The sequence below is a fragment of the Oncorhynchus gorbuscha genome, linkage group LG03, assembly GCF_021184085.1.
Source record: "Oncorhynchus gorbuscha isolate QuinsamMale2020 ecotype Even-year linkage group LG03, OgorEven_v1.0, whole genome shotgun sequence".
Lineage (NCBI taxonomy): Eukaryota > Metazoa > Chordata > Actinopteri > Salmoniformes > Salmonidae > Oncorhynchus > Oncorhynchus gorbuscha.
Genome location: NC_060175.1, coordinates 100,889,177 through 101,033,355, shown reverse-complemented (window position 1 = coordinate 101,033,355; position 144,179 = coordinate 100,889,177). Strand labels below are relative to the sequence as shown.

The 144,179-nt window shown below is 46.3% G+C and overlaps 3 protein-coding genes across 4 annotated transcripts in view; 1 reads left to right on the top strand and 2 right to left on the bottom strand.

Moving 5' to 3' along the window:
* The window catches only part of LOC124032375 (AMP deaminase 2-like), a 95,213-nt gene extending 83,625 nt beyond the window's left edge, over nt 1-11,588 (bottom strand). Inside the window, exon 1 of the mRNA XM_046344736.1 lies at nt 11,371-11,588. The gene's annotated coding sequence lies outside the window, so the exon portion shown is untranslated. The remainder of the gene's footprint in view (nt 1-11,370) is intronic.
* Nucleotides 11,589-23,883: 12,295 nt separating this feature from the next.
* LOC124023444 (guanine nucleotide-binding protein G(t) subunit alpha-2-like) lies at nt 23,884-49,221 on the top strand. Its single transcript, XM_046337922.1, has 9 exons — nt 23,884-24,246; nt 42,886-42,928; nt 43,115-43,256; nt 43,388-43,548; nt 43,790-43,918; nt 45,014-45,143; nt 45,652-45,805; nt 47,784-47,989; nt 48,637-49,221. The coding sequence occupies exons 1-8, from the start codon at nt 24,135-24,137 to the stop codon at nt 47,969-47,971; spliced, it is 1,059 nt and encodes a 352-aa protein (XP_046193878.1). The 5' UTR covers nt 23,884-24,134; the 3' UTR covers nt 47,972-47,989; nt 48,637-49,221.
* A 1,804-nt stretch (nt 49,222-51,025) lies between these two features.
* LOC124032374 (guanine nucleotide-binding protein G(i) subunit alpha-3-like) lies at nt 51,026-129,832 on the bottom strand. Of its 2 annotated transcripts, XM_046344735.1 has the most exons (9): nt 129,221-129,830; nt 107,055-107,097; nt 92,001-92,142; nt 81,976-82,133; nt 65,191-65,319; nt 62,691-62,820; nt 62,132-62,285; nt 57,380-57,571; nt 52,491-53,441 (listed from the first exon to the last, which is right to left on the bottom strand). In XM_046344735.1, exons 1-8 carry the CDS (start codon nt 129,336-129,338, stop codon nt 57,381-57,383), a joined length of 1,065 nt encoding a protein of 354 aa, XP_046200691.1. In that variant the 5' UTR covers nt 129,339-129,830; the 3' UTR covers nt 52,491-53,441; nt 57,380. The 2 variants fall into 2 exon arrangements, with proteins under 2 accessions (XP_046200690.1, XP_046200691.1); XM_046344734.1 differs by lacking the exons at nt 52,491-53,441; nt 57,380-57,571 and adding an exon at nt 51,026-51,236 and having other exon boundaries at nt 129,221-129,832.
* Nucleotides 129,833-144,179: the final 14,347 nt, after the last annotated feature.

Below are 144,179 nucleotides of genomic sequence, written 5' to 3'. Positions count from 1 at the left end.
GTATAGATAATAAACCCTCCTCCTCACAGCTGCCCATGTCCATTAATGTTGATGATGTGGTTGTTACTGACAAGAAGCACATGGCTGAGCTCTTTAATCACCACTTCATTAAGTCAGGATTCCTATTTGACTCAGCTATGCCTCCATGCCTGTCCAACACCTCATCTCCCACACCTTCTAATGCGACTAGCCCTAATGCTCCTCCCTCTTTTCCCCTTGCCCCGCTACAAAGTTTCTCCCTGCAGGCGGTCACTGAGTCTGAGGTGCTAAAGGAGCTCCTTAAACTTGACCCCCAAAAAACATCTGGGTCAGATGGTTTAGACCCTTCTTTAAGGTTGCTGCCCCTATAATCGCCAAGCCTATTACTGACCTTTTTAACCTGGCTCTCCTCTCTGGGGAGGTTCCCATTGCTTGGAAGGCAGCCACGGCTAGTCCTTTATTTAAAGCTTGAGCTTGATTCTAAGCAATATTTTGCTGCTTTTTTATTGACTTGGCCAAAGCCCTTGATACGGTAGACCATTCCATTGTGGGCCAGCTAAGAAGTATTGGTGTCTCTGAGGGGTTTTTGGCCTGGGTTGCTAACTACCTCTCTCAAAGAGTGCAGTGTATAAAGTCAGAACTGTCTCAGTCACTGCCTGTCACAAACGGTGTACCCCAAGGTTCGGTCCTAGGCCCCACGCTCTTCTCAATTTACATCAACAACATAGCTCAGGCAGTAGGAAGCTCTCTCATCCATTTATATGCAGATGATACAGTCCTTTACTCAACTGGCCCTTCCCGGGATATTGTGTTAAACGTTCTACAACAAAGCTTTCTTAGTGTCCAACAAGCTTTCTCTGCCCTTAACCTTGTTCTGAACACCTCCAAAACAAAGGTCATGTGGTTTGGTAAGATGAATGCCCCTCTCCCCACAGCTGTGATTACTACCCTGAGAATTTAGAGCTTGTAGTCAACTCATACAAGTACTTGAGAGTATGGCTAGATGGTACACGGTCCTTCTCTCATCACACATCAAAGCTGCAGGCTAAAGTTAAATCTAGACTTGGTTTCCTCTATTATAATCACGCCTCTTACACACCAGCTGCCAAACTAACCCTGATTTCTCCCGGATACCATAGACCCACTCAAATTCGCATACTGCCCCAACAGATCCACAGATGACACGATTGCAATCACACTCCACACTGCCCTTTCCCACCTGGACAAAAGGAACACCTATGTGAGAATGCTGTTCTCTTGACTACAGCTCAGCGTTCAACACTATAGTGCCCATGAAGCTCATCATTGAGCTAAGGACCCTGGGACTAAACACCTCCCTCTGCAACTGGATCTTGGACTTCCTGACGGGCCGCCCCAGGTAATAAGGGAAGTCAACAACGCATCTTCCACGCTGATCCTCAAAAACGGGGCCTATCAGGGGTGTGTACTTAGTCCCCTCCTATACTCCCTGTTCACCCACGACAGCGTGGCCAAACACGACTCCAACACCATAAATAAATTTGCACACGACACAACAGTGGCAGGTCTGATCACCAACAACGATGAGATAGCCTATGGGCAGGAAGTCAGAGAACTGGTAGTGTGGTGTCAGGACAACAACCTCTCCCTCAATGTGAGCAAGACAAAGGAGCTGATCGTGGACTATAGGGAAAGGCGGGCCGAACACATCCCCATTAACATCAATGGGGCTGGAGCAGAGCGAGTCGAGAGTTTCAAGTTCCTTGGTGTCCACATCACCAACGATCTATCATGGTCCAAACACACCAAGACAGTCGTGAAGAGGGAATGACAAAACCTTTCCTCCTCAGGAGACTGAAAAGACTCAAAAGGTTCTGTTCTGCATCCGACCGTAAGGCGGGTAATGCGTACGGCTCCGTACATCCCTGGGGCTTCCTGACATCCAGGACCTATATATCAGGCGATGTCAGAGGAAGGCCCTAAAAGTTGTCAGAGACTCCAGTCACCTAAGTCAACAACCTTTATCTCTGCTACTGCACGGCAAGCGGTACCGGAGTGCCAATTCTAGGACCAAAATACTCCTTATCAGCTTCTACCCCCAAGCAATAAGACTGCTGAACAATTAATCAAATGGTCACTGGACTATTTACATCGACCCCCTTCCTCCATTTGTCTTGTACACTGCTGCTACTCGCTGTTTATTATCTATGCATAATCACTTTACCCCTACCTACATGTACAAATGACCTCTAACTTGTACCCCTGCACACTGACCTGGTACCGGTACCCTCTGTAATACAGCCTCGTTACTGTTATGTTGTTATGTTAATTTTTATATATTTTTTTATTTTAGTTTATTTTTTAAATATTTTCTGAACTCTTCTTGAACTGCACTGTTGGTTAAGGGATTGTAAGTAAGCATTGTAAGGGCTACTACACCTGTTGTATTTGGCGCATGTGACAAATAAAGTTTGATTTGATTCAGATGACCATCCTACCCAGAGCTAGATTATGAAGACGTAATTTATTGATCGGCTGTTAAGGTTGCACTCGAGCGGCTAGATGCTCACCGCCTGGTACGGCAACTGCTCCGCCCACAACCGTAAGGCTCTCCAGAGGGTAGTGAGGTCTGCTCAACGCATCACCGGGGGCAAACTACCTGCCCTCCAGGACACCTACACTACAAGATGTCACAGGAAGACCAAAAATATCATCAAGGACAACAACCACCCGAGCCACTGCCTGTTCACCCCGCTATCATCCAGAAGGCGAGGTCAGTACAGGTGCATCAAAGCTGGGACAGAGAGACAAAACAGCTTCTATCTCAAGGCCATCAGACTGTTAAACAGCCATCACTAACATTGAGTGGCTGCTGCCAACATACTGACTCATCTCTAGCCACTTTAATAATAGAAAATTGGATGTAATCAATGTATCACTGGCCACTTTGAACAATGCCACTTTGAATAATATTTACATGCCCTACACAACTCATCTCATATGTATTCTATACCATCAACTGCATCTTGCCTATGCCGTTCGGCCATCGCTCATCCATATATTTTTATGTAAATATTCTTATTCATTCCTTTACACTTGTGTGTATAAGGTAGTTGTTGTGAAATTGTTGGATTACTTGTTAGATATTACTGCACGGTTGGACCTAGAAGCACAAGCATTTCGATACACTCACATTAACATCTGCTAACCATGTGTATGTGACAAATAAAATGTCATTTGATTAGTTCTTTACCATTCGGACATCAGATTTGTCACCGATGCTCCGTAAACAACTTCTAGGTGACTGGGGGCTTTATTTTCACGTCCGGATGAAATGCATGCCCAAATTCAACTGCCTGCTACTCATCCCCAGAAGATAAGATTTGCATATTATTAGTATATTTGGATGGAAAACACTCTGCCGTTTCTAAAACTGTTTGAATCGTCTGTGAGAATAACATGACGTATTTACCAGATGAAACCCAGAGGACAAACCATTCAGATTTTTTTTTAGGTCACTCTCTTTTCAATGGGGTTTCATTGGGAATCCAGATTTCTAAGGGACCTTCTTGCAGTTCCTATCGCTTCCACTGGATGTCAACAGTCTTTAGAAATGGGTTGTTTTGGAGTTTTTTCCTTTGTGTAATGAAGAAGTGCAGCCATCTTGAACGAGGGTCACTTGAAGTGTACTGTTAGATAGAGGTGTGTGACCAGAAATCTACAGTTTGTTTTCCTCCTGTATTGAACACAGATCATCCCGTCTTCAATTTGATTGATTATTTATGTAAAAAAGTTGTTGTATTACAAAAGTAGTTTGAAATGTTTTGGCAAAGTTAACAGGTAACTTTTGAGATATTTAGGAAGTGACGTTGCGCAAGTTGGAACCAATGTTTTTCTGGATCAAACGCTCCAAATAAATGGACATTTTATATCGACGGAATTAATCGAACAAAAGAAGCATTTGTGATTTTTATGGGACATATTGGAGTGCCAACAAAGAAGCTCGTCAAAGGTAAGACATGAATTATATTTTTATTTCTGCGTTTTATTTCGCGCCTGCAGGGTTGAAATATGCTTTTCTCTCTTTGTTTACGGAGGTGCTATCCTCAGATAATAGCATAGTTTGCTTTCACTGAAAAGCCTTTTTGAAATCTGTCATGTTGGCTGGATTCACAACAAGCGTAGCTTTAATTTGCTATCTTGCATGTGTGATTTAATGAAAGTTTGATTTTTATAATAATTTATTTGAATTTAGCGCTCTGCATTTTCCCTGGCTTTTGGTCAGGTGGGACGCTAGCGTCCCACATATCCCAGAGGGACACATCACTGCACTCTATACTCTTCTGTAAACTGGTCATCTCTGTTTACCCGTTGCAAGACCCACTGGTTGATACTTATTTATAAAACCCTCTTAGGCCTCACTCCCCCCTATCTGAGATATCTACTGCAGCCCTCATCGTCCACATACAACACCCGTTCTGCCAGTCACATTCTGTTAAAGGTCCCCAAAGCACACACATCCCCGGGTCGCTCCTCTTTTCAGTTTGGTGCAGCTAGAGACTGGAACGAGCCTCAACAAACACTCAAACTGGACCGTTTTACCTCCATCTCTTCATTCAAAAACTCCATCATGGATACTCTTACTGACAGTTGTGGCTGCTTTGCATGATGTATTGTTGTCTCTACCTTCTTGCCCTTTGTGCTGTTGTCTGTGCCCAACAATGTTTGTACCCTGTTTTGTGCTGCTACCATGTTGTACTTCTGCCATGTTATGTTGCTACCATGCTGTGTTGTCATGTGTTGCTGCCTTGCTATGTTGTCGTCTTCTCTCTTTATGTAGTGTTGTCTCTTTTGTCGTATATTTTTATTTAATTTATTTATATTTTTAATAATCCCAGGCCCCGTCCCTGGCAGGAGGCCTTTTGCCTTTTGGTAGGCCGTCATTGTCAATAAGAATTTGTTCTTAACTGACTTGCCTCGTTAAATAAAGGTTAAATATATATATTTAAATAAAACAGGTGGAGCATAATAAAAAAGGAAGAGCTAAACGACTTCAAAGGACAGAGCCGACAACAGTCATCAGCGCACTTCAGGGGACCAGCGCTCGTGCGGCGACTGCGGAGGACAGCACAGACCTCTCCAGTGCCCAGCATCTATAAAAGAGTGTCACAACTGTGGCATGAATAACCAAATGCAGGAAGCGAAGACAACAAAATACAGAACACTGTACGGTGAGGGGGCTTTGGGTGACCTCTTTGTGGGAGCAATCACACTTGCAGGACCAGACGAGGACTGGACTGCTACCTACCACACTACTGGAACTGACATTGTGTTCAAATGTGACCCTGGATCACAGGTCAACATCATTCCAGAGACTGAATTGTTACGGTTACAGGTAAAACCAGTGGTGAACACAAAACAAAGGAGAAGACTGGAAGATTACAGTGGTGAAGCAATTGCCGCTTCAGGGACATGAACATTGGTGCTGGAGGTAGATGATACATCTCACAAGGTTCTGTTTGTCATAGTAAAGGGAGAAAAAACAGCCATCGTTGGGTTAAAGTCATGTAACTTACTGGGTCTAGTAAAAACGGGTTCAAATGGTGAAATGACTCATGTTGAGGATGCATATGCTGATGTTTTTCAGGGAAGAGGAAAACTCAAGGTGCAGAACAACATGGAATTAGAGCATCCACATAGACCAGTGATCCATGTACCTAGAAAGGTCCCATTATCACTAAGAGACAAGCTAAAAGCAGAGCTACTGAGGCTAGAGGCCAGTAGATGAGCCTACTGAATGGGTCCACTCACTAGTAATAGTTGAGAAGGAAGATGGATCCATACACAGTCTGAGCGAGCTAACAGAACTAAACAAGTATGTAAAAAGAGAACATTTTCAGCTGCCTACCAGTGGGGAATGTGAGGACAGAAGTACAGGAAGTGAATATTTAATAAATAACCGACAAGAAACAAAAACAAGGACAGCGTTTGGAAAGGGGAAACAAAACAACATTAATGCTGACACGGGTGGGGAAGAAACTGAGGAACTGACAGATATAGGGGAGGTAATCAATAATGTAATAGAGTCCAGGTGAGTCCCATGAAGCGCTGATGCGTGTATCGATGGTGACAGGTATGCAGGTCCTAATCCAGGCACTTGTCATCTCCCGTCTGGATTACTGCAACTCGCTGTTGGCTGGGCTCCCTGCCTGTGCCATTAAACCCCTTCAACTCATCCAGAACGCCGCAGCCCGTCTGGTGTTCAACCTTCCCAAGTTCTCTCACGTCACCCCGCTCCTCCGTTCTCTCCACTGGCTTCCAGTTGAAGCTCGCATCCGCTACAAGACCATGGTGCTTGCCTACGGAGCTGTGAGGGGAACGGCACCTCAGTACCTCCAGGCTCTGATCAGGCCCTACACCCAAACAAGGGCACTGCGTTCATCCACCTCTGGCCTGCTCGCCTCCCTACCACTGAGGAAGTACAGCTCCCGCTCAGCCCAGTCAAAACTGTTCGCTGCCCTGGCCCCCCAATGGTGGAACAAACTCCCTCACGACGCCAGGACAGCGGAGTCAATCACCACCTTCCGGAGACACCTGAAACCCCACCTCTTTAAGGAATACCTAGGATAGGTTAAGTAATCCCTCTCACCCCACCCCCCCTAAGTTTTAGATGCACTATTGTTAAGTGACTGTCCCACTGGATGTCATAAGGTGAATGCACCAAGTTGTAAGTCGCTCTGGATAAGAGCGTCTGCTAAATGACTTAAATGTAAATGTAAATGTATGCGTAATGATGGGCCACCTGGCGCCATCGAGCGGCAGAGAGGGGGGGCGGGAGCAGTACCTCGCCACCTGACATGGAAGGCTAAGGCGTGGAAACCCAACAAGCCGGCTGAAGTGTGGAAGCCTGACGAGCCGACTGAGGCATGGGAGCCTGATGAGCCGGCTGAGAAGTGGAAGCCTAATGAACCAGCTGAGGCATGGAAGTCTGACGAGCCGACTGAGGCATGGGAGCATGACGAGCCGACTGAGGCATGGGAGCATGACGAGCCGACTGAGGCATGGGAGCATGACGAGCCGACTGAGGCATGGGAGCATGACGAGCCGACTGAGGCATGGGAGCATGACGAGCCGACTGAGGCATGGGAGCATGACGAGCCGACTGAGGCATGGGAGCATGACGAGCCGACTGAGGCATGGGAGCATGACGAGCCGACTGAGGCATGGGAGCATGACGAGCCGACTGAGGCATGGGAGCATGACGAGCCGACTGAGGCATGGGAGCATGACGAGCCGACTGAGGCATGGGAGCATGACGAGCCGACTGAGGCATGGGAGCATGACGAGCCGACTGAGGCATGGGAGCATGACGAGCCGACTGAGGCATCCCCGGTTCCTTTGGCAGCGACACCCTGACCCGACGTCACTAACCCCAACAAAAAAACTCCCTGATACCTCCAATATCGGTGTCTGCATTCTGTGAGGACAGACGCTGGGAGATGAGAAGCAAGTAGAGGGAGTGAATGTTTAATAAATAACTGACATGAAACAAAACAAGGACTGCGTCTGGACAGGGGAAACAAAACAACATTAATGCAGGGAAGAAACTGAGGAAGTGACAGATATAGGGGAGGAAATCTATAAGGTAATAGAGTCCAGGTGAGTCCCATGAAGCACTGATACGCGTAATGATGGTGACAGGTGTGCGTAATGATGGGCCGCCTGGTGCCCTCGTGCGCCAGAGAGGGGGAGCGGGAGCAGCTGTGACAGGAAGATATTCGGGATATATTAGGAGCTCAATACTTCTCAAAGCTAGACGCCTCCTCAGGGGTTTGGCAGATCAGTCTAGACAAAGAGAGTACAAGGATTTTTACTTTCCTTTTTGTAGGTACTCATTTAAAAGGCTCCAGTTTGTTCTCAATTCATTACCAGAAGTCTTTCATAGGCCAGTCCGACAGATATTTGAGAGTGTGCCAGGCACCACAGTGTCCATTGATGTGGTATTATGGGGTCAGAAAACTTGAAAATAAAGGAAAGCCGCATACTCTAGGAACTCAGATGCAAAAATGTAATGTCCAACGTTTCGACAGGCAAGCTGTCTTCATCAGGGAGTAATCACAAACACTGCGGGATGACTTGTTTATATAGTGTCAAAAGACACACACAGGTGTCTGTAAAAATGGCCAAGTATGGCCTAGTATCATTGGTTAATGCTCAAATATTAAAATGGCATACAAAGAACAGCATACAAAAAACAAATGGATAGCATACGATCATAGATTCATTTTAGACTACACAAACGTACAAATAATTACAATGGCAAAGTCACAATAATCACAAGAATTGCTTCAGATCAAAGTCTACGTTGAGACCGAAGGGAGCAAAGGTCTTTAAATTAAAGATCCAGGCAGCCTCTCGTTTTAACAATAAATTATCAAGGTCACCCTCTCTCCTAGGGAGCGTGACATGTTCGATGCCAATATAACGCAGAGACGAAATCAAGTGGTTTGCTTCCAAAAAGTGGGCCGCAACTGGGTAAGTTGGGGTCAGAGCACAACACAATGTTGAAAGCAGCACTTGATCTAGCCAGAGCTAATGGGCGAAACCCAAACGCAGACAAACGGGAATTCAGAAATACAGAAATAACCTTCTAGGGTGAAAAACGAACATGTGAAGATGTTCAGATAGACCAGAGCTAAGTGACAGCCATCACGAACATGCCCCCGCCTACCGATCAAGAGGGTGTACGAAGGTTCTTAGTAAGTATGGTTAACTATGTGGGCAAATTTGTACCTAATCTGGCAACTCGCACATCCGGTGTCTTCTTAACCTGCAGTTACTCCCCCAGTACACAGACTCTCACTCTTCCTCCATCTCTGTGTGATTGTGTGGTTGGAGATAGGTGTGCAAGAGTCAGAGCAAATCCCTTCCAGCTGCAACTCGTTCCATAATCAAGACCTCTACAAATACTCAGTCTTGCCACTTCCACTCTGCCAGATCGTAATCTCTGCTCAGTCAGTTCATAATCTAGCTATTTATGATTAGTCAAGATCCTGTTACTCTGCTGTGCCTGTTTCCCTGCCTGACACCGTTTATCCTATAATTGCAATTACCGCTCTGTCTCCTGTTCCACATCTCACCACCCAACTACTCTGGATATTACTCACCACCACTATCTTTGATTCTACTCAGGAACTGTTTACCCTGTTCTACTAAGCCAACTCCAACCTCAGTCTCCACATCTGTTTTTTCTGCAACTCATCCGAGCTTCCCCAGATCTGCACTCCATATCTCTCATATCTCTCCAAATATGAATCCCTGTTTCCTCATCTGAGTCTGCTCTTGGGATCCGCCGGTGTCGCCCCGTTTAACAACGAGTCAGATGAGAAGTGTACTGTGTAAAAACTACAGAGTGGTGTTGGAACAGTAATCACCAGGAAGAGTTGGAGCAGCTCAAGGCATTAATCATGCACGCTCCAGTACAGAGGTTCAATGATGACAATCTCATCAGAGGCCTCTAAAGCAGCAGCAGTATGGCACTAGATGTCGCCCAATAGCAAATGCCTCCAGTGCTCTGGCAACTTCTGAGTGTAATTATGCTCAGATTGAGAAAGAGGCATTGGCACTGTCGTATGCATGTGAGGAAACTCCATGTGTTTATCTATGGTAAAAACCATGTGGGCCCGAAACAGATCATAAACCTTTGGTTACTATTGCAAAGAAGTGTCTAACATTCACACCACCAAGGCTAGGTTTTCAAAATGTCTGAAATATGACTTACAGACCAGGGGGTTAAGATTGTGTTAGTGGCAGACACATTTATCCAGAGTTTTTGAAAGCTCACAACCAAACCGGATATACGAGCAGGACAAGACCGTACATGTAAACCTTATCAGAAAGAGTTGCACAGTCTCGGATGAAATGTGGGCAGTTATGTCACGTGCTACTGCAGAAGATAAAATATTTGTTAAAGGTGATTGAATCCATAACATGTAGGTGGTCTGTACAAGCTATACTCTACCCTTATGGTCAATACAGGAATGAAATATCTGTACTGGATGGAATTATGTCTAAGGGTTCAAGAAGTGTGCTACAGAAAAACATGCTGACACCCTGTTACGGATACAGTTATCCTGTGTGTGTGTGTATCCTGTGTGTGTGTGTATCCTGTGTGTGTGTGTGTTTCTTTTCTCTCCTTCTCCCCTCACAGGTGAAAATCATCACTCCCCAATCAGTCAACAATCAATCATCAATCAGAAGACACACCTCCTCCTATTTCCTACCCAAACCAAGACAAGTCACCCATGGGCATACACTACCCGTAAGTGAACTTTGTTAAATACATTAGTTAGAACTGGGCGGACCACCCACTGTATTTTTGGTTAGTTAGTTAGCTGTTAAAGTAGGCTAGTCTAGCTTAGGGGTGTGTTTTTGTATATTTATTGTTTCTTTCCTTGGGTCCAGCTCAGCCCCTTTTCCTGCTCCCCCCATTACCGTGTGTTTATAAATAAACCTGGAGTTTGACGGTAGATTTCTGTTGTCGTGGTTATTTCGTTCATACTTTTACTTTGTCACAATAATCATTTGCATGAGTTATGTTACAGGTCTCATTACCATCCCCCCTAGACTGTCGGGCCAAAAGGGATTCGTAATACCCCCCCCCAGACATAGAGTAGACGGTCAGAGCCTGTGGAACATGCCAGAAATACGGGTAAAAACAGAGCAAAGAGACAATGTGAGTTGGGGAAAAAGAGATATTGAGACCATGGGGAATAGATCTCTTTTCTGTTGAGGGCAAGAACTATGTTCTACTGATGGGCTAGTACTCTCATTACCCAGAAAGCTTTGCTGAAGGACACTACTGTTAGTCAAGTGATTACTCACAAGAAGTCATTCTTTGCTCGTCCATTGGGTCGCAGAGGTAGTTCGTACGGACAACACCTCACAGTTTAGCTTTCGGTGATTTTTGTTACACTGCAAATGTTCAAGCGTGTCACGTTGACCCCTCTGTACCCGCAGTACAATGGGTTAGTCGAAAGAAGGCTGTCAAAACAGTTTAAGGAAGCTCTCGAATCAAAGACAGACTCAAATTTAGCTTTGTTAAAACTACAGGGCTACTCCACTGAAACATGGTCTGTTTCCTGCAGAGCTGTTGTTCAAATAGGAAACTCAACTAGGCTGCCAGTACTCCTGGAAACAGAAGGATGACAAGGTCACTTTTTAACAAACAGGGAGAAAAGAGTAAACAGAAAAGACACTATGACAAAAGGGATCCAAGGTGCTCAGTCCAAGCGATCGAGTGAAAATGCATGATGGGAAAACATGGAGCGTTGAGGCCCGTGTGGTGAAAACAGTGGCAACCAGGTCACATGATGTAATGATACCTAAGGGGGTTACGCTTGTTCCACTTACCTGAGTGTGAGCAAACAGACAGGTGAGAGAGTGACATTACAGGTGAGACAACGTCAAGCCTAGACACTCCTGTGTCAGACCCAACAGGGCAGCCTGTCGAAATGAGACGATTAGGTAGAGAAGCCCAGACACTCCTGTGTCAGACCCACCAGGGCAGCCTGTCGAAATGAGACGATTAGGTAGAGATGCCCAGACACTCCTGTGTCAGACCCACCAGGGCAGCCTGTCGAAATGAGACGATTAGGTAGAGAAGCCCAGACACTCCTGTTTCAGACATACCAGGGCAGCCTGTCGAAATGAGACGATTAGGTGGAGAAGCCCAGACACTCCTGTATCAGACCCACCAGGGCAGCCTGTCGAAATGAGACGATTAGGTGGAGAAGCCCAGACACTCCTGTGTCAGACCCACCAGGGCAGCCTGTCGAAATGAGACGATTAGGTAGAGAAGTAAAAGCACCTCAGAGGCTGATTGAGGAAGTACAAATGTGTTATTTAAATGCAGTGTTCACTATGCAAAGAATTGTAACCAGGATTTTTAGAGAATTGTTATTGTTAGTGTAATTGTTATTACATCCTGGCATATTGTATCGGAGCCCATGTGCCCACTTACAGTAGGGTTTGCGCAGCCTGCGCACAGCAGTGGGAGAGCCGGAGATCCCAACTCAATGCAGATACTTGACCGGCTCCGGTTAACTTGAATAAAGAAGGGCTAATGTTTTAAAGAACAGTTGTTCTTCAACTTCCGGACCCCCTACTGAACCACCTATCCGGACCCCCTACTGAACCACCTATCCGGACCCCCTACTGGACCACCCATCTGGACCCCCTACTGAACCACCCATCTGGACCCCTACTGGACCACCCATCCGGACCCCCTACTGAACCACCCATCCGGACCCCCTACTGAACCACCCATCTAGAACCCCTACTGGACCACCCCTACTAGACCACCCATCTAGACCCCCTACTGGACCACCCATCTAGAACCCCTACTGGACCACCCATCCGGACCCCCTACTGAACCACCCATCCGGACCCCCTACTGGACCACCCCTACTAGACCACCCATCTAGACCCCCTACTGGACCACCCATCTAGAACCCCTACTGGACCACCCATCCGAATCCCTACTAGACCACCCATCCAGACCCCCTACTTGAATTCCTATCTGGACCCCCTACTGAACCACCTATCTAGACCCCTACTGGACCATCCATCTGGACCCCCATCTAGACCCCCTACTGGACCACCCATCTAGACCCCTACTGAAACCACCCATCTAGACCCCTACTGGACCACCCATCTAGACCCCTACTGAAACCACCCATCTAGACCCCCTACTGGACCATCCATCTGGACCCCTACTGGACCCCCATCTAGACCCCCTACTGGACCATCCATCTGGACCCCCATCTAGACCCCCTACTGGACCACCCATCTGGACCCCTACTGGACCCCCATCTAGACCCCCTACTGGACCATCCATCTGGATCCCCCATCTAGACCCCTACTGGACCATCCATCTAGACCCCCTACTGGACCACCCTACTGAACCCCTACTAGACCCCCTACTGAACCACCCATCTAGACCCCTTACTGGACCACCCTACTGAACCCCTACTAGACCCCCTACTGGACCACCCATCTAGAACCACTACTGAAACCACCCATCTAGACCCCCTACTGGACCACCCATCTGGACCCCTACTGGACCACCCATCCGGACCCCTACTGAAACCACCCATCTAGACCCCCTACTGGACCACCCATCTGGACCCCCTACTAGACCACCCATCTAGACCCCCTACTGGACCACCCATCTAGACCCCCTACTGGACCACCCTACTGAACCCCTACTAGACTCCCTACTGAACCACCCATCTAGACCCCCTACTGAAACCACCCATCTAGACCCCCTACTGGACCACCCATCTGGACCCCCATCTGGACCCCCTACTAGACCACCCATCTAGACCCCCTACTGGACCACCCATCTAGACCCCCTACTGAAACCACCCATCTAGACCCCCTACTGGACCACCCATCTGGACCCCCTACTAGACCACCCATCTAGACCCCCTACTGGACCACCCTACTGAACCCCTACTAGACTCCCTACTGAACCACCCATCTAGACCCCCTACTGAAACCACCCATCTAGACCCCCTACTGGACCACCCATCTGGACCCCCATCTGGACCCCTACTAGACCACCCATCTAGACCCCCTACTGGACCACCCATCTAGACCCCCTACTGAAACCACCCATCTAGACCCCCTACTGGACCACCCATCTGGACCCCCTACTAGACCACCCATCTAGACCCCCTACTGGACCACCCATCTAGACCCCTACTGGACCACCCTACTGAACCCCTACTAGACCCCCTACTGAACCACCCATCTAGACCCCCTACTGAAACCACCCATCTAGACCCCCTACTAGACCACCCATCTAGACCCCTACTGGACCACCCATCTAGACCCCCTACTGGACCACCCATCTAGACCCCTACTGAAACCACCCATCTAGACCCCCTACTGGACCACCCATCTAGACCCCCTACTGGACCACCCATCTAGACCCCCTACTGAAACCACCCATCTGGACCCCCTACTGGACCACCCATCTAGACCCCCTACTGAACCACCCATCTGGACCCCCTACTGGACCACCCATCTGGACCCCCTACTGGACCACCCTATCCGGTTGGAGCGAGTGGTCGCATCTGCACGTCGCTCCAACGGGTAGTATAACTTTTTCATTATATTTCATTATATCACAACGGTTTGATTTGTCTTATCTTAGCAATTTCTTCTCAGCTAGCTACATAGCCGTCTTTGTATCAAAGATAATTGCGTAATTATCGTATTTCGCCGTCCTAACGTAGTCTTCACTAGCCAGCTAGCTAACGTCCACTGATTAGCTGCACTGGAGAAACTGTTACACTCAACTGAACGACTTCATTAGTTTAGTGTTAGCTAGCTACATAGCTGTCTTTGCTGTCTTCGTATCATCGTATCATCGTATCCAAGATAATTGTGTTGTTTAGGTTTAGAGTGTGTAGTCTTAGAGTGATTATCTTAATTTACCGAGGTTAGCTAGCCAGCTATCTGTCGTCCTTAACGTAGGTGACTCTGCTAGCTAGCCAACAGCTAGCCAACGCTAGCCAACGTCTTCTGTATAGAACTCAACTACCCGGTCGCATTCACAGGTTGTATCACATTTTCACTTCATTTTCATTACAGTACAACGGTTTGATTTGTTTGATCGTAGCTAGCTACTTAGCTAGCTACATAGCCGTCTTTGTATCAAAGATAATTGTGTAGTCTAGAGCGATTTTCTAGGTTCGCTAGCCATCTATTGTCGTTATTTTAACGCAACGTAACGTAAACAACACTGCTAGCTAGCCTGCTAGCCCCGATTAGCAACACTGCAGAAACTATTACACTCAACGGAACGACTTGATTAGTGTAGTGTCAACAACGCACCCACTGCCAGCTGGCCTACTTCAGCAGTACTGTATCATTTTAATCATTTTAGTCAATAAGATTCTTGCTACGTAGCTTAACTTTCTGAACATTCGAGACGTGTAGTCCACTTGTCATTCCAATCTCCTTTGCATTAGCGTAGCCTCTTCTGTAGCCTGTCAACTATGTGTCTGTTTATCCCTGTTCTCTCCTCTCTGCACAGACCATACAAACGCTCCTCACCGCGTGGCCGCGGCCACCCTACTCTGGTGGTCCCAGCGCGCACGACCCACGTGGAGTTCCAGGTCTCCGGTAGCCTCTGGAACTGCCAATCTGCGGTCAACAAGGCAGAGTTCATCTCAGCCTATGCCTCCCTCCAGTCCTCGACTTCTTGGCACTGACGGAAACATGGATCACCACAGACAACACTGCTACTCCTACTGCTCTCTCTTCGTCCGCCCACGTGTTCTCGCACACCCCGAGAGCGTCTGGTCAGCGGGGTGGTGGCACCGGGATCCTCATCTCTCCCAAGTGGTCATTCTCTCTTTCTCCCCTTACCCATCTGTCTATCGCCTCCTTTGAATTCCATGCTGTCACAGTTACTAGCCCTTTCAAGCTTAACATCCTTATCATTTATCGCCCTCCAGGTTCCTCGGAGAGTTCATCAATGAGCTTGATGCCTTGATAAGCTCCTTTCCTGAGGACGGCTCACCTCTCACAGTTCTGGGCGACTTTAACCTCCCCACGTCTACCTTTGACTCTTTCCTCTCTGCCTCCTTCTTTCCACTCCTCTCCTCTTTTGACCTCACCCTCTCACCTTCCCCCCTACTCACAAGGCAGGCAATACGCTCGACCTCATCTTTACTAGATGCTGTTCTTCCACTAACCTCATTGCAACTCCCCTCCAAGTCTCCGACCACTGCCTTGTATCCTTTTCCCTCTCGCTCTCATCCAACACCTCCCACACTGCCCCTACTCGGATGGTATCGCGCCGTCCCAACCTTCGCTCTCTCTCCCCCGCTACTCTCTCCTCTTCCATCCTATCATCTCTTCCCTCCGCTCAAACCTTCTCCCACCTATCTCCTGATTCTGCCTCCTCAACCCTCCTCTCCTCCCTCTCTGCATCCCTTGACTCTCTATGTCCCCTATCCTCCAGGCCGGCTCGGTCCTCCCCTCCCGCTCCGTGGCTCGATGACTCATTGCGAGCTCACAGAACAGGGCTCCGGGCAGCCGAGCGGAAATGGAGGAAAACTCACCTCCCTGCGGACCTGGCATCCTTTCACTCCCTCCTCTCTACATTTTCCTCCTCTGTCTCTGCTGCTAAAGCCACTTTCTACCACGCTAAATTCCAAGCATCTGCCTCTAACCCTAGGAAGCTCTTTGCCACCTTCTCCTCCCTCCTGAATCCTCCGCCCCCTCCCCCCTCCTCCCTCTCTGCAGATGACTTCGTCAACCATTTTGAAAAGAAGGTCGACGACATCCGATCCTCGTTTGCTAAGTCAAACGACACCGCTGGTTCTGCTCACACTGCCCTACCCTGTGCTCTGACCTCTTTCTCCCCTCTCTCTCCAGATGAAATCTCGCGTCTTGTGACGGCCGGCCGCCCAACAACCTGCCCGCTTGACCCTATCCCCTCCTCTCTTCTCCAGACCATTTCCGGAGACCTTCTCCCTTACCTCACCTCGCTCATCAACTCATCCCTGACCGTTGGCTACGTCCCTTCCGTCTTCAAGAGAGCGAGAGTTGCACCCCTTCCGAAAAAACCTACACTCGATCCCTCCGATGTCAACAATTACAGACCAGTATCCCTTCTTTCTTTTCTCTCCAAAACTCTTGAACGTGCCGTCCTTGGCCAGCTCTCCCGCTATCTCTCTCTGAATGACCTTCTTGATCCAAATCAGTCAGGTTTCAAGACTAGTCATTCAACTGAGACTGCTCTCCTCTGTATCACGGAGGCGCTCCGCACTGCTAAAGCTAACTCGCTCTCCTCTGCTCTCATCCTTCTAGATCTATCGGCTGCCTTCGATACTGTGAACCATCAGATCCTCCTCTCCACCCTCTCCGAGTTGGGCATCTCCGGCGCGGCCCACGCTTGGATTGCGTCCTACCTGACAGGTCGCTCCTACCAGGTGGCGTGGCGAGAATCTGTCTCCTCACCACGCGCTCTCACCACTGGTGTCCCCCAGGGCTCTGTTCTTGGCCCTCTCCTATTCTCGCTATACACCAAGTCACTTGGCTCTGTCATAACCTCACATGGTCTCTCTTATCATTGCTATGCAGACGACACACAATTAATCTTCTCCTTTCCCCCTTCTGATGACCAGGTGGCGAATCGCATCTCTGCATGTCTGGCAGACATATCAGTGTGGATGACGGATCACCACCTCAAGCTGAACCTCGGCAAGACGGAGCTGCTCTTCCTCCCGGGGAAGGACTGCCCGTTCCATGATCTCGCCATCACGGTTGACAACTCCATTGTGTCCTCCTCCCAGAGCGCCAAGAACCTTGGCGTGATCCTGGACAACACCCTGTCGTTCTCAACTAACATCAAGGCGGTGGCCCGTTCCTGTAGGTTCATGCTCTACAACATCCGCAGAGTACGACCCTGCCTCACACAGGAAGCGGCGCAGGTCCTAATCCAGGCACTTGTCATCTCCCGTCTGGATTACTGCAACTCGCTGTTGGCTGGGCTCCCTGCCTGTGCCATTAAACCCCTTCAACTCATCCAGAACGCCGCAGCCCGTCTGGTGTTCAACCTTCCCAAGTTCTCTCACGTCACCCCGCTCCTCCGTTCTCTCCACTGGCTTCCAGTTGAAGCTCGCATCCGCTACAAGACCATGGTGCTTGCCTACGGAGCTGTGAGGGGAACGGCACCTCAGTACCTCCAGGCTCTGATCAGGCCCTACACCCAAACAAGGGCACTGCGTTCATCCACCTCTGGCCTGCTCGCCTCCCTACCACTGAGGAAGTACAGCTCCCGCTCAGCCCAGTCAAAACTGTTCGCTGCCCTGGCCCCCCAATGGTGGAACAAACTCCCTCACGACGCCAGGACAGCGGAGTCAATCACCACCTTCCGGAGACACCTGAAACCCCACCTCTTTAAGGAATACCTAGGATAGGTTAAGTAATCCCTCTCACCCCACCCCCCCCCTAAGTTTTAGATGCACTATTGTTAAGTGACTGTCCCACTGGATGTCATAAGGTGAATGCACCAATTTGTAAGTCGCTCTGGATAAGAGCGTCTGCTAAATGACCTAAATGTAAATGTAAATGTGGACCACCCATCTGGACCCCCTACTGGACCACCCATCGAGACCTCCTACTGGACCACCCATCTAGACCCCCTACTGGACCACCCATCTGGACCCCTACTAGACCACCCATTTGGACCCCTAGTAGACCACCTCCCAGCCATCCTGACTTTCTTTGTGTACGTTAAGAGAATATTCAAAACAATTAGTGAGGTTGTGTGCGTAGTTGCTTTCGTATCTTAAGGATCACTGTGAGTAGTGGCTTACTACTGAGTATCTCTATATACGGCTCTTGTATAGGATACATTATGGTGTATGTGTTGTGTCTAGGGACTGGAGTAAACCACAAGTACAAATCCCTATCTCCATGCATGGCTAATTTTGGAAAGACTCCATTTTAGCTATCTAGCCAGTAGAGGACAACAACACAATGAGATGCAACAGTTCAAGTTTATTTTCGGTCAATAATGACGTTTGGCTTATCAAATCAAATCAAATTTATTTATATAGCCCTTCTAACATCAGCTGATACCTCAAAGTGCTGTACAGTAACCCAGCCTAAAACCCCAAACAGCAAGCAATGCAGGTGTAGAAGCACGGTGGCTAGGAAAAATTCCCTAGAAAGGCCAAAACCTAGGAAGAAACCTAGAGAGGAACCAGGCTTATGATGTTGTTGGTCTGAAGCCAAACCCAAACTGGCTTCCCTTGACATTGAACCATTCACAGCTGAGCACTCTCAGTTTAGCTCAACACTGATTGGCTGATTATTTTATATATTTTGTTTCTCCAAATGCTCGCAGGCGACAACAATGTCATACTCCTTCCAATCAGATGGATACGCTACACCTTACTGAGACAGAGGGGCGCTGTTTAATTCGCTTGGATGCTTTCTCCAGTGAGATGCTAAATGACTTAAATGTAAATGTAAATATATTCAGCCTCTTGCGAATTAAAGGACATTTATGAAACACAGAGACAACAGATAAAAAATAAAAATAAAATATTTTTACATTTTTTGCTCCATGAATAGACGACACTGCATGTCCTTCTTTAACCCATGTCAAGTCCTTCTTTAACCCATGTCAAGTCCTTCTTTAACCCATGTCAAGTCCTTCTTTAACCCATGTCAAGTCCTTCCTTAACCCATGTCAAGTCCTTCTTTAACCCATGTCAAGTCCTTCCTTAACCCATGTCAAGTCCTTCTTTAACCCATGTCAAGTCCTTCCTTAACCCATGTCAAGTCCTTCTTTAACCCATGTCAAGTCCTTCTTTAACCCATGTCAAGTCCTTCCTTAACCCATGTCAAGTCCTTCTTTAACCCATGTCAAGTCCTTCTTTAACCCATGTCAAGTCCTTCTTTAACCCATGTCAAGTCCTTCTTTAACCCATGTCAAGTCCTTCTTTAACCCATGTCAAGTCCTTCCTTAACCCATGTCAAGTCCTTCTTTAACCCATATCAAGTCCTTCTTTAACCCATGTCAAGTCCTTCTTTAACCCATGTCAAGTCCTTCCTTAACCCATGTCAAGTCCTTCTTTAACCCATGTCAAGTCCTTCTTTAACCCATATCAAGTCCTTCTTTATCCCATGTCATTCTTTAACCCATATCAAGTCCTTCTTTAACCCATGTCAAGTCCTTCTTTAACCCATGTCAAGTCTTACCTTAACCCAGACAAGTCCTTCCTTAACCCATACAGGAGCAATTAAGGTTAAGTGGCTTGCTCGCTCAAGGGCACATTGACAGAACCAGCAACCATTTGGTTCTTAACCCTTTTATGCGCTAGGCTACCTGCGTCATGACTTACCTGGACCATCTATTGAGATGTGCCTTTTGTGAATTAAATCAGGTATTAAATTAGGTGAAAAGGAGACTGGAGTGCCAGTTAAGAGAGCGAGAGAGTGAGAGAGAAAGACAGAGAAAGACAGAGAGAGCGAGAGACAGAGAGAGCGAGAGACAGAGAGAGAGACAGAGAGAGAGAGAGAGAGAGAGAGAGAGAGAGAGAGAGAGAGAGAGAGAGAGAGAGAGAGAGAGAGAGAGAGAGAGAGACAGAGAGACAGAGAGAGAGAGAGACAAATAACATTTGAATTGATTTGACATTTCTAACACACTCCCGTTATTAGCAAAAATAATTATCATGTGCGTTTGATTACACTGCCCTATGGCCAGACTGTTTCTGACCTCTACCTCACAAGCCCTTGCTATGGCTAAAGGCAGTGTTCCAAAAACAACCTATTGTTATTTAACAAATTACTAAATTGGTTGGAGGCGGTTTGCAGTGATTGAGCAGACGACGCGGGGTCAAAGACCAGTTGGTTACACATGGCACTGACTCTGCAAATAGTTGCGTGAACTAACACGATCCAAAAAGGTCCAGGAGGCAATAGGATTGGCCCTGCTGGCAGTCTATTTACGTGTATTTGGGTGCAGTGGAGGCCTCTCATTCCTTTATCTTAGTCAGGGCCACATGCTCCGTATTAAACAGTTAACCTCTTGACATGCAAACGTTTGGAGCTTTTCACAAGCTTCAGGTAGTGCTAGTAGAATAACAGTGGGATAGGTGTAGAAAACTCTCTTATGGATGGGTCCTTATACTGTATACATGGTGTGTAGGATTATGTTAGTGTTCTTCAATGACAATAAACATGATCTAAGTATGGAGTATGTGTAAAATATGTGATCTGGTTGCTTGCGTGATGAGGAACTCAGCGGGGAAGGGTGTAACTCAGCGGGGAAGGGTGTAACTCAGCCGGGGAAGGGTGTAACTCAGCCGGGGAAGGGTGTAACTCAGCCGGGGAAGGGTGTAACTCAGCCGGGAAGGGTGTAACTCACAAGGGAGGGTGTAACTCACAAGGGAGGGTGTAACTCAGCCGGGAAGGGTGTGTAACTCAGCCGGGAAGGGTGTGTAACTCAGCCGGGAAGGGTGTAACTCAGCCGGGAAGGGTGTAACTCAGCCGGGAAGGGTGTAACTCAGCCGGGAAGGGTGTAACTCAGAGGGGAAGGGTGTAACTCAGAGGGGAAGGGTGTAACTCAGAGGGGAAGGGTGTAACTCAGCAGGGAAGGGTGTAACTCAGCGGAGAAGGGTGTAACTCAGCGGAGAAGGGTGTAACTCAGCGGGGAACGGTGTAACTTAGCGGAGAAGGGTGTAACTAATTGGGGAAACTTGCGGTGTTGTGGTGCGCAGATGGCCCGGGTTCAAAGACCATTTGATCATACGTGACAATCAACAGTACCCTAAAAAGGTGCAACACGCTTGGGATTGGCCCTGGAAGTCTGGGACTGGGTCACCCGCTTGGTATTAAACTCTTGACATGCAAAGCTTTGGGGTTGTTACATGGCTCAGCAGGGTGACCCAGTTGCCCAAAACAAGCCACACTCCACCCACACATATGGCCATCTGCCCAGCCTGTCCCTCCCTGGGTGGAACATGGGCTCTGTGTGGGTAATCTCCTCAAAAGATCAGAACCTTGGTCTCGCGCGCACAAAACCAAGGACTTAACACACCCGATACAAATAATCGACTAATCACTGTCTCTATCTGGACCATGACGATTAGATGAATCAGGTGTGTTGCTGCAGGGCTGTATCAAAACCCTGCACACCCACTAGCTTTCCAGGACAAGAATTTGAGAGGTTGTTAACCATGGTCTAAGGTCATGATGAGGTACGTTAACCCTGATCTAAGGTCGTGATGAGGTACGTTAACCCTGTTCTAATGGTCTAAGGTCATGCTGAGGTATGTTAACCCTGGTCTAAGGTTCTGATGAGGTAGGTTAACCATGGTCTAAGGTTCTGATGAGGTAGGGTAACCATGGTCTAAGGTCATGATGAGGTAAGTTAACCATGGTCTAAGGTTCTGATGAGGTAGGTTAACCCTGTTCTAATGGTCTAAGGTTATGATGAGGTAGGTTAACCCTGTTCTAATGGTCTAAGGTCGTGATGAGGTAAAATAAAGCAGGGCTGGATCAAAAGCCTCCCCATACCCTTACCCTTCTCACACTATTGTGCTGACCCAAACAGTACTGTGCTAGAGCTGAGATTTTCCTTTCACATTGTCCTTCCCAGCATGGTTTCAGCAATGATGATGAGTTAGATTAACACTGGTCTAAGGTTATGATGAGGTAGATTAACCCTTGTCTACAGTTGTGATGGAGTTGTGACGGTTCCAGCAACCATGATGGATGCTTTGAGATCATAGTCGTGTTATTTTCTAATTATATATTTGTCTGAAACACAGTCAAACACAAAAATAGTACTGAGGCCCTCTGACCCCCATAACTCCAACTCCAACAGACTGCCAGGTCTGTTAGCACCACAACAGTTAAAAACCTCTTAAGGATTGGACCCCATGCGTTTTTAAAATATATATTTTTAATCATCTTTGAAATGCAAGAGAAAGGCCAATATATGACTTAGGAATCTAATAGATTTTGGCCATTAGATGGCAGCAGCATATGCGCAAAGTTTTAGACTGATTCAATGAACCATTGCATTTCTGATCAAAATGTTGTATCAAGACTGCCCAAATGTGTTTAATTGGTTTATTAATACTTTTGAAGTTCATAACTGTGAACTATCCTCAAACAATGGCATGGTATTATTTCACAATAATAGCTACACTAAATTGGACAGTGCAGTTAGATTAACAAGAATTTAAGCTTTCTGCCCATATCAGATATGTCTATGTCCCGGGATTTTTTGTTGTTGTTACTTACAACCTCATGCTAATCACATTAGCATACGTTAGCTTAACCGTCCCGTGGGGGGGACACCGATCCCGTAGAGGCTAACCACTAGGCTACCTGCTGCCCCGTGCACAAAGCGAGATCCATACAGAAATAGTTTGTCGAGATCGTCGTGGAATAACTTGACTGGCCTGCACAGGGCCCTGACCTCAACCCCCATCAAACACTTTTGGGATGAATTGGAACTCATACTGAAAGCCAGGTCTAATCGCCCAACATCAGTGTCCGACTTCACTAATGCTCTTGTGGCTGAATGGAAGCAAGTCCCCGCAGCAATGTTCCAACATCTTGTAGAAAGCCTTCCCAGAAGAGTGGAGGCTGTTATAGCAGCAGAGGGGGGACCAACTCCATATTAAAGCCCATAAACATACTTTTGTTTTTTTGGTCAATCTTATTTCTAACCTATTTCAGTCATGATTCTTTAGGTTTGTGTATATAAACTACAGTACTGGAAGCATCAGCGTAATAGGGGTTTGCACTTTTTAAAATCATATTAAAGGGGAAATCTGCAGTTCTAACAATAACCAAATCAGTTAACGCCCACTTTTGCACGGTAAACAGCTGAGGGATGGGGCTGGAGATTTGTAACCACTCTTAAAATCATGGACACATTATGGATGCATGGGACTGACCATCCAGGAGATGAGCCATGTTTTGAAGCTACTGTATTTGTTTACAATTACATTGATAACAATCAATGGAGTTAAACAACAAGCTCATGAGGCATTAAGTTATACTCTTCAAGATTCAATGGCTATATATAATGCATTTTAAAGTCCTCAAATGGAGGCACAAGTCCACCTTTAATGAATCTTAAACATAAGTCCTGAAGAGCCATTCTCTGGTGTCCAAGTTACAGAAAACGTAAACAACTACTTTCCTGGCTCCAATGTATCAACAGTCAGAGCATCTCTCCATCCCAAATCCCCAACCGACCCTAGTGAAAACAAACTGGGCCTGCGTTGGTCTTTTCACTCCTAATTAGCTGTGTTAATAGGATTTGGCTTCTGGTGTTTCCATGTTGTAAGACATGCGATTTAAACCACAGAGATATTTAGCCTCTGAAGCTGCAGAGGAGCGACACTTTGACTTAGTATCTCTTGAACAGTAGTCTACCTACTACCTAACAACTCATTGTCTTTCTATCTGGACATCTATTGATAATCTAACGGTTCTTCAATCACCTCAACGACCTGTCAATCAATCGTCCCGTAGGAGATTTTCTTGTTTTGTTGTAGCACGTTTAGTGACTACAAACCTGTTTCTGTGTAGCGAGGCACCCAGGACAACGAACCACCAAGATGTCGATGGACGAGCCTGAGGATCTGGAGATGGAGGGAGAGGAGGGGATAGACGCCAAGGAGCTGAAGAAGGAGCTGGCTGAGTCCAAGGCAGTTAAAGTGCTGATGCTGGGTAAGTGAATCAAGCCATTGGTGTGAATGTATCGGAGATGCTTCAGGAAATATGCTCTTGTGATGAGGTAGCCCTGTCTGGAACTCGTAAGGTCGTTTTGGCCGAATGGCTGAAACGTTGGAATCCCCCATGAGTTTTGGTTTCCTCTTCATAAAGGAACTGAAAGGCAATATTTCAGCTAAATTAATTATTATAATCATAAACAGGATATTTGTTGTGACATATGATGGGATTTCAGAGATTTGGTTGAGGTCAATGGTGGAAAAAGTACCCAATTATCATACTTAATTAAAAGTAAAGATACCTTAACAGAAAATGACTAAAGTAAAAGTGAAAGTCTCCCAGTAAAATACTACTTGAATAAAAGTCTAAAATAATTTGGTTTTAGCTAGGGGGCACATTCTAACACTAACACATAATTCGCAAAGGATGCATGTTGTGTTTAGTGAGTCCACCAGATCAGAGGCAGTAGGGATGACAGGGATGTTCTCTGTTTAGTGAGTCCACCAGATCAGAGGCAGTAGGGATGACAGGGATGTTCTCTGTTTAGTGAGTCCACCAGATCAGAGGCAGTAGGGATGACAGGGATGTTCTCTGTTTAGTGAGTCCACCAGATCAGAGGCAGTAGGGGTGACCAGGGATGTTCTCTGTTTAGTGAGTCCTCCAGATCAGAGGCAGTAGATATGACCAGGGATGTTCTCTGTTTAGTGAGTCCACCAGATCAGAGGCAGTAGGGGTGACCAGGGATGTTCTCTGTTTAGTGAGTCCACCAGATCAGAGGCAGTAGGGGTAAGTGTGTAAATTGGACCATTTTCCTGTCCTGCTAATCATTAAACATGTAATGAGTACTTTTGTGTGTCAGGGAAAATGTATAGAGTAAAAAGTACATTATATTCTTTAGGAATGTAGTGAAGTAAAAGTTTTCAGAAATATAAATAGTAGTGTAAAGTACAGATAACCAAAAAACAACTTATGTAGTACTTTAAAGTATTTTTACTTAATAAATAGTAATTTAAAGTACTTTTACTTAAGTACTTTACACCACTGGTTGAGGTTTGTATTAAAATGCCATCCAGAAGCAAGGAGGGACCACATCGGAATGGGGGGCATCATTTAATACGACATGATTGGTTCCTCTGAAAACCTGACCTCAAGATAGGACAAAAAATATTTCAAATGAAATTGAGATAACATCTGTAATTTTCACATTGAATCTTTCTGGTGTTGAATATATTCCATCAAATGATATCATACTCTTTCTCTGGTCCCATTTTAATCAAACACAGACAATAAGGCCTAGATTCGATCAGATAAAGCGCCAACCGACGATAGCCCACACCCGCATAGCTGACGTTCTGACGGTGTTAGAGGTGGAACTGCGTCGGAGTTGTCAAATCAGTGAGCAGCTCCAACGCAGTTCCAACTTTGACACTGCCAGAACATCAGCTATTTCGGTTGTCGGCTATCGCTTAATGCTTGATCTGATTGATCACTCGCTCCCACTCGCATTAGAAGTTCAGGACGAGAAAGTGTACGCTATATAGAAATAAGGACACTCAAATTGAAAATCATTCAACTAAATAATGAGGACTTCTATCAGGCTAAATAATGAGGACTTCTATGAGGACTTCTATCAGGCTAAATAATGAGGACTTCTATCAGGCTAAATAATGAGGACTTCTATCAGCCTAAATAATGAGGACTTCTATCAGCCTAAATAATGAATCTAAAGAGTAGATGACTTGTAAACAAGTCTGCATGGAATTTCTATTATTGCGACTTAATGGTCGTGCCGGAGACAACAGTTGTTGACAACTAGCGTTGTAGCTGAGCCTAACCCTAATCCTTTTCCTAACCTTTACCTCATTCTCCTAATTTGCTGCATTAATTCACCTAACCTGCTGCATTAGTTATCCTAACCTGCCACATGAATTATCCTAATTAATTATCCTAACCTGCTACATGAATTATCCTAACCTGCTACATGAATTATCCTAACCTGCTACATGAATTATCCTAACCTGCCACATTAATTATCCTAACCTGCCACATTAATTATCCTAACCTGCTACATTAACTATCCTAACCTGCTACATTAAGTATCCTAACATGCCACATTAATTGCTATGTAAACAAATCCTCAATATTACCACAACGGAGCTGCATGTGGAATTGACAGCTCAGTTCCACCTCCAACACCATCAAAACAACCGCTATGCGGATGTCGGCAGAAACTGATCTGATTGAAACAGGCCCCGAGTACTGATTCTATCTGTGAATTGAATATGCACGTTGTCTGAACATTGACAGTTAAGAACCAACACACAAAGATCAAGGCATAATATTATTTCTCTCAGAATGTTTCAGCTATATGTAACTGAACCTAGAAAAGAAGGAAGAGAATTTTGTGGTTTGTTAAAGTACAGATTCAGACCATGAGGTACATTGAGTTCCATCGCACCCTGCGCTCCATCGCTCCCCGAGTTCCATCGCTCCCCGAGTTCCATCGCTCCCGAGTTCCATCGCTCCCCGAGTTCCATCGCTCCCCGAGTTCCATCGCTCCCCGAGTTCCATAGCTCCCCGAGTTCCATCGCACCCAGAGTTCCATCGATCCCCGAGTTCCATCGTTCTATCGCTCCCCGGTTTTCCATCGCTCCCAGAGTTCCATCGCTCCCGAGTTCCATCGCTCCCGAGTTCCATCGCTCCCCGAGTTCCAAGTTCCATCGTCCCGAGTTCCATCGCTCCCGAGTTCCATCGCTCCCGAGTTCCATCGCTCCTCGCTCCCGAGTTCCATCGCGAGTTGCTCCATCGCTCCCAGAGTTCCATGCTCCCGAGTTCCATCGCTCCCGAGTTCCACGCTCCATCGCTCCCCGAGTTCCATCGCTCCCCAAGTTCCATCGCTCCCCAAGTTCCATCGTTCCATCGCTCCCAGAGTTCCATCACTCCATCGCTCCCAGAGTTCCATCACTCCATCGCTCCATTGCTCCCGAGTTCCATCGCTCCCGAGTTCCACATCCCGAGTTTCGCTCTCCGAGCTCCATCGCTCCCGGGCTCCATCGCTCCCCGGGCTCCACATTAGTTCCAAGTTCCCTGCTCCCAGATTCCCAGAGTTCCATCGCTCCCAGAGTTCCATCCTCCCAGAGTTCCATGAATTATCCCAGAGTTCCAACCTCCCAGAGTTCCATCGCTCCCAGAGTTCCATCCCAGAGTTCCATCCCAGACCTGCTCCCAGAGTTCCATCGCTCCCAGAGTTCCATCGCTCCCAGAGTTCCATCGTTCTATCGCTCCCCGGTTTTCCATCGCTCCCAGAGTTCCATCGCTCCCGAGTTCCATCGCTCCCGAGTTATCCTAACCTGCGCTACATTAAAGTTAACCTGCTACAGTTCCATCAAGTTCCATCGCACCCAGAGTTCCATCGCTAGTTCCATCCTTCTATCGCTCCCCCGGACATCGCTCCCAGAGTTCCATCGCTCCCGAGCTCCCGAGTTCCATCGCTCCCGAGTTCCCCGAGTTCCATCGCTCCCGAGTTCCATGCTCCCCGAGTTCCATTCCATCGAGTTCCATCGCTCCCCGAGTTCCAAGTTCCATCGTTCCATGAGTTCCATCGCTCCATCGCTCCCCGAGTTCCATCCATCGCTCTAGTTCCATCGCTCCATCGCTAGTTCCATCGCTCCCGAGTTCCATCGCTCCCAAGTTCCATCGCTCCATCGCTCCCCGAGTTCCATCGCTCCATCGCTCCCGAGTTCCATCGCTCCCGAGTTCCATCGCTCCCGAGTTCCATCGCTCCCGAGTTCCATCGCTCCCCGAGTTCCATCGTTCCCCGAGTTCCATCGTTCCCTAGTTCCACGCTCCATCGCTCCCGAGTTCCATCGTTCCATCGCTCCCCGAGTTCCATCGCTCCATCGCTAGTTCCACGCTCCCGAGTTCCATCGCTCCCCAAGTTCCATCGCTCCATCGCTCCCGAGTTCCAACTCCATCGCTCCATTGCTCCCCGAGTTCCATCGCTCCCCGAGTTCCATCGCTCGCCGGGCTCCATCGCTCCCCGGGCTCCATCGCTCCCCGGGCTCCATCGCTCCCCGGGCTCCATCGCTCCCCGGGCTCCATCGCTCCCCGGGCTCCATCGCTCCCCGGGCTCCATCGCTCCCCGAGTTCCATCGCTTCCCGAGTTCCATCGCTCCATCGCTCCCCGAGTTCCATCGCTCCATCGCTCCCCGAGTTCCATCGCTCCCCGAGTTCCATAGCTCCCCGAGTTCCATAGCTCCCCGAGTTCCATCGCTCCCAGAGTTCCATCGCTCCCAGAGTTCCATCCCAGAGTTCCATCGTTCTATCGCTCCCGGGTTCCATCGCTCCATCGCTCCCGAGTTCCATCGCTCCCGAGTTCCATCGCTCCATTGCTCCCGAGTTCCATCGCTCCAAGTTCCATCACTCCCCGAGTTATCCATCGCTCCATCGCTCCCGAGTTCCATCGCTCCCGAGTTCCATCGCTCCATCGCTCCCGAGTTCCATCGCTCCATCGCTCCCCGAGTTCCATCGCTCCCGAGTTCCATCGCTCCATTGCTCCCGAGTTCCATCGCTCCATTGCTCCCCGAGTTCCATCACTCCCGGTTCCATCGCTCCATCGCTCCCGAGTTCCATCGCTCCCGAGTTCCATCGCTCCATCGCTCCCGAGTTCCATCGCTCCATCGCTCCCAGAGTTCCATCGCTCCATCGCTCCCGTGTTCCACGCTCCCCGAGTTCCATCGCTCCCAGAGTTCCATCGCTCCCGAGTTCCATCGCTCCCCGAGTTCCATCGCTCCCGAGTTCCATCGCTCCATCGCTCCCGAGTTCCATCGCTCCCCGAGTTCCATCGCTCCCGAGTTCCATCGCTCCCGAGTTCCATCGCTCCCGAGTTCCATCGCTCCCGGGCTCCATCGCTCCCGAGCTCCATCGCTCCATTGCTCCCCGAGTTCCATGCTCCAAAGTTCCATCGCTCCATTGCTCCCGAGTTCCATCGCTCCATTGCTCCCGAGTTCCATCGCTCCCGAGTTCCATCGCTCCCGAGTTCCATCGCTCCCCGAGTTCCATCGCTCCCGAGTTCCATCGCTCCCGAGTTCCATCGCACCCAGAGTTCCATCGCTCCCAGAGTTCCATCGCACCCAGAGTTCCATCGCTCCCGAGTTCCATCGCACCCCGAGTTCCATCGCTCCCCGAGCTAACCTGCTCCCGAGCTCCATCGCTCCCGGGCTCCATCGCTCCCGAGTTCCATCGCTCCCGAGTTCCATCGCACCCAGAGTTCCATCGCTCCCAAAGTTCCATCGCTCCCGAGTTCCATCGCTCCCGAGTTCCATCGCTCCCCATCACTCCCGAGTTCCATCGCTCCCGAGTTCCATCGCTCCCGAGCTCCATGCTCCCGAGCTCCATCGCTCCCGAGCTCCATCGCTCCCGAGCTCCATCGCTCCCCATCGCTAGTTCCATCGCACCCCATCGCTCCCCGAGTTCCATCGCTCCCCGAGCTCCAACCTCCCGAGATCCATCGCTCCCCGAGTTCCATAGCTCCCCATCGCTCCCAGAGTTCCATCGCTCCCCGAGTTCCACGCTCCCCATGGCTCCCGAGTTCCATCGCACCCAGAGTTCCATCGCCCCGAGTTCCATCGCACCCAGAGTTCCATCGCACCCAGAGCTCCATCGCTCCCCGAGCTCCATCGCTCCCCGAGCTCCATCGCTCCCCGAGCTCCATCGCTCCCCGAGTTCCATCGCTCCCCGAGTTCCATCGCTCCCCGAGTTCCATCGCTCCCCGAGTTCCATCGCTCCCCGAGTTCCATCGCTCCCCGAGGTCCATCGCTCCCCGAGTTCCATCGCTCCATCGCTCCCCAAGTTCCATCGCTCCATCGCTCCATCGCTCCCCGAGTTCCATCGCTCCCCGAGTTCCATCGCTCCCCGAGTTCCATCGCTCCCCGAGTTCCATCGCTCCATCGCTCCCCGAGTTCCATCGCTCCCCGAGTTCCATCGCTCCATCGCTCCCCGGGTTCCATCGCTCCATCGCTCCCCGAGTTCCATCGCTCCATCGCTCCCCGAGTTCCATCGCTCCCCGAGTTCCATCGCTCCATCGCTCCCCGAGTTCCATCGCTCCATCGCTCCCCGAGTTCCATCGCTCCCCGAGTTCCATCGCTCCATCGCTCCCAGAGTTCCATCGCTCCATCGCTCCCAGAGTTCCATCGCTCCCCGAGTTCCATCGCTCCCCGAGTTCCATCGCTCCCCGAGTTCCATCGCTCCCCGAGTTCCATCGCTCCCCGGGCTCCATCGCTCCCGAGCTCCATCGCTCCATTGCTCCCGAGTTCCATCGCTCCATTGCTCCCGAGTTCCATCGCTCCATTGCTCCCCGAGTTCCATCGCTCCATTGCTCCCGAGTTCCATCGCTCCCGAGTTCCATCGCTCCCCCGAGTTCCATCGCTCCCGAGTTCCATCGCTCCCGAGTTCCATCGCTCCCGAGTTCCATCGCTCCCGAGTTCCATCGTTCCCGAGTTCCATCGCTCCATCGCTCCCAGAGTTCCATCGCTCCCCGAGTTCCATCGCTCCCCGAGTTCCATCGCTCCATCGCTCCCCGAGTTCCATCGCTCCCCAAGTTCCATCGCTCCCCAAGTTCCATCGCTCCATCGCTCCCAGAGTTCCATCACTCCATCGCTCCCAGAGTTCCATCACTCCATCGCTCCATTGCTCCCCGAGTTCCATCGCTCCCCGAGTTCCATCGCTCCCCGAGTTCCATCGCTCTCCGAGCTCCATCGCTCCCCGGGCTCCATCGCTCCCCGGGCTCCATCGCTCCCCGAGTTCCATCGCTCCCCGAGTTCCATCGCTCCCAGAGTTCCATCGCTCCCAGAGTTCCATCGCTCCCAGAGTTCCATCGCTCCCAGAGTTCCATCGCTCCCAGAGTTCCATCGCTCCCAGAGTTCCATCGCTCCCAGAGTTCCATCGCTCCCAGAGTTCCATCGCTCCCAGAGTTCCATCGCTCCCAGAGTTCCATCGCTCCCAGAGTTCCATCGCTCCCAGAGTTCCATCGTTCTATCGCTCCCGGTTTTCCATCGCTCCCAGAGTTCCATCGCTCCCGAGTTCCATCGCTCCCGAGTTCCATCGCACCCTGCGCTCCATCGCTCCCGAGTTCCATCGCTCCCCGAGTTCCATCGCTCCCGAGTTCCATCGCTCCATCGCTCCCGAGTTCCATCGCACCCGAGTTCCATCGCACCCCGAGTTCCATCGCACCCAGAGTTCCATCGCTCCCCGAGTTCCATCGTTCTATCGCTCCCGGTTTTCCATCGCTCCCAGAGTTCCATCGCTCCCCGAGTTCCATCGCTCCCGAGTTCCATCGCTCCCCGAGTTCCCGAGTTCCATCGCTCCCGAGTTCCATCGCTCCCGAGTTCCATCGCTCCCGAGTTCCATCGCTCCCCGAGTTCCATCGCTCCCGAGTTCCATCGCTCCCGAGTTCCATCGTTCCATCGCTCCCGAGTTCCATCGCTCCATCGCTCCCGAGTTCCATCGTTCCATCGCTCCCGAGTTCCATCGCTCCATCGCTCCCGAGTTCCATCGCTCCCGAGTTCCATCGCTCCCCAAGTTCCATCGCTCCATCGCTCCCGAGTTCCAGCTCCATCGCTCCCGAGTTCCATCGCTCCCGAGTTCCATCGCTCCCGAGTTCCATCGCTCCCGAGTTCCATCGCTCCCGAGTTCCATCGTTCCCGAGTTCCATCGTTCCATCGCTCCCGAGTTCCATCGCTCCATCGCTCCCGAGTTCCATCGTTCCATCGCTCCCGAGTTCCATCGCTCCATCGCTCCCGAGTTCCATCGCTCCCGAGTTCCATCGCTCCCCAAGTTCCATCGCTCCATCGCTCCCCGAGTTCCATCACTCCATCGCTCCATTGCTCCCGAGTTCCATCGCTCCCGAGTTCCATCGCTCGCCGGGCTCCCGCTCCCGGGCTCCATCGCTCCCCGGGCTCCATCGCTCCCGGGCTCCACGCTCCCGGGCTCGCTCCCGGGCTCCACGTCCCGGGCTCCATCGCTCCCGGGCTCTCCCGAGTTCCATCGCTTCCCGAGTTCCATCGCTCCATCGCTCCCGAGTTCCATCGTTCCATCGCTCCCCGAGTTCCATCGCTCCCGAGTTCCATAGCTCCCGAGTTCCATAGCTCCCGAGTTCCATCGCTCCCAGAGTTCCATCGCTCCCAGAGTTCCATCGCTCCCAGAGTTCCATCGTTCTATCGCTCCCCGGGTTCCATCGCTCCATCGCTCCCGAGTTCCATCGCTCCCGAGTTCCATCGCTCCATTGCTCCCGAGTTCCATCGCTCCATTGCTCCCCGAGTTCCATCACTCCCCGAGTTCCATCGCTCCATCGCTCCCGAGTTCCATCGCTCCCGAGTTCCATCGCTCCATCGCTCCCGAGTTCCATCGCTCCATCGCTCCCCGAGTTCCATCGCTCCCGAGTTCCATCGCTCCATTGCTCCCGAGTTCCATCGCTCCATTGCTCCCGAGTTCCATCACTCCCGAGTTCCATCGCTCCATCGCTCCCGAGTTCCATCGCTCCCGAGTTCCATCGCTCCATCGCTCCCCGAGTTCCATCGCTCCATCGCTCCCAGAGTTCCATCGCTCCATCGCTCCCCGTGTTCCATCGCTCCCCGAGTTCCATCGCTCCCAGAGTTCCATCGCTCCCCGAGTTCCATCGCTCCCCGAGTTCCATCGCTCCCCGAGTTCCATCGCTCCATCGCTCCCCGAGTTCCATCGCTCCCCGAGTTCCATCGCTCCCCGAGTTCCATCGCTCCCCGAGTTCCATCGCTCCCGGGCTCCATCGCTCCCGAGCTCCATCGCTCCATTGCTCCCCGAGTTCCATCGCTCCATTGCTCCCGAGTTCCATCGCTCCATTGCTCCCGAGTTCCATCGCTCCATTGCTCCCCGAGTTCCATCGCTCCCGAGTTCCATCGCTCCCGAGTTCCATCGCTCCCGAGTTCCATCGCTCCCGAGTTCCATCGCTCCCGAGTTCCATCGCACCCAGAGTTCCATCGCTCCCAGAGTTCCATCGCACCCAGAGTTCCATCGCTCCCCGAGTTCCATCGCACCCCGAGTTCCATCGCTCCCGAGCTCCATCGCTCCCGAGCTCCATCGCTCCCGGGCTCCATCGCTCCCGAGTTCCATCGCTCCCGAGTTCCATCGCACCCAGAGTTCCATCGCTCCCGAGTTCCATCGCTCCCGAGTTCCATCGCTCCCGAGTTCCATCGCTCCCCATCACTCCCCGAGTTCCATCGCTCCCCGAGTTCCATCGCTCCCCGAGCTCCATCGCTCCCGAGCTCCATCGCTCCCGAGCTCCATCGCTCCCGAGCTCCATCGCTCCCCATCGCTCCCGAGTTCCATCGCACCCCATCGCTCCCGAGTTCCATCGCTCCCGAGCTCCATCGCTCCCGAGATCCATCGCTCCCGAGTTCCATAGCTCCCCATCGCTCCCAGAGTTCCATCGCTCCCGAGTTCCATCGCTCCCCATCGCTCCCGAGTTCCATCGCACCCAGAGTTCCATCGCTCCCGAGTTCCATCGCACCCAGAGTTCCATCGCACCCAGAGCTCCATCGCTCCCGAGCTCCATCGCTCCCGAGCTCCATCGCTCCCGAGCTCCATCGCTCCCGAGTTCCATCGCTCCCGAGTTCCATCGCTCCCCGAGTTCCATCGCTCCCGAGTTCCATCGCTCCCGGGTTCCATCGCTCCCGAGGTCCATCGCTCCCGAGTTCCATCGCTCCATCGCTCCCAAGTTCCATCGCTCCATCGCTCCATCGCTCCCGAGTTCCATCGCTCCCGAGTTCCATCGCTCCCGAGTTCCATCGCTCCCGAGTTCCATCGCTCCATCGCTCCCCGAGTTCCATCGCTCCCGAGTTCCATCGCTCCATCGCTCCCGGGTTCCATCGCTCCATCGCTCCCGAGTTCCATCGCTCCATCGCTCCCGAGTTCCATCGCTCCCGAGTTCCATCGCTCCATCGCTCCCGAGTTCCATCGCTCCATCGCTCCCGAGTTCCATCGCTCCCGAGTTCCATCGCTCCATCGCTCCCAGAGTTCCATCGCTCCATCGCTCCCAGAGTTCCATCGCTCCCGAGTTCCATCGCTCCCGAGTTCCATCGCTCCCGAGTTCCATCGCTCCCGAGTTCCATCGCTCCCGGGCTCCATCGCTCCCGAGCTCCATCGCTCCATTGCTCCCGAGTTCCATCGCTCCATTGCTCCCGAGTTCCATCGCTCCATTGCTCCCGAGTTCCATCGCTCCATTGCTCCCGAGTTCCATCGCTCCCGAGTTCCATCGCTCCCCGAGTTCCATCGCTCCCGAGTTCCATCGCTCCCGAGTTCCATCGCTCCCGAGTTCCATCGCTCCCGAGTTCCATCGCACCCAGAGTTCCATCGCTCCCAGAGTTCCATCGCACCCAGAGTTCCATCGCTCCCGAGTTCCATCGCACCCCGAGTTCCATCGCTCCCGAGCTCCATCGCTCCCCGAGCTCCATCGCTCCCGGGCTCCATCGCTCCCGAGTTCCATCGCTCCCGAGTTCCATCGCACCCAGAGTTCCATCGCTCCCGAGTTCCATCGCTCCCGAGTTCCATCGCTCCCGAGTTCCATCGCTCCCCATCACTCCCGAGTTCCATCGCTCCCGAGTTCCATCGCTCCCGAGCTCCATCGCTCCCGAGCTCCATCGCTCCCGAGCTCCATCGCTCCCGAGCTCCATCGCTCCCCATCGCTCCCGAGTTCCATCGCACCCCATCGCTCCCGAGTTCCATCGCTCCCGAGCTCCATCGCTCCCGAGATCCATCGCTCCCGAGTTCCATAGCTCCCCATCGCTCCCAGAGTTCCATCGCTCCCGAATTCCATCGCTCCCCATCGCTCCCGAGTTCCATCGCACCCAGAGTTCCCGCTCCCCGAGTTCCATCGCACCCAGAGTTCCATCGCACCCAGAGCTCCATCGCTCCCGAGCTCCATCGCTCCCGAGCTCCATCGCTCCCGAGCTCCATCGCTCCCGAGTTCCATCGCTCCCGAGTTCCATCGCTCCCGAGTTCCATCGCTCCCCGAGTTCCATCGCTCCCGAGTTCCATCGCTCCCGAGGTCCATCGCTCCCGAGTTCCATCGCTCCATCGCTCCCCAAGTTCCATCGCTCCATCGCTCCATCGCTCCCGAGTTCCATCGCTCCCGAGTTCCATCGCTCCCGAGTTCCATCGCTCCCGAGTTCCATCGCTCCCGAGTTCCATCGCTCCATCGCTCCCGAGTTCCATCGCTCCCGAGTTCCATCGCTCCATCGCTCCCGGGTTCCATCGCTCCATCGCTCCCGAGTTCCATCGCTCCATCGCTCCCGAGTTCCATCGCTCCCCCGAGTTCCATCGCTCCATCGCTCCCGAGTTCCATCGCTCCATCGCTCCCCGAGTTCCATCGCTCCCGGTTCCATCGCTCCATCGCTCCCAGAGTTCCATCGCTCCATCGCTCCCAGAGTTCCATCGCTCCCCGAGTTCCATCGCTCCCCGAGTTCCATCGCTCCATCGCTCCCCGAGTTCCATTGCTCCCCGAGTTCCATCGCTCCCCGATTTCCATCGCTCCCGGGCTCCATCGCTCCCTGCGCTCCATCGCTCCCGAGTTCCATCACTCCCGGGGTCCAAGTTCCATCGCTCCCGAGTTCCATCGCTCCCGAGTTCCATCGCTCCCCGAGCACCATCGCTCCCGAGCTCCATCGCTCCATTGCTCCCCGAGTTCCATCGCTCCATTGCTCCCCGAGTTCCATTGCTCCCGAGTTCCATCGCTCCCGAGCACCATCGCTCCCGAGCACCATTGCTCCCGAGTTCCATCGCTCCATTGCTCCCGAGTTCCATCGCTCCATTGCTCCCCGAGTTCCATTGCTCCCCGAGCACCATCGCTCCCGAGTTCCATCGCTCCATTGCTCCCGAGTTCCATTGCTCCCCGAGTTCCATCGCTCCCCGGGCTCCATCGCTCCCAGAGTTCCATCGCTCCCAGAGTTCCATCGCTCCCAGAGTTCCATCGCTCCCAGAGTTCCATCGCTCCCAGAGTTCCATCGCTCCCAGAGTTCCATCGCTCCCGAGCACCATCGCTCCCGAGCACCATCGCTCCATTGCTGTTCCATCGCTCCATTGCTCCCGAGTTCCATCGCTCCATTGCTCCCGAGTTCCATCGCTCCATTGCTCCCGAGTTCCATCGCTCCATTGCTCCCCGAGTTCCATCGCTCCATTGCTCCCCGAGTTCCATTGCTCCCCGAGTTCCATTGCTCCCCGAGTTCCATTGCTCCCCGAGTTCCATTGCTCCCCGAGTTCCATTGCTCCCCGAGTTCCATCGCTCCCCGAGCACCATCGCTCCCCGAGCACCATTGCTCCCCGAGTTCCATCGCTCCATTGCTCCCCGAGTTCCATCGCTCCATTGCTCCCCGAGTTCCATCGCTCCCCGGGCTCCATCGCTCCCTGCGCTCCATCGCTCCCTGCGCTCCATCGCTCCCAGAGTTCCATCGCTCCCAGAGTTCCATCGCTCCCAGAGTTCCATCGCTCCCAGAGTTCCATCGCTCCCCGAGCTCCATCGCTCCCCGAGCACCATCGCTCCCCGAGCTCCATCGCTCCATTGCTCCCCGAGTTCCATCGCTCCATTGCTCCCCGAGTTCCATCGCTCCATTGCTCCCCGAGTTCCATCGCTCCATTGCTCCCCGAGTTCCATCGCTCCATTGCTCCCCGAGTTCCATTGCTCCCCGAGTTCCATCGCTCCCAGAGTTCCATCGCTCCCAGAGTTCCATCGCTCCCAGAGTTCCATCGCTCCCAGAGTTCCATCGCTCCCAGAGTTCCATCGCTCCCCGAGCACCATCGCTCCCCGAGCTCCATCGCTCCATTGCTCCCCGAGTTCCATCGCTCCATTGCTCCCCGAGTTCCATCGCTCCATTGCTCCCGAGTTCCATCGCTCCCGAGTTCCATCGCTCCCGGGCTCCATCGCTCCCTGCGCTCCATCGCTCCCAGAGTTCCATCGCTCCCAGAGTTCCATCGCTCCCAGAGTTCCATCGCTCCCGAGCTCCATCGCTCCCCGAGCACCATCGCTCCCCGAGCTCCATCGCTCCATTGCTCCCCGAGTTCCATCGCTCCATTGCTCCCCGAGTTCCATCGCTCCATTGCTCCCCGAGTTCCATCGCTCCATTGCTCCCCGAGTTCCATCGCTCCATTGCTCCCCGAGTTCCATCGCTCCATTGCTCCCCGAGTTCCATTGCTCCCCGAGTTCCATTGCTCCCCGAGTTCCATTGCTCCCCGAGTTCCATTGCTCCCCGAGTTCCATTGCTCCCCGAGTTCCATCGCTCCCCGAGCACCATCGCTCCCCGAGCACCATTGCTCCCCGAGTTCCATCGCTCCATTGCTCCCCGAGTTCCATCGCTCCATTGCTCCCCGAGTTCCATTGCTCCCCGAGTTCCATCGCTCCCCGGGCTCCATCGCTCCCTGCGCTCCATCGCTCCCAGAGTTCCATCGCTCCCAGAGTTCCATCGCTCCCAGAGTTCCATCGCTCCCCGAGCTCCATCGCTCCCCGAGCACCATCGCTCCCCGAGCTCCATCGCTCCATTGCTCCCCGAGTTCCATCGCTCCATTGCTCCCCGAGTTCCATCGCTCCATTGCTCCCCGAGTTCCATCGCTCCATTGCTCCCCGAGTTCCATCGCTCCATTGCTCCCCGAGTTCCATCGCTCCATTGCTCCCCGAGTTCCATCGCTCCATTGCTCCCCGAGTTCCATTGCTCCCCGAGTTCCATCGCTCCCAGAGTTCCATCGCTCCCAGAGTTCCATCGCTCCCAGACTTCCATCGCTCCCAGAGTTCCATCGCTCCCAGAGTTCCATCGCTCCCAGAGTTCCATCGCTCCCAGAGTTCCATCGCTCCCCGAGCACCATCGCTCCCCGAGCTCCATCGCTCCATTGCTCCGCGAGTTCCATCGCTCCATTGCTCCCCGGGTTCCATCGCTCCATTGCTCCCCGAGTTCCATCGCTCCATTGCTCCCCGAGTTCCATTGCTCCCGAGTTCCATCGCTCCCGAGTTCCATCGCTCCCGAGTTCCATCGCTCCCGAGTTCCATCGCTCCCGAGTTCCATCGCTCCCGAGTTCCATCGCTCCCGAGTTCCATCGCTCCATCGCTCCCCATCGCTCCCGAGTTCCATCGCTCCAAGAGTTCCATCGCTCCATCGCTCCCGAGTTCCATCGCTCCCGAGTTCCATCGCTCCCCGAGTTCCATCGCTCCATCGCTCCCCGAGTTCCATCGCTCCCCGAGTTCCATCGCTCCATCGCTCCCCATCGCTCCCCGAGTTCCATCGCACCCAGAGTTCCCCATCGCTCCCCGAGTTCCATCGCACCCAGAGCTCCATCGCTCCCCGAGCTCCATCGCTCCCCGAGCTCCATCGCTCCCCGAGCTCCATCGCTCCCCGAGTTCCATCGCTCCCCGAGTTCCATCGCTCCCCGAGTTCCATCGCTCCATCGCTCCCCGAGTTCCATCGCTCCCCGAGTTCCATCGCTCCCCGAGTTCCATCGCTCCCCGAGTTCCATCGCTCCCCGAGTTCCATCGCTCCCCGAGTTCCATCGCTCCCCGAGTTCCATCGCTCCATCGCTCCCCGAGCTCCATCGCTCCCCGAGTTCCATCGCTCCATCGCTCCCCAAGTTCCATCGCTCCATCGCTCCCCGAGTTCCATCGCCCCCCGAGTTCCATCGCTCCATCGCTCCCCGAGTTCCATCGCTCCCCGAGTTCCATCGCTCCATCGCTCCCCGAGTTCCATCGCTCCATCCCTCCCCGAGTTCCATCGCTCCCCGAGTTCCATCGCTCCATCAGTCCCCGAGTTCCATCGGTCCCCGAGCTCCATCGCTCCCTGAGGTTCATTGCTCCCTCCCAGTGAGTCCAGTCCAGTAGAAAGGCAGGACACAGTGAGGTGTTTAAATAATCACTACTAAAAGGTCCAAGTGAATTATGGAACCCTGCCGATGAGGTGCCAAGCCGATTACACTGACGAGTTTATGTAACAGTATGACTTTACGTCCGTCCCCTCGCCCATACCCGGGCGCGAACCAGGGACCTTCTGCACACATCAACAACAGTCACCCACGAAGCATCGTTACCCATCGCTCCACAAAAGCCGCGGCCCTTGCAGAGCAAGGGGAACTACTACTTCAAGGTCTCAGAGCAAGTGACGTAACCGATTGAAACGCTATTTAGCGCGCACCGCTAACTAAGCTAGCCGTTTCACATCCGTTACATTTAGATCATACTCCAGGTCCAGTCAAGAAATGTGTACCCATTCTCTCCTCTGACAGCATTCACCCTTTCACACTACCGTGACGACCCAATTCAAACTGTACTGTGCTGGCTGTTTACATAGTCCCATTTACAACACAACACTCTTCCAGAACCTATGATGTGTCGGTTCAGATTTGGTTCTGGGCTCAGCAGGATTTAGTTGGGTTGATGCTTAGTAGTGTGAAAAGGGTAATCCACTTCACCTCTCTGTATGTGGTCACTTAAAGTCTCAGTCAATGCTAATGATCAAATCCAATAAACAGGTCTAGGTATATATCCAGATACTGGAATAGACAGATCTATTTCCCTACGCCTAACCAGGCCAAATAGCTAACGCTGAGGTCTCCACAAACTGTTCAGCATCCGGTACTCTTTTCACACTACTGAGTAAAGCTGAGCTGTACTTCTGATTTGACCTGTTGGAAAGGTGTGTGTGTGTGTGAGACACAGTGTTTTCACTCCTACCAGTGGTACCGTATAAATAGTGTTGTGTTCTTTAGCAGACAGTGTTAGTGTGACCGACTGGTTCGAATCCTGTGTTATCCCTTTGATGGTGAGCAAACACAAGTTTTAAGGTCTCGGGTGGCTGGAGCAGACAAGCGTAGTTCAATGAACGACTTCTGTTACTTTAGCTCTTGTCTTGATACAAAGTGGTAAGATGACCTGTTTCCAGGTTACATAATGCTTGTTGTGTTAAGACACAGGACCAGGTTACATAATGCTTGTTGTGTTAAGACACAGGACCAGGTTACATAATGCGTGTAGTGTTAAGACACAGGACCAGGTTACATAATGCGTGTTGTGTTAAGACACAGGACCAGGTTACATAATGCGTGTTGTGTTAAGACACAGGACCAGGTTACATAATGCGTGTTGTGTTAAGACACAGGACCAGGTTACATAATGCTTGTTGTGTTAAGACACAGGACCAGGTTACATAATGCTTGTTGTGTTAAGACACAGGACCAGGTTACATAATGCGTGTTGTGTTAAGACACAGGACCAGGTTACATAATGCTTGTTGTGTTAAGACACAGGACCAGGTTACATAATGCGTGTTGTGTTAAGACACAGGACCAGGTTACATAATGCGTGTTGTGTTAAGACACAGGACCAGGTTACATAATGTGTGTAGTGTTAAGACACAGGACCAGGTTACATAATGCGTGTAGTGTTAAGACACAGGACCAGGTTACATAATGCGTGTTGTGTTAAGACACAGGACCAGGTTACATAATGCGTGTAGTGTTAAGACACAGGACCAGGTTACATAATGTGTGTTGTGTTAAGACACAGGACCAGGTTACATAATGCTTGTTGTGTTAAGACACAGGACCAGGTTACATAATGCTTGTTGTGTTAAGACACAGGACCAGGTTACATAATGCTTGTTGTGTTAAGACACAGGACCAGGTTACATAATGCTTGTTGTGTTAAGACACAGGACCAGGTTACATAATGCTTGTTGTGTTAATACACAGGACCAGGTTACATAATGCTTGTTGTGTTAAGACACAGGACCAGGTTACATAATGCGTGTTGTGTTAAGACACAGGACCAGGTTACATAATGCGTGTAGTGTTAAGACACAGGACCAGGTTACATAATGCGTGTTGTGTTAAGACACAGGACCAGGTTACATAATGCTTGTTGTGTTAAGACACAGGACCAGGTTACATAATGCTTGTTGTGTTAAGACACAGGACCAGGTTACATAATGCTTGTTGTGTTAAGACACAGGACCAGGTTACATAATGCTTGTTGTGTTAAGACACAGGACCAGGTTACATAATGCTTGTTGTGTTAAGACACAGGACCAGGTTACATAATGCGTGTTGTGTTAAGACACAGGACCAGGTTACATAATGCTTGTTGTGTTAAGACACAGGACCAGGTTACATAATGCGTGTTGTGTTAAGACACAGGACCAGGTTACATAATGCGTGTAGTGTTAAGACACAGGACCAGGTTACATAATGCGTGTTGTGTTAAGACACAGGACCAGGTTACATAATGCTTGTTGTGTTAAGACACAGGACCAGGTTACATAATGCGTGTTGTGTTAAGACACAGGAGACATGAAGCCCATCCATAACACTCAGCAAGGGGGTACGTGAAGAGGAGGATCGGCCAACCTTAATGTGGAAGGGCACTGAGCCAATGGGTGTCATTATGTAACCTGGTCCTGTGTCTTAAACACAGCATGCATTATGTAACCTGGTCCTGTCTGTGGCTATGAGTGTGTGGCTATGAGTGGCGCAGGGCTCAACCAATTAGAGTAGATTAAATGGAGAACACTTCTCCACAAGAGGCATCTATTGGATGATGTCTGTCTATGGTCTTTATAACTGCTGTGTTGTTGAATAATCTAATCAACTTCACTGCAATTACCCATTTAACTACTAAACTAAGCTGAGATTGTTTTAGTTGAATAGCGAACTCCTATCTATGTAAATGAACATGCCACTATATAGGGAATAGGGTGCTATTTGAGCCGTACTGCACTATATAGGGAATAGGGTGCTATTTGAGCCGTACTGGACTATATAGGGAATAGGGTGCTATTTGAGCCGTACAGCACTATATAGGGAATAGGGTGCTATTTGAGCCGTACAGCACTGGTCCAGGTTACAGGTTGGGGTCGGTGACATAGTATTTGGATTTGAAAGGTTTTCAAATACATGTTTTGAATAAAGATTTTAAGTGACTTCAAGTCCTTTGTCCTGAAGAGTCTGAGACTCAGTGAGGCCCACTGAGCCACAGTGAGGCCCATTGAGCCACAGTGAGTCCCATTGAGCCACAGTGAGGCCCATTGAGCCACAGTGAGTCCCACTGAGCCACAGTGAGTCCCACTGAGCCACAGTGAGCCCATTGAGCCACAGTGAGTCCCATTGAGCCACAGTGAGTCCCATTGAGCCACAGTGAGGCCCACTGAGCCACAGTGAGTCCCATTGAGCCACAGTGAGTCCCATTGAGCCACAGAGAGGTCAGTGATCTCCTCACAGACTGTCCTCTTGCTCTATTGTCACTCTTCCTCATAATCTAACTGGGTCACATTAGTAAGGGGTGTTTGTTATGTTTCAGTAGTGGACTGTAATTGGGAATAGGATGCCGTTTGGGAAGTAGCATATGTTTCTCTGGCCTGAGGGACTTCTACTGAACTGTAATTATGTTACATATTATATGACTGATAAAGGTCAACAGATATGTAATGACAAGGCTTTTGTTTTGTCATTTTACCACAAGCAGGACATACTTTTCTTCTAATACATTATCTGTCTGTGTCACTGATGAAAGCCATGTAACGAAGCGTTAAATGGATGACATTTAACTGTCAATAAATGTTGTATTTTTTTGTTTTCTTTCAGGTGCTGAGGAGTCGGGGAAAAGCACCATCGTAAAACAAATGAAGTGAGTTCATTTAAAACTGAAGCCTCTCACTGAATGTGGGGCAGCTGAGAGAAATGAGCCGCAGTGTCAAATCTATACCACTAGGGGCAGCTGAGATAAAGTGAGCCGCAGTGTTACAAATATACCACTAGGTGGCAGTTTGGATAAGTGAGCAACACCAACCACTTCTTCTTCTCTCCTGCACAGAATCCTCCACCTGGGTGGTTTTAATAAGGAGGAGAAGGTGATGTACAGAGAGGTGATCTTTGGTAACATCCTGCAGTCAGCTCTGTCCATCGTCAGAGGCATGGGCATCCTGGGGATCAAGTACGGATCACCAGCCGCAGAGGTGGGTACTGCAGGCTGGGTGTGTGTGTAGAACTATACTATAATATACCATACTACAATATATTATATTACACTGTATGAACCTGTTATACTAAACTATACTGACATATGTGTTGTTTTCTATGTGGCCAGGATGAGGGCACGAAGCTGGAGAACCTGTCCAACTCTACTGAAGAGGGCACCATGCCTCCTGAGATGGCTGAGTGCATCAAGAAGTTGTGGCTGGACCCTGGCATCCAGGAGTGCTTTGAGAGAGCAGCTGAAGGCTACCAGCTCCTCGACTCCGCTCACTAGTGGGTTAATCTGTCTGCCGTTATTACTCAGGACCCGTATTCACTAGCGTTTCAGAGTGCTGATCTAAGATCAGGTTCCCCCCTTGTCCATGTCATCTTACTCAGTATGATCTAAAAGGCTAAACTGATCCTAGATCAGCACTTCTACTTGGAGACGCTTGATGAACACAAACAGCTCTGACTTACAGCCTATCTTTGTGATCTGATTCTTGGATTGATTGATTGTGCCATTCGCCGACAGCTTCCTCAGTGACCTTGACCGCATCACCGTGGCTGACTTGACCCCCAATGACCAAGACATCCTACGGTGCAGGATCACGACCGGCGGGGTTAACGAGGAGAGGTTCATCTGCAGAGACATCCAATTCAGGTGATGCTACAGTAGCTAACTACCGGACTGCCTTGTCACAGTACAGTATAGTACACCTGCAAAGAGGTCAACTTCAGGTGATGCTACAGTAGCTAACTACCGGACTGCCTTGTCACAGTACAGTATAGTACACCTGCAAAGAGGTCAACTTCAGGTGATGCTACAGTAGCTAACTACCGGACTGCCTTGTCAAGAGTATAGTACACCTGCAGGTCAAATTCAGGTGATGCTACAGTAGCTAACTACCGGACTGCCTTGTCACAGTACAGTATAGTACACCTGCAAAGAGGTCAAATTCAGGTGATGCTACAGTAGCTAACTACCGGACTGCCTTGTCACAGTACAGTATAGTACACCTGCAAAGAGGTCAACTTCAGGTGATGCTACAGTAGCTAACTACCGGACTGCCTTGTCACAGTACAGTATAGTACACCTGCAAAGAGGTCAACTTCAGGTGATGCTACAGTAGCTAACTACCGGACTGCCTTGTCACAGTACAGTATAGTACACCTGCAAAGAGGTCAACTTCAGGTAAGGTAGTGTAATTGGTGCGATCGAACCATAGACCTCTTGCACAACAACCGAACGTCTTAACCATTAAAGAGAATCCTTGTGATCTGAGAGCAGCATTTGGGTTTACAACTCTACGGTTGTGTTTACACAGACAGCCCAATTCTGACCTTTTTTTCCCCCTCACCATTTGGTCTTTTGACCAATCACATAAGCTCTTTTGCCATTGCCAATAACTCGGCAAAAGATCAGAATTGTGCTGCCTGTGTAAACGTAGCCAGTAAGCGCTATGTTTCAAAGAGAGTGTGATTTCAATTCACCTCTATTACACCAGCAACTTATAGAGCATGAAATATATTTGTTTTGTATTTGATCGCTGCTAGAATTGAACCACCAACCTTAGCAAGTGCCACACTCTCACCATATACACAAACTAAGTACACACTGGAGGAGCTGGGATGTTTTCACACACTCATGATGATTAAGTACTGTAGTTGCTGAATGCTCCTCTCCTGTAAAAATAAACAAGGGCTTTATAATTGATTGGGTTAATTGATGTGGTTGTTGTGTCTCTCTGACGGACAGGATGTTTGATATGAGCGGTAGAAGAGAAGAGAGGAAGAAGTGGATCCACTGTTTCCAGGGTGTCCATTGCGTCCTGTTCTGTAGTGCCCTCAGCGCGTATGACCTGGTACTGCTGGAGGATGAGGAAATGGTGAGTGATTATACACACACACACACACACACACACACACACACACACACACACACACACACACACACACACACACACACACACACACACACACACACACACACACACACACACACACACACTTCAAAGTGAAACTACAGGAGATGATTCAACCATACCACAGGAGATGCCGATATGAATCAACCACACCACAGGAGATGCCGATATGAATCAACCACACCACAGGAGATGCCGATATGAATCAACCACACCACAGGAGATGCCGATATGAATCAACCACACCACAGGAGATGCCGATATGAATCAACCACACCACAGGAGATGCCGATATGAATCAACCACACCACAGGAGATGCCGATATGAATCAACCACACCACAGGAGATGCCGATATGAATCAACCAAACCTCACATGGCTAGTGACTGCAGCCAGCTAAGGTTGTTGACGGTTTTGTAGCCCGACGATGATCATGATACGTCATTCCTATACCCTCCTCTCCTGTTTTCAGAACCGCATGCACGAGTCTCTCCACCTATTCAACAGTATCTGCAACCACAGGTTCTTCGAGGACACCATCCACGTGCTTTTCCTCAACAAGAAGGACGTCTTCCAAGAGAAGATCAAACATGTCCACCTCAATGTCTGCTTCCCCGACTACGATGGTGAGTCCTACTCTGAGTCCCTAATGGCAAAACGTTGTTTTCCCTGGAGCTTTTGGCCTTTCGTTTGGAGTTTATTTACCATGCGACGAATGAATTAAAATATCGTAAATCTCTCACTGATTAGTTTCAAGTTATTGTCACATGCACAAGAACAGCGAAATAGCCTTTCTTGCCTGATTTTTCCCAACAATGTATCAATATCAGTAGTACAAAAAAACATTAATAAAAAAAAGTCAAGTAGAACAAAAACACACGAGAAACAGAAATAAGAAGAACGTGAGAATGTACCAGTCAAAAGTTTGGACACGCCGACTCATTCAAGGGTTTTTCTTTATTTTTAATATTTCCTACATTGTATAATAATAGTGACGACATCAATGGCCACTCCAATACCTTGACTTTGTTGTTCTTACAACTTTGGAAGTATGCTTGGGGTCATTGTCCATTTGGAAGACCCATTTGCGACCAAGCTTTAACTTCCTGACTGATGTCTTGAGATGTTGCTTCAATATATCCACATAATTTTCCTCCCTCATGATGCCATCTATTTTGTGAAGTGCACCAGTCCCTCCTGCAGCAAAGCACCCCCATAACATGATGCTGCCACCCCCATGCTTCACGGTTGGGATGGTGTTCTTTGGCTTGCAAGCCTCCCTCTTTTTCCTCCAAACATAACGATGATCATTATGGCTAAACAGTTCTATTTTCGTTTCATCAGACCAAAGGAAATTTCCCCCAAAAGTACGATCTTTGTCCCCAGGTGTAGTTGCAAACCATAGTCTGGCTTTTTAATGGTGATTTTGGAGCAGTGGCTTCTTCCTTGCTGAGCAGCCTTTCAGGTTATGTCTGTATAGGACTCGTTTTACTGTGGATATAGATACTTTTGTACCGGTTTCTTCCAGCATCTTTACAAGGTCCTTTGCTGTTGTTCTGGGATTGATTTGCACTTTTCGTACCAAAGTACGTTCATCTCTTGGAGACTGAACGCATCTCCTTCCTGAGCGGTATGACGGCTGCGTGATCCCATGGTGTTTATACATGCATACTATTGTTCGTACAGATAAACGCGCTAGCCTCAGGCATTTGGAAATTGCTCCCAAGGATGAACAAGACTTGTGGAGGTCTACAATTTGTTTTCTGAGGTCTTTGCTGATTTCTTTTGATTTTCCCATGATGTCAAGCAAAGAGGCACTGAGTTTGAAGGTAGGCCTTAAAATACATCCACAGGTACACATCCAATTGACTCAAATGAGGTCAATTAACCTATCAGAAGCTTCTAAAGCCATCGTTTTCTGGAATTTTCCAAGCTGTTTAAAGGCACAGTCAACTTAGTGTATGTAAACTTCTGACCCACTGGAATTGTGATACAGTGAATTATAAGTGAAATAATCTGTCTGTAAACAATTGTTGGAAAAATTACTTGTCATGCACAAAGTAGCTGTCCTAACCAACTTGCCAAAACTATAGTTTCGTAACAAGAAATTTATGGAGTGGTTGAAAAACGAGTTTTAATGACTCCAACCTTAGTGTATGTAAACTTCTGACTTCAACTGTAGTTCTCCTTGAGTCCGAACCAATCATATTTCTTACTTAAACCTAACCCAACCCATATCCCTTTACCACGTGTAATTACATACTTAGTGTCTCACTTCTTGTCTAAACTTAACTAAATCACATTTGTTTCTGCCCTCGGAGGCAGAGTTGCCATTAGAACAAGGAAAACTCCATTCTGCAAGTGGGGTCTGAGCGTATCTTTCCCCTCGGTAACAAGACATTTTGTTACACACTTGATCTTGATCCTCGGTCAGTTCATTCTTTCACTGAAATTCACAGGATTAAGAAAAATCACTTTGAAAGAAAAAGTATCTGAATGAAGTATAAAACCCCTCGTATTCCCTCTGTAGGGCCAGACCCATACAAAGAGAACAGCAACCCCTCTGTCAGATTTTCAACCTCTAAACTCTTCTCTCCCTTATAGGGCCAAATACATACGAAGACGCCAGTAACCACGTAAAGATGCAGTTTGAGTCTCTGAACTTGAAGCAGGCGGAGAAACCCATCTATACCCACGTCACCTGCGCTGTAGACACACAGGACGTGAACCAGGCCTTCGACACCATCACAGACATCATCAAAATCAATCTAAAAGACGCCGGGCTGTTCTGAGCCAGCTCCTGATTGAAGGTATGACCGTCTATATTACTGCCTGATGCATGCACACACACACACACACACCTCAGTGCCCAGCAGGAAATCCCTGTCTGAGAACCGACATCAGTCCTGTCGCCTCACTGACACACTGTAATAAGGGCCAGCTGTGGCCAATCTATCGGCAATTCACTTATAACACACGATGACATACTGTATTTGCCTTGACATGCCATTAATATTGCAATGGTCTGAGGCGCTTTGTCCCTTCTAGTACATTTTGTTTCTATGGTTCAGACCGTTTGGGACGGATGAAGGTGAGAATGGATGAGTCATAAAGCTAACATTGACTCAATACTATCTCTGTCCCTCCCTCTCACATCGCCTCAACACTATCCCAACACTATTACAGTCTCCAAAAGGGCCATTAGACAGACCTAAGTAAACTATGACTTTTCTCTAAATAAATGTGGTCAAATATACATTAGAGCAGAGGTGGGCATTGAAGCTGTAGTCTTGGAGCGAGAGTGTAGGCTTTGTTCCAATTTGGGTGACCAAAACGAGCTGAATTTGCAGGCATGATCTATGACACAAGTAGCATTCACATAGGCACAACAGATTCTCAGAAAGATTACGTAGAAATGTGCATTCAATTGAAATTCCTATTTTCTTCCCTTCTCCAGAACTTACTTCCTTCCATCCATCAGCCAACCCCTTGGTTTTATTTGGCCACTGTGCTGAAGGAGGTGGACAGTCGGTGGACAACTGCTTATCGGCTGTCTCCATCACCACCTCCGAACCCTGGTTCCTCGGACGCCTCCTCTACATCGACATCAAAGCCTTAACATCAAGGCCATTGCATTGAAAGAGTATCAAAACATTTGTACAAAAATTCATTTAAAAAAAAGGAAAATAACATAAGGCTACAGCAGGCCATAAGCTCTTCTTTGAGTGAGGCATTGGACAGGACTTAAATTGTGGAATGTACCTTTAACTCCCTGAAGCTAGTGTTTTTGTCTTACCTTCAGTAGTCTCCTGTGGTCTCCATTTTATCGTAAAAAAAAAAGTTAAAGTAAACAGTTGAAATTTCAATATTTCAAAAGTCTATTTTAATCTATTTTAATAGAATAATAATCTTACACTTTGTAAATAATTAGACCATTCTTTATTTTAAGAAAGACATCTGAAGTACTGTGAGAAAGAAGGAATCTTGTGTTTTTTGTTTTTGTGATGTGTGGACATAAAATAAAGATGCATATACTTCCCTGTTCGGTTTCTGATCGTTGAAGGTTACACAATACTATTATGACATAGTAGGGAACATTAACCCTTTCCCACAGTGCCGGTACACATTTTGGATCCCGGTACTCATAATATTTTAGAGGAAATATTCTATGAGGTGCCAGTACTCAAGTAGTAGAAAATGACAGGTTCTGATATTATAACACCGGCACACTTCAAGCACTGCTTTGCCATTGGCTGGATTGCGAAATACAAAAAGACAAATATGGAGATGAGCGGAGAGCTTTAGTGCCATAATTTAATGGTTTAATAAGATCAACAACATCATCTGTACAAAGTCAAACTGAACCAGAAACATAATGTAGTTACCACATCTGATCAGTCTCCAGGGTCATATTCATTAGTGCACACCGTTTCAAAATGGAGCAAAAAAGTTCTTATTAAAGTCTTATTGGACTTCCAGGTATTCCCTCCCTGTTTCAGTGTATTTTCTTCTGTTTGGGGGCCTAATAGTGGATATGACCCTGGAATGTATAGTATTGTTTGGGGAAATGGTGACAGTCTATCCCAGATACAGTAGGTAGTGGCTATTTGGCAACCGTTTTCTGGACAGAATTAACGCTCAGTGGAGTTTTTTTTGGTTCCGAACCAATCATATTTCTTACTTAAACTTAACCCAACCCATAACATTTTATTACGTGGAATTACATACAGTGTCTCATTTCTTCCTAAACTTAACCAAATCACATTTGTTTCTGCCCTCAGAGGCAGAGTTGCCATTAGAACAAGGAAAAATTCTGCAAGGAAAACTCCATCTTTCGGTAACAAGACATTTTGTAGCTCAGTTGGTAGAGCATGGCGCTGTAACGCCAGGGTAGTGGGTTCGATTCCCGGGACCACCCATCGTAGAATGTAACAATGACATTTTGTTAAATGGCATATATTATATTATTATTATTACACACTTGATCTTGATCCTCGGTCAGTTCATTCTTTCACTGAAATTCACAGGATTAAGAAAAATCACTTTGAATTAAAAAATATATATCAGAATTAATTATAAAAGGCCATAAAATATCAAGCTGTGAATTCCAAAATTCTCTTTCATGCAGGTAATCAATAAGTATTGTCTTATAAGGTGTTGTGATACAATTATTAATCTCACTTGACAATAATCAATATTCAATGATCAATAAATGTACAATAATGTGCGGTAGTGAACAAGAGTCCCAAATATTTTGTTCAATTGTTCAATACAAAGCGGTCCATTTTCTACATTTTTATTTTATTTTTAAGAATCAGAAATAAGGATTGTAGCCTCGGTGAAACCTCATGTTAAAGTCTACACAAGACTATTGAATTCATGAAAATATGACTGATTAAAAGCTCAAAACTGTGAAGAGTCTAGGACCTGCACCTTCAACCAATACCAGGTCTAGGACCTGCACCTTCAACCAATACCAGGTCTAGGACCTGCACCTTCAACCAATACCAGGTCTAGGACCTGCACCTTCAACCAATACCAGGTCTAGGACCTGCACCTTCAACCAATACCAGGTCTAGGACCTGCACCTTCAACCAATACCAGGTCTAGGACCTGCACCTTCAACCAATACCAGGTCTAGGACCTGCACCTTCAACCAATACCAGGGCTTGTAAGTACGCATTTCCCGGTAAGGTCTACAGTTGTTGTATTCGGCGCATGTGACAAATATAGTTAGATTTTATTTTATTTGAATACCAGGTCTAGGATCTGCACCTTTAACCAATACCAAGTCTAGGATATTTTTTTTACAGGGATTCAGTAACGACAAAGATCAAATGTCACTGACTTGAAGATCCCTGTCACCTCAGTAGAGTCCACACTCCTTGAGGTTGATCTTGATGATGACGTCTGTGACGGCGTCAAACACGAACTGGACGTTCTTGGTGTCGGTGGCGCAGGTGAAGTGGGTGTAGATCTCTTTAGTGCCCTTCCTCCTGTTGAGATCCTCAAACTGACACTGGATATAGGCTGCTGCCTCCTCATATGTACTGGCACCTGTAATAATAATAATGCATTATGGGTAGTGTAGTACACTAGATATAGCTGCTGCCTCCTCCATTATGTACTGGCACCTGTAATAATAATAACAACAACAATAATAATAATGCATTATGGGTACTGTAGTACACTAGATATAGGCTGCAGCCTCCTCATATGTACTGGCACTTGGGTTGGTGAGGAGACAGATATCAGAACAAGAGCATTATGGGTAATGTAGTACACTGGATGGAGGCTACCACCCTCCATTATGTACTCATCAGGACGACTTATCAGAGTGGATAAGGACTAAGAGAGTCCAAACTGGCTTATCCAAACTGACACGCCTCAGAAAGGAGGGATACATACAGTGGGGCAAAAAAGTATTTAGTCAGCCACCAATTGTGCAAGTTCTCCCACTTAAAAAGATGAGACGTCTGTAATTTTCATCATTAGGTATACTTCAACTATGACAGACAAAATGAGAAGAAAAAAAATCCAGAAAATCACATTGTAGGATTTTTTTAAATGAATTTATTTGCAAATTATGGTGGAAAATAAGTATTAGAGGCATTAAACTCCAGGCAGTCAAGTATTAGAGGCATTAAACTCCAGCCAGTCAAGTATTAGAGGCATTAAACTCCAGGCAGTCAAGTATTAGAGGCATTAAACTCCAGTCAGTCAAGGATTAGAGGCATTAAACTCCAGTCAGTCAAGTATTAGAGGTGTTAAACTCCAGTCAGTCAAGTATTAGAGGCATTAAACTCCAGTCAGTCAAGTATTAGAGGCATTAAACTCCAGTCAGTCAAGTATTAGAGGCATTAAACTCCAGTCAGTCAAGTATTAGAGGCATTAAACTCCAGTCAGTCAAGTATTAGAGGCATTAAACTCCAGTCAGTCAAGTATTAGAGGCGTTAAACTCCAGTCAGTCAAGTATTAGAGGCGTGTCTTCCCCCTCGGTAACAAGACATTTTGTCTCACATCTTGATCATCGGTCAGTTCATTCTTTCACTGAAATTCACTGAAATTCACAGGATTTTAAGAATCACTTTGAATTAAAAAATCTATATATCTGAATTAATTATAAAAGGCCATAAAATATCAAGCTGTGAATTCCAAAATTCTCTTTCATGCAGGTAATCAATACTTATTGTCTTATAAAGTGTTGTGATACAGTTATTAATCTCACTTGACAATAATCAATACATGTACAATAATGTGCGGTAGTGAACAAGAGTCCTAAATATAAAAATATTGTTCAATACAAAGTGGTCCATTTTCTACATGTTTTATTTTATTTTTAAGAATCAGAAATAAGGATTGTAGCCTCGGTGAAACCTCATGTTAAAGTCTACACAAGACTATTGAATTCATAAAAATATGACTGATTAAAATCTCAAAACTGTGAAGAGTTAGAGTAGGTGCAGGTCAAATCTATCACATGAATTCCTGATCCATACGCCGACTTCAGACCATTAACCATACTCATAGATTGCATTTATTTCTATCTGATAATCCAAAGAAATACCAAAATGAAAAAGAAACTATTTCAACTACTTTATACAAATAACATGCTTTAAAATACATGTTTAAAAAAAAAATGGGAAATGAAATGAGGCATATGACTCAGATTGGTGAAAAAAATAAACATAACGAATCGTGAAATGTTACGATGAGAGATATTCAGCTTGATGATTGGGTCCTTTTTGTTTCATATATACCAGTAGTGTGTCAATCTATAGATGTGAGCACTGGAATGAAGAGAAGGGATGGTCAAAAATAGTGCACTACATAAGGAATTAGGTTGCCATTTGGGAACTAGCCAAGGATTATCTGTGGGATTTGTTGGTTAATCACCAACTAACTGTCATGAAAACATCACTTCGCTCCATATACATGATCTGGAACTTAAAAACAGAAGTGCTCTGTAGTCGGACTTGGCAGTTCCCATAGACGCCACAAGGAGTGTTTCACTAGTGAAGATTTCATCCACAGTTCAGTTCTGTCCTTGCTCCTCGGTGTGCATCAGAGTGTTGAACATGGAGGAAAATCCTCTCGGAGGAATAAAAACAACAGGAACCAAATCCCAAAATGCAGCATTCATCAGGTGCTGCATGCAGTGTGGTAACGAACAGTCTCCGGTTCTACTTTCTAGAATCTTCTACGATCATCTAATGCAAACATCCCAAGTCATCATCCCCTCCCATGAGGCTCACCAGACACCTACAAAGGATGAAGAGAGAGGAACAGGATAAAAACTCTGCCAAAGCCCCATTACAAAACTCTGCCAAAGCCCCATTACAAAACTCTGCCAAAGCCCCATTATAAAACTCTGCCAAAGCCCCATTATAAAACTCTGCCAAAGCCCCATTATAAAACTCTGCCAAAGCCCCATTATAAAACTCTGCCAAAGCCCCATTATAAAACTCTGCCAAAGCCTCTTACTGCATCCCAGCTGTGCAACTTCAACCAATACCAGGATTAGGACATTTCTTCTTCTGTATTTATTTAACGAGGCAGTGAAGAACAAATTCTTATTTATAATGACGGCCTAACAAAAGGCCTCCTGCGGGGACGGAGGCTGGGATTAACAATAAAAATACATTTAATAAAAGATATAGGACAAAACACACATCACGGCAAGAGACAACACTACATAGAGAGATATCTAAGACAACATCACAGTAAGTTAGCAACACAACATGACAACAACATGGTAGCAGCACAACATAGTCACAGCACAAAACAGGGTACAAACATTATTGGGCACAGACAACAGCACAAAGGGCAAGAAGGTAGAGACAACAACAACAATCACACAAAGCAGCCACAACTGTCAGTAAGAGTGTCCATGATTGAGTCTTTGAATTAAGAGCGATAAAACTGTCAAGTGTTGAGTGTTTGTTGCAGCTCGTTCCAGTCTTTAGCTGCACCAAACTGAAAAGACGAGCGACCCAGGGATGTGTTTGCTTTGGGGACTTTTAACAGAATGTGACTGGCAGAACGGGTGTTGTATGTGGAGGATGAGGGCTGCGGTAGATATCTCAGATAGGGGTGAGTGAAGCCTAAGAGGGTTTATAAATCAACCAATACCAGGTCTAGGACCTGCACCTTCAACCAATACCAGGTCTAAGACCTGCACCTGCACCTTCAACCAATACCAGGTCTAGGACCTGCACCTTCAACCAATACCAGGTCTAGGACCAACTGCTTTAACTTCAACTAATCTGTACCCTAGGACCTGACTCAACCAATACCAGGTATAGGACCTCCACCTTCGGGAACCAATACCAGGTCTATACCTGCACACTTCGGGAACCAATACCCTGTTTAGGACCTGCACCTGTTTCTGTTTGGGGTACCAGGTCTAGGACCTCCACACTTCGGGAACCAGCTACCAGGTATAGGATTTGATTTGCCTCCACACTGACTCGGGAACCTGTAGCCCCATTGTAATATAGCCAAAGCACCTGACCTCAACCAATATCCCCTGTATATGCAGCCTTCAACCAATACCAGGATTAGGACCTGTATTTATTTCCAACTGACCAGGTCTAGGACCCCTTCTTATTTATAATGACCTCCTCACTATAGCCTGTATATAGACCCCACACTGACTCGGGAAGAGAGGTACCCCTGTATAAGCCTCCACACTGACTCGGGAACCGGTACCCCCTGTATATAGCCTCCACACTGACTCGGGAACCTACCCCCTGTATATAGCCTCCACACTGACTCGGGAACCGGTACCCCCTGTATATAGCCTCCACACTGACTCGGGAACCGGTACCCCCTGTATATAGCCTCCACACTGACTCGGGAACCGGTACCCCCTGTATATAGCCTCCACACTGACTCGGGAACCGGTACCCCCTGTATATAGCCTCCACACTGACTGAGTGGAACCGGTACCCCTGTATATAGCCTCCACACTGAAAAGGGAACCGGTACCCCTGTATATAGCCTCCACACTGACTGGGAACCGGTATGAGGGCCCCTGTATATAGCCTCCACACTGAGGGGGAACCTAAGAGGGGCCTCCACAACTGACCAGGGGAACCGGTACCCCCTGTATATAGCCTCCACACTGACTCGGGAACCGGTACCCCCTGTATATAGCCTCCACACTGACTCGGGAACCGGTACCCCTGTATATAGCCTCCACACTGACTCGGGAACCGGTACCCCCTGTATATAGCCTCCACACTGACTCGGGAACCGGTACCGGTGTATATAGCCTCCCTCCACACTGCACCGGGAACCGGTACCCCTGTATATAGCCTCCACACTGACTCGGGAACCAGTACCCCCTGTATATAGCCTCCACACTCAACCGGTACCCCAGGTATATAGCCTCCACCTGACTCGGGAACCAATACCAGGTATATAGCCTCCACACTGACTAGCCTGACTGGGAACCGGTACCCCTGTATAGCCTCCACACTGACTCGGGAACCGGTACCCCCTGTATATAGCCTCCACACTGACTCGGGAACCGGTACCCCCTGTATTAGCCTCCACCTGACTCAACACCCCCAGTTTAGCCTCTGGGAACCGGTACCCCTGTATATAGCCAGGTTACTGCATCGGGAATTGGTTACCCCCTGTATATAGCCTCCACACTTGATTTGGTAAGGTCTAGTTACCCCCTGTATTAACTCCACACTGACAGGTATAGACCTTTTTACCCCTGTATATAGCCTCCACACTGACCAGGGAAGGATCTGCCCCTGTTAACCAATACCAGGTCACTGACCTGGGAAAAGGTACCAGGTCTGTATATAGCCTCCACACTGATTTGAACCAATACCAGGTCTAGGACCTGCCCTTATATACTCAATACACTGACTAGGACCCCCTTTTATAGGGATTCGGGTAACGACAAAGATCAAAAGGTCACTGACTTGAAGATCACCTGTCACCAGTAGTATATAGTCACACTGACTTGAAGGTTATACTTCAACTGACCTGTATATAGCCTCCACACTGACTCGGGAACCGTACCCCTGTATATAGCCTCCACACTGACGCAGGTGAAGTGGGTGTAGATCTCTCCACACTGGAACCGGTACCCCCTGTATATAGCCTCCACACTGACTCGGGAACTGTACCCCTGTATATAGCCTCCACACTGACTCGGGAACCGGTACCCCCTGTATATAGCCTCCACACTGACTCGGGGGTACCCCCTGTATATAGCCTCCACACTGACTCGGGAACCGCTACCCCCTGTATATAGCCTCCACACTGACTCGGGAACCGGGCCCCTGTATATAGCCTCCACACTGACTCGGGAACCGGTACCCCCTGTATATAGCCTCCACACTGACTCGGGAACCGTGGCCCCCTGTATATAGCCTCCACACTGACTCGGGGAACCTGGCCTCCACACTGACTCGGGAACGGTACCCTGTATATATAATGCACTCGGGAGTGTACCCCCCTGTATAGCCTCCACACTGACTCGGGAACCTGTACCCCCTGTATATAGCAATAGCCTCCACACTGACTCGGGAACTGTAGTACCCCCTGTATATAGCCTCCACACTGACTCGGGAACCGGGCCCCTGTATATAGCCTCCACACTGACTCGGGAAGTGTAGTACACTAGATATAGCCTCCACACTGACTCGGGAACTGGTACCCCTGTATATAGCCTCCACACTGACTATGGGAACCGGTACCCCTGTATATAGCCTCCACACTGACTGGAACCGGTACCCCCTGTATATAGCCTCCACACTGACTCGGGAACCGGTACCCCCTGTATATAGCCTCCACACTGACTCGGGAATGTACTGGCACCTGTATATAGCCTCCACACTGACTCGGGAACCAGTACCCCCTGTATAAAGCCTTGTTATTGTTATTTTATTGTGTTACTGTTTTATTATTTTTGACATTAGTTTATTTGGTAAATATTTTCTTAACTCCATTTCTTTTACTGCATTTTTGGTTAAGGGCTTGTAAGTACGCATTTCCCGGTAAGGTCTACAGTTGTTGTATTCGGCGCATGTGACAAAGTTATATTTTTATTTTATTTGATTTGAATACCAGGTCTAGGATCTGCACCTTTAACCAATACCAAGTCTAGGATATTTTTTACAGGGATTCAGTAACGACAAAGATCAAAAGGTCACTGACTTGAAGATCCCGGTCACCTCAGTAGAGTCCACACTCCTTGAGGTTGATCTTGATGATGACGTCTGTGACGGCGTCAAACACGAACTGGACGTTCTTGGTGTCGGTGGCAGCAGGTGAAGTGGGTGTAGATCTCTTTAGTGCCCTCTTCCTGTTGAGATCCTCAAACTGACACTGGATATAGGCTGCTGCCTCCTCATATGTACTGGCACCTGTAATAATAATAATGCATTATGGGTAGTGTAGTACACTAGATATAGGCTGCTGCCTCCTCATATGTACTGGCACCTGTAATAATAAAATGCATTATAGTGTAAAACGTCAGAGTGTAAGGACTAATACAAAATCTGAGGCTGCTGCACTCCTCATATGTACTGGCACCTGTAATAATAATAATGCATTATGGGTACTGTAGTACACTAGATAAAGGCTGCAGCCTATATCCATATGTACTGGTTGGGTTGGTGAGAGACAGATATCAGAACAAGAGCATTATGGTCTGTAATGTTAGTATTAGAGGCATTAAACTCTGTATTGGTCTGGTCTGGTTAGTATTACAGTGCATTAAACTCTGTATTGGTCTGTGTGTCTGGTTGGATTAGGCTGCATTAAACTCTGTATTGGTCAGGTGTCTGGTTAGTAAAGAGGCATTAAACTCTAAATGGTCTGTCAAAAAAACAAAGACATAACAATAGTTAAACTCTGTTTGGTCTGTCTGTCTGGTTACAACTAATTAGAGGATAAACTCTGTATTCAGTACTGTCTCCCTAAGTATTCAAGGCATTAAACTCTGTATTGGTCATTCCCCTGTCTCCTTAAATCCTATAAACAGGACGACTCTGTCAGAGTGAATAAGGACTAAGAGAGAGGTCATTAAAACTGTATTGGTCTGTCTGAAAGGAGGGTATTACATATTTAAAACACCTATTCTGAAGTGATCTAATAGAGTTGGATTAAATTATTCAGAGACTAAGGGTTATGGTCCATATCTGGTTAGTATTAGAGGCATTAAACTCTGTATTGGTCTGTCTGGTTAGTATTAGAGGCATTAAACTCTGTATTGGTCTGTCTGTCTGGTTAGTATTAGAGGCATTAAACTCTGTATTGGTCTGTCTGTCTGGTTAGTATTAGAGGCATTAAACTCTGTATTGGTCTGTCTGTCTGGTTAGTATTAGAGGCATTAAACTCTGTATTATTGGTCTGTCTGGTTAGTATTAGAGGCATTAAACTCTGTATTGGTCTGTCTGGTTAGTATTAGAGGCATTAAACTCTGTATTGGTCTGTCTGTCTGGTTAGTATTAGAGGCATTAAACTCTGTATTGGTCTGTCTGTCTGGTTAGTATTAGAGGCATTAAACTCTGTATTGGTCTGTCTGGTTAGTATTAGAGGCATTAAACTCTGTATTGGTCTGTCTGGTTAGTATTAGAGGCATTAAACTCTGTATTGGTCTGTCTGTCTGGTTAGTATTAGAGGCATTAAACTCTGTATTGGTCTGTCTGTCTGGTTAGTATTAGAGGCATTAAACTCTGTATTGGTCTGTCTGGTTAGTATTAGAGGCATTAAACTCTGTATTGGTCTGTCTGTCTGGTTAGTATTAGAGGTAATAAACTCTGTATTGGTCTGTCTGGTTAGTATTAGAGGCATTAAACTCTGTATTGGTCTGTGTGTCTGGTTAGTATTAGAGGCATTAAACTCTGTATTGGTCTGTCTGTCTGGTTAGTATTAGAGGCATTAAACTCTGTATTGGTCTGTCTGTCTGGTTAGTATTAGAGGCATTAAACTCTGTATTGGTCTGTCTGTCTGGTTAGTATTAGAGGTAATAAACTCTGTATCTGTGTCTCTGTGTTTGAAACTGCAATTTTTCTGTCAGCACCATGACAAATGTGTAGAATTGCAGGAAATTAGCTCTAAAACAGCCACATTTAGTTTCTGCAGCGGGGCGGCAGTAGCCTAGTGGTTAGAGCGGTGGACTAGTAACCGGAAGGTTGCAAGTTCAAACCCCCGAGCTGACAAGGTACAGACAGATCTGTTGTTCTGCCCCTGAACAGGCAGTTAACCCACTAGGCCGTCATTGAAAATAAGAATTTGTTCTTAAATAAAGGTAAAATAAAAAAAAAAGAGGGTTGCCTCTGTATCTGTCTGTATGGTTAGTATTAGCAGCCTGGTCTCAGACTACAAGTAACATACTAAACAGACAACTTTATCATTAACAACTTTTCAACTACTTTTAGCTATAACCCAAAGGTTGTGAGTTTGAATCTCATCACAGACAACTTTAGCATTTTAGCCAATTAGCAACTTTTCAACTACTTAGCATGTTTGCTAACCCTTCCCTAAACCTTGTAGCTATCCTTTCCCCTTAACCCTTTAACCTAACTCCCAAACGAAACCGTGACCCCTAACCCTAACCTAACGTTAGTAACTTTTTGCAAATTCGTAACATATAATACGAACTGTAATTCGTAACATATCATACGAAATGAGTGACTGACATCCAAAAATGAACACATACTATACGAAAGGTAAGAAAAAACACCTTGTATATATAGACCATAAAAAGGGTATTTGTCACTGAGCCAATGTCAACAAAAATACAGGTATCTGCCAACATAATAGAAACACTTTGAAACACACATAGAAGGAAATCAATATAAATATAAATCAATATAAATAATTTCATTAGGACCTAATCTATGGATTTCACATGACTGGGCAGGGGCGCAGCCAATCTGAATCTGAAGAAGCCGGATGTAACTGGCAAGCCCAACTGATTGGCAAACGTACTGCAAATTAAATAAATCATGTGAACACACATTGGTGCACAACATTTGAGAAAAATAAGCTTTTTGTGCGTATGGAATAGAGGTCGCCCGATTATGATTTTTCGATACCGATTATTGGAGGACCAAAAAAAGCCGATACTGATTTAAAAAAAAAAAAAAAAAAAATCGGCCAATTTTTATATATATAGATATATATAGATCTATATCTATATATATTTGTAATAATTACAAATACAACACTGAATATACACTTATTTTAACTTAATATAATATATACATAAAAAATAAATGTAGTCTCAAATAAATAATGAAACATGTTCAATTTGGTTTAAATAATGCAAAAACAAAGTGTTGGAGAAGAAAGTAAAAGTGCAATATGTGCCATGTAAGAAAGTTAACATTTAAGTTCCTTGCACAGAACATGAGAACATATGAAAACTGCTGGTTCCTTTTATCATGTCTTCAATATTCCCAGGTAAGAAGTTTTAGGTTGTAGTTATTACAGGACTATTTCTTTCTATACCATTTGTATTTCATATACCTTTGACTATTGGATGTTCTTATAGGCACTATAGTGTTGCCAGCCTAATCTCAGGTGTTGATAGGCTTGAAGTCATAAACAGTGCTGTGCTTCAAGCATTGCTAAGAGCTGCTGGCAAACGCAGGATAGTGCTGTTTGAATGAATGCTTAAGAGCCTGCTGCTGCCTACCACTGCTCAGTCAGACTGCTCTATCACATATCAAATCATAGACTTAATTATAATATAATAAACACAGAAATACGAGCCTTAGGTCATTAATATGGTCAAATCGGGAAACTATCATTTCAAAAACAAAACGTTTATTCTTTCAGTGAAATACGGAACTGTTACGTATTTTATCGAACGGGTGGCATCCATAAGTCTAAATATTGCTGTTACATTGCACAACCTTCAATGTTATGTCATAATTATGTAAAATTCTGGCAAATTAATTACGGGCTTTGTTTGGAAGAAATGGTCTTCACACAGTTCGCAACGAGCCAGGCGGCCCAAACTGCTGCATATACCCTGACTCTGCTTGCACTGAACACAAGAGAAGTGACACAATTTCCCTAGTTAGTATTACCTGCTAACATGAATTTATTTTAGCTTATGTATTGATTTTACGAAAGGAATTGATGTTCATTGGTGCTAAGACCGTGCTTTTTTCGTGAATGTGCTTGTTAAATCATCACCCGTTTGTCGAACTAGGCTGTGATTCGATGATAATTTAACAGGCTCCGCATTGATTATTTGCAACGCAGGACAAACTAAACTAGTAATATCATCAACCATGTGTGATTAGTGATTATGTAAAGATTGATTGTTTTTTATAAGATAAATGTAATGCTAGCTAGCAACTTACCTTGGCTCCTTGCTGCACTCGTGTAACAGATGGTCAGCCTGCCACGCAGTCTTCTCGTGGAATGCAATGCAATTGGCGTCCAAAAATGCCGATTACCGAAAACTTGAAATCGGCCCTCTTTTTTTTTTTACCCCTTTTTCTCCCCAATTTCTTGGTATCCAATTGTTGTAGTAGCTACTATCTTGTCTCATTGCTACAACTCCCGTACGGGCTCTGGAGAGACGAAGGTTGAAAGTAGAAAGGCAAGCTAAAGCAAAGTTCAGAAAAAAGCTAACAGTGGCTATCTAAAGATCCTTTATTTAGGCAGTTACCTATATAATCGGTAGTAGAAAGGCAAGCCAAAGCAAAGTTCAGAAAAAAGCTAACAGTGGCTATCTAAAGATCCTTTATTTAGGCAGTTACCTATATAATCGGTAGTAGAAAGGCAAGCCAAAGCAAAGTTCAGAAAAAAGCTAACAGTGGCTAACAAAAACAACAATGCCTTTGGCTTTTAAAAAAGTACACAAACCCCTATTTAAAACCAGCAACCCCTACAACACTTCCAAATATTTTACATCATGTATTTGGTGTGTGTGTGTACTACTCAACGTGTCTGATCCTCACCTGCGTACTCGGGGTAACAGATGGTGAGTGGACTCCTGCCGATCTTCTCCTCAAACAGATCCTTCTTGTTGAGGAACAGGATGACTGAGGTGTCTGTGAACCACTTGTTGTTGCAGATGGAGTCAAACAGCTTCATGCTCTCATGCATACGGTTCTGTAGGGGAGGACAGGACGGTTCATTAATAGGACCCGGGCCGGGTGGTAAGTAACGTAAATGCTAATGCTATAAACTAATGAAAATGCTAAGCATCCTGAGCCGGGTAGCACCGAGACGTTTTGAAAAGGAGGTGAGAGATTTGAGTGAGGGACAGCTCCCTCACACTTCCTCTGGAGACTGAACTGACACCACCCATCCCCCTCCCCTCCTCTACCTCCCCCTTCACCACCTTCTTCTGCGTGAATTGAACCCAGTCACCTATCCTCACCCCTCTTCGTCCTCTGCCAACACCAGGTCATAGTCGCTGAGCTCCACACAGAAGATTATGTCCATCACACCCTCCCTCCTCGCCCCTCACTCTCTCCCCGCTCTCCCACCCCTCTCCACCTCTTCTCTCCTTACCATCTCTTCGTCCTCTGCCAACACCAGGTCATAGTCGCTGAGCGCCACACAGAAGATGATGGAGGTCACTCCCTCAAAGCAGTGGATCCACTTCTTCCTCTCCGACCGCTGGCCGCCCACGTCAAACATTCTGGGGTGAAACAGTGACAAAGACAGCAGGATCAGGTCAACGTCAGGTTCAGGAGGGGAGGTTCCGCAGTGTGAAGAGAAACATGCAGTATAACAATTGATAGATTTGACAAGATTGGATTGGATGACCAAGATTGCATGCAATTTTCACTAGTTTCACTTGAACTAATTCAGGCTAACTTCTGCACCTCACCAAGGTCCCAGACAGTCAGTTTAGCTAATTCAGGCTAACTTCTGCACCCCACCAAGGTCCCAGACAGTCAGTTTAGCTAATTCAGGCTAACTTCTGCACCTGTACCCCACCAAGGTACCAGACAGTCAGTTTAGCTCATTCAGGTTAACTTCTGCACCTGTACCCCACCAAGGTCCCAGACAGTCAGTTTAGCTCATTCAGGCTAACTTCTGCACCTGTACCCCACCAAGGTCCCAGACAGTCAGTTTAGCTAATTCAGGCTAACTTCTGCACCCCACCAATGTCCCAGACAGTCAGTTTAGCTAATTCAGGCTAACTTCTGCACCCCACCAAGGTACCAGACAGTCAGTTTAGCTCATTCAGGCTAACGTCTGCACCTGTACCCCACCAAGGTCCCAGACAGTCAGTTTAGCTCATCAGGCTAACTTCTGCACCCCACCAAGGTACCAGACAGTCAGTTTAGCTAATTCAGGCTAACTTCTGCACCTGTACCCCACCAAGGTCCCAGACAGTAGAGGACAAGTTTACACTGAGCAACTCAACTGAAATAACACACAGACCGACAGACAACATATGCCCCTGCCTGCATTAGCCCAGACAATGCAGTCGTCCCAGACATTTCTAGGAAATAAAACGTTGCTGAACATATCATCCGCATGAACAGACTTTGTCCTCACCACTTTGTAAATGGCAGCACAACTGATTGGCTAACGTACTGCAAATTAGGAAATCATGTGACGAAGCTAAATAAAATATAAAAAATAAACTAGACAATGAAACAAAGATAAATTATATAAAGAATGATAGTAAAAAGCTTTGGAGCACCTTAAATTAAATTTTGCATGAAAAAGCCAAATCGGCACCATCATTTATTGAATGAGATGGTTCATTCATAACAAAACCCGCTGATATGGCCAACTACTTTAATGACTTTTTAATCTATGTATGCGGATGACTCTACACGTCAGCTACTACAGCGACTGAAATGACTGCAACACTTCACAAAGAGCTACAGTTACTTTCAGAATGGTTAGCAAGGAATAAGTTAGCCCTAAATATTTCCAAAACTAAAAGCATTGTATTTGGGACAAATCATTCGCTAATCCCTAAACCTCAACTAATTCTCGTAATGAACAATGTGGACATTCATCAAGTCGCGGTGACTAAATTGCTTGGAGTAACCCTGCATTGTAAACTGTCATGGTCAAAACATATTGATACAACAGTAGCTAAGATGGGGAGAGGTTTGTCCATAATAAAGCGCAGCTCTGCCTTCTAAACAACACTATCAACAAGGCAGGTCCTACAGGCCCTGGTTTCTACCTTCTTAACAACACTATCAACAAGGCAGGTCCTACAGGCCCTGGTATTGTCACACCAAGATTACTGTTCAGTAGTGTGACCAGGTGCCACAAAGAGGGACTTAGGAAAATTGCAGTTGTCTCAGAACAGGGCAGCACGGCTGGCTCTTAAAAGTACACAGAGAGTTAACATTAATGACATGCATGTCAATTTCTCATGGCTTAAAGTGGAAGAGATATTACCGAGGTAGGTAAAACTGTCTGTTTTAAAATACTAGCACACAGCTCGGACACCCATGCACAAGACATGCCACCAGAGGTCTCTTCACAGTCCCCAAGTCCAGAACAGACTATGGGAGGCGCACATTACGACATAGAGCCACGACAACATGGAACTCTATTCCACATCAGGAAACTGATGCAAACAGTAGAATCAGATTTAAAAAGCAGGTAAAAATACACCTTATGGAACAGCGAGGACTGTGAAGCAAAAACAAACATAGAATAATGCCTTCATTTTGCCGGCCTCCATAATAAATACTAATACAGAAATGACTTCTATAATAGGGAATATGCTTTGCCTACTCTTTGACTGTCTGCTTACTGTAAACCAGCTGGTGTATAAGGGCTGACTGATTATACGACTATATATATTTGCTAGCCGTTACCTGGTTGGCAATTCATCAACAACTAATGGGTTTATGTTTGTCTAAACTAATTAATTAAGTCAGATTAATAAAGTGATCTAATTCATTCATTATGTTGACATTGTGAAACAGCCTCATTAGGCTCTGGCTTGGCACGGAGCCGATTATTCTCAAACGACCAAGATCTGTCTCAATGAAAAGTGTGTGTAGCTAGCAGTGGGTATACTGACTTGAAGTAAAGCTCTTTGAAGGTAAAGTGTGTCTCCACGATGCCAGTAGTCTTGACTCTGGTCCTCAGCACGTCTTGCTGGGTGGGGACATAACTCTGTTGGGTGATGCGGTCCAGGTCATTCAGATAACTGAGGGAGAGAGACAGAGAGAGAGAGAGAGAAAAATCATTTTTTTTTAAACAATTGCATACATAATTCTTTCATACCTGTAATCTGATTCAGATCAATACGTAATCTGATTCAGATCAATACGTAATCTGATTCAGATCAATACGTAATCTGATTCAGATCAATACGTAATCTGATTCAGATCAATACGTAATCTGATTCAGATCAATACGTAATCTGATTCAGATCAATACACAGTGAACACTTAATCACTGATTTAATGAATCAATAACCATACCACAACTGTTCACAGACAAAACATACATACCATTGACTAGCTTCAAGAACCACCATAGACAGCATGTCTAGACTAGCTTCAAGAACCACCATAGACAGCATGTCTAGACTAGCTTCAAGAACCACCATAGACAGCATGTCTAGACTAGCTTCAAGAACCACCATAGACAGCATGTCTAGACTAGCTTCAATCACCACCATAGACAGCATGTCTAGGCTAGCTTCAAGCACCATCATAGACAGCATGTCTAGACTAGCTTCAAGCACCACCATAGACAGCATGTCTAGACTAGCTTCAAGCACCACCATAGACAGCATGTCTAGACTAGCTTCAAGCACCACCATAGACAGCATGTCTAGACTAGCTTCAGGAACCACCATAGACAGCATGTCTAGACATAGACAGCATGTTCAAGCACCACCATAGACCATAGACAGCATGTCTAGACTAGCTTCAAGCACCACCATAGACAGCATGTCTAGACTAGCTTCAATCACCACCATAGACAGCATGTCTAGGCTAGCTTCAAGCACCATCATAGACAGCATGTCTAGACTAGCTTCAAGCACCACCATAGACAGCATGTCTAGACTAGCTTCAAGCACCACCATAGACAGCATGTCTAGACTAGCTTCAAGCACCACCATAGACAGCATGTCAAATCAAACTTTATTTATATAGCACATTTCAGACATGAGTGCAACACAATGCATTTTTACAAGAAAAATTATAATAAACTATGAAAATAAAAACAAAATATTTACCACATATTCACTATTTATTTCTTTACAGTCCAGTTTTTGACCCCTGGGAGGGTATTCAAGGAAAAGGAGGAATAATACCTCAAGGCTGCCTCTCCATGCCCCTTTGGCATATTTAAAAGACCAGTGCCAGAGGACCTGAGGGACCTACTGGGTACATAACCCAAAAAGCTTATATTTATTGGGGTGCACAATCGTGGATTGATTTAAAAACCAATAGAATATTCTTAAAATTAATTCTAAAGACAGACAGGCAGCCAGTGCAGAGACCTTAAAACCAGTGTAATGTGTGCTCTCCGTCTGGTCTTGGTCAGTACCCGTGCTGCAGCATTCTGTACGTTTTACAGTTGACCAACCGGCTTTCTTGGGTAACCAGACAGGGGAGCATTAAGGTAGTCAAACCTGATTTTGGTAAAACCATGGATGAGTCTCTCTGTATCTGCCTGAGATAGAAACCTGTTTTGGTCATATTCCTAATGTGTGAATCGAAATTGAGTTCATCATTTTAAATTACACATTGTTTTTTTTTTACCTGGTGTTTTATCTTTATTGCCTGTGAATTCAAATTCGCTGCCAGATTCTCGATCTGTGCTTTGGCTCCAATAATAAGTACCTCATTCTTGTTTTGATTTAGCTGGAGGAAGTTGTGAGTCATCCAAGTATATAAATCACTAATACAGTCTAATAATTTATCTGTGTATCTTCTGTGTAACAGTGAAAATCAATGCCGTGCTTTCTGATAACCATGCCGAGGTGTTACATACAGAGCCTTCGGAAAGTATTCAGACCCCTTGACCTTTTCCACATTTTGTTACGTTACAGCCTTATTCTAAAATTAATTAAGTCGTTATTTATCTTCACCGATTTTAGACATTTTTGCAAATTTATATATATAAAAAAACTGAAATATAACATTTACATAAGTATTCAGACCCTTTACTCAGTACTTTGTTGAAGCACCTTTGGCCGCGATTACAGTTTCCATTTTTCAACATTTGAGAAAATGTCCCTTGAATATTTTGATACACCCACTGGAAAGCTCTTCATTGTCTACACCCATTGAGCATCGTTCACACCATCTTAAGCTTTAGCCCCACCCATCTCTTTAAGGATTCACATGAGGCCATGTGCTAAACAGAGTGAGTAGTTGAGTAAACAACCAAAGATTTCAAGACTAAAAGTGGTAAAAGTAGTAGCCTTCAATAAGGAAAAGCTCTCGGTAAAAACACATTTGATCTAGTCCTTGGCCCATATCCTAATCTGACTTTGGTGCAGGTCACGTTCTTCACATTACCGTCTCTGGTAAACACACACTATATCTGTCACATGCACAGGATACAGAAGGTGTAAACGGGACAGTGAAATGATTACTTGAATAGTAGCAATATCCAAAACATAAATATTTTTACAATTATTAGACTACACTTACCCGACACACTTGTCTAAACTGATGGGTCATGTGAAAGAAAACTATAACCACATCTAGCTAAGTGGATGGGTTACTATTGTCTAGACACGTACACATGTTCATGAAATACACGTAATCACCACCAGACACATCTGTCTAACTTGATGGGTCATGTAATCATCTGGTGAAGTGGGGTCTTTTGTCTTTTCTTGGTCAAGTAGCCTTTTCTAGATAATCAATGAATGAATCCCTAGCCAGTCTCCAGGTCTCAACCCCATAGAAAATCTCTGGAGGGAGTTGAAAGTCCGTGTTGCCCATCAACACCCCCAAACATCACTGCTCTAGAGGAGATCTGCATGGAGGAATGGGCCAAAATACCAGCAACAGTGTGTGAAAAGCTTGTGAAGACTTGCAGAAAATGTTTGACCTCTGTCATTGACAACAAAGGGTATATAACAAAGTATTGAGATAAACTTTTGTTATTGACCAAATACTCATTTTCCAACATAATTGGCAAATACATTCATTTAAAAAATCCTACAATGTGATTTTCTGTAATTTTTCCCCCTCATTTTGTCTGTCATAATTGAAGTGTACCTATGATGAAAATTACAGGCCTCTCATCTTTTTAAGTGGGAGAACTTGCACAATTGGTGGCTGACTAAATACTTTTTTGCCCCACTGTATATGCCAAGTTGCTCTGTCAGAATATCATAATGGACCTGCAACTTTGACTTTCTCCAATTCCGCTCTACAATCTCTCTTTAATGGATGAGGTGAGGAAACAAATACAACGGGCTCTCTGTTTGGATGTGGCCATTCTCAACCTTACTGGAGATCTGGCGTCGGTGGTCTGTTTGGATGTGGCCATTCTCAACCTTACTGGAGATCTGGCGTCGGTGGTCTGTTTGGATGTGGCCATTCTCAACCTTACTGGAGATCTGGCATCGGTAGTCTGTTTGGATGTGGCCATTCTCAACCTTACTGGAGATCTGGCATCGGTGGTCTGTTTGGATGTGGCCATTCTCATGTGGCCATTCTCAACCTTACTGGAGATCTGGCATCGGTGGTCTGTTTGGATGTGGCCATTCTCAACCTTACTGGAGATCTGGCATCGGTAGTCTGTTTGGATGTGGCCATTCTCAACCTTACTGGAGATCTGGCATCGGTAGTCTGTTTGGATGTGGCCATTCTCAACCTTACTGGAGATCTGGCATCGGTAGTCTGTTTGGATGTGGCCATTCTCAACCTTACTGGAGATCTGGCGTCGGTGGTTTCCCTTCATTTGTTATTAAAAGTTATCAACTAAATCCTCACAAAAGGAAGGCAGAATCGGTGATGGTGTATTGTTCAGACACAATAATAAAATATGTAGCGACTTCAGAGGTAAGATATTGCTTCTTAATAATGCGTTCAGGTACGTAAAAAAGGTAGTAACAAATACAGTGTTGATCAGATAAAGAAACATCAACAATAGAGGATATGTCAATAGAAAGCCTCTTGGTAATAACCAGGTCCAGAGTATGGCTGTAGTTATGGCTGGGCCCAGTAGAAAGCCCCTTGGTAATAACCAGGTCCAGAGTATGGCTGTAGTTATGGCTGGGCCCAGTAGAAAGCCCCTTGGTAATAACCAGATCCAGAGTATGGCTGTAGTTATGGCTGGGCCCAGTAGAAAGCCTCTTGGTAATAACCAGGTCCAGAGTATGGCTATAGTTATGGCTGGGCCCAGTAGAAAGCCCCTTGGTAATAACCAGGTGCTGGTTATGGCTGAAGTTATGGCTGGGCCCAGTAGAAAGACCCTTGGTAATAACCAGGTCCAGAGTATGGCTGTGGTTATGGCTGGGCCCAGTAGAAAGCCTCTTGGTAATAACCAGGCCCAGTAGAAAACCCCTTGGTAATAACCAGGTCCAGAGTATGGCTGTAGTTATGGCTGGGCCCAGTAGAAAGCCCCTTGGTAATAACCAGGTCCTGGTTATGGCTGGGTCCAGTAGAAAGCCCCTTGGTAATAACCAGGTCCAGAGTATGACTGTAGTTATGGCTGGGCCCAGTAGAAAGCCCCTTGGTAATAACCAGGTCCAGAGTATAGCTGTAGTTATGGCTGGGCCCAATAGAAAGCCTCTTGGTAATAACCAGGCCCAGTAGAAAACCCCTTGGTAATAACCATGTCCAGAGTATGGCTGTGGTTATGGCTGGGCCCAGTAGAAAGACCTTTGGTAATAACCAGGTCCAGAGTATGACTGTCATTTTGGCTGGGGCCAGTAGAATGCCCCTTGGTAATAACCAGGTCCAGAGTATGACTGTGGTTATGGCTGGGCCCAATAGAAAGAAAGACCCTTGGTAATAACCAGGTCCAGAGTATGGCTGTAGTTATGGCTGGGCCCAGTAGAAAGCCCCTTGGTAATAACCAGGTCCAGAGTATGGCTGTAGTTATGGCTGGGCCCAGTAGCATTTTGGATAAAGTCCATAGAGCCAAAAAAACAAAACATAAATTCAATGGCCTTGGAGTCAGTCTGTCAACATGAATATTAAAATCACCCAACACAATGATTTTATTATAGTTCTCAAGGACAACAGACAATAGTTCAGAGAAACCAGTAAAGAAAGTGGGGCAGCGCTTTGTTGTCCTATACAGGGTTATAGCCAGCACTGGTAGCTGACATTTAAACAGTATAGCATGATGCTCAAAATACCCAAAGTTGCCAGACAAAATGTCCTTACAGTTGAGAGCATGAGTAAAAATAGAGGCTGTCCCCCCACCCGTTTCCCCTTTTCAGAGTATGAAAAGCTGTAATCTGGGGGAAATGGTAGGATATGACAGTTTATATAAACTCGATAGAAGGCAGAGTTAAAGGAACATACATTAGTTTACTCACAATAACCAAAGTTTTTGTTTTTTACTTGTGATTCCTCTAACATTTAAAAAGCACCACATTCAAATGAGTGTGGGCCACTGCCTCGAGGTAACCAATGGAATACCAATCTAATAATGAAAGTTACAACCACATTTTCTGACAGTCTCCAATATTTTAGAATGGTAGGAGATGAGTTTATACAAACTCACTAGAGTTAGAGGAACCTAAACTAGGTTACTCACAATAACCAAAGTGCCATTTATACAGGAGTCGATATGCTTTCCAAGTCCTCTGGTTGCTTATTCTGACAGGGAGAACTGGAGCACTACCAGACCCTGTCTGTCGTCAGTCTCTAAAAACAGTTTGATGTCGCTGGAAAGAATCCAGGAACTCCATGTGGTTAGTGTGAATCCTGCTCGTTGCTCCCACAGCAAATCAAAGTAGTCACAAAAGGAGACATTCCTGTCGTTGCAAAGTCTCTTCATGTACTCGTTTAGGGCAAACGTTTTGTTGTCCTCCCTCAGATCACCTAAAGCGAAGGGTCGTTAAAACCTACGTGACTGACGATGGTGTCAATATTGGCCAGAACCATTTATGTAAAGCCCTTTTTTAAAAACTAAACAACAGTAGAACAAGTCTAGTGAACTGGACTGAAGGACACATTCTCTGGACAGAGACAGAAACAGACAAAGACAGCCCAGGTCTGTAAAATCTATGTGATACATGTGAATTCAGGCTGAATATGGTTTCATATGTTGATAAATGATAAACATTGGTTGCTAGAGGTTTGAGTGAAAACAGAGAGGGTAGTCTAGGGATAGACTGACTCACTACTAGTCTCTCCAGCCAAGCAGCTACGCAAACATAGATAAAAAAATATTTTAAATCTTTCGAATACTTTGAGCCTTTTCTCTAGCCTGCCTGTAGTCCCAGGAGGGTGTATTTTTGAACTTCCGGGAGGACTATTATATTAGTCCATTAAGCCAGGCAAGCTCAATCAAGCACAGATAACGTATTGAAATGAATTTAAATACTATTTGAACCCAGGTCTTATGTGGACAGACAGCTCCGACCTCCAACAACCACTACACTTCCTGTTTCCAAAGCAAAGTCGAAGTATCCTTCACACTAACCTACCTTACCCTAGCCCAGGGTGTGTGGGATATAGGCGCCAAAGGTAGCCATAACTTCCCATCTATCATAACTGTAAATAAACTCACCTGGACAAAATAATACACCATTGTTTTTGGTCTTAGTGAACTTTCTCCTATTGTAAACATTGTCATAAAATATTCAGTACATGTATAGATAGTCCCCTCATTTAGCTACTGGTGTACAATTACAGTATATTGTCATTTACTTACACTACAGCACAGTGTAATACACTGTGTGTAGGCTACATTACTTAACGGGTAATCAACGAGGGGCTCTGCGTACTCTGAAAAATTGATAATGCCGCTTATACCAAGGCTATTTTTGCCGCTAAGAAATGTGTTAATTTGCAACTAGAAATGTGTTCAACATTCATTGAAGTAGCTAGCACCTTTACTAGATATCTACATTAGTTGCCTTGGTAACCAAACAAACCGTTTAGATAACCAAAACATCAGTTCTCTTACAGTATTATGAAAATCAAATTCAACAATGCCAATAATGTTTTCAATCGCTCTTTTGCTTTCAAATGCTGCTCAAACATGGAATATGTTGGAATGAACTTCATTGCCATAGTCTGCCACAAATTTTTTAAATATATATTTTTACCTTTATTTAACTAGGCAAGTCAGTTAAGAACCAATTCTTATTTTCAATGACGGCCTAGGAACAGTGGGTTAACTACCTGTTCAAGGGCAGAACGACAGACTTGTACCTTGTCAGCTCAGGGATTTGAACTTGCAACCTTTTGTTTACTAGTCCAATGCTCTAACCACTAGGGCTACCCTGTGGTTTATGAGTCATAATACCCATAAAACCTAGCAGGTCAAAACACAGAAATGGTTCCAATAATTTTTCTACCATTTATTTTATCCATTGTGCATGTAGGCTTACACTGACGTGACGTTTTGATAATCGTGTAAATCTTTCTCAGACATGGTGACTTTTATCAACATATTCGGCTCTATTTGCCACAGGGTTCAATTCTTGGGCCAACTCTTTTCTCTGTATACATCAATGATGTCGCTCTTGCTGCTGGTGAGTCTCTGATCCACCTCTACGCAGACGACACCATTTTGTATACTTCTGGCCCTTCTTTGGACACTGTGGACACTAACCTCCAGACGAGCTTCAATGTCATACAACTCTCCCTCCGTGGCCTCCAATTGCTCTTAAATACAAGTAAAACTAAATGCATGCTCTTCAACCGATCGCTACCTACACCTGCCCGCGCGTCCAACATCACTACTCTGGACAGTTCTGACTTAGAATATGTGGACAACTACAAATACCTAGGTGTCTGGTTAGACTGTAAACTCTCCTTACAGACTCACATTAAGCATCTCCAATCCAAAGTTAAATCTAGAATTGGCTTCCTATTTTGCAACAAAGCATCCTTCACTCATGCTGCCAAACATACCCTCGTAAAACAGACCATCCTACCGATCCTCGACTTCGGCGATGTCATTTACAAAATAGCCTCCAACACCCTACTCAACAAATTGGATGCAGTCTATCAAAGAGCCATCCATTTTGTCACCAAAGCCCCATATACTACCCACCACTGCGACCTGTACGCTCTCGTTGGCTGGCCTTCGCTTCATACTCGTCGCCAAACCCACTGGTTACAGGTCATCTACAAGTCTCTGCTAGATAAAGTCCCACCTTATCTCAGCTCACTGGTAACCATAGCAGCACCCACCCGTAGCACACGCTCCAGCAGGTGTATTTCACTGGTCACCCCCAGGGCCAATTCCTCCTTTGGCCGCCTCTCCTTCCAGTTCTCTGCTGCCAATGACTGGAACGAACTACAAAAATCTCTGAAACTGGAAACACTCATCTCCCTCACGAGCTGTAAGCACCAGATGTCAGAGCAGCTCACAGATCACTGCACCTGTACATAGCCCATCTATAAATAGCCCAAACAATTACCTCATCCCCTACTGTATTTATTTATTTTTGCTCCCTTGCACCCCAGTATTTCTACTTTGCACATTCACCAACTGCAAATCTACAGTTCCAGTGTTTTTAGTTGCCCTGGGCATCTTCTGTTGGTGCTTTTCAGAGTCAGTAGAAAGGCCTCTTAGTGTCCTAAGTTTTCATAACTGTGACCTTAATTGCCTAACGTCCCCTTGAAAAGGGGACGTTTCTTTTTTTGCTGAGTTTTATAGCTAGTATGTAAGGTTATGTAACCTCATTTAGTCCTACCTGCTATGTTTTAAATTAATTGGTATTCGCACATTTGTTTTTGAGGTAGAATGGCCGTCATATTATTGATGCCAAATTGGACTCTATTCCAGAACCAATGAACGTGTCTGAGACTCATCACCTCTCAACTAGGTCAGCTGGTTCAACCTGGAACACTATTCTGAGACTCATCACCTCTCAACTAGGTCAGCTGGTTCAACCTGGAACACTATTCTGAGACTCATCACCTCTCAACTAGGTCAGCTGGTTCAACATGGAACACTCAACCTCTCGGAAGTCAGCAGGTCAACCTGGAACCTAAGAGACTCATCACCTCTCAACTAGGTCAGCTGGTTCAACCCGGAAGAGCAGGTGTGTCCAGAAGAGCCCAGCTCGAACACCTGACTTAAATAATCAACATACTGAATCACGGCGATAGGCTACGCTTTGATATAGAACGCAATGCTCCACTCTCAAGTTGAAGTTGTTGGCTGATGCCATGGTGGCGGCTGCTAAGAAGAAGGGCCAAGCTGAGAAGCAGAAGGCTGCACTGGTTAACACCTGCCCTGTCTGTCAGGTGAGTAGTATTGGTTGGTTATGTATGTGCCTTTAGGTTCCTCTCCATACGTAAGCTATTGTACTGGCTTGTGTGGTACAGACTTTCATATGTGTAGTAGTTTGTTGTATTGCTTAGTTTATCATTTGTGCCAACTTTGAATTCAATCTAAACCACAGATTAATTTCCTCGATTTTGTAATTGACCTTTATAAAAATCTAATCAAATCAAATTTTATTGGTCACATACACATGGAAATGCTTGTGCTTCTAGTTCCGACAGTGCAGTAATATCTAACAATTCCCCAACTACCTAATACACACAAATCTAAAGGGTGAATGAGAATATTTACATGTAAGTATATGGATAAGCGATGGCCGAGAGGCATAGACAACGTGCAGTAGATGGTATAAAATACAGTATATAGACAGATGATATGAGTAATGTAAGATATGTAAACATTATTAAAGTGGCATTGTTTAGAGTGACATTGTTTAAAGTGACTAGTGATCCATTTATTAAAGTGTCCAGTGATTGGGTTTCAATGTAGGCAGCAGCCTCTCTGAGTTAGTGATTGGGTCTCAATGTAGGCAGCAGCCTCTCTGAGTTAGTGATTGTTGTTAAGCAATCTGATGGCCTTGAGATTGAAAAACAGCTTATACATATATCTCTAGACACAGATCCGAAGACATTCAAGCAGCTCTTTGAGAGCTAGTATCCCACGTCTCCAATGGTCCCAGTACTGGTTGATGTGCAGGCCTAAGTGACCACACACTCAAATGGACCTACAGCTGAGGTAAGATTGGACCTCCCATGTGGAGCAGCGGTCTAAGGCACTGCATCTTAGTGCTTGAGGTTTCCAGGTGACACCCTGGTTCGAATCCAGGCTGTATCACAACCCGGCTGTGATTGGGAGTCCAAAAGGGGCGGGCGCACAATTGGCCGTCGTCCGGGTATGGCCGGTGTAGGCCGCCATTGTAAATAATAATTTTTTAACTGACTTGGCTAGGTTAATAAATAAAAATGTTAGATATATATATATATATATTAGATTCTTCCATCATTCACACACAATAGACATAGAATAAACCACCTTGTTGTCAACAAAACACTGTCCTCAACACTGAAGTTGTATTGTCTATGGCTCAATGTGGAAATGCTGTGTTCACTTTAATGATGTGATTCACAGACACACAATGACCACAATGTGACTGCTGCAACTGAGACAGAATGACGTCGAAGGACACACGTGGAGACCCCGAGTATGACTGGACGTGGGCCAGATATTTGTGACAACGACTTAATAAAGGGATGCAGAAGCAAACCAGCATCAAACCCATTTGAATGTTTATTCCATAGCCAACCATCTCTTGCTACCTCTTATTCCACACTACTCCTTTTAGGTCCCTCAACTTCAGACACTTTGAAACTCTCCATCTTATTTATTTATTTATTTTACCTTTAACTAGGCAAGTCGGTTAAGAATACATTCTTATTTACAATGACGGCATACCGGGGAACGGTGACTTAACTGCCTTGTTCAGGGGCAGAATGACAGATTTTTACCTTGTCAGCTCAGGGATTTGATCTTGCAACCTTTCGGTAACTAGGCCAACGCTCTAACCACTAGGCTACCTGCTGCCCCTACGCTCTAACCACTAGGCTACCTGCTGCCCCTATGCTCTAACCACTAGGCTACCTGCTGCCCCTACGCTCTAACCACTAGGCTACCTGCTGCCCCTACGCTCTAACTACTAGGCTACCTGCCTCTAACCACTAGGCTACCTGCCTCTAACCACTAGGCTACCTGCCTCTAACCACTAGGCTACCTGCCTCTAACCACTAGGCTACCTGCCTCTAACCACTAGGCTACCTGCCTCTAACCACTAGGCTACCTGCCTCTAACCACTAGGCTACGCTCTAACCACTAGGCTACCTGCTGCCCCTACGCTCTAACCAGTAGGCTACCTGCCGCCCCTACGCTCTAACCACTAGGCTACCTGCCGCCCCTACGCTCTAACCACTAGGCTACCTGCCGCCCCTACGCTCTAACCACTAGGCTACCTGCCGCCCCTACGCTCTAACCACTAGGCTACCTGCCGCCCCTACGCTCTAACCACTAGGCTACCTGCTGCCCCTACACTCTAACCACTAGGCTACCTGCCTCAACGCTCTAACCACTAGGCTACCCTGCCTACACGCAACCACTAGGCTGCTGCCCCTACACTCTAACCACTAGGCTACCTGCCTCAAACAACTAGGCTACCTGCCTCAAACAACTAGGCTACCTGCCTCAAACAACTAGGCTACCTGCCTCAAACAACTAGGCTACCTGCCTCAAACAACTAGGCTACCTGCCTCAAACAACTAGGCTACCTGCCTCAAACAACTAAGCTACCTGCTGCCCCTATACACTAAGCACTAGGCTACCTGCTGCCCCTACACTCTAACCACTAGGCTACCTGCTGCCCCTACACTCTAACCACTAGGCTACCTGCCTCAAACAACTAGGCTACCTGCCTCAAACCACTAAGCTACCTGCCTCAAACCACTAAGCTACCTGCCTCAAACCACAAAGCTACCTGCCTCAAACCACAAAGCTACCTGCCTCAAACCACAAAGCTACCTGCCTCAAACCACAAAGCTACCTGCCTCAAACCACAAAGCTACCTGCCTCAAACCACAAAGCTACCTGCCTCAAACCACTAAGCTACCTGCCTCAAACCACTAAGCTACCTGCCTCAAACCACTAAGCTACCTGCCTCAAACCACTAAGCTACCTGCTGCCCCTACACTCTAACCACTAGGCTACCTGCTGCCCCTACGCTCTAACCACTAGGCTACCTGCTGCCCCTACACTAACCACTAGGCTACCTGCTGCCCCTACACGCTAACCACTAGGCTACCTGCTGCCCCTACACTCTAACCACTAGGCTACCTGCTGCCCCTACACTCTAACCACTAGGCTACCTGCTGCCCCTACACTCTAACCACTAGGCTACCTGCTGCCCCTACACTCTAACCACTAGGCTACCTGCTGCCCCTACACTCTAACCACTAGGCTACCTGCTGCCCCTACACTCTAACCACTAGGCTACCTGCTGCCCCTACACTAACCACTAGGCTACCTGCTGCCCCTACACTAACCACTAGGCTACCTGCTGCCCCTGCACTAACCACTAGGCTACCTGCCGCCCCTACACTAACCACTAGGCTACCTGCTGCCCCTACACTAACCACTAGGCTACCTGCTGCCCCTACACTAACCACTAGGCTACCTGCTGCCCCTACACTCTAACCACTAGGCTACCTGCTGCCCCTACACTCTAACCACTAGGCTACCTGCTGCCCCTACACTAACCACTAGGCTACCTGCTGCCCCTACACTAACCACTAGGCTACCTGCTGCCCCTACACTCTAACCACTAGGCTACCTGCTGCCCCTACACTCTAACCACTAGGCTACCTGCTGCCCCTACACTAACCACTAGGCTACCTGCTGCCCCTACACTCTAACCACTAACCAAATTTGATATACATTATGGGTATTGTGTGTAGTAGACCAGTAACAAAACATTTTTTTTTAAATCCATTTTAAATTGAGGCTGTAACACAACAAAATGTGGAAAAAGTCAAGGGCTGTGAATACTTTAATTGAAAAACACAGCATCTTTTAGGCATGTTTTGTATAACAACAAAGTTGCCTATTTTACAATGGGGGTCAATGGAAAATAATGTTTGGTTTCCCCAATTTGTGGGAGTGGTCGAGAGGAATTTCTTCTTCTGATAGGAATACCGACTCGGTGTATAAATTACAACACCTTACTCGTCAATCCACAGTGTAATAAATTACATTTACACAATAGACCAAACTAATATTTCATAACTGAAATGATAACAGCTGAGTAATGTCATTGTTTATTGTTTATAATTGTTTATCTCCCACTGCATTGTGGACTGCAAATCAGCTATCAGGTAGCTAGGCTTGTATTCTCAAAAAAAAGCTGCATCGTAAACAAGCTCGTACAAGACAGAGGAGAACAAGACACATCTTGTCTCTCTTTACAGATCCTGTTTCTGCCCCTCCTCTGAGGTTTAGAAACAAACACAATTTAACCTCTCGAAGACCATGTTCTCCACAAGTACGTAGAGTGGCCAGCCAAATAGTAAAAGTAGTAGGTGAGGTGCCCCCAGGGTCCCTAGGCGTCCCGAGGTTGGGAAACACTGGTCTAAGACTATATGACAAGGACCATTTTCAAGTAAGAGACATTAAACCGGTCTTCTGTTGAGATTATAAAAGTATTATTGACAGTTTAACTGCAAGATGTTTGTTCTTCAAATGACAAATTACATTGGGAAAGTATTCAGACCCCTTGACTTTTTCCACAGTTACACTTTACAGCCTTATTCTAAAATGTATTAAAAAACAATATTTTCCCCCTCATCTATTTACACACAATACCCCATAATGACAAAGAAAACAGGTTCATTGGACATGATTTGGAAAGGAAACACAACAGTCTGTATAAGGTCACAGTTGACAGTGCATGTCAGAGCAAAACAAGCCATGAGGTCGAAGGAATTGTCTGTCGAGCTCAGAGACAGGATTGTGTCGAGGCACAAATCTGGGGTAGGGCAGCAAAAAATGTCCGCAGCAATGAAGGTCCCCAAGAACATAGTGGCCTCCATTTTTAAATGGAAGAAGTTTGGAACCACCAAGATTCTTCCTGGAGCTGGCCGCCCAGCCAAACTGACCTATCAGGGGAGAAGGGCAAAGAACCCAATGGTCCCTCTGTGGAGAGGGGAGAACCTTCCAGAAGGACAACCATCTCTGCAACACTCCACAAATCAGGCATTTATGATAAGAGTGGCCAAATGGAAGCCACTCCTCAGTAAAATACACATGACAGCCCACTTGGATTGGGCTGATTAAACAAAGATTGAACTCTTTGGCCTGAATGCCAATCGTCACGTCTGAAGGAAACCTGGCACCATCCTTACGGTGAAGCATGTAGGTAGCAGCATCATGCTATGGGGATGTTTTTCAGCAACAGTGACTGGGAGACTAGTCAGGATTGAGGGAAAGATGAACAGAGAAAAGTACAGAGAAATCCTTGATGAAAACCTGCTCCAGAGCGCTCAGGACCTCAGACTGGGGCGAAGGTTCATCTTCCAACAGGACAACAACCCTAAGCACACAGCCAAGACAACACAGGAGTGGTTCTGGGACAAGTGTCTGAATGTTGTTGAGTGGCCCAGCCAGAGCCGTACAACATCTGTTATTTTGTTCTTTCCCAAATTCCTTTTAGATTTTCCAGGTTTCCGTTTATCCCATTTATCTCAGGTTATCACACTCAAAAAAATCCTTGTTTTTTCAAATAATTGAAAAACAACTTAATTGGATGTTGTAAGTCCACAACAATGCTTAAAACACATTAGAGACCACATTTGAGGTCTGGGGGGGGGGGGATTGCAAAATGTAGATTTTTAGGTGTTTTTTTACTTTTTATTATAATGAGAGAGACCATTGTTCAGTGCATGTGTTATTTTTTTTTGCTGAAGATATTAATGATATAATAAATATATACATTGTAACAGCGTCCGTCTGTTGAAGGAAGAGAGTCGGACCAAAATGCAGCGTAGTGGTTACTCATGACTTTAATGAAGGAAAATGGAACGATACATGAAATAACTCATAAATACAAAAACAACAAATGGAACGAGAAACCTATTACAGCCTATCTGGTGAACACTACACAGAGACAGGAACAAACACCCACAAAATACAAAGCGAACTCAGGCTACCTAAATACGGTTCCCAATCCGAGACAACGAGAATCACCTGACTCCAATTGAGAATCGCCTCAGGCAGCCAAGCCTAACAACACCCCTAATCAGCCGCAATCCCAAATAATACAAACCCCAATACGAATCACAACAAATAAACCCATGTCACACCCTGGCCTACCCAAACATATAACAAAAACACAAAATACAATGACCAAGGCGTGACATACATAAATAATGGATTGACGAAAATGATCATGATTTCATTCTCCAGGTAGGCATAGGCTACTTTGTAGTTAACATTTAATTTGAGAAGGTTTTTCGGAAAGCCTTTCCATCTACTAGAAGCCGGTCTTCATTAGCATCAATGCTAACAGCTACACAAAGTGGTACACACACACACACATTCTCGTTGCCTCTTCAGAGAAGTTGCAGGATGTACGAATCACTTGTCATGAACTTGAACAAATTCATTTAGTTGATTCCCTACTAAAAAAAAAAGGTCAATACATTTTCTTATATTGTTGAATTCCGTTTTAATGCCTGAATTCTGAGGTCCCTAATTATAATATTATCCACTACCATCTACCTCGAATGTTTTCGTTTATCTGCAGATAATCGTCAAAAAGCGTAGGCCAACCAGAAACCTATGAAATTGAGGGAGCCAATTGAACTACTCTCACCGGTGCGATTCGGTAGACTACACTGACTGACGAGATGAGGACACACCCACTTTAGAGTCACTGTCTAGCAAGCCCCGGCATCCTAGGAAAGAAAACCTAGGAAATCCATTGGATACCATGGACAGACAACCACGTTGCATGATTTACGAATGACAAAGGGATACAGGAGATCGACAATATTCAGTCAGTTCGACACATTTTATAAAAGTAGTCAACACTTGCTGTTCAGTTGTCAAAGTAAATAGCCTATGCGCTACGACTCCACGTGGCTGGCTATGTGAAACACGTGAGAGAAAATAAATGAATGTCGTAGAAAACAATTTGGCTAAGTGGATTTTCAACTCATCGTTACCACTTATATTACATGGGACGTACAAATTCACCAGCATCATGCTCGATCTCTCCCTCTGTGTAATGAACAAGCTGCAATTCAGATCCTACTTCCTGCATTGTAAACTGCCAGTGTGTATCTTTGATTATGTGTACATTAAACCAGTTTATATGCATGACAATTGGAAGAGGTGTGTGTGTGTGCTAAAACCCTACATCCCAACATTAGCATTCCTTTCCACCACATCTGGTCTCTTGGCCCTTCCAACCCTACGATAAGGCAGCTCCCGCTTAGCCCAGCTAAAGCTCTTCTCTGTCCTGCTTTCGAAAAATGTTGGTGGAACAAGTTTCCCCCTAAAGTCGGAACAGCGGAGTCCCTTGACCCAGCTTTCAAAAAACGTCTCATACCCCTACCACTTTGAAGAGATTCTTAAAATAACTCTCACGTCACCTCTCCTCTCTACAAGAAGTGACTTTGCTGATAAATACCTTTGTTGAGGGAAAATGTACATCATACGATTGCTTGTCTCATATAGCTATGTTACGATAAATGCACTAATAAATGCACTCCGGATAAGAGCGTCTGCTAATTGACTAAAATGTTTTTTTTTTTTTTTATGTGTGTGTGTGTGTACTCTGTCTGTCAGTCCGTGTGTGTCTTACTAGGAGGCAGAGTCGTTGAGCTGGTACTCTCTGGAGCGCAGGAAGCAGTTCTGGACACCGCTGTCCGTCCACAGTCTCCGTATCACGCCGGTCAGATCTGATGAGATCACACCCTCTGCCGTTGTACCAGCCAATACGAACAGCTGACGGGCATCGTCCTGGCAACAGAGACATCCCCATTAGAACACAGATTGGTTGATTCAGTTTTAATGTCACGTGCACAAGTACAGTGAAATGCCTCTTGCAAACTAAAACATTCAATAATCAATAACAATGTACTACTGGAAAAAAACACACGAGAAATAAGAATAGGAAATACACAACGTAAGTAAGGATATATTTAAAAAGTAAGTTCCAACACCATATTTACATGAGCAGGGATACTGGAGTGATGAGGTAGATATGTATAGGGGGAAGGAGACAGGGATACTGGAGTGATGGATGTAGATATGTATAGGGGGAAGGAGACAGGGATACTGGAGTGATGGATGTAGATATGTATAGGGGGAAGGAGACAGGGATACTGGAGTGATGAGGTAGATATGTATAGGGGGAAGGAGACAGGGATACTGGAGTGATGGAGGTAGATATGTATAGGGGGAAGGAGACAGGGATACTGGAGTGATGGAGGTAGATATGTATAGGGGGAAGGAGACAGGGATACTGGAGTGATGGAGGTAGATATGTATAGGGGGAAGGGGACAGGGATACTGGAGTGATGGAGGTAGATATGTATAGGGGGAAGGAGACAGGGATACTGGAGTGATGGAGGTAGATATGTATAGGGGGAAGGAGACAGGGATACTGGAGTGATGGAGGTAGATATGTATAGGGGGAAGGATGGAGGTAGATATGTATAGGGGGAAGGAGACAGGGATACTGGAGTGATGGAGGTAGATATGTATAGGGGGAAGGATGGAGGTAGATATGTATAGGGGGAAGGAGACAGGGATACTGGAGTGATGGAGGTAGATATGTATAGGGGGAAGGGGACAGGGATACTGGAGTGATGGAGGTAGATATGTATAGGGGAAGGAGACAGGGATACTGGAGTGATGGAGGTAGATATGTATAGGGGGAAGGAGACAGGGATACTGGAGTGATGGAGGTAGATATGTATAGGGGGAAGGAGACAGGGATACTGGAGTGATGGAGGTAGATATGTATAGGGGGAAGGAGACAGGGATACTGGAGTGATGAGGTAGATATGTATAGGGGGAAGGAGACAGGGATACTGGAGTGATGAGGTAGATATGTATAGGGGGAAGGAGACAGGGATACTGGAGTGATGGAGGTAGATATGTATAGGGGGAAGGAGACAGGGATACTGGAGTGATGATGTAGATATGTATAGGGGGAAGGAGACAGGGATACTGGAGTGATGGATGTAGATATGTATAGGGGGAAGGAGACAGGGATACTGGAGTGATGGAGGTAGATATGTATAGGGGGAAGGAGACAGGGATACTGGAGTGATGGAGGTAGATATGTATAGGGGGAAGGGGACAGGGATACTGGAGTGATGAGGTAGATATGTATAGGGGGAAGGAGACAGGGATACTGGAGTGATGGAGGTAGATATGTATAGGGGGAAGGAGACAGGGATACTGGAGTGATGGAGGTAGATATGAATAGGGGGAAGGAGACAGGGATACTGGAGTGATGGATGTAGATATGTATAGGGGGAAGGAGACAGGGATACTGGAGTGATGGAGGTAGATATGTATAGGGGGAAGGAGACAGGGATACTGGAGTGATGGAGGTAGATATGTATAGGGGGAAGGAGACGGGGATACTGGAGTGATGGAGGTAGATATGTATAGGGGGAAGGAGACAGGGATACTGGAGTGATGGAGGTAGATATGTATAGGGGGAAGGAGACGGGGATACTGGAGTGATGGAGGTAGATATGTATAGGGGGAAGGAGACAGGGATACTGGAGTGATGGAGGTAGATATGTATAGGGGGAAGGAGACAGGGATACTGGAGTGATGGAGGTAGATATGTATAGGGGGAAGGAGACAGGGATACTGGAGTGATGGAGGTAGATATGTATAGGGGGAAGGAGACAGGGATACTGGAGTGATGGAGGTAGATATGTATAGGGGGAAGGAGACAGGGATACTGGAGTGATGAGGTAGATATGTATAGGGGGAAGGAGACAGGGATACTGGAGTGATGGATGTAGATATGTATAGGGGGAAGGATGGAGGTAGATATGTATAGGGGGAAGGAGACAGGGATACTGGAGTGATGGAGGTAGATATGTATAGGGGGAAGGAGACAGGGATACTGGAGTGATGGAGGTAGATATGTATAGGGGGAAGGATGGAGGTAGATATGTATAGGGGGAAGGGGACAGGGATACTGGAGTGATGGAGGTAGATATGTATAGGGGGAAGGAGACAGGGATACTGGAGTGATGGAGGTAGATATGTATAGGGGGAAGGAGACAGGGATACTGGAGTGATGGAAGTAGATATGTATAGTGGGAAGGATGGAGGTAGATATGCTCGACCTCATCTTTACTAGATGCTGTTCTTCCACTAACCTCATTGCAACTCCCCTCCAAGTCTCCGACCACTGCCTTGTATCCTTTTCCCTCTCGCTCTCATCCAACACCTCCCACACTGCCCCTACTCGGATGGTATCGCGCCGTCCCAACCTTCGCTCTCTCTCCCCCGCTACTCTCTCCTCTTCCATCCTATCATCTCTTCCCTCCGCTCAAACCTTCTCCCACCTATCTCCTGATTCTGCCTCCTCAACCCTCCTCTCCTCCCTCTCTGCATCCCTTGACTCTCTATGTCCCCTATCCTCCAGGCCGGCTCGGTCCTCCCCTCCCGCTCCGTGGCTCGATGACTCATTGCGAGCTCACAGAACAGGGCTCCGGGCAGCCGAGCGGAAATGGAGGAAAACTCGCCTCCCTGCGGACCTGGCATCCTTTCACTCCCTCCTCTCTACATTTTCCTCCTCTGTCTCTGCTGCTAAAGCCACTTTCTACCACGCTAAATTCCAAGCTTCTGCCTCTAACCCTAGGAAGCTCTTTGCCACCTTCTCCTCCCTCCTGAATCCTCCGCCCCCTCCCCCCTCCTCCCTCTCTGCAGATGACTTCGTCAACCATTTTGAAAAGAAGGTCGACGACATCCGATCCTCGTTTGCTACGTCAAACGACACCGCTGGTTCTGCTCACACTGCCCTACCCTATGCTCTGACCTCTTTCTCCCCCTCTCTCCAGATGAAATCTCGCGTCTTGTGACGGCCGGCCGCCCAACAACCTGCCCGCTTGACCCTATCCCCTCCTCTCTTCTCCAGACCATTTCCGGAGACCTTCTCCCTTACCTCACCTCGCTCATCAACTCATCCCTGACCGTTGGCTACGTCCCTTCCGTCTTCAAGAGAGCGAGAGTTGCACCCCTTCTGAAAAAACCTACACTCGATCCCTCCGATGTCAACAATTACAGACCAGTATCCCTTCTTTCTTTTCTCTCCAAAACTCTTGAACGTGCCGTCCTTGGCCAGCTCTCCCGCTATCTCTCTCTGAATGACCTTCTTGATCCAAATCAGTCAGGTTTCAAGACTAGTCATTCAACTGAGACTGCTCTCCTCTGTATCACGGAGGCGCTCCGCACTGCTAAAGCTAACTCTCTCTCCTCTGCTCTCATCCTTCTAGATCTATCGGCTGCCTTCGATACTGTGAACCATCAGATCCTCCTCTCCACCCTCTCCGAGTTGGGCATCTCCGGCGCGGCCCACGCTTGGATTGCGTCCTACCTGACAGGTCGCTCCTACCAGGTGGCGTGGCGAGAATCTGTCTCCTCACCACGCGCTCTCACCACTGGTGTCCCCCAGGGCTCTGTTCTTGGCCCTCTCCTATTCTCGCTATACACCAAGTCACTTGGCTCTGTCATAACCTCACATGGTCTCTCTTATCATTGCTATGCAGACGACACACAATTAATCTTCTCCTTTCCCCCTTCTGATGACCAGGTGGCGAATCGCATCTCTGCATGTCTGGCAGACATATCAGTGTGGATGACGGATCACCACCTCAAGCTGAACCTCGGCAAGACGGAGCTGCTCTTCCTCCCGGGGAAGGACTGCCCGTTCCATGATCTCGCCATCACGGTTGACAACTCCACTGTGTCCTCCTCCCAGAGCGCCAAGAACCTTGGTGTGATCCTGGACAACACCCTGTCGTTCTCAACTAACATCAAGGCGGTGGCCCGTTCCTGTAGGTTCATGCTCTACAACATCCGCAGAGTACGACCCTGCCTCACACAGGAAGCGGCGCAGGTCCTAATCCAGGCACTTGTCATCTCCCGTCTGGATTACTGCAACTCGCTGTTGGCTGGGCTCCCTGCCTGTGCCATTAAACCCCTTCAACTCATCCAGAACGCCGCAGCCCGTCTGGTGTTCAACCTTCCCAAGTTCTCTCACGTCACCCCGCTCCTCCGTTCTCTCCACTGGCTTCCAGTTGAAGCTCGCATCCGCTACAAGACCATGGTGCTTGCCTACGGAGCTGTGAGGGGAACGGCACCTCAGTACCTCCAGGCTCTGATCAGGCCCTACACCCAAACAAGGGCACTGCGTTCATCCACCTCTGGCCTGCTCGCCTCCCTACCACTGAGGAAGTACAGCTCCCGCTCAGCCCAGTCAAAACTGTTCGCTGCCCTGGCCCCCCAATGGTGGAACAAACTCCCTCACGACGCCAGGACAGCGGAGTCAATCACCACCTTCCGGAGACACCTGAAACCCCACCTCTTTAAGGAATACCTAGGATAGGTTAAGTAATCCCTCTCACCCCACCCCCCCTAAGTTTTAGATGCACTATTGTTAAGTGACTGTCCCACTGGATGTCATAAGGTGAATGCACCAATTTGTAAGTCGCTCTGGATAAGAGCGTCTGCTAAATGACTTAAATGTAAATGTAAATGTATATGTATAGGGGGAAGGAGACAGGGATACTGGAGTGATGAGGTAGATATGTATAGGGGGAAGGAGACAGGGATACTGGAGTGATGGAGGTAGATATGTATAGGGGGAAGGAGACAGGGATACTGGAGTGATGGAAGTAGAGATGTATAGTGGGAAGGATGGAGGTAGATATGTATAGGGGGAAGGAGACAGGGATACTGGAGTGATGAGGTAGATATGTATAGGGGGAAGGGGACAGGGATACTGGAGTGATGGAGGTAGATATGTATAGGGGGAAGGAGACAGGGATACTGGAGTGATGGAGGTAGATATGTATAGGGGGAAGGATGGAGGTAGATATGTATAGGGGAAGGAGACAGGGATACTGGAGTGATGGAGGTAGATATGTATAGTGGGAAGGGGACAGGGATACTGGAGTGATGGATGTAGATATGTATAGTGGGAGTGATGGAGGTAGATATGTATAGGGGGAAGGAGACAGGGATACTGGAGTGATGGAGGTAGATATGTATAGGGGGAAGGAGACAGGGATACTGGAGTGATGGAGGTAGATATGTATAGGGGGAAGGGGACAGGGATACTGGAGTGATGGAGGTAGATATGTATAGGGGGAAGGAGACAGGGATACTGGAGTGATGGAGGTAGATATGTATAGTGGGAAGGGGACAGGGATACTGGAGTGATGGAGGTAGATATGTATAGGGGGAAGGAGACAGGGATACTGGAGTGATGGATGTAGATATGTATAGGGGGAAGGAGACAGGGATACTGGAGTGATGGAGGTAGATATGTATAGGGGTAAGGGGACAGGGATACTGGAGTGATGGAGGTAGATATGTATAGGGGGAAGGGGACAGGGATACTGGAGTGATGGAGGTAGATATGTATATGGGGAAGGGGACAGGGATACTGGAGTGATGGAGGTAGATATGTATAGGGGGAAGGAGACAGGGATACTGGAGTGATGGAGATAGATATGTATAGGGGGAAGGATGGAGGTAGATATGTATAGGGGGAAGGGGACAGGGATACTGGAGTGATGGAGGTAGATATGTATAGGGGGAAGGATGGAGGTAGATATGTATAGGGGGAAGGAGACAGGGATACTGGAGTGATGGAGGTAGATATGTATAGGGGTAAGGAGACAGGGATACTGGAGTGATGGAGGTAGATATGTATAGGGGGAAGGATGGAGGTAGATATGTATAGATGGAAGGATGGAGGTAGATATGTATAGGGGGAAGGATGGAGGTAGATATGTATAGGTGGAAGGATGGAGGTAGATATGTATAGGGGGAAGGATGGAGGTAGATATGTATAGGGGGAAGGATGGAGGTAGATATGTATAGGGGGAAGGATGGAGGTAGATATGTATAGGGGGAAGGATGGAGGTAGATATGTATAGGGGGAAGGATGGAGGTAGATATGTATAGGGGGAAGGATGGAGGTAGATATGTATAGGGGGAAGGATGGAGGTAGATATGTATAGATGGAAGGATGGAGGTAGATATGTATAGGGGGAAGGATGGAGGTAGATATGTATAGGGGGAAGGATGGAGGTAGATATGTATAGGGGGAAGGATGGAGGTAGATATGTATAGGGGGAAGGATGGAGGTAGATATGTATAGATGGAAGGATGGAGGTAGATATGTATAGGGGGAGTGATGTAGGTAGATATGTATAGGGGGAAGGATGGAGGTAGATATGTATAGGGGGAAGGATGGAGGTAGATATGTATAGGGGGAAGGATGGAGGTAGATATGTATAGGGGGAAGGATGGAGGTAGATATGTATAGGGGGAAGGAGACTAAGCAACAGGATATAAGATAAACAGAGTAGCAGCAGCTTGTATGTTAGTGGGTGTGCAGGTGTGTAGAGTCAGTATAAATGTATGTGCATTATGTGAGTGAGCAGATGATGGAGTGAGTGTTTATGTTTTGGAGTGACAGTGTGTGTGTGTGTTGGAGTGACAGTGTGTGTGTGTGTTGGAGTGACAGTGTGTGGTGTAGTGTGTATTGTCATAACTCTCCCGTGAAGAATCAGGTTGCAGTGTCCTCTCTACAGCGCCCTCTCTCTCTCCCGCAGAGGGGGAGGCAGAGGGGGAGGCAGAGGGGGAGGCAGAGGGAGGGAGGGGGAGACAGAGGGGGAGACAGAGGGAGGGAGGGGGGAGGCAGAGGGGGAGACAGAGGGGGAGACAGAGGGAGGGAGGGGGAGAGAGGGGGAGACAGAGGAAGGGGGGAGGGATAAATGATTGAGCTCTGATAATATTATTAAATGTTACTGTAAATGGATTAGTATAAATGTAGAGGTTAGAGTGTAGAGGCGGCAGGTAGTCTAATGGTTAGAGTGTAGAGGCGGCAGGTAGTCTAATGGTTAGAGTGTAGAGGCGACAGGTAGTCTAATGATTAGAATGTTGGGCCAGTAACCGAAAGGTTGCAAGATCGAATCCAGAGCTGACAAGGTAAAAATAAATCTGTTGTTCTGCCCCTGAACAGGCAGTTAACCCACTGTTCCTAGGCTGTCTTTGAAAATAAGGATTTGTTCTAAACTGACTTGCCTAGTTAAATAAAAGGTCAAATAAGAATTTGATATATATATATATACGTATAGATTAGAGCAGCAGACATATCCCTGGACTACATAAGACAGGCTCTGCGTGTGTGTGTGTGTGTGTGTGTACTAACAAACTACATGCCTACTGTATGAGACAGTATATCCACACACACGCTACTTCATACAGTGTCATGAATTTAGTGTGGTGTTATGAATTGCATTGAATTGCATAACAAGGATAGTAGACAGGGTGGGAGTTATAAGCCTGTAATAAATATGTCATTGCAATGAGGAAATGTGTTGAGGAAATGTGTTGCAATGAAAAGAAAGAAAGAATGAAAGAAAGAAAGATTGAAATGAGAAATGATCAAATAAAGACAGAATGGCATAATGTTAAAAGCATTGATGCAGGTGAAGCTGCAGAACAAAATCAAAATTTAATTTTAACTTTATTTAACCAGGCAAGTCAGTTAAGAACACATTCTTATTTTCAATGACGGCCTAGGAACAGTGGGTTAACTGCCTGTTCAGGGGCAGAACGACAGATTCATACCTTGTCAGCTTGGGGGTTTGAACTCACAACCTTCCGGTTACTAGTCCAACGCTCTAACCACTAGGCTACCCTGCCGCCCCAGCAGATCAGGATTACAAATCAGGATTACAGCAAAGGATTTTGACATAAATTACCGTACTCTGACTCGGTATTGTCACACGGTTACCAGAGAAGCAGTTGAAAGTCAGACAGCCAAGCCAACAACAATGTTTGGCTACACAAAACCACGGCAGGTTTCTTCCACCTGATATAGAGATGCAGCTTGTATATGACTAGGTCAGCTGACATTTACTTTGGTCTGTTGCCAAGTGAGGTCAGAAGACTTGCCTACCAGTTTGCTGTGGCACAGCAGCTGTAGTTAGCGCCAATGTGGGCAGAGAAAGGCCAGCTCGGAGTGGCTTACAGGCTTCTTAAAGCACGACCCAATGCTGTCACTGAGAAAGAAGCAGGCAACTAGCCTTGGCAGGACAAGTAGCTTCTTCGACAATGTAGCATAAGTGATACAGAGATATACATTTTGGACCAGGAGACATACGGAATGTCGGTGAAACTGGGGTGACAGCTGTACATAAACCTGACAGAGTGGTGGGCAGACGTGGATTGAAACAAGCAGGGTCACTGACCTCCGCTGAAAGGGGAACCCTCGTCACAGTTCCGTCTCAGCCACAAGGAAAAGTATACCTCCATATTTTATATTCCCCCCCGTGTAAACGTTCACAATCATTTCCTGATCAACGGGACACCTGGCCCAAAAAGGAAGGGAAAATCCCTCCGGGTGGATGAAAGATGTGCACTTTGTTGACTTCCTGAAACATTTTGTCGAGCATACGAAGTACTCAAAGGAGAAGCCCCGTTTGTTTACTCCTTTTAGACAAAACCACAAGTCTCATCTGTCCATTGATGGACTCAATTATGCCAAAGATAATGGCGTAATTATGCTGTCATTCCCACCCCATTGCTCTCATCGGCTTCAACCCTTAGACAGGTCTGTCTACGGGACGCTAGAGGCACATCAACACAGTGATTCCAGCCCTGCCAGAACCCGGCACCATTCCAGCCCTGCCAGAACCCGGCACCATTCCAGCCCTGCCAGAACCCGGCACCATTCCAGCCCTGCCAGAACCCGGCACCATTCCAGCCCTGCCAGAACCCGGCACCATTCCAGCCCTGCCAGGCCCCGGCACCATTCCAGCCCTGCCAGGCCCCGGCACCATTCCAGCCCTGCCAGGCCCCGGCACCATTCCAGCCCTGCCAGGCCCCGGCACCATTCCAGCCCTGCCAGGCCCCGGCACCATTCCAGCCCTGCCAGGCCCCGGCACCATTCCAGCCCTGCCAGGCCCCGGCACCATTCCAGCCCTGCCAGGCCCCGGCACCATTCCAGCCCTGCCAGGCCCCGGCACCATTCCAGCACTGCCAGGCACCGGCACCATTCCAGCCCTGCCAGGCACCATTCCAGCCCTGCCAGGCCCCAGCACCATTCCAGCCCTGCCAGGCCCCAGCACCATTCCGGCCCCATTCCAGCCCTGCCAGGCCCCATTCCAGCCCTGCCAGGCCCCATTCCAGCCCTGCCAGGCCCCATTCCAGCCCTGCCAGGCCCCGGCACCATTCCAGCCCTGCCAGGCCCCGGCTCCATTCCAGCCCTGCCAGGCTCCATTCCAGCCCTGCCAGGCCCCGGCACCATTCCAGCCCTGCCAGGCCCCATTCCAGCCCTGCCAGGCCCCGGCACCATTCCAGCCCTGCCAGGCCCCATTCCAGCCCTGCCAGGCCCCATTCCAGCCCTGCCAGGCCCCAGCACCATTCCAGCCCTGCCAGGCCCCAACACCATTCCAGGCCTGCCAGGCTCCATTCCAACCCTGCCTGGCACGAGCTCAGACGCAGACCTGCCCAGTTCTTATGCTCACCCATGTCCAGTGAACAACCCAACCCCTTGATTAGTTCTATCAGCTAGTCTAGAATACATAGAACATAGAACAATATGCCTACCGCTCGTGTGGCGTCTCCAAAGTCTATCTTTAGGCGTCCCATGGCTCTGATGATGGCGATGATAGACTGGATTGTGTTGCTGTACACCACCACTCTGTACTGTTTACACTCCTCCTCAGAGTAGCCGGCCTCATGGATGATCCTGAATGGGAGGACACAGAGGTTGATCTTTTTTACATTTTCAGATCAGACCCGGGTTTCTAAAACATGAATTATATATATATTTTTTAATACTCCCACTCCCCCCCCGCCTCTGTTGAGTTGGCTTAATAAACCAATAGAAAAACCAATAGAAAAAGTCTCAAAACTGCAAAAACTTCCCATCTGGCAGACTCAAGAAAACACTTAAAAGTATTTGAAAGGATATTTTTTCAAATATTTGAGCTCAGATCTGTTTCAGATCAACCCAAGTAACATGTAATGCTTCACAGAAGTCACTGGGCATTTTCCAATGTCAATATCCACTTAGCATGAAGCAATGTATTAGACACTCACACTATGTGGTGAGGACATTGGATCACAGCCAATCTCTAATAAGGCTGATCAAGAACAGGACAACATTCAGGACGATCTTTTAGATTTCAGATCAAAACAAGAAGGGCAGCGACTTTTCCAAAGTTCCTGGTTTGCGGAAATCTTGGTTGGTGAATTCTCTTCTTATTCCAGTAATTCTTCAACTGGGATATCTGGAAATAAACCTGGTCATTTTAGGGAAGGTTTCTGGAAATAAACCTGGTCATTTTAGGGAAGGTTTCTGGAAATAAACCTAGTCATTTTAGGGAAGGTTTCTGGAAATAAACCTGGTCATTTTAGGGAAGGTTTCTGGAAATAAACATGGTCATTTTAGGGAAGGTTTCTGGAAATAAACCTGGTCATTTTAGGGAAGGTTTCTGGAAATAAACCTGGTCATTTTAGGGAAGGTTTCTGGAAATAAACCTGGTCATTTTAGGGAAGGTTTCTGGAAATAAACCTAGTCATTTTAGGGAAGGTTTCTGGAAATAAAGCTGGTCATTTTAGGGAAGGTTTCTGGAAATAAAGCTGGTCATTTTAGGGAAGGTTTCTGGAAATAAAGCTGGTCATTTTAGGGAAGGTTTCTGGAAATAAAGCTAGTCATTTTAGGGAAGGTTTCTGGAAATAAAGCTAGTCATTTTAGGGAAGGTTTCTGGAAATAAACCTGGTCATTTTAGGGAAGGTTTCTGGAAATAAACCTGGTCATATTAGGGAAGGTTTCTGGAAATAAACCTGGTCATTTTAGGGAAGGTTTCTGGAAATAAACCTGGTCATTTTAGGGAAGGTTTATAGAAATATACCTGGTCATTTTAGGGAAGGTTTCTGGAAATAAACCTGGTCATTTTAGGGAAAGTTTCTGGAAATAAACCTGGTCATTTTAGGGAAGGTTTCTGGAAATAAAGCTGGTCATTTTAGGGAAGGTTTCTGGAAATAAAGCTAGTCATTTTAGGAAAGGTTTCTGGAAATAAAGCTAGTCATTTTAGGGAAGGTTTCTGGAAATAAGGCTAGTCATTTTAGGGAAGGTTTCTGGAAATAAAGCTAGTCATTTTAGGGAATGTTTCTGGAAACAAAGCTAGTCATTTTAGGGAATGTTTCTGGAAACAAAGCTAGTCATTTTAGGGAATGTTTCTGGAAATAAAGCTAGTCATTTTAGGGAAGGTTCCTGGAAATAAACCTGGTCATTTTAGGGAAGGTTTCTGGAAATAAACCTGGTAATTTTAGGGAAGGTTTCTGGAAATAAACCTAGTCATTTTAGGGAAGGTTTCTGGAAATAAACCTAGTCATTTTAGGGAAGGTTTCTGGAAATAAACCTAGTCATTTTAGGGAAGGTTTCTGGAAATAAAGCTGGTCATTTTAGGGAAGGTTTCTGGAAATAAAGCTGGTCATTTTAGGGAAAGTATCTGGAAATAAAGCTGGTCATTTTAGGGAAGGTTTCTGGAAATAAAGCTGGTCATTTTAGGGAAGGTTTCTGGAAATAAAGCTAGTCATTTTAGGGAAGGTTTCTGGAAATAAAGCTAGTCATTTTAGGGAAGGTTTCTGGAAATAAAGCTGGTCATTTTAGGGAAGGTTTCTGGAAATAAACCTAGTCATTTTAGGGAAGGTTTCTGGAAATAAACCTAGTCATTTTAGGGAAGGTTTCTGGAAATAAACCTAGTCATTTTAGGGAAGGTTTCTGGAAATAAACCTGGTCATTTTAGGGAAGGTTTCTGGAAATAAAGCTGGTCATTTTAGGGAAGGTTTCTGGAAATAAAGCTGGTCATTTTAGGGAAAGTATCTGGAAATAAAGCTGGTCATTTTAGGGAAGGTTTCTGGAAATAAAGCTAGTCATTTTAGGGAAGGTTTCTGGAAATAAACCTGGTCATTTTAGGGAAGGTTTCTGGAAATAAAGCTAGTCATTTTAGGGAATGTTTCTGGAAACAAAGCTAGTCATTTTAGGGAATGTTTCTGGAAACAAAGCTAGTCATTTTAGGGAATGTTTCTGGAAATAAAGCTAGTCATTTTAGGGAAGGTTCCTGGAAATAAACCTGGTCATTTTAGGGAAGGTTTCTGGAAATAAACCTGGTCATTTTAGGGAAGGTTTCTGGAAATAAACCTAGTCATTTTAGGGAAGGTTTCTGGAAATAAACCTAGTCATTTTAGGGAAGGTTTCTGGAAATAAACCTAGTCATTTTAGGGAAGGTTTCTGGAAATAAAGCTGGTCATTTTAGGGAAGGTTTCTGGAAATAAAGCTGGTCATTTTAGGGAAAGTATCTGGAAATAAAGCTGGTCATTTTAGGGAAGGTTTCTGGAAATAAAGCTGGTCATTTTAGGGAAGGTTTCTGGAAATAAAGCTAGTCATTTTAGGGAAGGTTTCTGGAAATAAACCTAGTCATTTTAGGGAAGGTTTCTGGAAATAAACCTAGTCATTTTAGGGAAGGTTTCTGGAAATAAACCTGGTCATTTTAGGGAAGGTTTCTGGAAATAAAGCTAGTCATTTTAGGGAAGGTTTCTAGAAATAAAGCTAGTCATTTTAGGGAAGGTTTCTGGAAATAAACCTAGTCATTTTAGGGAAGGTTTCTGGAAATAAACCTGGTCATTTTAGGGAAGATTTCTGGAAATAAAGTTACATGATTTGGCTTCACAGAAGTCTCTAGTCTAAGGGCTGACTGAAATGTTCCTCGATGTGTGGACATGTAGGACAAGACATTTCAAAAACCAATCAACTTTTAATAGCATGGTGAATTGTGTGAAGAGGCGTGGGCTTTCTTAATGTGGGAATCCAGGGTTGGGAGTCTATTCAGGCCATTCCAGGCCAGCATCTGTGGCCATTGTTCAGTTTGTTATGTAATGGGTGCTTCCTCCATCCTCGCTCTGCCTGAGCAGTGCCATGCTACATGAGGCTAGCGTCTCTATATGCATACACAGAACACGGTCACATGCACACACACAAGACACACACAGACTGACAGAGCTGAACTCAGCTGTCGATGCCGATTCTCCCTGAACAATTAACCCCTCAGAAAATACTGTACATATTTTTTTAATCAGTCAACTGTTTGATAAGTTAAAATGATCAGTTACATAACTTATTAAAATGTCATCACCAGAAATGGTAACAGTAACCTTTGATTTTGTTCATACAAGTTTGTCAGAATCCAGTTTGGACTGAAATATGCCACCATCCATCCTGGTGTATGCGAGTTTGATAGAATTCCATTTGGGCTGCAACTAGAGCTGAACGATTAACAATACACCCCCACCCCTCTGATAATTAAATATCTAAGTGACCGATTCATTTAGTTGAATTCCGTTTAGTTCATTTTTGTGTGAGCTCAACGCACCGTTTCTCTAAAGGCAAATCCTATCAAGCACGAGAGACATCACATCAAGAATGAACTGTGGGACGCTGTAGGGAGTTGTAGTTTTCAATAGGCAAAATAATCAACCTAGTTCAGCGCAGAAAACATTGTAATTAACAACAATGAGCAGGATCCATTGCGCTTATTCTTCCCGGCACAGCACAAAGACCACATGAGAGAGGACTGTACACAACCCAGCAAACGAGAGGGATAGAGACAGTTCAGGAGGTATAGCTCTACTAACCGATTGATAGTTGTAGCAGTCTTGAAACCATGTCTTACCTACTTTGAAGAACTATTAAAATGGTGATTTTATCAAACAGGTCTGCAGCACGGTCCGCTGTGACAACCCAATGATCACAGGCCGCCGTGACAACCCAATGATCACAGGCCGCCGTGACAACCCAATGATCACAGGGCCGCCGTGACAACCCAATGATCACAGGGCCGCCGTGACAACCCAATGATCACAGGGCGCCGTGACAACCCAATGATCACAGGGCGCCGTGACAACCCAATGATCACAGGGCAGCCGTGACAACCCAATGATCACAGGGCAGCCGTGACAACCCAATGATCACAGGGCAGCCGTGACAACCCAATGATCACAGGGCAGCCGTGACAACCCAATGATCACAGGGCAGCCGTGACAACCCAATGATCACAGGGCAGCCGTGACAACCCAATGATCACAGGGCAGCCGTGACAACCCAATGATCACGTGCAGCCGTGACAACCCAATGATCACGGGGCGCCGTGACAACCCAATGATCACGGGGCATCCGTGACAACCCAATGATCACGGGGCAGCCGTGACAACCCAATGATCACGGGGCAGCCGTGACAACCCAATGATCACGGGGCAGCCGTGACAACCCAATGATCACAGGGCAGCCGTGACAACCCAATGATCACGGGGCAGCCGTGACAACCCAATGATCACGGGGCAGCCGTGACAACCCAATGATCACGGGGCAGCCGTGACAACCCAATGATCACGGGGCAGCCGTGACAACCCAATGATCACGGGGCAGCCGTGACAACCCAATGATCACGGGGCAGCCGTGACAACCCAATGATCACGGGGCAGCCGTGACAAACCAATGATCACGGGGCAGCCGTGACAACCCAATGATCACGGGGCAGCCGTGACAACCCAATGATCACGGGGCAGCCGTGACAACCCAATGATCACGGGGCAGCCGTGACAACCCAATGATCACGGGGCAGCCGTGACAACCCAATGATGATATATGATATATGCCATTTAGCAGACGCTTTTATCCAAAGCGACTTACAGTCATGTGTGCATACATTCTACGTATGGGTGGTCCCGGGGATCGAACCCACTACCCTGGCGTTACAAGCGCCATGCTCTACCAACTGAGCTACAGAAGGACAACCCAATGATCACGGGGCAGCCGTGACAACCCAATGATCACGGGGCAGCCGTGACAACCCAATGATCACGGGGCAGCCGTGACAACCCAATGATCACGGGCCCGCCGTGACAACCCAATGATCACGGGGCCGCCGTGACAACCCAATGATCACGGGGCCGCCGTGACAACCCAATGATCACGGGGCCGCCGTGACAACCCAATGATCACGGGGCCGCCGTGACAACCCAATGATCACGGGGCCGCCGTGACAACCCAATGATCACAGGGCCGCCGTGACAACCCAATGATCACAGGGCCGCCGTGACAACCCAATGATCACATTGCCGCCGTGACAACCCAATGATCACAGGGCCGCCGTGACAACCCAATGATCACAGGGCCGCCGTGACAACCCAATGATCACAAGGCCGCCGTGACAACCCAATGATCACAGGGCCGCCGTGACAACCCAATGATCACAGGCCCAGCCTTTTCACTAGCCAAGATGAGCTTGGATAGTTGGGGACCACAGAGAAAGTTAGACCAGTATTAAACATTATGAGAACAGATTATTGAATGGGGAAAAACATTAAGAACACTTCCTTGACAGACTGACCACCATCTACTACTTCCGTGACAGACTGACCACCATCTACTACTTCCGTGACAGACTGACCACCATCTACTACTTCCGTGACAGACTGACCATCATCTACTACTTCCGTGACAGACTGGCCATCATCTATTACTTCCATGACAGACGGACCATCATCTACTACTTCCATGACAGACTGACCATCATCTACTACTTCCGTGACAGACTGACCATCATCTACTACTTCCATGACAGACTGACCAGGTGAATCCAGGTAAATACTATTAAGAGAGTAAATGGGCAAGACAAAAAAAATGTAAGTTGCCTTTGAACGGGGAATGGTAGTATGTAGGTGCCAGGCACAGGGGTTTGAGTCAAGAACTGCAACGCTACTGCTTTGTTTCATTCTCAACAGATTCCTGTGTGTATCAAGAATGTATCAAGAATGGTCTACCACCCAAAGTACAGTACCAGTCAAAAATGTGGACACACCTACACGGTGACCTCACCTGGCTTAACCGGTGCCTCAAGAGACAAAACCTCTCATCGACACTCAATGCCTAGGTTTACCTCCACTGTATTCACATCCTACCATACCCGTCTGTACATTATGCCTTGAATCTATTCTTCCGCACCCAGAAATCTGCTCTGTTCCGAATGCACGAGACAACCAGTTCTTATAGCCTTTAGCCATACCCTTATACTACTCCTCCTCTGTTCCTCTGGTGATGTAGAGGTGAATCCAGGCCTTGCAGCCCCCAGCACCAATCCCATTCCCCAGACGCTCTCATTTGTTGACTTCTGTAACCGTAAAAGCCTTGGTTTCATGCATGTCAACATCAGAAGCCTCCTCCCTAAGTTTGTTTTATTCACTGCTTTAGCACACCCCGCCAACCCTGATGTCCTAGCCATGTCTGAATACTGGCTTAGGAAGGCCACCAAAAATGTCCATCCCCAAATACAACTTCTTCGACAAGATAGAACTGCCAAAGGGGGGCGGAGTTTCAATCTACTGCAGAGATAGCGTGCAGAGTTCTGTCGCACTATCCAGTTTTGTGCCCACACAATTCGAGCTTCTACTTTAAAAAAAACTACTTTCCAGAAACAAGTCTCTCACTGTTGCCGCTTGTTATAGACCCCCTGTCCAGCTGTGCCCTGGACACCAGATGTGAATTGATTGAAGAAAGATGGGGGGCAGAGTTTGTTCTGTTAGGTGACCTAAACTGGGATATGTTTAACACCCCGGCCATTCTACAATCTAAACTAGATGCCCTCAATCTCACACAAATGATTAAGGAACCTACCAGGTACAACCCTAAATCCGTAACCATGGGCACCCTCTTAGATATCATCCTGACCAACTTGCCCTTTAAATACACCTCTGCCGTCTTCAACCAGGATCTCAGCGATCACTGCCTCATTGCCTGCCTGCGTGATGGGTCCACAGTCAAATGGCCATGCCTCATCACTGTCAAACGCTCCCTAAAACACTTCAGCGAGCAGGCCTTTCTTATCGACTTGGCCCAGGAATCCTGGAAGGATATTGACCTCATCCCGTCAGTTGAGGATTCCTGTTTGCTCTACAAAAGTGCTTCCCTCACCATCTTAAATAAGCATGCCCCGTTCAAAAAATGAAGACCTAAGAACAGATATAAACCTTGGTTCACCCCAGACTTGACTGCTCTTGACCAGCACATAAACATCCCGTGGCGTGCTGCATTCACGTCGAATAGCCCCCCAACTTTTCAGGGAAGTCAGGAACCAATATACTCAGTCAGATAGATCAAACAGAAATGTGCATCCTGTAGCACTAATTCAAAAAAGTTTTGGGACACTCAAGTCCATGGAAGATAAGAGCACCTCCTCACAGCTGCCCACTGCACTGAGGCTAGGAAACACTGTCACCACCAATAGATCTACAATAATCGATCATTCCAATAAGCATTTTTCTATGGCTGGCCACGCTTTCAACCTGGCTACCCCAGCCAACATCATCAGCAACCCCTGCAGCAACTTCCCCCAGCCCTCCCCGCTTCTCTTTCACCCAAAACCAGACAGCTGATGATCTGAAAGAGCTGCAAAATCTGTATCCCTACAAAGACAATCTGGACCCTCTCTTTCTAAAATTATCCACCGGAATTGTTGCCACCCCTATTACTAGCCTGTTCAACCTCTCTTTTGTATCGTCTGAGATCACAAAGATTGGAAAGCTGCCGCGGTCATTCCCCTCTTCAAAGGGGGATACACTCAGACCCAATCTGTTATAGACCTACATGCATCCTGCCCTGTATTTCAAAAATCTTAGAAAGCCAAGTTAACAAACAGATCGACCATTTCAAATCCCACCGCACCTTCTCCACTATGGAATCTGGTTTCCAAGTTGGTCATGGGTGCACCTCGACCACGCTCAAGGTCCTAAACGATATCATAACTGCCATTGATAAGAGACAATACTGTGCAGCTGTATTCATTGACCTGGCCAAGGCTTTCGACTATGTCAATCACTGCATTCTTATCCGCAGACTCAATAGCCTTGGTTTCTCAAGTGACTGCCTCGCCTGATTCACCAATTAATTCTCAGAGTTCAGCCTGTCAAATCGGAGGGCCTGTTGTACGGACCTCTGGCTGTCTATGGGGGTGCCACAGGGTTCAATTCTCGGGCCGACTATTTTCTCTGTATATATCAATGATGTTGCTCTTGCTGCTGGTGATTCTCTGATCCACCTCCACGCAGACGACACCATTCTGTATACATCTAGCCCTTCTTTGGACACTGTGTTAACAAACCTCCAGACGAGCTTCAATGCCATACAACTCTCCTTCCGTGGCCTCCAACTGCTTTTAAAATGCTAGTAAAACTAAATGCATGCTCATCAACCGATTGTTGCCCGCACGTCCAGCATCACTACTCTGGACGGTTCTGACTTGGAATATGTGGGACAACCACAAATACCTAGGTGTCTGGTTAGACTGTAAACTCTCCTTCCAGACTCACATTAAACATCCAATCCAAAAATAAATCTAGAATGGGATTCCTATTTTGCAACAAAGAATCCTTCACTCATGCTGCCAAACATACCCTCGTAAAACTTACTATCCTACCGATCCTCGACTTCGGCGATGTCATTTACAAAATAGCCTCCAACACTCTACTCAGCAAACTGGATGTAGTCTATAACAATGTCATCTGTTTTGTCACCAAATCCCCATACTACCCATCACTGCGACCTGTATGCTCTCATTAGCTGACCCTCACTACATATTTGTCGCCAAACCCACTGGCTCCAGGTCATCTACAAGTCTTTGCTAGGTAAAGCCCCGCCTTATCTCAGCTCACTGATCACCATAGCAACATCCACTCTTCTACATTTGCACAAACTGTACATAGATTTTCCTATTGTGTTATTGACTGTACGTTTGTTGATATGTAACTATGTGTCGTTGTTTTTGTCACACTGCTTTTCTTTATCTTGGCCAAGTCACAGTTGTAAATGAGAACTTGTTCTCAACTGGCCTACCTGGTTAAATAAAGGTGAAATAAACAAATGTTTAAAAAATTAAAAGGGTTTTGTTTTTACTAATCTCTACATTGTAGAATAATAGTGAAACCATCAAAACTAGGAAATAACACACATGGAATCATGTAGTAACAAAATAAGTTTTAAAGATTCTTCAAAGTAGCCACCCTTTGCCTTGATGACAGCTTTGCACACATGTTGCATTCTCTCAACCAGCTTCATGAGGTAGTTACATGGAATGCATTTCAATTAACAGGTGTGCCTTGTTAAAAGTACATGTGTGGAATTGCTTTCTTTCTTAAAGTGTTTGAGCCAATCAGTTGTGTTGTGACAAGGTAGAGGTGGTGTACAGAAGATAGCCCTATTTGGTAAAATACCAAGTCCATATTATGGCATGAACAGCTAAAATAAGCAAAGAGAAATGACAGTCCATCATTACTTTAAGACATGAAGGTCAGTCAATGCGGAAAATTTCAAGAACTTTGAAAGTTTCTTCAAGTGCAGTCACAAAAACCATCAAGCACTATGATGGAACTGGCTCTCATGAGGACCGCCACAGGAAAGGAAGACCCAGAGTTACCTCTGCTGCAGAGGGTAAGTTCATTAGAGTTACCAGCCTCAGAAATTGCACCCCAAATAAATGCTTCAGAGTTCAAGTAACAGACACATTTCAAAATCAACTCAGAGGAGACTGCGTGAATCAGGCCTTCATGATCGAATTGCTGCAAAGAAACCACTACTTAAAAGGACACCAATAAGAAGAAGAGACTTGCTTGGGCCAAGAAACACGACCAGTGGAAATCTGTCCAAATTTGAGATTTTTGGTTCCAACCGTCTTTGTGAGACACAGAGTAGGTGAACGGATGATCTCTGCATGTGTGGTTCCCACCGTGAAGCATGGAGGAGGTGGTGTGGAGGTGCTTTGCTGGTGACACTGTCAGTGATTTATTTAGAATTCAAAACACACTTAACCAGCAAGGCTACCAAAACAATCTGCAGCGATACGCCATCCCATCTGGTTTGCGCTTAGTGGAACAATCATTTGTTTTTCAACAGGACAATGACCCAACACACCTCCAGGCTGTGTAAGGGCTATCTGACCAAGAAGGAAAATCGAGTGCTGCATCAGATGACCTGATCACCTGGCCTCCACAATCGACCTCAACCCAATTGAGATGGTTCAGGACGAGTTTGACTGCAGAGTGAAGGAAAAGAAGCCAACAAGTTCAGCATATGTGGGAACTCCTTCAAGACTGTTGGAAAAGCATTCCAGATTAATCTTGTTGAGAAAATTCCAAGAATGTGCAAAGCTGTCATTAAGGCCAAAGGTGCCTACTTTGAAGAATATCAAATATATATTGATTTGTTACTGACTGAATCCATGTGTTATTTCATAGTTTATGTCTTCACTATTATTCCAAATCTTCAAAAAGAAAGAAAAACCCTTGAATGAGTACATGTCCAAACTGTTGACAGGTCCTGTACATCCAGACAACTGTGGGAAGCTTTGGATAAGCATTTCACAGGGATGAAAGAGAAACCTTGTCGAGTCCCATGCCCCGACCAATTGAAGCTGTTCTGAAGGGGGTGCAACTTCTGAAGGGGGTGCAACTCAATATTACACTGAACAACAAGTGTCGGTCCCATGTTTCATGAGCTGAAATAAAAGATCACAGAAATGTTCCATTATGGCACAAAAAGCTTATTTCTCAAAAATGTTTTTACGTGCTAGTTCACGTTTCTCCTATGCCAAGATAATCATCCACCTGACAGGCGATTAAACAGCATGATCATTACACAGGTGCACCTTGTGCTGGCGACAATAAAAGGCCACTCTAAAATGTGCAGTTGTGTCACAAAACACAATGCCACAGATGTCTCAAGTTGAGGGAGCAATTGGAATGCTGACTACAGGAATGTCCACTAGAGTTGTTGCCGGATAATTTTATTATTTTTCTACCATAAGCTGCCTCCAATGTTGTTTAAGAGAATTTGGCAGTACGTCCAATCGGCCTCACAACCACAGACTACGTGTAACAACACCAGCCCAGGACCTCCACATCCGGTTTCTTCACCTTTGGGATCGTCTGAAACCACCTGGACAGCCGATGAAACTGTGGTTTTGCACAACTGAATAATTGCTGCACAAACTATTAGAAACAGTCTCAGGGAAGCTCATCTGCATGCTCGTCGTCCTCACAAGGGCTTAACCGACTTTATTGGACAAATGCTCACCTGAGATGGCCACAGGTAACGCTGTAGAAGTGTGCTCTTCATGGATGAATCTGGGTTTCAACTGTACCGGGCAGATGGCAGACAGCATGTATGGTGTCGTGTGGGTGAACGGTTTGCTAATGTTAACGTTGTGAACAGAGTGCCCCATGGTGGTGGTGGGGTTATGGTATGGGCAGGCATAAGCTTCGAACAACAAACGCAATTGAATTTTATCGATGGCTATTTGAATGCACAGATATGCAGTGACAAGATCCTGAGGCCCATTGTTGTGCCATTCATACGCCGCCATCACCTCATGTTTCAGCATGATAATGCACAGCCCCAATTCCTGGAAGCTGAAAATGTCACAGTTCTTCCATGACCTGCATACTCACCAGACATGTGAGGAGTGGGGCAACATTCCACAGGCCACAAATCAACAGGCTGATCAACTATGTGAAGGAGATATGCAGCGTGACACGAGGCAAATGGTGGTCACACCAGATACTGACTGGTTTTCTGATCCAATCCTACTTTTTTTTAACAGGTATCTGTGACCAACAGAAGCATATCTGGATTCCCAGTCATGTGAAATCCATAGATTACACCTAATGAATGTATTTAAATTAATATTTGAAATTGTTGCATGTTGTGTTTATATTTATATTTTTGTTCACTATACAGTAGGACAGAGAAGGTGTTCCTAGCGCACAAACGTTTTTGAGAAAGATATTTTTAAATGTAAAATTCTATTGAGAAACTAATGAATTAAAGTTAATTTGTTTATGTAAATATCTTAAAATGTAGCGATTTTAAGGTTTGTGTCACTAGATTTTGGGTGGGATCGCAAGACATTTAAGGGGTAAAAACAAAATGGGGTCCCAAGAAATTCTGGCGGGAAAGAAAAAAAATGGGGTCATCGCTGAAAATGTTTGAATACCACTGTATTAGATGGTTGTCTAAGATATTGAATAATAAAGTCAAACAAAATATACACACTCAGTGGCGAATATATTAGGTACATCCATCCAGTAACAGGTCGGACCCCCACTTTAACCTTCAGAACAGCATGGGAACGTTGCTCAATTTGTATCAAGGGATCTCTCGTGTGCCAGGAAAACATTCCCCACACCATTCCACAAACAGCCTGTACCGCAGACACTAGACAGGATGGGGCCATGGACTCATGCTGTTTATTCCAAATCCTATCATCAGCATGACACAACAGGAACTGGAATTCGTCAAACAAGGTTATGTTTTTCCCACTCCCACTCGTGTACCCACTGGAACTGCTGCTGCTTCTTCTTCTTCTTGGTTTTAGCTGATGGGAGTGGAACCCGGTGTGGCCGTCTGCTGCAAAAGCCCTCCATGACAAGGATCGACTAGTTGTGGCTTCCGAAATGCCGTTCTGCACACACTGCGCCGTTATTTGTGGCCCGCCTGTTAGCTTGTATGATTCTTGCCATTCTCCTTCGACCTCCCATCAACGAGCTGGTTTTTTGTTTGTTGTACCATGCACACATTCAACCTAGACACAGTCGTGCATGAAGAGCCCAGGAGGCCGGATATTTCTAAAATACTGGCACCGACGATCATTCCACGCTCAAAGACGCTTAGCGGTCACTAGTTTTGCCCATTCTAATGTTCAAACGAACAGTAACTGAATGCCTCGATGCCTGTCTGCCTGATTTATATACAGTTGAAGTCGGAAGTTTACATACAGAAAACCAAGCCAAAAAACATTTCAATTCCGTTTTTCACAATTCCTGACATTTAATCTAAATAAAAATTCCCTGTCTTAGGTCAGTTAGGATCACCACTATTTTAAGAATGTGAAATGTCAGAATAATAGTAAAGATAATTATTTATTTCAGCTTTAATTTCTTTCATCACATTCCCAGTGGGTCAGAAGTGTACATACACTCAATTAGCATTGCCTTTAAATTGCCTTTAAATTGTTTAACTTGGGTCAAACGTTTCGTGTAGCCTTCCATAAGCTTGAATTTTGGCCTATTCCTCCTGACAGAGCTGGTGTATCTGAGTCAGGTTTGTAGGCCTCCTTGCTTGCACACGCTTTTTCGGTTCTGCCCACAAATTTGACAGGATTGAGGTCAGGGCTTTGTGATGGCCACTCCAATACCTTGACTTTCTTGTCCTTAAGCAATTTTTCCACAACTTTAGAAGTATGCTTGGGGTCATTGTCCATTTGGAAGACCCATTTCCGACCAAGCTTTAACTTCCTGACTGATGTCTTGAGATATTGCTTCAATATATCCACAGAATTTTCCCCCCTCATGATGCCATCTATTTTGTGAAGTGCACCAGTCCCTCCTGCAGCAAAGCAGCCCCACAACATGATGCTGGCACCCCCGTGCTTCACGTTTGGGATGGTGTTCTTCAGCTTGCAAGCATCCTCCTTCCTGAGCAGTATGACAACTGCGTGGTCCCATGGTGTTTATACTTGGGTACTTTTGTTTGCACAGATGAACGTGGTACCTTCAGGCATGTGGAAATTGCTCCCAAGGATGAACCAAACCAGAGGTCTACAATTATTTTATCTGAGGTCTTCGCTGATTTATTTTGATTTTCCCAGGATGTTAAGCAAAGAGGCAGGGAGTTTGAAGGTAGGCCTTGAAATACATCCACAGGTACACCTCCAATTTATGTTAATTAGCCTATCAGAAGCTTCTAAAGCTATGACATCATTTTCTGGAATTTTCCAATCTGTTTAAAGGCAGTCAACTTAGTGTATGCAAACTTCTGACCCACTGGAATTGTGATACAGTGAATTATAAGTGAAATAATCTGTCTGTAAACAATTGTTGGAAAAATTACTTGTGTCATGCATAAAGTAGATGTCCTAACCGACTTGCCAAAACTATAGTTTGTTAACAAGAAATTTGTGAAGTGGTTGAAAAACGAGTTTTAATGACTCCAACCTAAGTGTTTGTAAACTTCCGACTTCAACTGTGGCAAGACACGGCCACATGACTCACTGTCTCTGAGAGCAATCCATTTTCATGAAAGGGGTAGTGTACCTAATAAACTGGCCAGTGTATATACACACACACACACAGCTGAAATATTTTATTTAAGCAAAGTAAAGCGAATAAATTATGGTTAATAAGTGATAACCAGTAATGAGCAGTCACTACCGTCATGGGGCTCTTTATTTTATGTGGATAGAGACAATGTAATGTTTTCAATGTTTTGCCAGCTGATTGTTAGCAATATTTGGCTTTGGGATCTCAATTAAAAAGCTCTAAAATAATTTCAAGTTCATATCTCATAAACCCCATCTAGTAAAATAAAACATGATCATTAAAAGCACTAATCGCTACAACATTCTACCCATGAAAACATAATGAATAGAACAGGCTTGGAATCTCATCACCATCTCATTCTAGTTCTGTGTCGCTTCCATTAAAGAGAGTGAGCGTTTCATAGAATACAGTTTGGACTGCAAAGTGCTCACATCGTGAAGTGGTTGAACTTACTTCATCTGCTTCACTATTGTACTTTTCCCAGACTCCCCAGCACCTGAAAAGAAGAAAAGAGACATCAATTACAGGAGAACTAGGCCTACATTTGTTAGCCTAGAACAGTTGGTTCTCTCCCTCTCTCACTCACTCTCAGCCCCCTCCCGTACTCCCTGTTCACCTATGACTGCGTGGCCAAGCACGCCTCCAACTCAATCATCAACTTTGCAGACGACACAACAGTAGTAGGCTTGATTACCAACAATGACGAGACAGCCTACATGGAGGAGGTGAGGGCTCTGGGAGTGTGGTGCCTGAAAAACAACCTCTCACTCAACGTCAACGAAACAAAGGAGATGAATGTGGACTTCTGGAAACAGCGCCTCTTCAACCTCAAGAGCTAAAAGGCGAGGGCATTGGGAGGGTGATGCAATAAGGCGTGCCAACATATCTCATCAGCCACCTGGTGGAAGGGACTTTGTGGAGGCTGTGTTAAATTTGCAAGTGAAGTAGATAATAAACAAAAGAGAACTAAACAATAAAAATGAACGTTAAACATCACACTCACAAAAGTTCCAAAAGAATAAAGACATTTCAAATGTCATATTATGTACAAAAATAAATAAACAAATATGGGTTGTATTTACAATGGTGTTTGTTCTTCACTGGTTGCCCTTTTCTTGTAGCAACAGGTCACACATCTTGCTGCTGTGACGCCACACTGGTATTTCACCCAGTAGATATGAGTTTTTTTGTTTTCAAATTCTTCGTGGATCTGTGTAATCTGAGGGAAATATGTGTCTCTAATATGGTCATACATTTGGCAGGAGGTTAGGAAGTACAGCTCAGTTTCCACCTCATGTCTCTCGCTCTCTCTGACAAGAGCGTGCTGTCTGTCTGTCTGTCTGCCTCTCTGATAGGAGTGAGTGATTCTCTCCATCTCTGATTGGAGCGTGCTGTCTGTCTGTCTGCCTCTCTGATTGGAGCGTGTGATTCTCTCCATCTCTGATTGGAGCGTGCTGTGTGTCTATTTTAAGACTTCTGAAGAGAGATTAAATACAAATAAAAGATGATGCTGTCATCAACCTGTCTGGGTGCTCTGTACATGGAGATCCTATTAAAATGACATTCTAATTCTTAATTATATGGTTCTGCATAGCCAAGGTGATGGTGAATGGGAGGAGGGAGGGTCTTGTGAAGCACAGCCAATGAGCTCAATGTGATGATGTTTTAGCATAGTCAAACATTCTATTGGACAGAAAAATAGCAATAGTCCAAGAATAATGTTTTAGGCTAATCTACATTTTCATATCTGGACACTGAGCTGGTGTTTATATGACAAGGAAATGTATATTAAACAACAGCTTGATGGTGAAATGTTTTATTTATCTTTTTTTGCCCAGATTTCGTGGTATCCAATTGTTTTAGTAGTTACTATCTTGTCTCATCGCTACAATTCCCGTACGGGCTCGGGAGAGACGAAGGTCGAGAGCCATTCGTCCTCCGAAACACAACCCAACCAAGCCGCACTGCTTCTTAACACAGCGCGCATCCAACCCGGAAGGCAGCCACACCAATGTGTCGGAGGAAACACTGTGCACCTGGCGACCTGGTCAGCGTGCACCGCGCCCGACCCGCCACAGGAGTCGCTAGCGCGCGATGAGACAAGGATTTCCTACCGGCCAAACCCTCCCTAACCCGGACGACGCTAGGCCAAATTGTGCGTCACCCCATGGACCTCCTGGTCGCGGCCGACTGCGACAGAGCCCAGAGTCTCTGGTGGCACAGCTAGCACTGCGATGCAGTGCCGTAGACCACTGCGCCACCCGGGAGGCCCGTGAAATGTATTTTTGCAGTGGTTTGTGATAAAGCAGAATGAGGGTGTATCATCGAGCAGAGATACGGATGGTGTATTTGATACCACCAGCTCGGCAGAGATGTGTGCTGCTAGGAGGAGAAGGTAGCTAGCTATATTCTGCCTGTGAAATCAGACTCTCTCTCATTGGCCCATATTTATAGCGCAGTGTGTGTGGGCTATAAGAAAAGACACGGGCTACTAAGTATCATATAGAAGAATCCTCATAGACAGTACTATAGTATGGGATGGGATGTGTATGGGATGGGACAGTACTATGGGATGGGACAGTACTATAGTATGCAGCCTGGGATGGGACACTGCAGTAAACGTTGCCAGGCACTAAGGGAAAGGTTGGGTAGTGTCAGTTCGATATCAACGGGGAACATCCCTTAAAAGAGGAGTCAGAAGGGAAGCCTTTCTATACACCAGGGCAAGGACCATTCCAGTATCGCAGCAAGGAAACAAAACACAAAGATGATTTCACTTCTTTAAGAATACAACCTTAATGTTGGAAACAGTAACGGCGTTCTACGTTTGTTGAAAGAGAGTCGGACCGAAATGCAGCGTGGTGGTTACTCATGTCTTTAATGAAACAATCGCGATACATGAAATAACTATACAAATACAAAACAACAAACGGAACGTGAAACCTAATTACAGCCTATCTGGTGAAACTACACAGAGACAGGAACAATCACCCACGAAATACACAGTGAAACCCAGGCTACCTAAATACGGTTCCCAAACAGAGACAACAAGAATCACCTGACTCTGATTGAGAACCGCCTCAGGCAGCCAAGCCTATGCAACACCCCTACTCAGCCGCAATCCCAATAACTACAAAACCCCAATACGAAATACCACAAAATAAACCCATGTCACACCCTGGCCAGACCAAATATATAACGAAACACAAAACACTATGACCAAGTCGTGCCAGAAACAACCCATCATTATGTTGTCATTCAGAGTCACGTATTTATTTTCCAAGCTATAAGCAATGTTTTACACACAGCAGGTTTTTAAAAAGGACCAAAGCGTTTGGTCTGCATTGTGTTTTCATTTTTGCCATAACAATACTGTACATGTCAGGTTTATTTTATTTAACATTTATTTAAAAACTAGGCAAGTACGTTAAGAACAAATTCGTATTTACAATGACGGCCTACCAAAAGGCCTATTTGCAGGGACGGGGGCTGGGATTAAACTTTTTTATTTTTATTAATTAAAAATACAGAACAAAAACAAATCACGACAAGAAAAACAACATTAGTTGAGTACTCCAATATTTTATTCCTTCCATGAACAACAGTAAAATAACTAGCAAAGAATATTATTTATGAAAAGGAAATGGGTTTTTTTCTCCATTCATTGCCACACAAGAGACAATCCCAGATGTCATGTTGTACTGTATGGGAATTACAAAGTACAGAGGACACAAAAACAACTCAACCATATTATTGATCTGTTTGGAATGTAAACAAACCCTGATAGAGGAAGCATACAGTAGAACTATATTGACACGAGGATTATCTGTCCGAGGCCACTACTGTAGAACTAACTATATTGACATGAGGATTAGCTGTCCGAGGCCACTACTGTAGAACTAACTATATTGACACGAGGATTAGCTGTCCGAGGCCACTACTGTAGAACTAACTATATTGACACGAGGATTAGCTGTCCGAGTCCACTACTGTAGAACTAACTATATTGACACGAGGATTAGCTGTCCGAGTCCACTACTGTAGAACTAACTATATTGACACGAGGATTAGCTGTCCGAGTCCACTACTGTAGAACTAACTATATTGACACGAGGATTAGCTGTCCGAGCACACTACTGTAGAACTAACTACATTGACACGAGGATTAGCTGTCCGAGTCCACTACTGTAGAACTAACTATATTGACACGAGGATTAGCTGTCCGAGTCCACTACTGTAGAACTAACTATATTGACACGAGGATTAGCTGTCCGAGCCCACTACTGTAGAACTAACTACATTGACACGAGGATTAGCTGTCCGAGCCCACTGCCGTAGAACTAACTATATTGACACGAGGAATAGCTGTCCGAGTCCACTACTGTAGAACTAACTATATTGACATGAGGATTAGCTGTCCGAGTCCATTACTGTTGAACTATATTGACACGAGGATTAGCTGTCCGAGTCCACTACTGTAGAACTAACTATATTGACACGAGGATTAGCTGTCCGAGTCCACTACTGTAGAACTAACTATATTGACACGAGGATTAGCTGTCCGAGCACACTACTGTAGAACTAACTACATTGACACGAGGATTAGCTGTCCGAGTCCACTACTGTAGAACTAACTATATTGACACGAGGATTAGCTGTCCGAGTCCACTACTGTAGAACTAACTATATTGACACGAGGATTAGCTGTCCGAGCCCACTACTGTAGAACTAACTATATTGACACGAGGATTAGCTGTCCTAAATGTAAATGTAAATGTAAATGAGTCCGAGCCCACTACTGTAGAACTAACTATATTGACACGAGGATTAGCTGTCCGAGTCCACTACTGTAGAACTAACTATATTGACATGAGGATTAGCTGTCCGAGTCCATTACTGTAGAACTAACTATATTGACACGAGGATTAGCTGTCCGAGTCCACTACTGTAGAACTAACTATATTGACACGAGGATTAGCTGTCCACTCCTGTTGAAGTATATTGCGAGGATTAGCCACTACTGTAGAACTAACTATATTGACACGAGGATTAGCTGTCCGAGCCCACTACTGTAGAACTAACTATATTGACACGAGGATTAGCTGTCCGAGTCCACTACTGTAGAACTAACTATATTGACATGAGGATTAGCTGTCCGAGCCCACTACTGTAGAACTAACTATATTGACACGAGGATTAGTCCATTACTGTTGAACTATATTGACACGAGGATTAGCTGTCCGAGTCCACTACTGTAGAACTAACTATATTGACATGAGGATTAGCTGTCCGAGTCCATTACTGTTGAACTATATTGACACGAGGATTAGCTGTCCGAGTCCACTACTGTAGAACTAACTATATTGACATGAGGATTAGCTGTCCGAGTCCACTACTGTAGAACTAACTATATTGACATGAGGATTAGCTGTCCGAGTCCACTACTGTAGAACTAACTATATTGACATGAGGATTAGCTGTCCGAGTCCATTACTGTTGAACTATATTGACACGAGGATTAGCTGTCCGAGTCCACTACTGTAGAACTAACTATATTGACATGAGGATTAGCTGTCCGAGTCCATTACTGTTGAACTATATTGACACGAGGATTAGCTGTCCGAGTCCACTACTGTAGAACTAACTATATTGACATGAGGATTAGCTGTCCGAGTCCACTACTGTAGAACTAACTATATTGACATGAGGATTAGCTGTCCGAGTCCACTACTGTAGAACTAACTATATTGACACGAGGATTAGCTGTCCGAGTCCACTACTGTAGAACTAACTATATTGACACGAGGATTAGCTGTCCGAGCCCACTACTGTAGAACTAACTACATTGACACTGTCCGAGCCCACTACTGTAGAACTAACTATATTGACACGAGGATTAGCTGTCCGAGTCCACTACTGTAGAACTAACTATATTGACACGAGGATTAGCTGTCCGAGCCCACTACTGTAGAACTAACTACATTGACACGAGGATTAGCTGTCCGAGCCCACTGCCGTAGAACTAACTATATTGACACGAGGAATAGCTGTCCGAGTCCACTACTGTAGAACTAACTATATTGACATGAGGATTAGCTGTCCGAGTCCATTACTGTTGAACTAACTATATTGACACGAGGATTAGCTGTCCGAGTCCACTACTGTAGAACTAACTATATTGACACGAGGATTAGCTGTCCGAGTCCACTACTGTAGAACTAACTATATTGACACGAGGATTAGCTGTCCGAGCCCACTACTGTAGAACTAACTACATTGACACGAGGATTAGCTGTCCGAGTCCACTACTGTAGAACTAACTATATTGACACGAGGATTAGCTGTCCGAGCCCACTACTGTAGAACTAACTATATTGACACGAGGATTAGCTGTCAGAGTCCACTACTGTAGAACTAACTATATTGACACGAGGATTAGCTGTCCGAGTCCACTACTGTTGAACTATATTGACACGAGGATTAGCTGTCCGAGTCCACTACTGTAGAACTAACTATATTGACACGAGGATTAGCTGTCCGAGTCCACTACTGTAGAACTAACTATATTGACACTGAGGATCCACGAGGATTATTTGTAAATTGACACTGGATAAGAGTCCGAGTCCACTACTGTAGAACTAAAATGACCGAGGATTAAATGTAAATGTAAATGTAAATGATTAGCTGTCCGAGCCCACTACTGTAGAACTAACTATATTGACACGAGGATTAGCTGTCCGAGCCCACTACTGTAGAACTAACTATATTGACCTGAGGATTAGCTGTCCGAGGCCACTACTGTAGAACTATATTGACACGAGGATTAGCTGTCCGAGCCCACTACTGTAGAACTAACTATATTGACACGAGGATTAGCTGTCCGAGCCCACTACTGTAGAACTAACTATATTGACACGAGGATTAGCTGTCCGAGTCCACTACTGTTGAAGTATATTGACACGAGGATTAGCTGTCCGAGCCCACTACTGTAGAACTAACTATATTGACACGAGGATTAGCTGTCCGAGTCCACTACTGTAGAACTAACTATATTGACACGAACTAACTATATTGGATTAGCTGTCCGAGTCCACTACTGTTGAACTAACTATATTGACACGAGGATTAGCTGTCCGAGTCCACTACTGTAGAACTAACTATATTGACACGAGGATTAGCTGTCCGAGTCCACTACTGTTGAACTATATTGACACGAGGATTAGCTGTCCGAGTCCACTACTGTTGAACTATATTGACACGAGGATTAGCTGTCCGAGTCCACTACTGTAGAACTAACTATATTGACACGAGGATTAGCTGTCCGAGTCCACTACTGTTGAACTATATTGACACGAGGATTAGCTGTCCGAGTCCACTACTGTAGAACTAACTATATTGACACGAGGATTAGCTGTCCGAGTCCATTACTGTAGAACTAACTATATTGACACGAGGAACTGTAGAACTAACTATATTAGGATTAGCTGTCCGAGTCCACTACTGTAGAACTAACTATATTGACACGAGGATTAGCTGTCCGAGTCCATTACTGTAGAACTAACTATATTGACACGAGGATTAGCTGTTCGAGTCCACTACTGTAGAACTAACTATATTGACACGAGGATTAGCTGTCCGAGTCCACTACTGTAGAACTATATTGACACGAGGATTAGCTGTCCGAGTCCACTACTGTAGAACTAACTATATTGACATGAGGATTAGCTGTCCGAGTCCACTACTGTAGAACTAACTATATTGACATGAGGATTAGCTGTCCGAGTCCACTACTGTAGAACTAACTATATTGACACGAGGATTAGCTGTCCGAGTCCACTACTGTAGAACTAACTATATTGACACGAGGATTAGCTGTCCGAGCCCACTACTGTAGAACTAACTACATTGACACGAGGATTAGCTGTCCGAGTCCACTACTGTAGAACTAACTATATTGACACGAGGATTAGCTGTCCGAGTCCACTACTGTAGAACTAACTATATTGACACGAGGATTAGCTGTCCGAGCCCACTACTGTAGAACTAACTATATTGACACGAGGATTAGCTGTCCGAGTCCACTACTGTAGAACTAACTATATTGACATGAGGATTAGCTGTCCGAGGCCACTACTGTAGAACTATATTGACACGAGGATTAGCTGTCCGAGCCCACTACTGTAGAACTAACTATATTGACACGAGGATTAGCTGTCCGAGCCCACTACTGTAGAACTAACTATATTGACACGAGGATTAGCTGTCCGAGTCCACTACTGTAGAACTAACTATATTGACACGAGGATTAGCTGTCCGAGCCCACTACTGTAGAACTAACTATATTGACACGAGGATTAGCTGTCCGAGTCCACTACTGTAGAACTAACTATATTGACACGAGGATTAGCTGTCCGAGTCCACTACTGTTGAACTAACTATATTGACACGAGGATTAGCTGTCCGAGCCCACTACTGTAGAACTAACTATATTGACACGAGGATTAGCTGTCCGAGTCCACTACTGTTGAACTATATTGACACGAGGATTAGCTGTCCGAGTCCACTACTGTTGAACTATATTGACACGAGGATTAGCTGTCCGAGTCCACTACTGTAGAACTAACTATATTGACACGAGGATTAGCTGTCCGAGTCCACTACTGTTGAACTATATTGACACGAGGATTAGCTGTCCGAGTCCACTACTGTAGAACTAACTATATTGACACGAGGATTAGCTGTCCGAGTCCACTACTGTAGAACTAACTATATTGACACGAGGATTAGCTGTCCGAGTCCTGTAGAACTACTTAGAACTCCGAGTCCAACTGTTGAACTATATTGACACGAGGATTAGCTGTCCGAGTCCACTACTGTAGAACTAACTATATTGACACGAGGATTAGCTGTCCGAGTCCACTACTGTAGAACTAACTATATTGACACGAGGATTAGCTGTCCGAGTCCACTACTGTAGAACTAACTATATTGACACGAGGATTAGCTGTCCGAGTCCATTACTGTAGAACTAACTATATTGACACGAGGATTAGCTGTCCGAGTCCACTACTGTAGAACTAACTATATTGACACGAGGATTAGCTGTCCGAGTCCACTACTGTAGAACTAACTATATTGACACGAGGATTAGCTGTCCGAGTCCATTACTGTAGAACTAACTATATTGACACGAGGATTAGCTGTCCGAGTCCATTACTGTAGAACTAACTATATTGACACGAGGATTAGCTGTCCGAGTCCACTACTGTAGAACTAACTATATTGACACGAGGATTAGCTGTCCGAGGCCACTACTGTAGAACTAACTATATTGACACGAGGATTAGCTGTCCGAGCCCACTACTGTAGAACTAACTATATTGACACGAGGATTAGCTGTCCGAGCCCACTACTGTAGAACTAACTATATTGACATGAGGATTAGCTGTCCGAGGCCACTACTGTAGAACTATATTGACACGAGGATTAGCTGTCCGAGCCCACTACTGTAGAACTAACTATATTGACACGAGGATTAGCTGTCCGAGCCCACTACTGTAGAACTAACTATATTGACACGAGGATTAGCTGTCCGAGCCCACTACTGTAGAACTAACTATATTGACACGAGGATTAGCTGTCCGAGTCCACTACTGTTGAAGTATATTGACACGAGGATTAGCTGTCCGAGCCCACTACTGTAGAACTAACTATATTGACACGAGGATTAGCTGTCCGAGTCCACTACTGTAGAACTAACTATATTGACACGAGGATTAGCTGTCCGAGTCCACTACTGTTGAACTAACTATATTGACACGAGGATTAGCTGTCCGAGCCCACTACTGTAGAACTAACTATATTGACACGAGGATTAGCTGTCCGAGTCCACTACTGTTGAACTATATTGACACGAGGATTAGCTGTCCGAGTCCACTACTGTTGAACTATATTGACACGAGGATTAGCTGTCCGAGTCCACTACTGTAGAACTAACTATATTGACACGAGGATTAGCTGTCCGAGTCCATTACTGTAGAACTAACTATATTGACAGGAGGATTAGCTGTCCGAGTCCACTACTGTAGAACTAACTATATTGACACGAGGATTAGCTGTCCGAGTCCACTACTGTAGAACTAACTATATTGACACGAGGATTAGCTGTCCGAGTCCATTACTGTAGAACTAACTATATTGACACGAGGATTAGCTGTCCGAGTCCACTACTGTAGAACTAACTATATTGACACGAGGATTAGCTGTCCGAGTCCACTACTGTAGAACTAACTATATTGACACGAGGATTAGCTGTCCGAGTCCATTACTGTAGAACTAACTATATTGACACGAGGATTAGCTGTCCGAGTCCACTACTGTAGAACTAACTATATTGACACGAGGATTAGCTGTCCGAGTCCATTACTGTAGAACTAACTATATTGACACGAGGATTAGCTGTCCGAGCCCACTACTGTAGAACTAACTATATTGTTAACAAAACGTGTGAGCGCTCGTGTGTATGATCTTGTTCTTCTATGCTCTTAAGGACCTAAAATCCCCAAAAATCCCTTCAAGGATTGTCAAATAAGAAATTATCCATGGTGGGGACATTTCCCTCGTCCCCACGAGGACAAAGGCTATTTTAATCTTAGGGTTTTGGGTTAAAATTAGGGTTAGGGATACAGGTTGTGTGTCAGGGTTAAAGGTTAGGGTTCGGGTGGTGTCTTAGGGTTCGGGTGGTGTCTTAGGGTTCGGGTGGTGTCTTAGGGTTCGGGTGGTGTCTTAGGGTTCGGGTTTAGGATGTGTGTTAGGGCTAGGGTTTAGGATGTGTGTTAGGGCTAGGGTTTAGGATGTGTGTTAGGGCTAGGGTTTAGGTTGTGTGTTAGGGTTAGGGTTTAGGTTGTGTGTTAGGGTTAGGGTTTAGGTTGTGTGTTAGGGTTAGGGTTTAGGATGTGTGTTAGGGTTAGGGTTTAGGATGTGTGTTAGGGTTAGGGTTTAGGTTGTGTGTTAGGGCTAGGGTTTAGGTTGTGTGTTAGGGCTAGGGTTTAGGTTGTGTGTTAGGGCTAGGGTTTAGGTTGTGTGTTAGGGCTAGGGTTTAGGTTGTGTGTTAGGGCTAGGGTTTAGGTTGTGTGTTAGGGCTAGGGTTTAGGTTGTGTGTTAGGGCTAGGGTTTAGGTTGTGTGTTAGGGCTAGGGTTTAGGTTGTGTGTTAGGGCTAGGGTTTAGGTTGTGTGTTAGGGTTAGGGTTTAGGTTGTGTGTTAGGGCTAGGGTTTAGGTTGTGTGTTAGGGCTAGGGTTTAGGTTGTGTGTTAGGGCTAGGGTTTAGGTTGTGTGTTAGGGCTAGGGTTTAGGTTGTGTGTTAGGGCTAGGGTTTAGGTTGTGTGTTAGGGCTAGGGTTTAGGATGTGTGTTAGGGCTAGGGTTTAGGATGTGTGTTAGGGCTAGGGTTTAGGATGTGTGTTAGGGCTAGGGTTTAGGATGTGTGTTAGGGCTAGGGTTTAGGATGTGTGTTAGGGTTAGGGTTTAGGTTGTGTGTTAGGGCTAGGGTTTAGGTTGTGTGTTAGGGCTAGGGTTTAGGTTGTGTGTTAGGGCTAGGGTTTAGGTTGTGTGTTAGGGTTAGGGTTTAGGATGTGTGTTAGGGCTAGGGTTTAGGTTGTGTGTTAGGGTTAGGGTTTAGGTTGTGTGTTAGGGTTAGGGTTTAGGTTGTGTGTTAGGGTTACGGGTTAACGAAAAAAGGCTATTTTAAGCTTAGTGGTTAGGGTAAGAATTAGGGTTAGCATTAGTGGTTCGGTTTATGGTTAGTTTTAAGATTAGGTTTAGGGGTTAGGGTCAGTGTTAAGATTAGGTTTAGGGTTAGTGTTAAGATTAGGTTTAGGGGTTAGGGTCAGTGTTAAGATTAGGTTTAGGGTTAGTGTTAAGATTAGGTTTAGGGGTTAGGGAAAATAGGATTTTGAATGGAAATAAATTTTAGGTTCCCATGAGGATAGAAGAACATGACCACACGCAACTCCTAAACAGAGCACAAATCACCACAGGGAGACATTAATTTCCATAAACATGCATGGAGGGTTAAATCAGTGTGGGTACAGCATAGTTTGAAAGCGTATCTACTAGAAAACAACAGTAATTAGAGTAGCTTTCCTTAGACAGGGAGGCACGGCACAATGGAAGTAGACAGAACTACAGTGGTTAGACTGGCTACCATGTAAAAAAAGGTTGGGACTGGGAAATCAATAATAATAATAATAATAACCTCTTGTCTTTCAGCTAAGGAATCTGTTTATGATATGTTTCCTTCCAAAACAGTTTAAAGAATGAAGGTCTTATACCAGCTCCTGAGGACATCTTTGATGCGAGTCAGGTTGTCAGGACAACTCAGACGGTGGATGTAAACCAACAAAGAAAAAACATTTTAGTCACGGAGATTATTAGACAGGAAAAGATGGACGCTTGGTTTTGATGAATCCTCTTTTCCTAAACTTTCTCATTCACTAACCTTCTAATACTATAACAAATTTGCCTCCAAACAAAATGGCTTCCCTTGAAATAGCAACATTCGCCAGATTAGACATGGCGCGCGTGTGTGTGTGTGTGTGTGTGTGTGTGTGTGTGTGTGTGTGTGTGTGTGTGTGTGTGTGTGTGTGTGTGTGTGTGTGTGTGTGTGTGTGTGTGTGTGTGTGTGTGTGTGTGTGTGTGTGTGTGTGTGTGTGTTTGACAGAATTCAATTTGGACTGCAAAGTGCTTCCGCTGTCAGGACTACGTGATCACATTAAAATGTATGGATTCTCCAGTGCATTTCAGACTTCGCCATCTATACTTACAGTCTCTAGGGGACCTTTCACATGTTCCCAAGTAAAACCTCAGTCTCAGAACAAGCCTCAGTTAGCAGGAGTTTTCAACGTGCAATAACAAGATGATATTAAAAAATAAATAAAAACACAAAGGGTTCCAACGCAGAGAAGTTGTAGCCTTCACAATCCAAACCAAAATGGCTCCCGAGGGATGCAATGCACTACATCCACACCTACAGAATCTAGGAGACTTTTCACATGCAACATCATTTCACTTGTAGGCCTGAGACTCAGTTAGTAGGACTTTTGAACGGAGGAACTTATGCATGACTCACATTCATGTGGTATATACAAGGATGAATTTAACTGGACACCAAAATGGCTCCCGAGGGATGCAGTGCACTATAATCCTAATTGCCTGGTCCCAGATCAGTTATTAGCCAACTTTCATGGTCGTTTGGCAAGATAGCACAAACAGATCTGGGACCACGCTATAAATTGTAACAGCCTAACAATTCCCTTTGTTCCATTCCAGGCCTGGGAGAGAGAAATGAGGGCTGAGTCTGGACATGGACAACCACTTTTCTGTGCGGTTGGTCGGCAAAGAGAGAGCTGTGCGGTTGGTCAGTAGAGAGAGCTGTGCGGTTGGTCAGTAGAGAGTAGCTGTGAGGTTGGTCAGTAGAGAGAGCTGTGCGGTTGGCCAGTAGAGAGTAGCTGTGCGGTTGGTCAGTAGAGAGAGCTGTGCGGTTGGCCAGTAGAGAGTAGCTGTGAGGTTGGTCAGTAGAGAGAGCTGTGTGGTTGGTCAGTAGAGAGAGCTGTGTGGTTGGTCAGTAGAGAGAAGCTGTGAGGTTGGTCAGTAGAGAGTAGCTGTGTGCTTGGTTAGTAGAGAGTAGCTGTGAGGTTGGCCAGTAGAGAGTAGCTGTGAGGTTGGCCAGTAGAGAGTAGCTGTGAGGTTGGCCAGTAGAGAGTAGCTGTGCGGTTGGCCAGTAGAGAGTAGCTGTGCGGTTGGCCAGTAGAGAGTAGCTGTGCGGTTGGCCAGTAGAGAGTAGCTGTGCGGTTGGCCAGTAGAGAGTAGCTGTGCGGTTGGCCAGTAGAGAGTAGCTGTGAGGTTGGCCAGTAGAGAGTAGCTGTGAGGTTGGCCAGTAGAGAGTAGCTGTGTGGTTGGCCAGTAGAGAGTAGCTGTGTGGTTGGTTAGTAGAGAGTAGCTGTGAGGTTGGCCAGCAGAGAGTAGCTGTGAGGTTGGCCAGCAGAGAGTAGCTGTGAGGTTGGCCAGCAGAGAGTAGCTGTGAGGTTGGCCAGTAGAGAGTAGCTGTGAGGTTGGCCAGTAGAGAGTAGCTGTGAGATTGGCCAGCAGAGAGTAGCTGTGAGGTTGGCCAGCAGAGAGTAGCTGTGAGGTTGGCCAGCAGAGAGTAGCTGTGAGGTTGGCCAGCAGAGAGTAGCTGTGAGGTTGGCCAGTAGAGAGTAGCTGTGAGGTTGGCCAGTAGAGAGTAGCTGTGAGATTGGCCAGTAGAGAGTAGCTGTGAGGTTGGCCAGTAGAGAGTAGCTGTGAGGTTGGCCAGCAGAAGTAGTTGTGAGGTTGGCCAGCAGAGAGTAGCTGTGAGGTTGGCCAGCAAAGAGTAGCTGTGAGGTTGGCCAGTAGAGAGTAGCTGTGAGGTTGGCCAGTAGAGAGTAGCTGTGAGGTTGGCCAGTAGAGAGTAGCTGTGAGGTTGGCCTGTAGAGAGTAGCTGTGAGGTTGGCCAGTAGAGAGTAGCTGTGAGGTTGGCCAGTAGAGTGTAGCTGTGAGGTTGGCCAGTAGAGAGTAGCTGTGAGGTTGGCCAGTAGAGAGTAGCTGTGAGGTTGGCCAGTAGAGAGTAGCTGTGAGGTTGGCCTGTAGAGAGTAGCTGTGAGGTTGGCCAGTAGAGAGTAGCTGTGAGGTTGGCCAGTAGAGTGTAGCTGTGAGGTTGGCCAGTAGAGAGTAGCTGTGAGGTTGGCCAGTAGAGAGTAGCTGTGAGGTTGGCCAGTAGAGAGTAGCTGTGAGGTTGGCCAGTAGAGAGAGCTCCAAATAAAATGATAAACGTTTACACAAGATGTGCAGCAGGCCTATTTAACCCCTAACTGCATTGTGCCTAGACTGTAACCATAGACCGTACTGTATAACGTTTCACACTATTTAATAAACAGAGAAGTCGTTCTCTCATATGGGATCTAGTGTGACATCCTAGCTGTATTTCTACTATAATGGCTCCAATTGGCAACTCTTTCTCTCATATGGGATCTAGTGGGATATCCTAGCTGTATTTCTACTATAATGGCTCCAATTGGCAGCAACATGTTTCTTGTTGACATCACGTCTTCCTTAGCAGGTATTATGTTTTGAAGATTAAAGTAAAAACCTGTCATCTGTTTACCTGATCCACGGCAGACCGTAAAGGTATAACATAACTGCTCCCCCCCCCCCCCCCATCTGTTTACCTGATCCACGGCAGACCGTAAAGGTATAACATAACTGCTCCCCCACCCCACCCCACCCCCATCTGTTTACCTGATCCACGGCAGACTGTAAAGGTATAACATAACTGCTCCCCCCCATCTGTTTACCTGATCCACGGCAGACTGTAAAGGTATAACATAACTGCTCCCCCCAATCTGTTTACCTGATCCACGGCAGACCGTAAAGGTATAACATAACTGCTCCCCCCCCCCATCTGTTTACCTGATCCACGGCAGACTAAAGGTATAACATAACTGCTCCCCCCCCCCCATCTGTTTACCTGATCCACGGCAGACTGTAAAGGTGTAACATAACTGCTCCCCCCATCTGTTTACCTGATCCACGGCAGACCGTAAAGGTATAACATAACTGCCCCCCCCATCTGTTTACCTGATCCACGGCAGACCGTAAAGGTATAACATAACTGCTCCCCCCCATCTGTTTACCTGATCCACGGCAGACTGTAAAGGTATAACATAACAGGTTTTTACTTTAATCTTCAAAACATAATACCTGCTAAGGAAGACATGATGTCAACAAGAAACATGTTGCTGCCAATTGGAGCCATTATAGTAGAAATACAGCTAGGATATCACACTAGATCCCATATGAGAGAAAGAGTTGCCAATTGGAGCCATTATAGTAGAAATACAGCTAGGATGTCACACTAGATCCCATATGAGAGAACGAGTTGCCAATTGGAGCCATTATAGTAGAAATACAGCTAGGATATCACACTAGATCCCATATGAGAGAAAGAGTTGCCAATTGGAGCCATTATAGTAGAAATACAGCTAGGATATCACACTAGATCCCATATGAGAGAAAGAGTTGCCAATTGGAGCCATTATAGTAGAAATACAGCTAGGATATCACACTAGATCCCATATGAGAGAAAGAGTTGCCAATTGGAGCCATTACAGTAGAAATACAGCTAGGATATCACACTAGATCCCATATGAGAGAAAGAGTTGCCAATTGGAGCCATTATAGTAGAAATACAGCTAGGATATCACACTAGATCCCATATGAGAGAACGACTTCTCTGTTTATTAAATAGTGTGAAACGTTATACAGTACGGTCTATGGTTACAGTCTAGGCACAATGCAGTTAGGGGTTAAATAGGCCTGCTGCACATCTAGTGTAAATGTTTATCATTTTATTTGGAGCTCTCTCTACTGGCCAACCTCACAGCTACTCTCTACTGGCCAACCTCACAGCTACTCTCTACTGGCCAACCTCACAGCTACTCTCAACTGGCCAACCTCACAGCTACTCTCAACTGGCCAACCTCACAGCTACTCTCAACTGGCCAACCTCACAGCTACTCTCAACTGGCCAACCTCACAGCTACTCTCAACTGGCCAACCTCACAGCTACTCTCAACTGGCCAACCTCACAGCTACTCTCTACTGGCCAACCTCACAGCTACTCTCTACTGGCCAACCTCACAGCTACTCTCTACTGGCCAACCTCACAGCTACTCTCTACTGGCCAACCTCACACCTCACTGGCCAGCTCACAGCTACTCTCTACTGGCCAACCTCACAGCTACTCTCTACTGGCCAACCTCACAGCTACTCTCTACTGGCCAACCTCACAGCTACTCTCTACTGGCCAACCTCACAGCTACTCTCTACTGGCCATGGAGTTGTCTTTAATCTGTCACCATATTGTACACCTTGTAGTCTACTACATTAATCCACTTCCATTGAGTGGAGGTGTTTGTTTACATTCTCAAGTGGTATCGCTAAGAGGTTCAACAGCAGTGAGGGGAGTCGGGGGATGAAACTACGGGATGCCATTTCGACCATTTGTGTGTCAAAAAGAAAGATGCTTCAAACAGGGTTATTTGATGCGTGTCAAATAAACTTGTTGACCACCCGAATATGACAGTACATCACGTAATAATTTAAACACGTTAATACATTTTGTACTTAGTGTTTACCACATCACTCGTATTTCATATGTCACAGTGATTCACCGATATGTATGCTACGATGCTGATAGAGTTGTCTCGCTCACCTGCCGCACTTCCCCAAACTCTGGGATGGCGGCAGGGTAGCCTCGTGGTTAGAGCGTTGGACTAGTAACTGGAAGGTTGCAAGTTCAAACCCCTGAGCTGACAAGGTACACATCTGTCGTTCTGCCCCTGAACAGGCAATTAACCCACTGTTCCTAGGCCGTCATTGAAAATAAGAATTTGTTCTTAACCGACTTGCCTAGTAAAATAAAGGTAAAATTTAAAAAAATTAAATAAAATTAAAATTTAAAAAATGGTGAGCTGATGCATGCAAATAATGTTCTTACCAAAAAACATAGCAAAACGACATAATCTGTTATAGTAGTTACAGTTAACTATAATCTAAAATACCCCTAATTTATAAAAACAGTTCTTATTTCATGACTGATGGTCGGACTCACCTATGTGAAGCTAGACACAATAAGGATTAGCCACAATAGCGGAATTTGCGGTTAGCCTTCAAAATAAAAGTTTCATTGAACGTGATGCAAATTAATACAAATAGTGCCACGGCGGGAATAGATCACGCTAAACGAGTTTGGGAGGTTAATTATAGAAATTAAAAATTAAAAAAAATGTTAAATTGACATAGACTTTATAATTGCAATGGGGGCATACTTATTTTCACTGTACAGCCTTACCCGCAAATGGTTAATGATGGCGCCGATGGGTAAGGCTGCCGTTTTATTGGCCCTTCACCAATCATGCTATTTTGTTTGTTTTGTCGCGTTGTTTGTAACTTGTTTTGTAAATAATGTTAATGCTACCATCTCCTATGACCCGAAAAAGAGCTTCTAAACATCAGAACTGGGATTGCTCACCTCAAACTGGACGAAGAGATTTTCTTCAATGAGTCGGACACGAGGGATATCCAGGCCCCGATCCCCGTGATTCGCTGGAGAAGGAAACTGTGATTTCAAGTTAAGAGATCAGGGTGCCTTGTGAGTACCAGTCGATGAGTGGCTAATCTGCCATTGCCCTCCGTTCTACTAGCTAATGCTGAATCGCTAGAAAATAAATAGGACGAACTGAAAGCGCATATTTTTCAACCAACGGGACATTAAAAACTGTCATATTTTATGCTTCACCGAGTCATGGATGAACAACGACATTAAGAACATAGTGTATAACCCGCCAGCTCTATCGGCAAGACAGAACAGCAGCCTCTGGTAAGACACGGAGCGGGGGGCCTATCCATTTATGTAAACAACAGCTGGTGCACGATATCTAAGGAAGTCTCAAAGTTTTGCTCGCCTTAGGTTGAGTATCTTATGATAAGCTGTAGACCACAATATTTACCCGGAGAGATGATCTGTATTTTTTGTAGCTGTCTATATACCACCACAGAGCGAGGTTGGAACTAAAACCGCACTCAATGAGCTGTAAGAAAACAGGAAAACGCTCATCCAGAGGTGGCGTTCCTAGTGGCCGGGGACTTTAGTGCAGGGAAACTTAAATCAGTTTTACCAAATTTCTATCAGCATGTTAAATGTGCAACCAGAAGGGGGGAAAAAAAACTCTAGACCACCTTTTACTCCACACACAGAGACGCGTACAATGCTCTCCCTCGCCCTCCATTTGGCAAATCTGACCTTAACTCTATCCTCCTGATTCCTGCTTACAAGCTAAAATTAAAGCAGGAAGCTCCAGTGACTAGGTCTATAAAAATGTGGTCAGATGAAATAGATGCTAAACTACAGGACTGTTTACTAGCACAGACTGGAATATGTTCCGGGATTCTTCCAATGGCATTGAGGAGTACACCACATCAGTCACTGGCTTCATCAATAAGTGCATAGAGGACGTCGTCCGCACAGTGACTGTACGTACATACCTCAACCAGAAGCCATGGATTACAGGCATAATTTGCACTGAGCTAAAGGGTAGAGATGCCGCTTTCGAGGAGCGAACCCGGAAGCTTATAAGAAATCCCGCTATGCCCTCCAACGAACCATCAAATAGGCAAAGTGTCAATCCAAGGTTGAGATTGAATTGTACTACACCGGCTGATGCTCGTCAGATGTGGCAGGGCTTGCAAACTGTTACAGACTACAAAGGGAAGCACAGCCAAGAGCTGCCCAATGACACGAGCCTACCAGACGAGCTAAATAACTTCTATGCTTGCTTCGAGGCAAGCAACACTGAAACATGCATGAGAACACCAACTGTTCCGGATGACTGTGTGATCATGCTCTCCACAGCCGATGTGAGTAAGACCTTTAAATAGGTCAACATTCACAAAGCCGCAGGGCCAGACGGATTACCAGGATGTGTACTCCGAGCATGCGCTGACCAACTGGCAAGTTTCTTCATTGAGATTTTTTACCTCTCCCTGACCGAGTCCGTAATAGCTACATGTTTCAAGCAGACCACCGTAGTCCCTGTGCCCAAGAAAGCGAAGGTAACCTGCCTAAATGACTACCGCCCCGTAGCTCTCACGTGGGTAGCCATGAAGTGCTTTGAAAGGCTGGTCACAACAACACCATCCTCCCGGAAACCCTAAACCCACTCCAATTTGCATACCACCCCAACAGATCCACAGATGACACAATAACACTCCACACTGCCCTTTTCCACCTGGACAAAAAGGAACACCTATGTGAGAATGCTGTTCACTGAATACTGCTCAGCGTTCAATATCTTAGTGCCCACAAAGCTCATCACTAAGCTAAGGACCCTGGGACTAAATACCTCCCTCTGCAACTGGATACGGGGTCGCCCCTGGCAGGAGGGGCGGCAGGTAGCCTAGCTGACAAGGTAAAAATATGTCCTTCTGCCTCTGATTCAGAGGGGTTGGGTTAAATGTGGAAGACACGTTTTAGTTGAAGGCATTCCGTTGTACAACTGATTAGGTATCTCCACTTTCCCAGGTGGTAAGGGTAGGAAACAACACATCTGCCACGCTGGTCCTCAACACAGGGGCCGCTGTGCGTGCTCAGTCCCCTCCTGTACTCTCTGTTCACCCACGACTGCATGGCCAAATACAACTCCAACACCATCATTAAGTTTGTTGACGATACAAGAGTGGTAGGCCTGATCACCGACAACGATGTGACAGCCTATAGGGAGGAGAACAGAGACCTGGCAGTGTGGTGCCAGGACAACAACCTCTCCCTCAAAGTGAGCAAGACAAAGGAGCCGATCGTGGACAACAGGAAAAGGAGGGCCGAACACGCTCCCATTCACATTGACGGGGCTGTAGTGGCGCGGATCGAGAGTTTCAAGTTCCTTGTTGTCCACGTCACCAACAACTATCATAGTCCATACACACCAAGACAATCGTGAACAGGGCACGGCAACACCTTTTCCCCCTCAGGAGACTGGCATGGGTGTCCAGATCCTAAAAAAGTTATACAGATGCACCAACCATCGAGAGCATCCTGACAGGTTGCATAACCACCTGGCATGGCAACTGCTCGGCATCCGACCGTAAGGCGCAACAGAGGGTAGTGCGTATGGCCCAGTACATCACTGGGGTAAAGCTTCCTGACATCCAGGACCTCTATATCAGGCAGTATCAGAAGAAGGACCCCAAAAAATTGTCAAAGACAACCAAGTCATAGATTGTTCTCTCTGCTACCGTACGGCAAGCAGTACCGGAGCGCCAAGTCTAGGATCAAAAGGCTCCTTAACAGCTTCTATCCTCAGGCCATAAGACTGCTGAACAATTAATCAAATGGCCACCCAGACTATTTACATTGACCCCCCCCCTCCTCCATTTGTTTTTACACTGCTGCTACCTGCTGTTTATTATCTATGCATAGAACCTTCACCCCTACCTACATGTACAAATGACCTCAACTAACCTGTACCCCCACACATTGACTCAGTACCAGGACCCCCCTGTATAAAGCCCCGGTATTGTTATTTTATTGTTACTTTTTACTTCCGTTTATTTAGTCAATGTTTTTTTTAAACTCTTGTTTCTTGAACTGCAATGTTGGTTAAGGGCTTGTAAGTATTTCACGGTAAAGTCTACCCCGGTTGAATTCGGCGCATGTGACAAATAACATTTGATTTGATTCCACCAATAGTAACCATTTGCGTCACTTTCAAATTAGGACCTCTATTTTGAAGGCGAACAGGAAATTATACTCTTGTGGCTGCCTTCACAGCACATAACCGGTCCGGTCAAGCGTCACTGAAGCCATCTGGCTGCTTATAACGTTACCTTTAGGCAACAGGGTTTTAGTAGTTGGCTAAATAGGTATTTTCATTAACTTAAGTTCGATTTCCATAGGAGAACAACAAGTGGCTACCTAGCTAATACTTACTCACACGTATTCCTAAATATTTTCTAAGAATATTGAAAATGCCTGCAGTTAATACTGGTATTTGTTTTCAGGCTGCTTGCTTTGGTGCCAGGACCGTACCACGCTAGATACCCCAGAAGTTTCTAATAAACATCTGTATCAACGATATTTGCAAACATTTTTGATCCTGCTTTTATTTCCAATCCTCACATAGACGTTTTCCCATTCGGTCGAACAAATAATACCTTATTACCAACGCAGTATTGTAAACAGATCATGGCCAGTGTTTGCGCTTTATTTTTGTTGTACAACTTTGACAGTGCTATTGGTCGTAGGGGTGGCGCTTGGCTTGGACATTCAAATCCAGCACACACACCATTCTTTAATATAATTGTGTTATTTGACGCGTCAAATTACAAGCTTATTTAACGGGTCAAATCATGCTTTTTTTTGTTTTAAGTGTATATTTTTTTGACACGCAAAGACCTACACGTTGTGCCAACGGAAACTGCCAAGTGCGTTATTTTACGATTGATGCAAACACAGCAGCATGTCTAAGCTTAGACAATGATCATAATTCAACATCTGTATTTAACAGTGTGTGTGTGTGTGTGTGTGTGTGTGTGTGTGTGTGTGTGTGTGTGTGTGTGTGTGTGTGTGTGTGTGTGTGTGTGTGTGTGTGTGTGTGTGTGTGTGTGTGTGTGTGTTAGTTATAGGATTAGCAATGCCAATAAAGACTAATGCCTAATCAATAGAAAACAAGTTAATATAGGGCTACATAAGAGAGTTTATTGAACAAGTGGATAAATATCCTCAGCTACATCTAATTCAGATGTTACCTAAAATAAATAATGTTGTAGGAAGTAATCAATAGAGATCCGATCAAACAAAAGCAAGCAAAGAAAGATCAAATGAACCAACGTAGCAACAAGTGATGTCTAGTTACAATTGTAACACTTGTGAAAGAGCAAACAAAGCATTTTCTCCCTGTAGATTCTGATGCTATATTGTCACTCCTTTTTAGTAGGAGAAAATAAAAGTTTTCCATCCAACAATGTAACAACAGCTATGACTTACTTACCAAGTAGCAGAAGTTTCACTTCCCTGGACGCTTTGTCTCGGTCTTCTCGTAGGTTCCGATCAATCATTTTACTCCTTTCCATCGCCGCTTTGTCCTCTTGGCTGATCGTGCAACCCATTTTTAACCACTTACTTGAGGTTTCTTCAAGATCTGGTTTGAATGGCAGCTACCGTTCATAAGTTGTTTGGGGGGGGTGCTTTCAAGATAATTTTCGCCCAGGCAGAAAGACAGAAAAAGGCGTTGGCGCTCCTCTTGTCTCGACAACAAACAGACAGAGATGCTGGTAAAGTCACGCCAACAAACCAAGTGTGGTTTAGCACTGAAAGACACTGCAATCAATTTCTACCAACAACAAATAAAAACTCGAGTCGAGTTAGGCTAGCTTGCAAAGAAAGTAGCTACACAATATTACTTTTCTATTATAAATGTTGTCGCAGTCCTCCAATTTAAAAAAAAAAGACAATTCACTATCTCTTATTAAAACTCAAAGCTACCGAGGAATTGGGTCATAGAATATCAATTTAACTATCAATTCGTCTTGATTTTGCTTGTTGTTGCATGAAGACACGTGTAAAATACGCATCTGAACTGTCATTCACGTCACCACACGCTGGAACGCAAAGAAAAAATGAAATCTTTATTTTGTGGATGGATGGGAAATGTAGTCTAAACTCACAGTACATTTGCTCTTTGCTTCTCTGAAATGTAAATAACATCGGCCTAAATTCTTCAACTCTAGGGCTCTCATTAGCATATGCTCAGAAGAGCTTAATGCTCACCTTTGACAAATATTTTTTGCAGCAAACCGGAAGCCTCTGAGAGAATACTAAAAATAATTTAGTGTTGGGGGTCAGAGGAACTTTTTCTTTGGAATGAGCGCCCACCAGTGGAATTATATCAGAGGCAGCTCAGATTTATGAGAGATCACATCTGCATGCCGTAAACATGATGACAGGTATCTTCATACAAACGTTACCAGTCAAAAGTTTGGACACACCGACTCAATCCGGGGGTTTTCTTTATTTGTACTATTTTCTACATTGTAGAATAATAGTGAAGACATCAAAACTATGAAATAACACATTTGGAATCATGTAGTAACCAAAAAGTGTTAAATAAATCAAAATATATTTTACATTTGAGATTCTTCAAAGCAGCCACAGTTTTGCACACTTGGCATTTTCTCAACACGCTTCATGATGTATCCACCTGGACAACACGTTCGGGATCATTTTCGCCCGGGGCAGAAAGACAGGAAAAGGCATTGCCACTCCTCTTGTCTCGACAACAAACAGACAGAGATGCTGGTAAACTCACGCCAACAAACCAAGTGTGGTTTAGCACTGAAAGACACTGCAATCAATTTCTACCATAAAATGCCAAGTGTGCATCCCCCTTTCCCTTACTAATCATTACTGCATATCAGTCTCATTCTGAACATTGCAGACCTCTTGAATCCACAAGAACCCCAGCCTTTTCTGGTCATTTACACAAATGTATTGAATTATTTACTAACTAACTAAATAATTACACCTAATATACATACATACTTACGTGAGACAAAAGTCCCTAGTGGACTGACGGCTTATTACACAGAGATAGAGATGGAGAAGGGGGTGGGGAAAGAAATGCCATTTCTTTATCTGTCGTGTCTCTGTTGAAACCAATCGATCCTTCTCTGGGGAATGTCTCAATGGGTGTAAGGCTCTAGTCGTCCACCAGAGGTCACAATGTCCTTCTTAATTTTAGGTCTTGTAGTGGAGAGTTCAAATAGAACAGATACTCGGTGAATGTCTGAGATGGGAATTCCTTCTTTCCCACCTTGTGTCTTTAGTCAAAGTTCTAGATCCCTTTACATGCACGGCTGCAGACTGTCAATGTTTTGGTCTAGTGAGTTTTTCTTCACTTCATGTTGAGTTTCAGAGTTTCCAACCATTTCGATGTGTAGCCACGGCTTCACGTCTGCTGATCTGCATGGTAATTCTTAGCAAGTCCTTTTAAGCACTCTGGTAAATAAAAGGGTGGTTCCATCGCACTTAGTTAATGTGCAAGGGACATGAAAACTATGATCTTGTTAGAAAACAAAAAGTATATTCTTATCTTAACAAAAATAGTTGAATTGTTCTTCATATTGTATTAACATTGTATTGGATGGAAACTTAACAAGGTACAGTTTTTGTTCATACAGATTCTAATATCACAAAATTGAAAGCAATATGACATTATTATTCTTTAGATCCCCACTGACCATTCCTATCTTACAAATATTGTTCCAATATTCACTTTTTTGAACGTTATAGTTTTGGCGGCAAAGGTTTCCTGGAGGACAAAGGCATTCCTTTGGTTGGTACTGAAGAGGAAGAGAGGGTTCTCTGCTGCATAATATTTACGATAGGCGTGAGGTGTCATAAAACCAGCCACGGCACCCCTCTCCTCTCCTGTGGTTAGAGAGGGGGGGGGGTCTGGATATCTGTCAGCCATTTGCCAAGCTGATTTGAGGCCCTTGGATCCTCGACCAGGAGAGTCATGATACTAGCCTGCCTGAATATGCTGCAGAGCTGTTTGACGAAATCATTTTACTAGTTCTTCAAAATAGATAAGGCAAACTTTCACGAACTGTCTCTGTCCCTCTTGTCGTTGTGATGTGCACATTCCTCTCTCATGCGGTCTGTGTATGTGTATCTAATCGAAGATAGCAGGTGTATCTGTCCAGAGATCTATGTCTGAGCCGAGAAAATCTTCTTCATTCCCTTACTTAAATTTACCACCTATTAGCCCTCTATAAACCCACCACCCATTCCACTATTTAACCCTACCACCTATTAGCCCTCTATAAACCTCCACCCAGTCCACTATTTAACCCTACCATCTATTAGCCCTCTATAAACCCCCACCCATTCCACTATTTAACCCTACCACCTATTAGCCCTCTATAAACCTCCACCCAGTCCACTATTTAACCCTACCACCTATTAGCCCTCTATAAACCTCCACCCAGTCCACTATTTAACCCTACCACCTATTAGCCCTCTTGTCACGTTCTTTCAAAATCGAACCCAGAAGCAGACCAGGACAAGGAGAGTAGGAAGAAGGTGAGTCTTTATTTACAAGTGAATGTGAATGGGTAGATATATCCAGGTGGCGTAGCGGGCAGCGGTGGTGAGTTGATGGGAGTAAATAGGTGGATCCAATGGGGTAGCGGAATCCTCCGACGACCAGGCGGGAATGGGGTAAATGATCCGGGTGAGTAACTGAAGACAGAACAAACGGAGGTAAGTTTAAGGCAAGCAATACGTAAAAAACAACAAAACAAATTCTATCCAACTTGAGGCTGATACTATGGCACAACATACTGTTCATGGCTAACGATCCGGCAGGGAATGGATGTCAGGTCAGAGCTTTTGAAGGGGAGAGGTGATGATCAGGACAGGTGTGCAGATTACTGATGGGATACAGGTGCGGGTGAACATCGATCTCCCAACAAGCTAATTCGCCCGGCAACCAGACAGGGTGCGTTCCAGGACACCGGAAACACACTCCAGGACAGAAACACAGGCAAACACAGACTCAGGAAGCGGGATTCGTGACACCTCTATAAACCTCCACCCAGTCCACTATTTAACCCTACCACCTATTAGCCCTCTATAAACCTCCACCCAGTCCACTATTTAACCCTACCACCTATTAGCCCTCTATAAACCTCCACCCAGTCCACTATTTAACCCTACCACCTATTAGCCCTCTATAAACCTCCACCCAGTCCACTATTTAACCCTACCACCTATTAGCCCTCTATAAACCTCCACCCAGTCCACTATTTAACCCTACCACCTATTAGCCCTCTATAAACCTCCACCCAGTCCACTATTTAACCCTACCACCTATTAGCCCTCTATAAACCTCCACCCAGTCCACTATTTAACCCTACCACCTATTAGCCCTCTATAAACCTCCACCCAGTCCACTATTTAACCCTACCACCTATTAGCCCTCTATAAACCTCCACCCATTCCACTATTTAACCCTACCACCTATTAGCCCTCTATAAACCTCCACCCATTTTACTATTTAACCCTACCACCTATTAGCCCTCTATAAACCTCCACCCAGTCCACTATTTAACCCTACCACCTATTAGCCCTCTATAAACCTCCACCCATCCCACTATTTAACCCTACCACCTATTAGCCCTCTATAAACCTCCACCCAGTCCACTATTTAACCCTACCACCTATTAGCCCTCTATAAACCTCCACCCATTCCACTATTTAACCCTACCACCTATTAGCCCTCTATAAACCTCCACCCAGTCCACTATTTAACCCTACCACCTATTAGCCCTCTATAAACCTCCACCCATTCCACTATTTAACCCTACCACCTATTAGCCCTCTATAAACCTCCACCCAGTCCACTATTTAACCCTACCATCTATTAGCCCTCTATAAACCCCCACCCATTCCACTATTTAACCCTACCACCTATTAGCCCTCTATAAACCTCCACCCAGTCCACTATTTAACCCTACCACCTATTAGCCCTCTATAAACCTCCACCCAGTCCACTATTTAACCCTACCACCTATTAGCCCTCTTGTCACGTTCTTTCAAAATCGAACCCAGAAGCAGACCAGGACAAGGAGAGTAGGAAGAAGGTGAGTCTTTATTTACAAGTGAATGTGAATGGGTAGATATATCCAGGTGGCGTAGCGGGCAGCGGTGGTGAGTTGATGGGAGTAAATAGGTGGATCCAATGGGGTAGCGGAATCCTCCGACGACCAGGCGGGAATGGGGTAAATGATCCGGGTGAGTAACTGAAGACAGAACAAACGGAGGTACGTTTAAGGCAAGCAATACGTAAAAAACAACAAAACAAATTCTATCCAACTTGAGGCTGATACTATGGCACAACATACTGTTCATGGCTAACGATCCGGCAGGGAATGGATGTCAGGTCAGAGCTTTTGAAGGGGAGAGGTGATGATCAGGACAGGTGTGCAGATTACTGATGGGATACAGGTGCGGGTGAACATCGATCTCCCAACAAGCTAATTCGCCCGGCAACCAGACAGGGTGCGTTCCAGGACACCGGAAACACACTCCAGGACAGAAACACAGGCAAACACAGACTCAGGAAGCGGGATTCGTGACACCTCTATAAACCTCCACCCAGTCCACTATTTAACCCTACCACCTATTAGCCCTCTATAAACCTCCACCCAGTCCACTATTTAACCCTACCACCTATTAGCCCTCTATAAACCTCCACCCATTCCACTATTTAACCCTACCACCTATTAGCCCTCTATAAACCTCCACCCAATCCACTATTTAACCATACCACCTATTAGCCCTCTATAAACCTCCACCCAGTCCACTATTTAACCCTACCACCTATTAGCCCTCTATAAACCTCCACCCAGTCCACTATTTAACCCTACCACCTATTAGCCCTCTATAAACCCACCACCCATTCCACTATTTAACCCTACCACCTATTAGCCCTCTATAAACCTCCACCCAGTCCACTATTTAACCCTACCACCTATTAGCCCTCTATAAACCTCCACCCAGTCCACTATTTAACCCTACCACCTATTAGCCTTCTATAAACCTCCACCCAGTCCACTATTTAACCCTACCACCTATTAGCCCTCTATAAACCTCCACCCAGTCCACTATTTAACCCTACCACCTATTAGCCCTCTATAAACCTCCACCCAGTCCACTATTTAACCCTACCACCTATTAGCCCTCTATAAACCTCCACCCAGTCCACTATTTAACCCTACCACCTATTAGCCCTCTATAAACCTCCACCCAGTCCACTATTTAACCCTACCACCTATTAGCCCTCTATAAACCTCCACCCAGTCCACTATTTAACCCTACCACCTATTAGCCCTCTATAAACCTCCACCCAGTCCACTATTTAACCCTACCACCTATTAGCCCTCTATAAACCTCCACCCAGTCCACTATTTAACCCTACCACCTATTAGCCCTCTATAAACCTCCACCCATTCCACTATTTAACCCTACCACCTATTAGCCCTCTATAAACCTCCACCCATTCCACTATTTAACCCTACCACCTATTAGCCCTCTATAAACCTCCACCCAGTCCACTATTTAACCCTACCACCTATTAGCCCTCTATAAACCTCCACCCATCCCACTATTTAACCCTACCACCTATTAGCCCTCTATAAACCTCCACCCAGTCCACTATTTAACCCTACCACCTATTAGCCCTCTATAAACCTCCACCCATTCCACTATTTAACCCTACCATCTATTAGCCCTCTATAAACCTCCACCCAGTCCACTATTTAACCCTACCACCTATTAGCCCTCTATAAACCTCCACCCATTCCACTATTTAACCCTACCACCTATTAGCCCTCTATAAACCTCCACCCAGTCCACTATTTAACCCTACCACCTATTAGCCCTCTATAAACCTCCACCCATTCCACTATTTAACCCTACCACCTATTAGCCCTCTATAAACCTCCACCCATTCCACTATTTAACCCTACCACCTATTAGCCCTCTATAAACCTCCACCCAGTCCACTATTTAACCCTACCACCTATTAGCCCTCTATAAACCTCCACCCATTCCACTATTTAACCCTACCACCTATTAGCCCTCTATAAACCTCCACCCAGTCCACTATTTAACCCTACCACCTATTAGCCCTCTATAAACCTCCACCCATTCCACTATTTAACCCTACCACCTATTAGCCCTCTATAAACCTCCACCCATTCCACTATTTAACCCTACCACCTATTAGCCCTCTATAAACCTCCACCCAGTCCACTATTTAACCCTACCACCTATTAGCCCTCTATAAACCTCCACCCATTCCACTATTTAACCCTACCACCTATTAGCCCTCTATAAACCTCCACCCAGTCCACTATTTAACCCTACCACCTATTAGCCCTCTATAAACCTCCACCCAGTCCACTATTTAACCCTACCACCTATTAGCCCTCTATAAACCTCCACCCAGTCCACTATTTAACCCTACCACCTATTAGCCCTCTATAAACCTCCACCCAGTCCACTATTTAACCCTACCACCTATTAGCCCTCTATAAACCTCCACCCAGTCCACTATTTAACCCTACCACCTATTAGCCCTCTATAAACCTCCACCCAGTCCACTATTTAACCCTACCACCTATTAGCCCTCTATAAACCTCCACCCAGTCCACTATTTAACCCTACCTAGTCCTATTCCAGATCAACATTCTGAGAGGACATATCATTACCACTCAACACCACCTGATGCTGTTCTGCAGTAAAGCCTCGCAATTCCAAGTATGTCTCTGTCGCTGCCTCCACAACCTCTAGTTTCTGTGACTTTCTATCCATTTCTACAGTACAATTGACAACCATGGCTATGAATGCTAAAAAATCCGCCTTACTGAAGCACACATTCTTCCCATCACTCTCTCTTGGTCTCTGATACTCACAGGAATCCTCTCAGGATCCCTCACCCTGTACCCGTCTTCCTCTATCACTCTCTTCACTGCTTCGGCATACAACGCTTTCTGTACTACTGTAACCCCGGCAACCTCAATCTGCCTTTCTCTCACCAGACACCTCCCATCTACAGCCCCATGATCATCCCCACAACACACACAACCCTCTCCACCGATACCACACATTCTTTCTTTCAGTTATTTACCACGTTTCTGCGCTGAACTAGGTGGAATATTTGCTGAATGAAAACTACAACTCCCTTCAGCCCAGAGTCCCACATAGTTCCTGACTTGATTTCTCGAGCATTGATTAGTAATTGTTGTTAATTATTATGTTGTTTTTTTTACTCAGTCGGGGTCTCAACTTACTGTTGCAAGTTAGAATAGTAGAATAGACAAGGTGCAACCGAGGAAATAACAAAATGATGATTAATCTCTCAGCACTACAGATCAGTCAATTTCTAGTGAATCTTTGTTTTCACTTCAACAACTTTCTACTTGTGATGTGCTAGATGCCCTGCTTAAGATTGATGTAGAAAAAAGTCCACTGGGACTGATTTGCTTGATCCTCTCTTGCTTCATCTTTCTGCTATCCTAATTGTGGAATCACTGACACATATTTTTAACCTGACAATTAACTGGGGTGCCATCCCCAGGGTCTGGAAGGCTGCCACTGTGCTTTTTTGGTGTTAAATGACATTGTAAAATGCAACGTGGAATTATGTTTTTTTTTTATTATTATTTTACAAATGAATTATAAATGAAAAGCTGAAAATTAATTTGTAGAAATGTCAAATCTTAATAATTGTCACGCCCTGACCTTAGAGTCTTTTTATGTCTGGGTTTGGTCAGGGTGTGATTTGGGTGGGCATTCTATGTTCTGATTTCTATGTTTTGTGTTTCTGTTTTGGTTCTCAATCAGGGACAGCTGTCTATCGTTGTCTCTGATTGGGAATCATACTTAGGCAGCATTTTTCCCTTTTGTTATTGTGTGAAATTGTCTTTGTTAGTGGCACTGTAGCCCTCGTAAGCTTCACGGTTGTTTTGTTGGCGACATTTATAACTAAAGAAATGCTCACGACGCTGCGCTTTAGTCCTTCATCCTTCGTCTTCAGACGGCCCGTGACAATAATTGTCAGGTAAAAAATAAGTGTCAATGATGTGTCAATGTATTCAACCCATTTCTTATGGCAAACCTAACTAAGTTCCAGAGTAAAAATGTGCTTAACAGATCGCATAATAAGCTGTGTGTTTTTGAATGACTACCTCAACTCTGTACCCCACACATTCAATTATCTGTATTGTCCCTCAGTCAAGCAGTACATTTCAAATACAGATTCAACCACAAAGACCAGCGAGGTTTTCCAAAGACTCACAGTATCAGGTATGAAGGTAAGACCCAGATGCAGACCACGTCAAATAAACAATAGTTTAATATTAAAACAGGGGCAGGCAATAGACAAGTCAAGGCAGGCAGGGGTCAGTAAACCAGAGGTAGGAAAAAAGGTACAGGTTGGCAGAAAGGCTCAGGGTCAGGGGCAGGCAGAGTGGTCAGGCAGTCAGGCAGACTCAGGGTCAGGGGCAGGCAGAGTGGTCAGGCAGGCAGTCAGGGTCAGGGTCAAGGGCAGGCAGAGTGGTCAGGCAGGCAGGCAGGCTCAGGGTCAGGGGCAGGCGGAGTGGTTAGGCAGGCAGGCAGGTTCAGGGTCAGGGGCAGGCAGAGTGGTCAGGCAGGCAGGCAGGCAGGCTCAGGGTCAGGGGCAGGCAGAGTGGTCAGGCAGTCAGGCAGACTCAGGGTCAGGGGCAGGCAGAGTGGTCAGGCAGGCAGTCAGGGTCAGGGTCAAGGGCAGGCAGAGTGGTCAGGCAGGCAGGCAGGCTCAGGGTCAGGGGCAGGCGGAGTGGTTAGGCAGGCAGGCAGGTTCAGGGTCAGGGGCAGGCAGAGTGGTCAGGCAGGCAGGCAGGCTCAGGGTCAGGGGCAGGCAGAGTGGTCAGGCAGGCAGTCAGGGTCAGGGTCAAGGGCAGGCAGAGTGGTCAGGCAGGCAGGCAGGCTCAGGGTCAGGGGCAGGCAGAGTGGTCAGGCAGTCAGGCAGACTCAGGGTCAGGGGCAGGCAGAGTGGTCAGGCAGGCAGTCAGGGTCAGGGTCAAGGGCAGGCAGAGTGGTCAGGCAGGCAGGCAGGCTCAGGGTCAGAGGCAGGCGGAGTGGTTAGGCAGGCAGGCAGGTTCAGGGTCAGGGGCAGGCAGAGTGGTCAGGCAGGCAGGCAGGCAGGCTCAGGGTCAGGGGCAGGCAGAGTGGTCAGGCAGGCAGTCAGGGTCAGGGTCAAGGGCAGGCAGAGTGGTCAGGCAGGCAGGCAGGCTCAGGGTCAGGGGCAGGCGGAGTGGTTAGGCAGGCAGGCAGGCTCAGGGTCAGGGGCAGGCAGAGTCGTCAGGCAGGCAGGCAGGCAGGCTCAGGGTCAGGGGCAGGCAGAGTGGTTAGGCAGGCAGGCAGGCTCAGGGTCAGGGGCAGGCAGAGTGGTCAGGCAGGCAGGCAGGCAGGCTCAGGGTCAGGGGCAGGCAGAGTGGTTAGGCAGGCAGGCTCAGGGTCAGGGGCAGGCAGAGTGGTCAGGCAGTCAGGCAGGCTCAGGGTCAGGACAGGAAAGGGTCAAAACCGGTAGCGCGAGAAAAGAGAGACTGGAAAAAGCAAGAGCTGAAACACAAAACGCTGGTTGACTTGAACAAACAAATCAAATCAAATGTATTTGTTGCATGTTCCGAATACAAGTGTAGACTTTACCGTGAAATGCTTCTTACAAGCCCTTAACCAAGAGTGCAGTTCAAGAAGAAGAAAATATTTACAAAGTGTCAGGACCCGGTTACGAACCCAGGTCTCCGGAGTGAGAAACAGTCACTTAACCAACTGAGTCACGAATAGTCGGCAGAACCCAGAAGATGAGGCAGACACAGCAGTACTTGAGACAGTGTATTTAATGAAGTAAAAAGTGAAGTTCTTCAGGAAAACATGTAACTCCACAACCTCAAAAGGAATCCTACAAGAACAAAGGTAATCCTCCAAGACAAAAAAGGTAAATCCACAAGGTGGAAGGTAAAGCACAAAAAGCCTCAAAAGATACTAAAAATATAAAAAAACAAGAACAAAAAACAGAATTCCACAAAAGAGTCCACAGGTGGTGAGGGTAGGCAACAACATCTCCTCCCCGCTGATCCTCAACACGGGGCCCCACAAGGGTGCGTTCTGAGCCCTCTCCTGTACTCCCTGTTCACCCACGACTGCGTGGCCACGCACGCCTCCAACTTAATCATCAAGTTTGCGGACGACACAACAGTGGTAGGCTTGATTACCAACAACGACGAGACGGCCTACAGGGAGGAGGTGAGGGCCCTCGGAGTGTGGTGTCAGGAAAATAACCTCACACTCAACGTCAACAAAACTAAGGAGATGATTGTGGACTTCAGGAAACAGCAGAGGGAACACCCCCCTATCCACATCGATGGAACAGTAGTGGAGAGGGTAGCTAGTTTTAAGTTCCTCGGCATACACATCACAGACAAACTGAATTGGTCCACTCACACTGACAGCGTCGTGAAGAAGGCGCAGCAGCGCCTATTCAACCTCAGGAGGCTGAAGAAATTCGGCTTGTCACCAAAAGCACTCACAAACTTCTACAGATGCACAATCAAGAGCATCCTGGCGGGCTGTATCACCGCCTGGTACGGCAACTGCTCCGCCCTCAACCGTAAGGCTCTCCAGAGGGTAGTGAGGACTGCACAACGCATCACCGGGGGCAAACTACCTGCCCTCCAGGACACCTACACCACCCGTTGTTACAGGAAGGCCATAAAGATCATCAAGGACATCAACCACCCGAACCACTGCCTGTTCACCCCGCTATCATCCAGAAGGCGAGGTCAGTACAGGTGCATCAAAGCTGGGACCGAGAGACTGAAAAACAGCTTCTATCTCAAGGCCATCAGACTGTTAAACAGCCACCACTAACACTGAGTGGCTGCTGCCAACACACTGTCATTGACACTGACCCAACTCCAGCCATTTTAGTAATGGGAATTGATGGGAAATGATGTAAATATATCACTAGCCACTTTAAACAATGCTACCTTATATAATGTTACTTACCCTACATTATTCATCTCATATGCATATGTATATACTGTACTCTACATCATCGACTCCATCCTTATGTAACACATGTATCACTAGCCACTTTAACTATGCCACTTTGTTTACTTTGTCTACACACTCATCTCATATGTATATACTGTACTCGATACCATCTACTGTATGCTGCTCTGTACCATCACTCATTCATATATCCTTATGTACATGTTCCTTATCCCCTTACACTGTGTATAAGACAGTAGTTTTGGAATTGTTAGTTAGATTACTTGTTGGTTATCACTGCATTGTCGGAACTAGAAGCACAAGCATTTCGCTACACTCGCATTAACATCTGCTAACCATGTGTATGTGACAAATAAAATTTGATTTGATTTGATTTGGGGATAGAAGCTGTTCAGCAGTCTTATGGCTTGGGGATAGAAGCTGTTCAGCAGTCTGATGGCTTGGGGATAGAAGCTGTTCAGCAGTCTTATGGCTTGGGGATAGAAGCTGTTCAGCAGTCTGATGGCTTGGGGATAGAAGCTGTTCAGCAGTCTGATGGCTTGGGGATAGAAGCTGTTCAGCAGTCTGATGGCTTGGGGATAGAAGCTGTTCAGCAGTCTTATGGCTTGGGGATAGAAGCTGTTCAGCAGTCTGATGGCTTGGGGATAGAAGCTGTTCAGCAGTCTTATGGCTTGGGGATAGAAGCTGTTCAGCAGTCTTATGGCTTGGGGATAGAAGCTGTTGAGCAGTCTTATGGCTTGGGGATAGAAGCTGTTCAGCAGTCTTATGGCTTGGGGATAGAAGCTGTTCAGCAGTCTTATGGCTTGGGGATAGAAGCTGTTCAGCAGTCTGATGGCTTGGGGATAGAAGCTGTTCAGCAGTCTTATGGCTTGGGGATAGAAGCTGTTCAGCAGTCTGATGGCTTGGGGATAGAAGCTGTTCAGCAGTCTTATGGCTTGGGGATAGAAGCTGTTCAGCAGTCTTATGGCTTGGGGATAGAAGCTGTTCAGCAGTCTTATGGCTTGGGGATAGAAGCTGTTCAGCAGTCTTATGGCTTGGGGATAGAAGCTGTTCAACAGTCTGATGGCTTGGGGATAGAAGCTGTTCAGCAGTCTCATGGCTTGGGGGTAGAAGCTGTTCAGCAGTCTGATGGCTTGGGGATATAAGCTGTTCAGCAGTCTTATGGCTTGGGGATAGAAGCTGTTCAGCAGTCGTATGGCTTGAGGATAGAAGCTGTTCAGCAGTCTTATGGCTTGGGGATAGAAGCTGTTCAGCAGTCTGATGGCTTGGGGATAGAAGCTGTTCAGCAGTCTTATGGCTTGGGGATAGAAGCTGTTCAGCAGTCTTATGGCTTGGGGATAGAAGCTGTTCAGCAGTCTTATGGCTTGGGGATAGAAGCTGTTCAACAGTCTGATGGCTTGGGGATAGAAGCTGTTCAGCAGTCTTATGGCTTGGGGATAGAAGCTGTTCAGCAGTCTTATGGCTTGGGGATAGAAGCTGTTCAGCAGTCTTATGGCTTGGGGATAGAAGCTGTTCAGCAGTCTTATGGCTTGGGGTTAGAAGCTGTTCAGCAGTCTTATGGCTTGGGGATAGAAGCTGTTCAGCAGTCTTATGGCTTGGGGATAGAAGCTGTTCAGCAGTCTTATGGCTTGGGGATAGAAGCTGTTCAGCAGTCTTATAGCTTGGGGATAGAAGCTGTTCAGCAGTCTTATGGCTTGGGGATAGAAGCTGTTCAGCAGTCTTATGGCTTGGGGATAGAAGCTGTTCAGCAGTCTTATGGCTTGGGGATAGAAGCTGTTCAGCAGTCTTATAGCTTGGGGATAGAAGCTGTTCAGCAGTCTTATGGCTTGGGGATAGAAGCTGTTCAGCAGTCTTATGGCTTGGGGATAGAAGCTGTTCAGCAGTCTTATGGCTTGGGGATAGAAGCTGTTCAGCAGTCTTATGGCTTGGGGATAGAAGCTGTTCAACAGTCTGATGGCTTTGGGATAGAAGCTGTTCAGCAGTCTTATGGCTTGGGGATAGAAGCTGTTCAGCAGTCTTATGGCTTGGGGATAGAAGCTGTTCAGCAGTCTTATGGCTTGGGGATAGAAGCTGTTCAGCAGTCGTATGGCTTGGGGATAGAAGCTGTTCAGCAGTCTTATGGCTTGGGGATAGAAGCTGTTCAGCAGTCTTATGGCTTGGGGATAGAAGCTGTTCAGCAGTCTTATGGCTTGGGGATAGAAGCTGTTCAGCAGTCTTATGGCTTGGGGATAGAAGCTGTTCGGCATTCTTATGGCTTGGGGGTAGAAGCTGTTCGGCAGTCTTATGGCTTGGGGATAGAAGCTGTTCAGCAGTCTTATGGCTTGGGGGTAGAAGCTGTTGAGGAGCATTTTGGTCCTAGACTAGACAGAGTCTCTAACAATTGTATGGGCTTTCCTCTAACACCGCCTGGTATAGAGGCCCTGGATTGCAGGAAGCTTGGCCTCAGTGATGTACTGGGCCATTCGCACTGCCCTCTGTAGAACCTTACAGTCAGATGCCGAGCACTTGCCATACCAGGTGGTGATGTAACCAGTCAGGATGTTCTCGATGGTGCAGCTGTAGAACCTTTTGAGGATCTGGGGACCCATGTCAAATCTTTTCAGTCTCCTGAGGGGGAAAAGGTGTTGTTGTGCCCTCTTCGCGACTGTCTTGGTATGTTTGGACCATGATAGTTCGTTGGTGATGTGGACACCAAGGAACTTGAAACTCTCGACCCGCTCCACTACAGCCCCATCGAGGTTAATGGGGACCTGTTCTGCCCACCTTTTCCTGTAGTCCACGATCAGCTCCTTTGTCTTGCTCACATTGAGGGAGAGGTTGTTGTCCTGACACCACACTGCCAGTTCTCTGACCACCTCCCTATAGGCCGTCTCATCATTGTCGGTGATCACGCCTACCACTGTTGTTTCATCAGCAAACTTAATGATTGTGTTGGAGTCGTGTTTGGCCACGCAGTCATGGGTGAACAGGAAATACAAGAGGGGACTAAGTACACACCCCTGAGGGTCCCCAGTGTTAAGGATCAGTGTGGCAGATGTGTTGTTGCCTACTCTTACCACCTGGGGGTGGCCCGTCAGGAAGTCCAGGATCCTGTTGCAGAGGGAAGTGTTTAGTCCCAGAGTCCTTATCTTAGTGATGTGCTTTGTGGGCACTATGGTGTTGGATGCTGAGCTGTAGTCAATGAACAGCATTCTCACATAGGTGTTCCTTTTGTCCAGGTCAGAAAGGGCAGTGTGGAGCGCGATTGAGATTGCGTCATCTGACAAACTGAAAACAGACAAACAGAGAACATAGGTATAAATACACAGGGGATAATGGGGAAGACGTGC

Coding starts and splice junctions, on each gene's coding strand:
- LOC124023444 (XM_046337922.1), top strand. CDS start 24,135: ATGTCGATGGACGAGCCTGAGGATCTGGAGATGGAGGGAGAGGAGGGG. Junction 24,247..42,885: donor AGTTAAAGTGCTGATGCTGG/GTAAGTGAATCA, acceptor GTTTTCTTTCAG/GTGCTGAGGAGTCGGGGAAA. Junction 43,257..43,387: donor ACGGATCACCAGCCGCAGAG/GTGGGTACTGCA, acceptor CTATGTGGCCAG/GATGAGGGCACGAAGCTGGA.
- LOC124032374 (XM_046344734.1), bottom strand. CDS start 129,338: ATGGGTTGCACGATCAGCCAAGAGGACAAAGCGGCGATGGAAAGGAGT. Junction 62,821..65,190: donor TTCAAAGAGCTTTACTTCAA/GTCAGTATACCC, acceptor GTTTCACCCCAG/AATGTTTGACGTGGGCGGCC. Junction 62,286..62,690: donor TGGCAGAGGACGAAGAGATG/GTAAGGAGAGAA, acceptor CCTCCCCTACAG/AACCGTATGCATGAGAGCAT.